This window comes from Anas acuta, chromosome 12 (genome assembly GCF_963932015.1).
Source record: "Anas acuta chromosome 12, bAnaAcu1.1, whole genome shotgun sequence".
Taxonomy (NCBI): domain Eukaryota; kingdom Metazoa; phylum Chordata; class Aves; order Anseriformes; family Anatidae; genus Anas; species Anas acuta.
In genome coordinates, this window is record NC_088990.1 from 13,124,528 (window position 1) to 13,241,079 (window position 116,552).

Genomic DNA, 116,552 nt, shown 5'->3' on the forward strand with positions numbered 1-116,552 from the left:
AGATTACTGAGAGTGCAGAAGTGGTCTCACAACTAAGCCACGAGAGCCTCCTTTTGTGCCCATAACCCAAAAGCTGCAAAGCAGCAGCTTTCATCACCCTCAGAGCTCAGGGAGCTCTAAAAAAGAAACAGCCACCAAGGAGCTTGTGACTGAAACCAGGACATGCTTGTACCCACCTGTGAGGCAGCGCAGCTCGGCTCACACCCGCAGCACGATACACCTTGCTTGGGATGGGGTAACAACCCTCCTCCCGTTTCCTAAGGCATGAGGGAACAGCACCAAGCCCTAACCCACAGCACAGGTGACTGAGGTGTGACAAATTCCCTCTGCCCCAGCTTTGGGGTCTGTATGCTGTACTGTTAGCCAGGTGCTGACCCTAGCCCCATGAAGATGTCGAACACTAATGATCCCAAAGCAGTCCCAGGAGTAAACACTTTTGGCCAAGCCTCCCGTTGGGCAGGAACTGGTGCTGACTCCACGATTTTTGCTGGCATCATCACTGCAGGAGACAACTCACATCTTCACAGTGAGCTCACAGGACCAGAACCAGGGAAGTGGCATCTCATCCTGCATTTGCACAGCCGAGCCTCTTAATGGGAGAACAGCATCATCCTTCCTAAAACAGAAGAGAAGGGGCACTAGAGAAGCACAAACAAGCTCACCCTCCACCTGGTGCAGCAGGCCAACATGCCAAGGGCTGCTGAACAGAGGGGTGGTGTGAAGAGCTGGGATGTGAGCTGTCAGTGCCTGCAGGGAGATACCCGGGCATGCTGCAAGCAAGGAGGGACTGAATCCCAGGCCACTGCATGACAGGACCAGAGCTTCCAGGAGAATACCAAACAGCAAGTCCCCTGAAGCCTACAGCAGCACTGCAGCCATGACCACCATGCTATGTAGCCACTAGGGTGTGACAAAGCCACATCGAGGGCATAGGGATAACCACCCCAGTGCCATTTTGGTGCTAAGAAGCAACAAACGGCTTGGGAATCAGGAGAGAGGTGCTTCACAAGGGGTTGTTGGCCATTGCCAGCATGATAGGAAGCTCGTGTTCCCCTGCACAGCGCCCTGTTCCCCAAGGACCCAATTCCAAGCCCTCCAAAGAAATCAATGGGATAACAAGGAGATGAGTTGCAGCCAATATGGGTTTGTCACGACCAAATCACACCAAGCCAATTTATCTTCTTCCTATAACAGGGTAACAGGCTTTTGGCACAGAGAGCATGACCTGTCAAACATCTCAGCTGTAGGAAGGCTTTTCACACTGCTTTGCCTGCCACTCCCATAAGCTAGGGAAATATGGTCTGAAGAGAAACTATGACAGGACAGGTCAGATAGCCATGTGCAGCGGGCTGATACCAGCAGCCTCCTCTAACACAAAGAAAGGGCCTGCTGATGAACAGGATTTCGTAGGAGTCTGTCATAACCCAGCTCTGTTCAGGGTTTCACTACTGACCTGGATGATGAAGCAAAAAAAAAAACTTATTAAATTTGCAGGTGACATGGAGGTGGGAAGGACTTAAGGTACTTTCAGGAGACAGGATTAGACCGATGAGATCTTGATAGCTTGGAGGAATGGTCTGAATTTCATCCTATTTTCAGGCAGACACAAAGCCCAGTTTGTTCTCTCAAGCTGGAATAACCAGCTGCCCAAGAACAAGAAAAGATTTCAGGGACTCTTGCTTCACTAACCTTGCACATCAAGAGCTATTGATGCCACAAGTGGTCTGAATACCTCTTGTTCTTGACCTGATGAGAGCAGTGTCTAGGGTCCAAACAAAATATCAGCACATTGCGTTAGGCAGGGATGTACCCAGGGCATTTCTCCCCAAGCAGCCCGCAAACTGAATCAATACCAAGTTCAAAGGGCGCTGAACAGCATCAGGAGGACATGAATTCCCACCCCCGGGCTGCTGTTTATCTACTGCATCGCTGTCACCTCATTGCAGCTGAGCTCTCTTCTGAGAGCTGCTTTCAGCAGGGAAGGTGTTCCTACGCCAGCAGCACATCACGTAACGATGACAGCCAAGCACATACTAGGTCTGAGTGCTGCGCACACCATACCCATTCGTGACGCCGTCCCAGCTGCCCAAAGCCCTGTCCATAACCAGCTGATTCCCCTCTCCCCCACTACTTCTCTTGCTATTTTAACCTGTAGGCACTGCATGACCAGGACTTCTGGTCTCCAATCAACCTTGCCACTGGAAGCAAAACGAAGCACAAATGTCTTGCAAAAATAATGACCCAGAACTTCCAGGCATGGCACTTTCCAGAAAGCCACGGCCAAGCCCCTGCAATGAGCTGAATTTTTAGCCTGCAGGGAAGAGATACTTGCAGCCACCCTCCGCATAACCTCCGAGCATTCCCCTCTGCTCTCAGGTGCTCTGACCAGGCATTTGGGTCATCTAAGAGGGAGCTGGGAACAAGACCTTGCAGCCCCAGGAACCCTGATGTTCCAGGTGAGTTCATTCACTGCCAGAATAAGAAAGCAGAGCTTCCAAGTAAGTGGCATTTGTTTTCCTCGGAAGAGCTGCTTTCAGCAGCCAATTGCAGGGAAGACTGAGAAGTGGCAATGGATTGATTTGGCTCCTGCAGAGGTGACTAATGGGAACATGATCCAACAGCAAAAGCAGAGGACTGGATGGCAGTCCCCCACAGCTGCCTTCATAGGAGGGCACTTCCCTCACACGTAACGAGGAAAGCCTTCACCACTCTCCCTGTGTGAGCATCTCCTGGGGTATGACGCATTTACCACACTCTCCAAGAACCCTGAATGGGAAGCAGATGCTTGAAAGGGAAGGAGGAGAGGCAGGCTGGGAAGGAGTCAGCATTGCACTTCAGGTTGAGAAGCATCTAGTCATCTGGCAAAACTCCCGTCACTGCTGAGGATGTGAGCAATGGGTATTGACAAGGCAGATTGCACAGAGCATCACCCAGACCACGGGCTTTTAGCACCCCGTGGAGTATGATTGAGTACAGTCTTGTCCCTCCAGAATAAAGTCAGAAATAAAGCATCGCAGCTGAAATTAGTGTGACTCAGGGTCACCCCAGATCAGCTCTCCTCATTGCAAAGGCTAAGACAGTCCACGCATCAGGAACTTGACCAATTTTAAAGACGGGTCACAGGAGAAGACAAAGCAAATAGATGAACTGGCTTCTATTTATTAGCCACCACAAAAGACTGGAGCAAGATCAAGCCATAAAACCAAGGCATTAGCACCTCTGTGATCAGCATAGATCCATGAGGATCTGCCATCTCTTACCAGTACTTACTGTGGTTTCCCTCCTGAAGGATGGGCTGATGCATGTCCCTCTGCACACACCCTGCAGGCTAAGGAGACTCACAGCATCGGACAGCCTCGTATCATTCAAGTGAGGCTCTGCAGCCTGCCACTGCATTTCCTCCATCAGGAGAGTTTGATCATTACTACTGCACACATAGCAGTACCAGAAAGACCGTGAAGTTTGAAACAGGATTGCCACCACTTCTGTCAGCCACACGGACGCCCATGCCAAAAGGGTGCCCTAGATGTTAGTCAAGATCAGCTCACAGGTAACAGACCACAGTGGAGGCTGATCACAAGTTATAAGCTAAGTAAATTCATCACAAAAATTGCATTTTGAGTGCTGGAAGCCAGCAGTTTGTGATGCTATTGGCACGGTCAGTTCAGTCCTTAGCTTATGCATCCCTTGTTGCCCATGTTACCATGTCAGAGAACCTGTGATCAACACTTTCTGTTAAGGCCAGGATCTCAGATCACCCCAGCCTGCAAGCAGCAGCGCCTCAGTTATTCACACCTTTCGTCAGCTCCCAGCTTGACTGCAGCAATATGACAGGCCTTACCTTGAAGCCTGCAGCATGCTCCAGCTGAGACACTCTCTGCATTCCTGAGCGCTCAGTAATCCTGTTAGCACCACCACAGCAGGCTCCTGATGGAGAGAGCCAGCAGAAAGCAGGCTCCAGGCCTTGGCCCTCATTTCCCCATAGCCTCAGTGGCAGAGCCAAGGCTGCCCTCCAGGATGGAGCGCTGGCCACGGCACACTCGATCATCACAGAGCACCACCGTGCCTCACATGAGGGCTCTCATCCACACTCAGCAGCCAGCCTCCTCAGTCCCCTTGTCGCACACAAGTTCTCAAACATTTCCTGGTGCAAACAGCTGGGCATCTTATGGCAACCTAATCCGACAGAAATACACCATGTCGTGGATGTGAAGGAATTATCTTGGAACATAGCGCTCCGCTGCAGGCACTTAGTGCCCAGGAAGACACTGAATTATCCAAACCCTAGCAGATGCAGACGCAGTCACTGTAATGCATGACTCAAAGATGCTCAGCTATACACCCTGAGAGCATGGGAAGCTGTCTGCAGCCTACACAAACAGTGGAGAGCTTACATGCTCTTGGTCAGCCTGTTCATCCATCTCAAATTAGCATGGAAGTTGTTCAACTTATTTGGAACAGGACAAATATTAGAGATGTGAGCAGGAGAGGTGGGCTCTCCTGTTCAAGCAGTGACTGTCATGGCATAAAGTGACAGAATAGAGGATCGTGTTTGTGCCTCTGCTGAGATCACACAATTCCCCTATGGCTTACCTTCCTCATCTGTAAAGACAAGGATAACTCTGCTCACCTATCAATTGGTAGTTGCATCCGCCAAGAAGATAAAGGTCTGGTCCCACGAGGTTCTGATTCACTCTGCTGAAGGTGCTGTACTCTTTAAAAAAATAAAAAGACAAGTTAATAGGAATTCTGGTAAAGATCAATCCACCTTGTTCGGATGTGCTGGAAGAGATGACATGCAAAGAAAGGCAGCCTCAATGTCTCATCTTGCAGATTCCCAAACATCACTGTAGGCCTTTTCCTTACCTGCCTCTACCAATTTGCACCACCAGCTGGATTGCTTTATCATGTTCTCTCCAAGGCTCCTCCACATGCTCCAAGCTCATCCCAGACTACCTAAACACCAGTTGTTGCAGGCAGAGCACCATTAGCACTGCAGTGCTGTTACTGCTGCTGCCTGGGCTAGAATTAATGCAGCTCAGACAGCACACTGAAAATATTGACTTTCCAGCTAATCAAACCAAATTCCATGAAAGCTACAACTTCAAACCTCAAAAAAAAAAATATTCAATGATTCATAAATATTTGAAAGTGCCAGACTGATTGCATCTGGATTGTGAGAGCAGAGGGGCTGAGGTCAGGATGAGAAAGAGACGGACCAGACAGCTGCTTAGACCTTGATGTCATGCATCACCAGGACTGCACAGCCCTCAGCCAGAGGATGACAACTATATCCCAGAGCTATGGTGTAGCCCTACTAGTTTTGAAGCACCCAGCCTGCAGGCAGGACGCACCATGCCAGCTGCTAGGACCGCAGAGATTAGAAGCCAAAGAACAGATGTGGTTGCTCAGTTTCTGACTCTGGAACACAAATCGGCCAGAGGGATTTGTGAGATGCCTGCTTTCCCTCTCAAGTCCCCAGCCTCATCAGTAGGGTTAGCGTGATAAAACGGGGGAAGAAATCCTGAAGAAAAATGGTGACTTGGAATTGAAGTTTTCCATGAAACACCTCCCTCCTGCCACAAGCAGCTGCCATCCCCACCTCCTCCACAGATATCCCATGGCCCAGCCAGGTGGGTCACTCAGCCCCCAGAAAACTTCAGCCGGCCTCCTGGGAAAGCAGCAGTGTTAGCCTGACCTCGCCACCAGCCAAGTCCTCTCATCTTTTTGCTATCTAGCCAGCCAAAGGCAATTTCATTTTTCCAAACAACGTTTCCAACAACAACAAAATCCAGGAAAACATGCAACATGCAGCAAGTCAAGATCTATTTTTATATTTCACACCAGAGAGAAATTCCAACTTTTTTACACATAGAAGAAAATTCAACGGCTGTCTAATTCCAATTTAGACGAGAGGACTCTTATCTTGTTTTCTTCTGAACTTTAGTTGAGATGCAGTCTTTGCTGCAGAAAGCAGTTTGCAAACCCATTTCAGGCTGCCCTTGTCCTCCAAGTCTCTGTAGCCACATTTGTATGCAAGAGAACACAGAGAGAACCTAACACAGAGTCCTCACTTGTGAAACCGTATATTCATCTTGAAGTCAAGAGGAGAAACAAATCTTACCCTGAAACACAACACTCTCATTAGCAGCTCATGTGAGGCCAGAGTCCCAGATGAGCTGCACTCCTGCAAGGGCAGTGCAGATGAGCATCAGATAAGGATTGAGGTAGGCAAGCATAGAAAAAAAGGTCTAGAGGCAGAAGTTAAGAATTAACTTGGGCAAAAAGGGAGCTACCAACCCTGGCAGGCAAACCAGCAGTGTGCCAGAACAGCATGTGGCACCCCACGATCTCCAGGGGAAGAGAACAAGAGATTTATGGAGAGAAGGGTGTTCCTAAATCAGTTCACTGTAATGGCAACCCCAACCTCCAAAATTATTTCCAACTCTTCCAAAACCACATGTGAATGCATTAAACATTATCTGCGTGGGACTGAAGCTAAAAGCCACGTTTTCAAGGTCCTTCCTAGGACATAACACTGGAGATGGGGCCCCCGGAAAGGAGCAGTTCCACATGCACGGCATTGTGCTGAGCCTCATCTCCTACAACCGTGCCTCACGCTGCCAGGGCAGGAAGCACAAATGCTGACTGAAGTGCTCCCACGGTTTCAGCATCCAGCTCCTCTCCTCTCCAATCCCTCCCCGTAATCCTGTAGGCTAACACGGCGCAGCTCCACGCATCTCCCTCGGTGGGAGATGGACAGGGCTGACGGGGTAGCTGGGGGAGCGCACACACAACCCCCAAAGCCTGGCTCCTACTAGAAGGAAATCTAAGCAGCCTTTTCCTCCTCACCACTGAAAAACTGGGGCCTTCATACGACAGTGATTCTAGATACAGGACTGGAAAACATCCCTTGCCCATAAGCTTCCTGGAGCGAGCCCTGCCACCTTCCACACCGCAGTAAGTATTCCTGTCACACTATTCATGCTACAGCACTGCTGGCTCCTCCCCAAGCATCTCAGAATAAAGTCTCGCCCCCTATGTATTTAAATACAAGATTTTCCCACTTTAACAGAATGATCACTTCAAGCAATTTAGTGCGGTAATTGAGACTCACAATGCCCTGCATTTTAGTCAGCGTAGGGCCCGTACACCCACTTAGCCCTCAGTGCTGATGTCAGGAGCGCGAGGCAGGGCTGCATTTCGGGTCTGGGTGTTCACAGTGCCAGCACACGGGGTTCCTACACCACAGCCGAGCACCTCCACGCTACAGTCAGCGAAGCAGCAAGCACACAGAGGCTGCTCCACCCTCCCCACCTGTGTCAGGTGTTTCTCCAGCCCTGCTGCCTGCACACACACTATTTCTTGTCATCTTCCACATCCCCGCTCCCAAGGGTGCAATTGTTTCTCCCCAGCAAAGAGAAGCCAAGCTGAAACTTGGACTTCAGTTTAAGTAAAAGCCACTAAAAAGTGGTACTTGGAGCCTGCTCATGTAAATCAATGGCACGCTAGAGTAGATGTACCAAATAACCCCCAAAGTGCATGTGTCAGTGTATTTCTTTCTTCAGAGATCATTAACAGCTCATGACCAAGGTCAGGAGTCAAGACTTGAGACTTCACCGCCGATACAAGGGAAAGCCTCTGCAGTCAGACAGGGCACAACGTGCCCAGCTAATAGACTCACAGGCACTCCATTCCTAGACCTCATCCATCCCCTATTTTATAAATAATAAGTTGCCATCCCAGAGCTGCTCTCTAGGAAGCGCTTCCCAAGCCTTCCCCATCCTCACAGAGCATAAACGCAGATGAGAGGACCAAAACGCAGCAGATTAAAATCAGCGCAACTGAAATCAGCTTCAAAGCCAGAGGAGAATCAAAGCGTGAGGCCCAAATCTTCGGGAAGAACAAAGGTTTTCGTGTGGGCAGAGCGTGGCCGGCCCCCCCAGCTGCCACCAGGCAGGGCACGCAGTCACCATAGAGACAACACAGGCACCGCTCGGTCCCGCGCCGCAGCCTCCAGCTCCTCCGAGGCTCCGGAGCAGATGGCACGCTGCGAGCGAGGGGAAGGAGGGACTGGTGAAATGCTGCATGTAAATAAGGCTGCTAAACACTCCTGTTGTGACTCGGCAGCAGCCTGGGAAGGCTATTAAGGGGCTGCTGCAGGCAAACGGTTAGCCAGCAGTAATGAGCAGGCTACGAGTGACTGATTCCATGTCAAGGTTGGGCGGTATCGATCAGAGATGTACGGCTGCAGCCCTGCCACTTCACAAGAGATGCGAGCTGATGGATTGCCTGTAAGGCCCACGTCAGCAGAGAAAGGCATGGGAGCACAGCGTCCCCAGAGACCAGGACAGCACTGTGACTTTGGGAAGGAGCCATCCCGAGGCTCAAACATCTGCCTGCTTCCAGAAGCAGATGAAGGCGTTCCTTTTGGTGCTGTCCTCAAGAGCATCTTTTTGTCACTGATTTCTGCCTGGGTCCACAAGCAGAGAACCGGGACAATGCTTCTCCAAAGGATGTACATGACATGACATTATATCACACTACAGCAGGCATAACCCCACTGGGGATTCCTCCCCACCGAGGAGGGAGGGAAGGTGAGCAGACACATGAATATCACCAGGTTTTGACATGGTAAAGGCCACAGCACTGCAGCTTAGCCTGTCGCATCGCAACATGGAACAACAAGCAGGCGTTTTTCCAGGGGCTTCATCTTCTGCTTACCAGAGCTGGAGGGTGTCTGGGGCTTTTTCTTCATCTGAAGAAATTCCCTCCCTTAAAATCATCTCTTGCCTTTTGGTACAGTTACAGCAGCATGGCAGTGCCCAAGAGGAAAGGGGCAGGACCAACATTGCTTTGATCCCAGCAGGACCTTAACAGTTGAGGGCTGCAAATGGCAGCCTAACAGTGGGGAGATACCACACCTCCGAGGAGAGGAATATCCCCCCTCCTGGTGCTACCCAGGGCACCACGTCCCAGCTCAGCGTGCAGGCCTGGGGACGAAGTGAAGGATCTGCCAGGATCAGGCAGGAGAGCAGCCAGCAGCAGCTCTGGATTTCTCTGGGTCTCCCATACCACTGCGCTCTTCCATCCCTCCTTGACTCACACCCTCACGCAGCCTGAAAAGACTAGCAATAGTCACAGCTCAAACTCTATTTAAAGGATGCCTTGAGGACTAGAAGTTAATTTTAAAACTAACTGACCTAAGCTCTCTGCTGTACTACCTCAGGAAGAGACTGGAAGGGTGGGGGCACTGCTAATGCGTGTCTAGAGAGCATGTGTTTTACCTCCCAGCTCTTATTTCTCATTATTAATGTCAAGGTTTTTTAACAAAATTTGTCTTGGTCAATTAACTCAGACAGGGCTGCTTGTAACATTCCAAATAAAGCCAGCCACATCCTGCGCTCAGAAAGATGAGCGAGCACGGCTCAGGAAACAAGGGAAGGACAAGGGCAAGGCATGACTCACCTCCACCCCGCAGCCCCGACAGCGCCCCGGCCAGGAGCCTGCCGAGGACACCAAGGCGCTGGCAGGCTCCCACTTTCCCCCATAAGAGCTCTTCACTCTCCAACAAACGAAGGCTAATAACTGCTTGTGACAGAGAAGATGAAAAGCCTGTTTTGGAGAATATTTGCTCGATAGATTTATCACAATAAAAGCATGCTACAAATCACAAAGCTGGTGATAGTACTACTGCAGATTAAAAATAGAAAGAGGGGTCCCCTTCTTATGGAAGATGTCACTTGCACGTCAAAATATCTCCTACTCTAATTTTTATCCAATTCAGCCAGAGTGTGCTGCAATTTAAGGTAGTCAGATGTACCATGGCCATCAGGGGCCATCCAGCACCCCTGCTTTCAGATAAGAAATGCATCATGGATTTGGGGAAAATACACATTTTTACTAGTTATCCATGTTCTGCAGTGGGTCACACTGTGTGGTTTCTTTTCCTTGACCGGATGGCCACTGCTGCTGAATTGGAAGATGGTGACCACTGGCACCCAAGAACCATGCAGGCACACCGTACAAACCCTTTACCACCAAACAAGTCCAATTCCCTCTCAAAAGGGCTTTGAGCTGGCCCCAGCTAATAAATAAATAAATAAATCTTTTCCTGTATCAAAGCATCCAAGTGACAGTCTAAAGTATTTCAAATCCAAGAGAAAGGATTAGTTCCAGGGAAATTTGGTCAAAAAAAGTCATTTAAAACTGCTTTGTACATCTGAAATGAAGTTTTGAATATTAAAATTTTACCTCAGCTGAAAAAACTTTACCAAATACAGCTCAAATTTGGGGTGCTCACAGAAGCTGCACTTCCACATAGATAGAAGTGGTTGTACAAGTAGGCAGGCAGGATTTCTGAAAGCCGTCATCTGAACTCACCCCTTTTTCTGAGCAACACATTCACAAGTATGTTTTTTGCCACAGGAATTACAGCACATGTCATTTCCAACAAGGACATGCACAGGGCTCACATCTCGCGTCTGAAACACGGACGGAGCAGGCACAAACCAACCAGCGGGTGCCTGCAGCAAGCGCTGCCTCCAGCCTCCCCGCAGGCCTCCCTCAGCAAATTACCTGCTAATTGTGAGCCTGCCCAGGCTGCGTGGGCACGGCAGGCCTCGCTGCAGACTGTCACCTGGACTGCCAGATGCAGACGGACCAGGAGAGGGAGGACTCCAGCAAGTACCAGCTCAGAGCTGGCTCGCAGTGGGTGCCAGTGGAGAGGAAGCCCCAGGGTTGTGGGGCTTGGTGTGGAGCACGCTGCTTTTGGCAAGGCAAAATCTGCTACAAGTCCCCCTACAACCACCTCTTTTCATCACAGCCCCTCACACCGGTTCACCACGCTCCAGCACGCTCTTTGGAGCTGCTTTTCAGCCAGTAAATTCAGTGACAAAACATCGCCTCACAGGCCTCACGCCTGCCCAGGCCTTCTTCAGGTAGAGCGCTGCCGACACCCATCCCTGCTCAGAGCACTTCAGCACGAGCTCTCTGCTGACGGGTTGCTGACCCCAGCAGTATTTCAGCTGATGAAATGAGGCCTCGTTCGGCTTGGTGCTGCTCATTTCCGTGCACAGACTTATGTAGGAGCACCGTGGCTGACTCCTGGTGCTTCCCCTGCTACAGCGCGCCTCGCCAGCACCAGCCCTCTGCAGCCAGGGCCACCTGTGGGATGCTTTCCCCCTGCCAAGAACAAACGCATTCATTCACAAATGAATCAGCAAAACACATCAGTAAGAGGGCTTCATCCCCTTATCTGCACCAGAAGCACATGAAAAACCGTCGCTAACAACAAATAAATGCCAGTCTCTGACCTCAGAGCAGAGATTACTCCCTTCATTTACAATACAAACTAGAAAGAAAAAAGCTAGAATTATTTGTACTGATTCTCAGAGCCTTAACTGTTTGTTTGCCATTTGTTCAAAGATGAGGGAATCACATGGCGATGGCAGCTCAGGGGCTGGGCTGTTCACCACCACTATGCACCCCTGGAAGGTCAGTTAAGAAACACCTGGAGAAGGCCGGGCTGTGTCCATCCAGCAGCCCAAAGCAGTGAAGCTTCTTCATAACATTTCAGCAGCACATCCTGTTTTGGGCTGCCCCAGGCAGGCAGCTCATGCCAACAAACCAGCCACCACACTGCCCACAGCACTCGGGGCGCAGCACCTCATCCTGCAGGGCCCAGGGGCAGTGGGCGAGCACCCACCCCAGCAGCACAGAGCATCTCCAGCTCCTGGGCGGGCACGGGTGGCTGCACGTTGATATCAAGTGCTGCAGATCGGAAGCAGGATCAATACCGCACTCTGCTGCGAAACCAGCTCCACACTGAGGTCACCGAATTGACGCTGACTAGAAGCAGAAGTAAACCTGACCCCATCGATTTTCATTTTCCAAGCAAAGGCAGGGAGTCAGGAGGAGACCAGCAGTGCCAAGACCAGAAGACTAATTTGGTGGGAGGGTTAGTAATTATTTTACATTTAATATCCATGTTCTTGATCCCACAGAGATTTAGGGCTTTTCTGGGCCCACATGCTTGAGCAAAGTTGCGCCTGCATTTAAATGACTGTGGGATCTAAGCCCAAGTTGTTACTATGTACTAGGTAAGCAAATTTGCTTAATAGGATTTTTAATTTGCCATTAGCCCTTTAAAATGTATTTGTTCTCTGCTAAATAGTAATAAATTAGCCTAACGGCAGCCATTTGTATATCTTTAGCATCTTGGAGGCATCTCAATACGTTTTCCCAACCACAGCAGTCCAATAAGGCTAAATCAACTGACACAGAGAGATCTAGCAGGACCCGGTTAGAAGATGGGGTCTTTACTGTAGCAAGCTAGAATTGTTCACTAACACATTGAAAAATGTATTTTTAATTCCAAGTGGGAGGGGACAGGCATAGGAGCTCCGCAGGAAGAGTTTAAACTGCTGATAGGAAGAAATCTTGCAGCAGATTTTTCTACCCTGCCCACCTACCCCCTCTCCCCCAGCATCACACCCCAGGAAACTGAGAAACACGGAGCCAGTCTAATCCTTGTGGTTTCAACAGCCAAGGACCAGTCCTGGAGAAGCCTCTATTTCACTCCGTTCTCAATAGGGACTGTAAACAGCTTAGCCTGAGGCTTGCCTGCTGCCCAGAGCTCCTGCCCAACTCTTGTTCTCTGCCCCAAACCCAGAAGGGTGTTAGCCCCTGAAAAGGGGCTGAAGAGGCGACAGAGTGACCAGGCAGGCATTGCAGAACCACGGCTCCGAACTATCTGGGGGATTGTAACTCCTCTCTACCACATCCCAGAGCACATATCACAACCCCGTGCACTCCCCACACAGAGCAGCACTGCTCCTCCCACTGCAATTACAGGCAGGGGATGAAGAACAGCAGTGCCCAGAGAGGCAGAGGGACTTGGCAGGGGTGACACAGGGATCCAAGCTCCCTCTCCCTCAAATAGCCACATCCCACTCCCATTGCTCTCCCCACTCCCTCCACCAAACCGAGCTATTCAGTCAAGTGTGGCTGGGTGGTAATGAAGCACTTGGTGGAAATAGATTTTTTGTTCCGCCTGACCGTGGAATGCTGGAGACAGGGGTCATTAGCTATGCATCACGAGCAGGCAGCCGTTGCCTCATTAGCAAGCCACTCGTCTACTCCATCCACCTATATTATTGGTTCAAAAGAGTGTGTCCGGCCATTATTGCCCTCACTAGAAGCTCAGCCTAATTGGCTTAGGAGAAATACAGGTTAAGAGCATGAAGAGCTCTGCAGCTAACACGGTTTTGCCAAGTCATGATTTTATGAGTTCAGGGAATTGCCTACCCTCAGGTCCTGGAGTCTTCGGCACCGCACTTAACCTGCCTTTCCAAATCAACCGAAGAAGATGGGTTGCTTCTGATCCTCATGGTTATAGGGTGAAAGAGCTGATCCTCAAAAGGCTGCCAGTCAGACAGAACAAGATTATACTTTATTTTTTCCCCTTTTAACTCCTGAGTTGCATAATTTGGAGGCCATTATCCACAAAATATTTCATAAGGCAAGCACCACAAGCAAAACAGGCACACTACACTCAAACACATCCAACAAAAACTACCTCCAGTTGGCGATGTTTCCCTTCCAATTGACCCTTGACTTAAGCAGCTGTTTGAAGGCCTTCTTAAGCTTCTGTAGAGGCTTTTCTCTCTGAAGCTGAATCAGCACACCAGAACTGCTCCCCCAAACTTCCCTGCACACACTACCTCCTCCCCATGCAGCCTCAGTGAGATTTATCACCTCTCTCAGCAGTTTCAGGTGCTGTGACCCCTCACATCAGCTTTCCTCACTACCCCCATCCTTGCCAGTACCACCTGCTTGTAATTACCCCGGGGCTGAGCAAGGTTAATTAGAGGTGAGCTCCCCCACACCCTGTTTTGATACCACCTGGAACTTGTCCCCAGAGATAGGGATAATGGCAGCTGCCCTCATATTCAATTGTTTTTGTTTAGGGCAGGACTTGAAGACTATTTCTAGGGCTGGAGACTTTGAAAAATCCAAAGCAAAATTCCAGAAGCTGCACCTGATGTGCCCGTGCACGCAGCATATCTTTAAATGTGGGACCATATCCAGCTGGAGGTGGTAGGCTTAAAAGTCCGAAAGAGTCATAAAAAGACAGAAGAAGAAGCAGCTTTGGGAGTAAGTCAGCTTGCATCATCCTGATAAAGCTCCCAGCAAATTGCTTGAAGAAATTTAATTATTTACATTGATGTATGACACAGAGGAGTGGCGTTTAAGGCCTTTTTGATAGCATTGTTCCTGCAGGCTTCCCTTTGCCTCTTGCGGTAGCAGATGTCTCACTCCCTGGATAGAGGCCAATATATAATACAGACCTTGCCTATCTTACCGGAGCAGATCAGAAGTTTTTCATCAAAGCCTTGCTTTCCACCAAGAAAAATCAATTTTCATTTAAATCAACACATTTCAAAAAATACTAATGTCACGTAGACTGTTCAATCATCATTCAACCTTTAAAAATGAAACAAAGCGTTTTGATATCCAAAAATGCCTTGTTCAAAATGGCTTTTCCCAACAAAATTATTGTTTTTGTATTTTAAAAATACTGGCAAGCTGCAACGGCTGAAATAGAAATGGGATGTTTAATTTTGGAAGAACATATGCTTCATCAGAATTTTTAACGTTCGCTGCAGAGTCAAAGGAAAAACTGATGCCGCAGACTTTCTTGTCAAAAGGGAAGCTCTCTTCTTTCCCAGTCTTAATATTTATCGCTTCTGCTCAGCGCTAACAACATGCAGAAATACTTTTCACTCCCCATGCAAATGCGCTGTGCAGATTTCAGTTCAGTCGCCGCTGTGCTCCACCCCAGAGGCAGCTGCCGTTGGGCCCTCTGCAAATCCCCTATTTCATGTGGGAAGGGCTTTGGCTTCGAGCTGACAGCGGCGCGGTGACAGCAGCCTCCTGCCACGACTGGCCAGAGCAGCGAGCGATAGATCACCGGTCCTGTCGCACCCGCTGTCAGTACGCGGCCGTTAGTGGGCAAAGTGATGGATCCACTGGGACCGAATTAATTGAATCCCAATCCTACAGGCCTTCTCGGGAGGCAGAAGTTGGACAGAGCATTCCGTGCCTTTGGCACAGGAGCGGAGCTTTTTTTAAAGTACCTCTTTCCCAGAATATGCTTAAAAGTGATTAGCAATTGGCACATAGAAAACTGACAGAAAGCTTCATTGCTTGTTAAAATTCCGCTCTGCGGTTAGCACAGCCCTGCTCTGCATGCAGAGCCAGGGAAAGGGGCAGCGTGGGCCACCTCCCCTCCCAGAAACAGCCCTGGAAGGAGCTGGCAAATCATGGTCCTTCGCGCCACGTGGTCCTTTGGCCTCTCCCCTGACATGGCCTGGAAGAGAACCGATGGGTGATTAGCACCCGTCTGCACAAGCAGCACCGAGGCGTCCATCAGCCTCACACAGGCCACTGAACAGCCACGGGCTGGAGAAGGGGATTTCTCTGCCAGAGCAGATAAAGAAATCCATGCTTGATTCGATGTAAGCTATTCCAGCTTTCTCACCAGAGGACGAGGCGAAGCTGTATCTCAGCCACCACCTGAGATAAAGGGCTTTTTGCAAGGAGAAAAAGCCACATGGAAAAGGGAGCTCTTAAAATAAAGCATGCAAAAGAAATCCTCCCCTGCTCCCTCCTGACGGGGCGCTGGTGTGACCCCGTGGGCCATGCAGAGGCCAAGTTGTTTCAGGATAGAGGGTGCAACGCCCCAGGCTCCGTTGCTCCTATCCCAGATGGGTACGTTTGTAATGCACCTTTTCGTCCCACAGAATGGGGCAGCTCCTGCAGTGAGGCAGGCATGCACGATGTTGGCAAGGCTGTGGGGCCGCCCCAGGCAGCAGGAGGGTTTGCTCACAATTTTAAGCTGCTCCTAAAGCCAGCAAGGTATGCAGCCAGGCAGACAGCAGGCACAACCACGGCGTCTCACGAGGGCGTTGCGTGCACAATGGGTCATCACACCCCAGCAGCAGGCAGGAAGGGACTGACAGCATTTGTCCCACGCAGTGTTTGCTCCTTTGAGATAAGGAACAGCCTCGTTCCAGTCCCTTACCCAATTTGCCCAAGTGCCCATCCCACCGAGATCTGGGTGCATCTGTCTCTTCTGAAAGGGGACAGCCTCCCTTGGAGCAGCAGACCGGGTGCAGCGAGGCAGGAGCTTTGTGTTCAGCAGCTGAAGGCACACAGCAGCCCGCAGGCAGACCGCTTCAGAGCACCCCTGCGACGGCGTGGGGACTCGCACGGCTTGGCAGCAGCGGGGGTCCCCCAGACACACGTACCTTAGGCATGCTCCCAGGGGACTCGCGGCTTCTGAGTCATTTCACAGCCTTCAGACATGGGTTTTGTGCACTGGGTAATAAAGAGATGGGGAAAGAAGCCTTGAAAATGTGGGGTTTTTCATCTTCGGGTGAGGTGGCATGGGAAGGGGTGGGGATCGTGAGACTCGGTGGTGGAGCAATTTATGAGGCCCACAAGCTTCCCTGAAAGGAGGCAAGGCAGTCCTAGAGAGATCAATCGCAATTTTATCTACCCTTTTCAAGTTTTCATTTCTTTTTATCCCGTACTGCCAGATAAAATCTCGGCCTCAAACATGGGTAAGGAGATAGAGCTTTATTATATTATTCCAAAAACATTAGATGCTGTAGGCTTCGCCCTTTTATGAGTTCACTTTGCTGGCACTCCCCTCTCTGCCCCCCCAAATCTCTATCCTTTAATATTTTTTTTCTCTCCCAATCAGAACAACAGGCACAAAACTAATTATGTGATATTTCAGATCCATGTTGTGTTAATGGCACCAGATCGTGTGTGACATTTCCGACTTGTTAGACTATTATTCTCGCTTATTGTTATCTCTGCTGCTCTGAATACAGGCTCAGGGCTTTATATCCCCCCATGCACCAGGCTCCCACCCCCTTCTTCCCTCTCTTGTTCTCATCTATCAGCCTGGGAGGATCTGTGGAATATTAAACTGGGCCATGCTGGATTGCTCTGCTCGTTGTGGGCACAGGTGGAAGGGAAGGTAGAAATGGGGGCGCAGAGGAAGGCAGGCAAAAGCCAACAAGGATTTGTGGGGAAGAGCCACCCCAGCAAGACATCCCTCAGGTGTCCTTCCAGAGATGTCCGGCATTCTCACCTGGCTCGTAGTCCCCAGGGACGGACAGGGCACCATGAAGGACCCTTCTGGTGCAGTTCCATCTTCCAAACGCCTTGCTGGAAAGGACAAAATCATTGCTTCTGCTTAGCCCTATGGGACTGCCCTTAGCTGCTCCCCCGTTAGGACTAGTTCATGGCCCCCGAGAGCCAGAGCAACATGCGATCATTTTAGATGGTTTGATTTTCTCCTTCACCTGCCTGAAGAGCTCTGATATCCCTGCACTGCTGAAGGTATTGGCCCAAGTGTTGCCATCATTTTCTTTCACTTCCTGAACGATTGTGCTCCTGGGTCTCTTTAGTCATACAAATATAGCAGCTGATCTGTCTCCACGCAGCACTCAGCGAGACGGAGGGTGCCAAGTGCCTCCCGTTGATGCAGGCAGTGGCTGTGCAACCACTCCAGCACAGAGACTACAGGGAGGAGGCTAAGAGGGTCCTCCTGTCTCTGCTCCTGCATGCTGAGGCTTCCCAGCCATCCATAAATCATGCTTCCCTCTCCATCCACATTCCCCTGCTCTCCCCCAGTCTCTCCCTCGTTCCTGCTCCCTGCCGCCACAGCCCTGAGCTGTCAGCGAGCAGCGCTCCGGAGGATGCCCGCCTGCCTGGCTCCAGGCAGTGGGTCTCTGAAACTCCTCTTACTCTGCTAAAGCACCACAGAGAGGTCTGTCCTGGCAGCTAGCAGAGGAACAAGGTGCTGGCTTCAGGCACTGCGGTATCATCCTCCAAGACGTTTCACTGCTGACATAATCCCTGGCCTATGGTAGCCAGCACTCTGCTGGACATGGTTCAGGGGATGGCATCAGCTGGGGGCTGTCAATAGTGAACTGCACGGGAGAGGCCAAATTTCAGTTGTATCGGCACAAGCCACACCACATCACTGCCCCTCGGGACCAGAGAATGGATGCTGGCTTGTTATATTTACTAGAGCAGATACAGCCTTGGTAAAAATGAGCTTTAGAGAGGAGTCCTTGCCAGGAATATAATCTCCAGTTTTGTCCCCGCAGGGCTCAGACCAGCACGAGTGCTCAGCCAGGCACTGAACCCTCCATGCCAAGGTGCTGGGAGGAAGATGCAATATCCAAACCCAAACGCTCAGGGTAAATTGCCTTCTGTAACCGAGCCTTGGTTTATGCATCCTCTAACTGTGATGCCATCAGGAGGGATGGAAGTCTCACCAGCTGAATTTTGGGAGCCCTTATGATGGAAATCTGGGAGGCTGCAGATGCAGGCAGGGCTCTGAGAGCTCCCAGACAGGCCTGGGTTGTCTGTGCGAGTCTGTGGGTTGTCGGTTATTTAACAGACACACAAACAGGCCCGAAATAAACTTCAGCTGGGAATAGGCTGCTTCGAGGAGCATCTGCAGGATCTGCTGCAGGGAACAGCTTGACAGGAGCTGCTCCTGGGAACGGTGCTGTGCTGCGGCGTGCTCGCGGGGCCCTGGGAAAGCCAGGACAGCATGTGGGGTTTCTCTGGAACGATTCCTGCTTGGGGACACTCTGGTCGCCCTTCTGGTCTGTAACCCACTGAAGTGCTGCCTCTGAGACCCCACTGCTGTGGGCCCTCCTTTCTTGAAGAGATGGGCTCAAAGGCGACTTTCTTCCCAAGGAAAAAGGGCACGGTGGCTTCACTGCATCCCCAGCCCTTTTGCAGGGGGTCTGACTGCTTTAGCCCCCTGCACTGCCAGCCCCCCCGTTGGAAGCACCCCCTGCATGTGCCTGTTCCCTGCCCACCCCCAGCCCACGCTGCCTTCCCCGGCCCCATGTCACCGCTCTTCCCTGGATCAGCAGCAGCAGCTGCAGCACAATATGCTCCACAACTCGTTAGGGGGGAAGGGAGGAGGATATAAATAAATAAAATAAAATATGTCTGGCTTAATCCTTTTATCACTATACTTCTTTCAGTCGTTTACCGAGATAATCATCGCCCAGGCGCTGCAGGAAGCAAGCACAGAAATCCAGAGGCAGCACCCTGCGCTCTCATCTGCTGTCACTTGGGTGGGAGGCCAGAAAACAAAGTCTGGGACAGGGCCAGGCCGGCGAGGTGAGCAAGGCTGGGACCAGTAGGACTCAGAGGAGGGAAGAGAATCGAGGAGGGGGGGGAGATCCAGAAGCAAACAAGGCTATGGAAGTAAGAGAAACGCAGAGAGAGGACGCAAGATAAAACGGCACAGCAGTAACAAGGAAGGGGGGGAGATGATATGGCAAAAAGCAAGAAGAATACACACATCAGGAAGTTTAAGGTTTGCAGCAAAATGGTGCTTTCCTAGCAGACAAGATCAGTGAGAACCAGCGGTGACACTGCTGGCCTGGAAGTCCTGCCCGCGTCTCCTGGCTGCTCTGCCCCGGGGGTGCAGGAAAATCTGGAGCAATTCAGACTCCCCACCGTGTCCCCAGCAGACACAGCGCTCCCCTGGGGGTGACCAGGCGTCCTCGTGGCCGCCAGGGTCTCTGCTATGTTTGGCAAGGAAGTGGGGTGAGAGAAGGGAGCCCGGCAGGCTCCTCCTGGGGACAAGTGGGCTTTGAGCTGCTGCTGGCCGCGTGCCACCCAGCACGACGGCAGACAGAGCTCAGCGTGCGCGCTCCTCTCATCACATGTTGGCTCAAATGCTGCCACGTAAAATGGCAGCTGTCTCTTCAAGCAAACAGATGTCTCCATAGCTTTAAAGGGCAGCGGACCAAGGTCATCTTTTCCCAAGACTCAGCCGCCTCCTTCTTTCCCTTTCGGGCTTGCTAACGCTGTACATCAGTCCTCTGGCCCTCTGACACGTCTCTTCCAGGCATCGGTTCATGGACGTGCAGAACCAAACCCAATCCCACTAATTCCAGGCTCTCCCATCCTGCACAGCCCCTTGCCAGATCCCAAGGGCAGCCACTGCAGAGCCCCCACGCTCGGGGCTCCCACCTGCCCGGCACACTGAGCCCCTGCCCCGCTCCGCAGCACGCAGCACAGGTCCTTGCCTTCCTCCAGGAAATACCGAGTGCCTCCGGGAGCGATTTTTAATTTCCTGCAACGCAGAGATCTACAGCGAGATGCCAGGAAAGCAACCTTCCTGCTATTTGACTCAGTTTTATTTGACAAGGCTCAGGGAGCTGTGCCCATGGGGAAGCTGCCTCAGGAAGAGACCCTCCACAGGGAAAATCTTCCCAGCAGGGCCAGGCTGAGATTTCGCAGACAGTCCTTGCTGATCTCAGTGGGGTTTTGGTCTGTTCCCTTCCTTCAAACCCCTTCACAGAGCCCAGCCAACTGCAGGCCTTTGGTAAAGCCTGGATGGTGCATCCTGTGCATGTTTACATGCATCGAGAGTGCTGTCCAAGTAAAAAATGCCCGTGCTCCACTCTGCCCGTCCCCGCAGAGGGAACCAGTGCCTTGGGAGCGAGACAGGGGAAAACAGAGCTATTTAATTCTAATTTTTTAATTATTATTATTATTATTTTAAAATTCTAATTATTTAATTCAAGAGTCCCATACAGGACTCTTGTCAGTGCCAAGAACATGCCATGGAGCCAAACAACAGTTGAAAAAGGAGCAAAAAGCAAATCCCCCGAGAGCAGCTTTCCTGCTCCTGACGGGAACATTGAGTTGGTTGCCAAACGCCATCAGTTCCTCAGCCCTCGGGTCCCCTGGGCGGCACCCCTGGTTTTGTTCCCTACGTCGGCGAGGAGGCTGTAGTGATGGGTTTGAGGAGCAAGCTGCAGGGGAAGGCTGCTGCAGCTGGAGCTCTCCCTGCCCAGCACGCCGCCTGCCCTGCCTTCAGGTGCGATACCGGGAGGGACACAGCCATGCAGTGTTTCCCCCGTGTGCCTCCAGGGAACCCTCATAAAACCTGACCTCCGTGCTATAAACCTGGGGCTGATGCTGAGCAAGTCATTTCCTCTGGGTGATTTAGCAGGGGCTGTTGAAGGGGCCGCAGTTTGTCTGGATTAGAAGCAGGATTCACCAGGCAGCAGCGTGGCCCACCCACCCAGCTCCTCTCATTGCCATCGCCACGGCCATTCCCTTCTCGCTGCCCCATCAGTCCGGGCCCTTTTCTCCCCAAACAGCCTCGAGCTTTTAGGAAGGGGAGAAGTCAAGCAGGGAGAGAGGTGTTGGGCTGCTTCTGCTCTTTTCTCTCCCTGTCATAAAGCTCTCAGGGCCAGCTCTGCAGTCAGGGGAATATTATCTCTCCATGCTGCTGTTAATCTCTTTATGGCATCATTTCACAGAATCACAGAATTTTCTAGGTTGGAAGAGACCTCAAGATCATCGAGTCCAACCTCTGACCTAAAACTAACAGTCCCCACTAAACCATATCCCTAAGCTCTACATCTAAACGTCTTTTGAAGACTTCCAGGGATGGTGACTCCACCACCTCCCTGGGCAGCCCGTTCCAATGCCTCACAACCCTTTCAGTAAAGAAGCTCTTCCTAACATCTAACCTAAAACTCCCCTGGCGTAACTTTAGCCCATTCCCCCTCGTCCTGTCACCAGGCACATGGGAGAACAGGCCAACCCCCACCTCGCTACAGCCTCCTTTAATGTACTTATACAGAGCAATAAGGTCACCCCTGAGCCTCCTCTTCTCTAGGCTGAACAAGCCCAGCTCCTTCAGCCGCTCCTCGTAGGACTTGCTCTCCAGGCCCCTCACCAGCTTCGTCGCCCTTCTTTGGACCCGCTCAAGCACCTCGATGTCCTTCTTGTAGCGAGGGGCCCAAAACTGAACACAGTACTCGAGGTGCGGCCTCACCAGAGCCGAGTACAGGGGGACGATCACCTCCCTAGCCCTGCTGGTCACAGTGTTTCTGATACAAGCCAGGATGCCGTTGGCCTTCTTGGCCACCAGAGCACACTGCTGGCTCATATTCAGCCGACTGTCCACCATCACTCCCAGGTCCTTCTCTGCCTGGCAGCTCTCCAACCATTCCTCTCCCAGCCTGTAGTTCTGCTTGGGGTTATTGCGCCCCAGGTGCAGGACCCGGCACTTGGCCTTGTTGAACTTCATACAGTTGACCTCAGCCCATCGGTGCAGCCTATCCAGATCCTCCTGCAGAGCCTTCCTACCCTCGAGCAGATCGACACACGCACCTAGCTTGGTGTCATCTGCAAACTTACTGAGGGTGCACTCAATGCCGTCATCCAGATCATTGATGAAGATGTTAAAGAGGACCGGCCCCAGCACCGAGCCCTGGGGGACGCCACTAGTGACTGGCCTCCAACTGGACTTGGCTCCATTCACCACAACTCTTTGGGCCCGGCTATCCAGCCAGTTTCTAACCCAACGAAGCGTGCGCCAGTCCAAGCCAAGAGCAGCCAGTTTCTTGAGGAGAATGCTGTGGGAGACGGTATCAAAAGCCTTGCTGAAGTCAAGGTAGACCACGTCCACAGCCTTTCCCTCGTCCACCCAGCGCGTCACTTTGTCGTAGAAGGAGATCAGGTTCGTCAAGCAGGACCTGCCTTCCATAAACCCATGCTGGCTGGGCCTGATCGCCTGCTTGCCCTTCAAGTGCCGCATGATGACTCCCAAGAGGATCTGCTCCATGAGCTTCCCTGGTACTGAGGTCAAACTGACCGGCCTGTAGTTCCCCGGGTCTGCCCTCCGGCCCTTCTTGTAGATGGGCGTCACATTTGCTAGCCGCCAGTCAGCTGGGACCTCCCCCGATTGCCAGGACTGCTGATAAATGATGGATAGGGGCTTGGCCAGCTCATCTGCCAGTTCTCTCAGTACCCTTGGGTGGATCCCATCCGGCCCCATCGATTTGTGGACATCCAAGTGCCGTAGCAGGTCACCAACCAGTTCTTCGTGGATGGTGAGGGCCAATGCTTAATACATTTCTGCAACAGGGAAGCACAGAGCTGACCCCTTCTAACGTCCATTGATTTTTGAACTACCCTTTACAGCAACTCCTCAGCTCCCTTTGGTCTAAATCACCAAACATCAGTGCCCAGGGCAAAACATGGGAACAAATAAAGCAACAGGGAAAAGCGTGTTCAGCAACCGTGACTTCACTTTTCAGACCCTTCTCCTTCCTTCCCTGCCCCTCTCAGCCTCCCTCCCCTCTGTGGGCATCCTACAGATCCTCCCCGAAGCAGTGACCCTCTTCCACCACGACACAGAGCACCTCGTCCCTGCAGTGCCTCCCATTGCATGTTTGCACCCTCCTAGGGCAACGCAGCAAGAGGCAAAGGCTGCTGCTCTTAATTTAGTGGTGAAATGATTTCTCGCTCCAGATTAATATGCTTCAATTTATTTCTGTTTTCTTGAGCTCGCCCCTTGTCCAGCAGTGGCTGTCTCCTTGCCTCACACTCGCTACTTGTCCAAATGAAATACTGAGCTGTATTGTCTGCTATTATGGTAAAATACACAATATATCACGCTGATGCATTCTGTGAGTGTGACATAAAAATGACGAATGTGCTCTGGCCAAACATTTAAATGTATTCATCCCGCATTAGTGAAAAATGAATATTAATATGCTGGAAAATGGCTCGGTGATGAGGGCTTTGTGTCATATTAGAGAGGACACTTCATTCCTTCCTCGTTTTTCAGACAGCGTCAGCCCCCGGTCCTGACACGAGCCCAGGACATCTAGTGCAGGTCTGCTCCAACAGGGCTCCGGCCAGGACCACGGCGGGGGGAAAACAATGTGGAGCTGAGACCCACTGCAGCAGGAGGAATAAAGTCACACCCCGGTGACAAGCTGCGCTGGGGCATGAATTTGACAGGGAATTCCCACCAGTTCTCCCTGCTGCAAAGGCCCTGCCTTTCCCTGCGCTGCAAATACCTCGTGGTCTGGTTTCTGTATGTTAGTGTCCCTACCGTCGCTTTCTTCAATCTCTGACTAAGTCAAAGGCCACCAGGAGGGCTTAATGGCTTGTGGGATCCGTTCATCACATTTGGGCTTGGCTGGATTCACCGGCTGAGTGCGAGTTTGTCTCAGCTTTTCATAATTACTGCCCTACTCTGTGAGGTGCAATAGACAAGAAATGAGCGCACTGGTGACTATAATATACTTTACAATTAGGCCCCTTCATTACTCCATTGTGTGATTTCCATAACCACAACCGTGTCTCTGCAAATTTATAGTGCACGTACAACAGAATATACCAAATGAAGAGGAAAAGCAACAGTTTTAATGCGTCGCTCATAAAAAGCCCTTTCCTCGACTCTGATCTGTGAGACTCAAACAGTGACAGAAGCTCCATCTAAGCTCTGCACCATCATTGCTCCCACGGCGGTACCAGGAGACTCCTCTGGCTCCTGTTGGACATTCACACACACAGAGACAGCCCCCAAACACAGATTCCCTGATCCCAATGCCCCTGGAGCAAGGCTGATGCAGGGACAGTGGCTGTGCTGAGCTCCTCAGGCTTCCATTTGCCTCCAGGAGGCAAAGAAAACCGCCACGTCTGACCGCCGCTCTGCCAAGCCAGGCCTACCACATCCATTTCTCTCCCTCTGGCCAACGCTTCAAGGGAAGAGGAAATAAATACATGTTGTATTAGCACAGACACCAAAATTCTGGATTGCAGGAACAGGACCAGCCCCGACAGCTCCAGAAACGCCCACCTCTGGCAGTGCGAGCCCCGCGTTCCCCTGCGCCCCCACAGCCACCGCACGCGAAAGCCTCTCACAGCCACGGGCTGCGGAACAAAAAAAAGCCTCAAGAGCAGCCCCAGAGGAACTGTTTGTACCCGTACCGCTCACCGCTGCCTTTCATCTCCAGCAAGTGGGCCTTTCTACAGCACCATCAATACAGGATGGAGGAGGGATCGTTAGATGTGGCACTTCCATCAATATCTCTAAAAGGAACAGGCGACATGACGAAAGGTGAACCCGAGACCTCTTCAGACTGGAGACAAAGAAATTACAAGGATCTTTTATTTTAGATGGGTTAGCATTTTGGTTTATATCTATATCTATACCTAATTTATATATCTAGAGATAAAACATCCATTTTTCCTTTGTAAATGGGAAGGGGAGACTGAAAGCTACAACCTTTGCCTAGAAGACTAAATGGCCTTTGGAATAGGCTGATAAGTGATAAAAACAACCCGCAAAAGCATGTATCCTTGCATCATTTAAGATGACCTTTTAGAAGGGAGACAGAGGAAAAGGGGGAGAAGATGAACAGGAAAAAAAAAAAAAGCTGGGGGAAACGATATTTTAAACCCAAACTTCCACTGTTGGCATTTGAAACAGCTGCCGCTAGAACAAGAAAATAAAAATAAAAAGAGATTCGACATTTTATTTCCCCCTATCAAACAATATATCCCAGCTAATGGCAGGAGAATAAAGAATTACCCAATGCAGCCTGCGAGAGAAGCAGGAGAGGAAGAGGAGAGAACAGGGGAGAGGGAGGGGAGAAAGGTTATTATAAATGTGTCAGGCTTGTTTATGGCCCTTTATCAGCCAGCACAGCGGAAAGAGAGAGGCACCGTTAGCGCATTTAAAAAGTGTTTGGCAGCTTTGTTTGGGAATGTAAATAATCTTTATATTCGGGAGCATTGATGTTGCAAGGAGCGCCAGGCACGTGCCACCTGCACCGAGGGGTTTCTGAAGGATCTTCTCGAGCCCCTGCTGGGCGCTGCCCCCCAGATCTGTGAGGTGGGTGCTTGGTCTGAAGGCCTGAGGGGGCATCCGATGGGAAAGGCCTCACTGGGAATACAAAGGGACCTAGGGAGGACTCGAAACCCAAGGAAAACCTTCAGTCAAGGTCAGATGCTGGGCTGGTCCACCTTCTCCCTGAAGCCAGGGGGTTAAATCCCACTTCCAGCGATGCTGCTACAAACCGGAGCCCCGGCTGCAGCCCCCCAGGCAGCGGGGTCAGGCAGCGGGTCTGGCCGCCCCTGTTTCTGCTGCTCCCCGCCTCTACTTCGGTTAACGCACCTGATCAGTAAATCACTCCCCTTTATTTACGTGGAATATATATTGCCAGGAATGCCCAGGCCACTCCGCCGTGCTCCGAGGAGGGCTGACGTCTCATTTTTCACAGGCAGGACAGGGAGGGAGAGCCCAAAGAGCAGAGGCAAAGCAGGAGATGGCAGGGAACGCGGAGACGCAGGAGGGCATCACGGTGCAGGAGATTCACGCTCCTCAGATTAATTCTGAGCCTGTGCTTAATGCATCTCCCTCTGGGGATGAAGGATTTGCCTCGCGTTTCAATGAGACGTTCAAAGACTGGGGAGATCATGTGCTCCCTGCCCAGACCCCTTCCAGGGCTGGATGAACGACCTGAAAACATCGCTCCTGCTTCACTTCCACGCAGAGATCAGGCTTTTTACCCAGCAGCAGCTCTCCCCCGTGCATCAGACACAACAGGCGTGCCCAGAAGGCATCCACAAGGGAAACACGGAGCGGTCAGGCTAGGCCTTCCCTTTCCCTGCTCTCTTCTTTCTCTCCCTGCATCTTTCCTGTGTCTTCACAGGCTGTGCACACCCTGATTTTGCAAGGGTGTAAGGCTGACAAGGAACACACAGCTTTTCTGTCCTTGTCCTTTCTGACCAGCTCTCCCCGTGCTGGTCCCACACAGAGGCTGCCCCACGGGCACTAACTGGTGCAGTTCCCCTCCCACAGGTCTCCAGAACTGCCAGCTGATCAGCAACACCTTCAGTTGCTACCGACCAGAGGACGCTGAACAAAAGTCCAAAGGCCTTTTTTACCTTATCGTGGCTCCTTGAGATTCTTCACACCTGCTTTAGGAAAAGCTACGGCTATAATGAAACGTGCATTTTTAAAATAAGAACCCAGCACACGAGCGAAAGGTGGAATCTTTAAACCCTGCACACCAGCACTTTCCAGGAGGCACCAGAGGACTGTCAAAGCTGCAACACCCGCCTGCTAAGGAGCCAGCAAATTCACCTTCCCCGGTGCAGCCAGAAGCCTACAAATCGTCATATAAAGGAATTTAAATGTAGATGTGTTATATTTACCGCAAAGCACGACCTGCACACAGACGGGAAGGAATGCTAGAGCAGGAGGAGTAAATGACTATCGCAGGCAGAAAACCCTCTGCAATTCATGCATCACACAAATGGGTGTGTATATTAAAGCAATGAGGACAAAGGGTATTGATTTAGCACAAGTATCAAGAGTCCCAGGTGCTAAAACCTGAAGAAATACAAACTGTGCTGGGCAGAATAACAACAAAACGAAATGATAAAAGGATATGAGTGTTTGAAAAGACGCGTAGGACGGGCTATAAATTCTAATAATCCATATTTCTCGAAAGCAGCAGCTATTGACTCAAAAACAAAAGAGCAGGCATTGTAATGTAACAAATGTCAGACGGGATAGCAGCAGGAATTCAATTTGCTCTGGCCATATATCAACTTGAAACTTAATGTAATGGCACGTAGTTAAAGCTGCACCCTCACTTAATGGCTATTACCAGTCCTGGGTGGGTTTTCCAGCAAGCATAAAGCAGTGAGTAATTGGCCCCGCTCTGCCTGCATCACTGCTAATGAAAAAAAACTGTGCTACAGCCTGGCAGCAGTGGGAGAAGGGGAAGGCAGGGAACCCAGGCAGCAGTGGTGCTGCCAAGAGCTTGCCCTGCCAGGATCCCTTGAAAGAGCTTCATCTTTGGGCCTTTGCTGACCATCAAGCATCTCTTTTGGATAAGTCTGGACCCTTAAAGCAGCAGCCTGATGTCCTGTTAGCCTCTGAAATGAAGTGGATTCAGACCTGCTGGAAGAAGAGGAGGAGAAACCCCGGACGGTTACACCTCACCCAGCTCCTAAGCATGCACTATTTATTACTACTTGGGCAGTGGCTCTGCAGTCAGCCAATTAAGGCTACTGTAATTACTTCTCTTCAGTGACTGCAAACGGCCGAGTTAAACGACAGATTTCCCATTCGCCAGTTACTGCGGCTGCTGGAGTGAAGAAGCAGAAGTGTCGGCATCACTGAGAATATGCTCTGACCATATGTTAGAAGCTAGAGACACTTACTGAATGGCAGAGGAGGTGGCGGGGGAGGAGGCATGGACGTGGGGCAGGAACCTTTGTAGCAATGAAGCATCCAAAGCAATCGAGGGAGGGCAAAGACGTAAAGCAGTCCTGAGCGCTTTATTGCAGATAGGCAGGGACATTCCCAGCAGGCACATCAGAGCTTCTACCAGGAGCAAAGCTAGCAAAATGTTAACTTCCTGAGGATATGCCACTCCAAATTTCAGGACCCAGCTCTGGAACGAGCAGAAGAAATAAGACCAGCCCCCAGGAGGAACTCTCTCAGGTCTGTCAGTGAGCCCAACGCGTGGCAGGAAAGGACTGGGGAAGGTCAGTCGGTGCCGTGCTGACCCGCCTGCAGCACAAACACAACCAGTTACACTCCACGGCATGAAATATGGGACTGTGGCCTTTGACTTTACTTTGTGGGAACGATGCTCTTTCAGTGCTTCTCAGGAGGCTTTTTAAATGCTTTCTATAGCCTTTTATCAAAGCAATAAAGTACCAGAGAGCTTGGTCTCAGCTTTGTCTCCTCAGTTACCACGAACCAGACCTGGAGCCTGCAGAGATGTCTCATGGTGGCACGGGATGCAGCAAGGACAGGCGTGAGCACAGTCGCTTTGGGTGGCACCTCTGGGTTTCATTGTGCCCCACTGCCCCAACCCAGGGGCTGGGTTTCCTTGCGGAGAAGCTGCTGAGCTGAGCAAATTCTGCCCCTGGCTCCCTGAGCCTCCAGCCGCACTCCTCAGGCACGGGAGGTGCTCCTTCTGCTGAGGGGTTTCCAGCACCCGTCCACAGGCAGGGACACAGCCTGGCCACAACACCACAGAGAGCAAGGCCAAGAGCCCAGCCCCTTTATTCAGCATTGCACTTGGTGTCAAGCTGAAGCAGGAGGGATGAAGGGGACTTCAGGGTGGGTCAGAAAGCCAACGAAGGAGCACAGGACGCTGAATGTGCCCGGGGGCATCGGGCCTTATGAGTGAGGAAGCGGAAAGGGGAGAGAGTCTACAGAAACCCACTTTCCAGATTAAATCTTGTCTTTAAACCCTGAGTTCCAGCAACAATATCTGTTGCAGTGCCTACAGGCCTTGCTTTCCTCCCCAATCTCAGCCATCAGGCTCCCGTGACTGACAACACCAGGAATGAATCTCTTTTGAAGCTGACAAAACTCACTCTGAACTGATTTTCTCTTGAGCTGTGTTTATCCGAGGCTGACACCGAAGAAAGCTGCTCTGAAGCAATCAGAGCTGATAGCAGCGGCGTGTTTACCCCCCGGATCTGCACTGAGGCAGCAACAGCCACCAAGCGTGGCCAAGGCCAGCCTTGGTAAAAGCGCTGCCTGCCAGCAGGCTGACTGCCTCGTTTTCTGGTCCCCAGGCCCTTTCCCCTCCGCAGGCCAAAGCTGTGTTGACACGGTCGTGTCTGATTTCCAGGGGCACCTGGAGCAGAGGGGGGGACCCCCCTTTGACTCACCACAGAGCAGCTGAAAATATTCTGGGCGTCTGTTTACAGCCCCATAAAGATTTTATGCGCCGCATTTAGCCTCGTGTCTCTGCATTCATCGTGTTAAATGCTGAACGTTTTACTTTAATGCCACGGTGGCTACGAGCAGGAATACTTAACTCCAATAAATAAGAAGTAATCACATTTTCCCAGTGAATGGATTGAAAATGGCCACTGGGAGCGTTTGCCTTCTGGAGTCCAAAGCCAGGGGCTGTCACTGAGGGTTTCCAGCAAACCACAGACCCTGTGGAGCATCTCCAGGAAAAAAAAAAAATGTATAAATAATAAAGCATATGCATCTTTTAATTGAGGAACTGGTCTGTAGCTTGGGCGCAGTATGCTTGTGCCCAAAAGCCAGCATTAAACATTCGAATTCAGGCAATGGAGAGAAAGAGGGCCAGAAGCAGATGGACTAAAACTCTATGCATTTGTGAGTAAAATCTACTGGAAAAGCACATTAGTGCTCCTTGGAAACTGGAGCATTTCACTGAGAACACACGCACAGAAGAGGAGCTTCTCAAGTAGGTCCAGATTATCCCAACAGACCCCAGGTACAGCTCCTGCAGGTCCCTTCCTAGCTTTATCTAGGCTCTGAACACAGCGTTTGTCTGCCTGGAAGCTCCAGGCACCACAATCAACTGAATTCCCCTGGGTGCAATAAATCCTTCCTTGAGGTGGGCACTTGACCACCTGACAAAGCCATGCTTATGGTATCTGTATTATTAAACCTCCCACCAAGCACATTTCCCATGCCTCTCTTCCACTCCCTGCCTGAGCTTCTCTCTGCTTCAATTTCCTCATCTAACACTAACCCTCACCATGTCCTCTAGCCCTCACCATATCCTTTACACCGTTCTACTCATTCTACCCACCAGAAGTCTAGCTCGATTCATTTGCATCCCAATTTTAAACGTTACTACCAATCTGCCAGTCACCTGTCAGCTGTAACGTCAGGAAACAGCAGCTCAACCCTGTCTGCAACACATCATTCCCAAATAAGCTCTCTTAATTCTCAGCGGTTGGGGCCTGCCGACATCCTGTTGCACCACCATTGTCTGAATCCAGTCCTTGGCGAGAAATGAAATCCATACCAGGTCTGATCTCCAGGGTTCTCTTTCGAAGGCACGTGTGGTGCTGACTCTAGTAAATCCGATGCACCTTACAGCAGAACTTCTCGCCCAACAGCTGAGAAGGATAGGGCAGGCGGAGACGATGCCTTGCAGAAAGTAACACTGGTCGCTACTAAAAACACTCTCTTGCAGTTCCCTGGCTGTTAAGACTCCAAAACCACAAGGTTTAATGCTTCAAACTATCAGCTTCACTTTCACATTCCTGAAAACTTCATTGTGAGACGCCGGAGGTGGAAACTGAGATGGTGGTGGGTTTGCAGCTGTGCTCTATGGCTCACCCATGGCATTTATTCCCAGCCACAGAGAGACAGCAGGAATTAGACTGTGGAGACAGAGGGTAAGAAGCTCATTTGCTTTCTCCATCTCATTCTTCCTTTCTCTCTAAGGTGTCTACAGCAAAACGTCAGCTCTGAAGACAGCAACCAGATCCCTGTGTCGTCCCAAGACTTGTTGGTCCACCAGCGCATGTGCCAAGATTTTCAATTTCCTCCAGCAACCAGAGATCTTCCAGCAGACCCCGATCAGCTCCCCTCACCTCCACACCATGATCCATGAGGTCTCTAACAGCTCGCACAACATCCCCCAGAACACTTTGCACGTCTCCCTTTGAAGCTGTGACCTGATTACCATAAGCAACGCACTGCAGATGTACCTCTGCAAGCCCAGAAGCACCAGGGGAAATGAATATATTAGTATTTATCATATTAATGCAGATCAAGCTGGGTATTTGTTCTGACATTTCAATAATAGCTTTTTCTATTTTTTTGTAGGCAGCGGCTTGTATTTTCTTCTCCCTTAAATAATTCATTGTTACATTAAACTTATTTCAAATTGGGGTCTTTTTTTCATCAAACCAAAACCTTATTTGGATGGCCAAAGGGGGGGAAAAAAAAAAGTATAAATGAAAAGTCTCTTTTCTCTCCTCCCTTCTTTCACTCCTTTTCTTTTTTCCTCTCTAGTTAAAATCTCTTAATCAAAGTGACAATCTGTCTTTCCCAGGAAGGAAGCTGGTGCCTTTGAACAGCGCTGCTCCAATAGCTCTCCGCTTTGATGTGGGATTTAACTTATGCCTTCAGCGATCTCAAGCGTTGGTGCATGCATGCGCAGCGTGCCTGCATGTATCCATGGGTGTGTTTCTGTGTTCGTTGCTGCACGTACACACCCCAATCCTCCCCCAACACCACCAAAAAAAAAAAAAAAAAGGGAAAGAAAATGCCACGACTACACAAAGCAGCGATGTGAACCTTGTGGAGCTGCTGTCGAGCACAGTTAAGAGGGGACCTTGGTCTTTGCTTTTTCCCACAGAATCATTCAGGGACATCTTCAAACCCTCCCATCAGCTGCTAACTTCAGTGAATACAGAGCAGTCTGTTACAGGAGACTGACACCCTTTAGAAGGGCAGAAGCACATTGGAAACAGTTTCTGCAGTTCATGGTCCTGCTGGACGACGGGCACAGTGTACGTTCGCTTCCCTGGGTGCTCAGACACAGCGTGCTTAGCAGCCTTATTCCTCCCCTCCTCTTCCTTCCCTCTGTTTGACTCTAGGCTGTCCCTGTCCTCAGCACAGTCTCTCTCTTTCTGCTTTGATGATCGTTTCCCTCGTCCTTTCTTTTAGCCCTCCTGCCCTCAGCATTGGCTCTGGGGACCAGCGAGGTCTTTACTTTATCTCCTCTGCTCTGAGGACAGAGCACAGCTCTGTCTGGTACCACGCTGTAAGCAGCTTTGATCTCAGGGAACAGAAACCCAGGCTTGGGCCTGGGGACCACCCTGAGAGGCTGAGCTGACCTTGCTTCCCATGGGGAACTATTCTTCCAGACAACTCCTCTTTCTTCTCACCAGTAAGGCTGCCTCTCACTGCTGTCCTGGTGCCCCAGTGGCACGTTTTGCTGCAGGATGACAGAGCAGAGCTATTGACATCTTCCCATTTCACAGCCGGGAAGCTTCCACCCTACCACATAAAGCAGCACGATCATGTGCTGCTATGGTTTTACCATAGTCCTTCAACAAATTCCCCAAAACTGCCGCTCTCCTTCTAATGAGTGCCCTCTGGGATTTCATCCAACCCTTCAGAGATCGCCTTCCCAATCAGTACTGGGACCTTTCTCAGCCTTCAGAAAAGTTTGTGGTCTAAGCACATCAGATCTTTTGGCTTTATGTACATGGTAGGTTTTACAGGTGCTTCTACTTAGTGAAAGTCTGCCCCAGGGGTTTTCTTGAGCAGTGGACCAAATGTGTAAGTGCTTTACAAAACACTGAGCAACGTGAACCTCAGAGCTACAAATCTCCAACGCAGCTTCCAGTCAGAGAACAACTACTCAGCAAGCACTGAATCCAGTTGTGCCTCAGGTTCCTTGTACTAAAAAACAATCTTCAGAATAAACTGGTGTCCTCTCATGCTGTCCACTATCAAGAGGCTGGTTTATTACTTTTTTGAAACATGTTTCATTAATTTTGGGTTTTCCCTACTTTTCTTCTTTAAACATACACAAACACACACCAACAAACTCATAGAAGCTCAGGGGTTTTGTTTTGTTTCTTTATTGTGTGTGTGTGTGCCCTCCTCCTCACCTCTTTCAAGGGTTACTGGAATGTGTTGAAAATCTGACACATTTCTACAAGCTCTGGGGATAACAGGCTGGGAAACAAAGCCAATTTTCTCCCTGTGTACTCTGGAAACCTTTGCTGAGCTGCTGCAGGACAATCAGGGTTTGTCCACGTCCTTCTCAGCTACACCACTGAGGAAAGAAAACTCATGCCCTGCCCATGGTGACCAAAATGAGAGACGTCACAAGAAACCCATTCCACTTTTCCATTTTATTTTTCTCTAGGATCTTTTGCCCACTCCTGTAGATCCCTCTTCACTAGCTATGTTTCCATACATCCTGGATCAGTCAAAGCCAAGAGGTATAAGCCTCCTGTGGAGGAGTAGCAGAGCACAGTAGTTCTCAAGGAAGGCTAGAGGCCAGTGATGGGCTGCCTACATCCAGGGACATGGGAAAAAGATTCCAGGTAAATTTGAGATGGAGACCAAGGAGAAATGAGTCTGGAGTACCTGGACCACCTGCCAAAGCCATGCTTAGAGTATCCAGTATCTGTGGTGTTACCTGCTTGACACACACCTTGGAGCCTGCAATTGTGGCCCCTGAGATGAAAGCCAGGGTTGTAACCTGTTTACAGACTCCCTATGTCATTTCTAGCAAGCAAGCAAAGTAAAAGGATGGGCTAAGCATGGCTAGGCATAGGACACCTGCACATATCTGTGTCAGCCCAAGCCTCCTCCTTTCCCCAGGTCCTGCTTCCTAAACCCGAGTCTCTCTGCCTGCATTCACTGCGCTGCACTCGCCCTCGCTTTGCATTCTGCATCTCCCTCCCGAGATTTCCCACCAGCTTAACAGAGTGTGCACTGGAGAAGGTGCCCCTCGGCCCCTATCCTCATGCATACCCAATCAGGCCTCCTGATTATGCAAATTCAATACAGAACGTCACCCCTCTGCACCTCTACCCCACCCTGTTTCAGCACAAAAAGAGGGGAAAAAATAGCAAACCCTCCATTCACAACCAGAAACATTAATTATATGTAAGGATGGGCAGTCAACTCCCCAAAGCGTTTGCATAATTACTAATGCTAATGGATTCCGAGTGCCTCTCTCCTCCTCGTGGAGAAAATTTAATTGGAAAATGCATAAAAGCAGGAGGAGGGTGCTCTGAGTGGTCTGAAGTGGCGCACACACAGCAGAAGGGACCCGATCACTCCCCCTCGGCTCACATGGCCAACCTGCCCTTTCCTCCCTCACCTGATCCAGCATCACCCATTTCTGTAGAGCAGGCATGGGAGAGATCAAGGGGTAGGCTTGAAGAGCATCCAGGTCAGCTGCCTGGATCCCAAGGGGATTATAAAAATCAGATTTAGTGAAATTAGGAAATGCTCAACTAGATGCCTCAAAGACAGTGAGCAATACATGCCCCCTTCTCATCAGTCAGGCTTCTTGGACTCCCTAGCCCTGCAGATTTCCAACAGTTGCCTTTCTCTGCTCCCCTGCCTGCTGGTAGCTGCTGAGCTTCCCCAAGGCAGGACTTGCTTCTCTCTCCCCACCACCCCCAGTTACATTGCCACCAGGCTCCATTCCTTTGCCCACCAAAACTGGCCTTGCAGCAAATGGGGCTGGCTGCAGCACATCAGCAAGGATGCTCCAACCTCACAAAGTCTCCGTTGTCCTTGGGGGGAATGTCTTTCCTTTGCTTCTGTCAACCTACTATTAGCTAAAGGAGGTGTCAGATCTCTGGCATGGCCATCTCCTGGGGTCTACCCAGGCCCCACTGCCCCCAGCCAGCATACCTCCACAGCCAGCGTTTCCTAAGATGGTTAACAAGAGGCTGGCCATGTGTTTGATCTCCAGTTCTTTCACCTGCTCTCTCTCTCTACTTGCTGCCTCTCTGGAGTTTGGCATCTGGTCTGGGTCTGTCCTACAGACCGCACACACGAGGTCAGTTACGCTCCTTCACCTCCACCACCCTGACCCTCCTCAGGGGCTGGGTTCCTGAATTGAGATAAGTTTCATGCTGCACTGAGAGCAGCTGGTGAGGCACCAGATGGCTGAGAATCTGTAAAAATAAAAAAAAAAAATAAAAAAACTGGGGCTGTGACAGCAGCACTTTTATTGTTCACTCATTCCCACTGCTGCCAGACTCTGAATGCATATCAAACAGGGTACGTGCCCTTGCGAACACTACCGCTACACAATTGTGCAAAACAGTGACAAAGCTCCTCTAACACCCCCAGCCAAGCCTGCTTCGTGGTCTGAGGAGGACACCCTGCAACACTAATGAACCACTAATGAACCTCGGCATTGTAGCAGAGGGAGAACCGGCTCCATCAGTTGCCCCCTTGCAACACTTCGGCAGTGGCGCAGCATCCGGAGGGACTGGACACCGGTCATTTTTTTTTTATTGCACTATAAAGCATCATACACACCTTCAGCAGTGCATAAATAATAAATAACAGCAATAATATGGTCCCTTGAGCAAAGCTGCATTTCATCAGCAAGAAAGTCATCCTCTCGCTCCCTCTCAGCATCGCAGCGGGTGCCCAGGGGCATCCCCTGCTCTGGGAGGAGGTTGCGTCTCTGCTTTTCATTGCACGTAGCCCAGCATTCAGGGCAGGCTGCGGCTGTTCATCATCCTTCTGTTGTGAGATGAGTTTGGTAAACTCGCAGTCCTTGTGAGGGTGAGGGACCCGAGGCAGGCAGCACAGCACTTGGGCTGCCTTCTGACGTGCAGAAGCAGCAGCTGCTCTGGGCCTGGGCCTCCATTTTAAGCACCACCAACACAGAAATGTGACTGACACCTGCACGCACCAGAAAAAGTGCCTCAGGCAAGGCCAGGATGGAAAAGGTTTCCACTACCCTTGTCCTCTTTTGTCTGCTCGCTGGGGACCTCATTCCAGGCCTGCAGAATCCAGGGGAAGCCGCAGGTTTCCAGCACTTCCACAGCACAAATGAGCAAAAGCCCCCAGGAGCCTGCCTTGTGACACAGAGTTGAAGGATTGGTATGTACCTGAGCAGTATTTCTTACTCAGGTGTGCCCGAGTGACTGATTCTCTCAGAAAATCATTTGAACTTTACGTGACTGAATGGCACCCAATTCTGAATTTTACCAGCAGTCTTACCAGTTCACTCTAGATTCAAAAAAAAACAGGATTTAAACTATTTCCCTCAGGAGATTTCCAAAGGCTAACTTCTTTACCTAGTTGGTTTTTTTTTGTTTTGTTTTGTTTTGTTTTTTTTGTTTTTTTGGTTTTTTTTTAATCGTGACACATTTGGACATACAGATATGTTGCCTGGATTACAAACAAACTTGGAAATCAGCTCTGATGCACATTTAATCCATTTTTCCCAATACCGTAGAAGCACACAGACACCACTGGGCACGTTTTCACTCCTTCCAGCTAACCCCGAAGCAAAGGGTGGCCCTCGATCCTTGCTGTTAGAAGACATCCTTTTTTATTCACTTTTAACTACAGGAAGTAAAAGATTGATTCAAATAAAATACCAGAAAAAAAATTGTTTATGTCAAGCATTCAACCTGAACAAGCCTAGACTTTTCAAATTTTCTCTTCTTCTCATTGGAAATGCATAGACAATTTTTTGTTAAATGTTGTACCAAGCTTGCAACAGGTTGCAGGCCAGAAATGAGGGGGTGAGGGTAGCTCTGCTTGATTTTACCCCAGAGCTGGGTGGTATTTTTGCAACCCAGTTCATATCAAGAAAGGCAATGAAGAACAGCTCGGCAGGAGTTCGCTACGGTGATATGAAAAGCAAACACCTGCAGTATGAGGGTATTATTTCACTTCATTACACCTATGCAATGCTACCAGATGCAAAATAGGAGCTTGAAATGCGGTGGCAGACCTTGCCAGTAGAGCCCTTGATTTTCTGAGTGTAGGATACCCCAGCGGCCAAGGGGCTGCAAGAGGAGAGCTGCCAGCAGCACAGCAGAGAAAAAGAGCCCCCTTACAATTTAAGATGAGAAAAGGACAAGAGTTCAGGGGACAAAAGAGATGGAGGAAGACTTTCTTAAAAGCAAGCAAGGCCTTTCACTCTGATTCTGCAGTGAGGCAGCAGCTTGAGAATGGAGAAAATCAATGAGTAAGAGTTGAAGGGCTGGAGCTGCCTGAGAAAGGTACTTCACATACTCACTCCTTCAGAGGCAGTCCAGGGTGACTCAGCCTGTCTTGGAAAGGCTGCTTCATTTCCCCAGACTGTCTTGTTATTTGAGATCGAGTGTTGGGTAAGTGGTCTCAAGCAGCAGTAGTTCACATTTATATAGCATCTTCAGGACCAGTGTGCCCTAACTGTTTTTAGAAATTGTATATAGGCAGGGCCTCAACCACCACTAGGATCCAAAGGCAAGTGGGCAGCCTACAGCTACTTTTAAAAGAAAAGTTCACCTAGGATATTGTATTTTCTGAGCCTGTCAATTTCTAATAATGATTCTCCCCCCTACATTTATCATGGCCTAATTTCTGTCCCTGTAAATCCCAGCATCTGCGGGTTGTGGGCCCACTAACTAGAATGAGATCTGTAATCAAAAATGAGTCTAAGATTTTACTTATTTTTGTTTTCCTAGTCAGGTAACAACCTTGAAGGCAGCGGCAGGTTTTTTAGCAATAGCTCAAGATATCTCCTGGAGATTTAGTGTTTTCCAAAACGAGTGTAAGTGATTTCGCGTGAATCATTGAAGGTAGCTATAATTGCCAGAAGACTCACAACAGGTTTTGCAGAAAACGTTTCTCAGTTGCATCTGACAGTCCACCATGAGCAAGACAGCATGAGAACAAAACATCATAAGGTTACTGCAGAACAGCTTTGAAGAACAACATACCTGAAAAGGGTTATTGGCTGGAAATTCAGACAGGAGCAAAGTAGCTTCTGTGAAACCACAAAGGCACACAACAGCGCTACTCAGAGTTGTTTGCATGGATCTCTTGAATGCAGCAACAAATTAAATAACCTTGTTTCTACGAGATTAACCCATAGCTAAAACACTGCATCTTCATAAGGCAAAAATCTTAGCTTATTGACAAAAACATATTACCTTCTTCTTCAGTACAGGAAATAAAGACATTCTGGAGAAGGACAATTTTATTTGCTGTCTCGGATGCTACAAACTTTGGAAATATCAAAATATTTCCAATAATCATTTGTAACTACAAAGCTGAAAAAGGAAACAACCCATTGTTGTCTTGATTACTTTGAAAGCAGCACTGAAAATTTTATTTGGAACACTGTCAAAAGTTAAAGATTTACTGTAATGAAATTATTTAAATATTGGCAAAGCATCCCCACTTGCAATTGGTAATGTCTATATGCATTTGTATGTGGAGTTTTGTTTCCCATGGCTAATGGAATACAAGAATATCTCATAGAGCAAGTATATTTCTGGATATACCGTCCTTTGATCAAGACGGCTGCATTCCAAAGTTGGAAATCTTTTTGCCTTATCTCTCAGCATTCCCGCGGGGCATTTCCACAGACTACATTTGAAAAGGCTTCTTTTTTTGAAATACTCCTAGACTACTCGAAGAGACTTCAGCGAAGGGGAGGAGGATTGGATTGTTCGGTAGCAATTTTTAAGCTCTTTCAGGCAAACCAACACTGGGAGGCACTTTCAGAACTCCAAGCCACTTATGGTCCTTCCACAGTAAGCTTTTTTTTTTGGGGGGGGATGAAGTTTTAAAATTAAAACAATAGCAAAGCACATTATTTGAAAAGTTACAAAAGAGTTGAAGACGAAATCATTTGGCCATAAATGCAACTTTAATCTAAGAACACAGCATTCAGGGAAAAAAAAAAAAAAAAAGGAATTGCATCCAGCAAAATGTATTAGCTCTCAAATATCTGGCTTCACATTGCAATTAACTAAACTGCCTTAATCCAATTCAGCCACTGAGAAAACAACTCACCACAAAACTGTTGACTTCTCAGGAAGCCATGATCATTACTCAAAGGCTAAAATTTGTCAACAAGCTTCGTTGAACTGTACCCTGACAACAGCATATAATGAGAGACTTGATAATGTGTGTGTTGAATGCAGGCTTCAACAGCCTTATAGTCAAACCTGGCCAAACTTATTTAAATTTTAGGTCTTCATCCTCCTAACTCATGGAATACCTCACGTCCCTTCCTTCCTTTTACAGGCAAAAAAGGACTAATATTTTCCTTGAGAAACAAGCTGAGACACACTGCAGAAATATTGACTCTGTTAAGGCTGAGTTTCAAATTAAAGTCAATTTCAATTATACATGTAAAGAGTTTTATGAAATAATTTTAAAAAACAAAGACACATTGAAATGCATTGAAACTGCTAATAAGTATTATATTTTAGATAAAAATTGACTCTTAAGAAAATTGAATTTTGTACTTGAGGGCAATGGAAATGTAGACTAGAAATGCTAAGGAAAACAATAGTTTAAAATGTCCTCTAAAACAATCAGCTAAGAAAGGTGGTTGCTCTAATTCTGTAAAAAAAATAAAATAAAATTACTTCCACCTGTACCTAGTTTCCAGGAAATTACAATCAAAACTATTGTAAGGCATTCCTACAGCCAAACACAAAGACAGAAGACCTCTGCGTGGCACTGATCAACCAGCACAGGAGAAGCCATTTCCTCACCCTTGGGTATAGCAGGGGGCAGCCCAGGGAACTTCCTCACCTTACGAAAGGGAATTAGAGGAAGGATTACCATTTTTCTCCAGTCCTTCACCAATGATTCTAGCAGAAGGAAGCTCCGCAGGGCAGTTGCTTTTCTTGGTGGATGCTACCTCACAACCTTTTTTATTTTAAGTGTGTATTTTGTAACAACATTTTGAAGTGCTGGCTTTCGTGCAGTTCAAGGTTCTTAGTGGCTTCTGAAGATTGAGACCCATCCAAGTAGGCACAGCAGCCACAGGACTGCACTCATCAGCCCCAAAACCAGAAAGGTTTTTGCTGTGTTTAGCTCAACCACCCTCTCTTACATTTCTCAAGCACTGATGTTCTCGTAGCATAGTCAGAAACAGTGAAAGCTTCAGTAAGAAGGCGAATAACTCCTGCCACCTTGTTGAGGGCTCTGTCCTTGAACTACGCTAAGATGTGCATTCCAGGTGAGCACGCATCTCGTGTGTGTGCAGCTGCTGCTTGCTACCCATACATTTGCTACAGCACCCAAAGCTCCTCAGGGATGTGCCTGGAGCAGTAGGGCACATGCAAATCCACTGCACGACCCAGAATTGCTCCCTGACATACACACACAGAGCATCTTCACAAACCAGTGCCTCAGCCAGGAGCCTGGGTTAGATGCTTGAATAAAACATGGAAGATCTGTATTCCAGTCATGATTTCACCGCAGACTCCCTGGGTGACCTTCGGCAGGTCATTTAAGCTCTCTGTAAAAATAAGACTGATAACACTTCCTCTATCTGCCTTGCCTATTTAGACCTTAAGCTCCTCAGGCAGAGATTGCCTCGTACACGCACCGAGTCCCTAACAGTTGGGGCCTCTAATAACTACTGTGATACAGGTAATTATCAACAGGGACAATGCAAACAGCATTGACAGGGACAGAGTTCCACTACCCAGCCCCAAAAACACCGCAGAAGGGAAGCAGCACAAAGCAGGAAGTTGTGGCTGAGCCAAACAGAGACATTATCAAATGCAAAAATATTTCTGAGCCCTGCGATCAAACTGGAAGGCAGGTTTAGGGCTGTAACGAAAGAAATCACATTATGACCTGCTTGCACAGCCCCATGCAGAATTCACAGAGGCTTTTCCTTTCTTTCTACGCTTGGGTACTGTGATAGCAACTTATTTTTTCTCCTTTTCATAAATTAAACTTTAAGTGACCAGCAGTGTGCAAAGTCAAAATCTTGCAGGGGTCGGGGAGGGGGACTGCTTTATCAGTGATGAAGCAGAGCACTAGGCAATGTGATTTGTCTGTTTGCCTGTTTTCATTATCTTTTTTATGTTAGCATTAAAGACTTATGAAGACCATATTAAAAAATGCTGCAGAATGACTATTTGAACAAGACCAAAATGCACCTCTGAGAACAGCAGGTAATAGCAAGGCTATGCTTTTGCCTGTGAGCTGAGAAAGATGTAACGCCAGTGATGAGGTCTGCTGAAAAATTCCTTCCTGTCTCTGCTTCTGTTTCTTCTTGCATCTTTTGGCCTTTGCTCAACAACAGCACAGAGAGAGCTAGGGGCTACGGTCACAGGAGCCCAAACAGCAGCACTCACCAGCTCTAAATGACCATGCAGTACGGCTGCTCCAACTCATTTCAGGCTGCTTCTCCAGGGAGGGCTGCCTGTGGGCTCACAAGCTGCTTACAGGGTACAATCCCCGTCCATCCTCGGGGGAGCTTGATAGAGATTAGGTGTGCTCTGCTTACAAGGGAGGTGCAGGGGAAGCACTGCTGTATTTTTGTAGCCTGTCTTGTTGCATCCAAAATAGAGCCCAGAACCTTTGGGCTAGGTTTTGTTTTAGTGTGTGTTTTTTTTTTTTTTTTTTTTTTTTTTTTATTTGATTATTTTGGTTCCTGCTTGTTGGTTTCTTTTGTCTCTTCTATTAGAGATTCAGTTTTTGTCTCCTGTTTTCTCCTGGAAAATTTTGTAGATGGGTGGAGAACTAACAGGCTTAGGATATCAGAGGAGCCAACAGATTGACAGAGTCTTACAAATCACAAACAGACCTTTTTATGTAAGATGAGGCAGTTGCTTAAAGGGTACCACAAAGATGCATTTTACTAACCTAACAAATGTTCTGGCCAGCTTTTGCATAGCAGGAGGTGCAGACTGCTTGGGAAATTTGCTTCACAGCCCACCCAAAAACGCTGAGGCAAGTGCACAACCCACACACACACTTAGGTGCACACACAGAGAATGATTTTAAACAAAAAGCAAGCAGCTTTCCTGTGAATTCCTCTTCTGTTACAGGTTGCTAACAGGCACTGCCCAATCCCACCACTGCATTGCTGTGTAAGAGCAGCTGATAATCACCCTCTTGGGTATTAAAGCCAGAAGGGATAGGTGAGATCGCTTATGCTGCGTTCTCATTTTTACACACACGCACGTATGTATCAGTTGCTTACACCACAACTCCTTTCTGCTGTCAGTGCACTGCTGTGGGACGCAATTATCCACTTGTGCCCTTCAGCCCCTGCATCTCCTGATGGAGATAGGGGAAAAGCATTTAAGAACAGAAAAGCTCTGATTCTCTGAAGGCTCAAGCAAGCCTATCGCCTCCATTTCCTGGGCAGCTATTCCCACATGTGTAGCATGCAGATGAGGGAAGACATTTGATTTTAAAACCAAAAACCGGATCAATTCCAAAGGAAAGTAAAAATGCCTTCACCCGAGAAGTGGCCCATTAGCCAACCGTGACAAGACATCTCCATCCTGTGTTTCTTCACTGCCTGCTTCATGAAGACGCATCTACAGACCCTCTCCTGTCCAGGACCAAGGGTGGACGCCTGCATGCTGGACCCTTTCTGAGCTCCACAGAGGAGACAGTACCAGTTGCTGTGGAGACAGAGCCTTCCTGGGGTCTATGATTAAGGGATGCTGTACCCTAAAAGCACTCAGGCACAAGTACCCGTACAGAAAACTCGTTAAGTCAATAGTGAAATCAAAACTCGATATATCGTGGAAATCAGTGGGACCTGAAGTACAGGCCAAAAGATGAGAACTGTCCCCCCAGTGCTCTCCTGAGTCAGGGCTGGAATAAGCAGAGAGCAGAGGAAAGGGAATTATTTCAGCTTTGTTCCCTTCTGGATGCTCCATATGCTGCAGCCAGCTGTTGTGGTTTGTGCATACTCTCTACAGTGGGCACGTGTGACAGACTCTTACCTCCCTGCAGTGTGACTCAATCATACCAGGTCTCAAATGGTTTGCTCAAGCCTCTGATGCAGTTTGCATTTTCCCCATCCCCATCCCTGTATTTTCTCTTACCCAAGCCTCATGGCTTTAATGAGTCACATCCTGAGGACAGGAGGGTTAGGTGACTGTTCTCAGTCCATTCAGAGCTTCCTCCCTTACCCACTGTTCATCTACCAGCTTACAGCAATCTCAGCAACCAGAGGGAACATATTTCACTAAAAAGACAAACCAATTAGTTTTGGGGGTCAACGCCACAGACAAGAATCTCTTAAAAAGATGTTTTCCTTTTAGAAAACTACAGTGAAGCCAAGAGAAAACTGGTGATGGAGTACAGCAAAGCCCACCAGGCGCTGCTCAAACATCCTACAAACATACAAGCCTTTCAGAGAGCACTGCACAGCACAGGGCCAAATCCTCCACTCTTAGTTCAGGAGGATCTCTGGCATACAAGAGAACACAGCCTGCAAGCCCCAGAATCAGACCCCTCATTTATGCTGCATGTCCTGCTAAGCAGAGGGGCACACTGCTAGGAAAAGTCTTTGGGTTTTAGCGTTGCCATTCTTCTCAAAAGTTGCTGCAGCGTTTCCCCATAGTAGATCTGAAATGCGATGACAAGAGAATTTGGCTGTTTGCCCACTGCTGTCACTACCCATCACATCTCCCAAAGACCCACAGCCTTCTCTGAGCTTTTCTTTTCCTATTACTTTCATCCATCCAAACAGCAGAAATCCTTTCCCATCATTTTTTTTTCCAGCAGATTTCTCCTCCACTGGCTCAAAGTGGTTCCTCCCACTGTTCCCCCACATGTTGGCTCTCAGCTTTAATCAAACTCACTTCCATATCTCCCATCTGATTAACAAAGCGCTGCCTGGCCCTCGGCCACCCTCAGAGCTGGCACAAGCAGGTGCAGCTCTGACAAAGTGACATCAAGCTGTGTGCACCCCGGATTGGGCTCATCCCTCTGATGGAGGCCTCTTGCTCCCAACTCTTTCTGAAAGCTGTCTCATGGCTTACACATGTGAGGAGAAACCAAGTCAGTTCTCGCTGAACATACTCCTAGAATCACTACACGTATAAGCTGCCTCATCCTATATTTCTCCTACCTCTTTGAACATAAACGCAGTCTTTTCAGCTTGGATGTTAGTGCTGTAGGGAGCGATGAGCCTGCTGAGCGCTCCTCTGGTATCAGCAGAACCTTTATTTACATTTCTTTCCAGCAAAATAGAGCAAACTATCCTCAGTACCTGGTGAAGGGAGCCTGTCAAACACACAGTTGCATGCAACTGTGACCCCGCATGAAGGAGAAAAAGAAATCAGTTCTCTTTCCTAGCCTTACCGTTTCCCAGGCAATTTGCAGAGATGCCCATGTGCAGATCCATCCTCAACGAACTCCCAGCGTCCTGGAGCACAGGCAGATGCAAAACAGAGCCTTGTAAAAAGAAATGTTTGTGACAAGAGTCGTGAAGACATTTCAAAGCTACAGGCAACATTGTGCTGACTCACACTTCCACCAAAACCCACTTTTCAGAGGCATCAGTAATATCTGCCCAGGGACCTCCAGCTCCTTGATTTACTAGGCTTATCGTACGAATGAAGCCAACAGGCAGCCGTGTGTTTTAGACACCAACAAGACGTGAGTGGTGGAACTCCTCGCTGCAGGGTGCTGGATGTTATCAATTCTCATAAGCTGAAGAATGCAAGGAAGGAAACTCCATCTAGAGCTGAGAAATACAATGAAATTCTGTCTGGTTAAAAAAGTAAAAAATCTCTGGAGGCAGTGAGAACACATGAAGGAGGTGCCACAACATGCTCACCCTGCTTCTAACGTTCTTCCTCAGGGATCCACCATTTGCCACTGCAGGAGAAAGAAATCCTGACCCGATGGGCACTGGATCTCACATAGCATGGTTGCTCTTCTACAGCCAAGGCAAACAAAGCATAAATTCACCCGCATCTCTACACTACCTGCACAACCCTCCCAGGTCTTTCCGCTGTGCCTGCCAGCCATCACACTGCACAAAGAGCCACGGGCTCACAAATTGTTCAATTTGCCTCCTCGTACATTTCAAAAAGGGTTCCCATCTAGGCTTGGAGTTCTACATTTACCTCCATTACCTTAAACACCCAAGAGAACAGGAGAATAGTCATCCCATGCTCATTTTATAACCAGAAAGAGAAGGCATGGCCAGAAGGTGGGTGACCTTAGGCAGGCTGAGTTCTTGCTCTCCCCCAGTGTGCTGACTGCGTGCCGCCCAGCTGCGACCCCATCACTGCTGCACACAACTGTGCTCAAGGTTTATTTGCATTCCTTAGCTTGGATGGGATCAACCCAAACTTCAGCGACGTACACAGGCAGAGAACAAAATCACACCTCCAGAGTCTAAATCTTGCATGCAAAATGTATGGAGGGATTACGGGACAGCACCTCTGGGAGCACTACGGGAATGACTGTTCCATCACTTCCCTGTGCCCTCTGTCACTGTGGATGCATCACTTCAGCACAATAATTCCTGTATTCAACCAAAAGAAAGGAATAGAGTCCCACTGCAATGCCAGAAAGATGTGCAGAAGGAGGCCTCCCAAGCCCTGCACCAGCAGCTGTCAGGCTCTGCCCTTTTTGAGGGAGTCTGGGAAAATACAGGGTATGACAGAGCACATGGTCCACCTATGGGCAACACATACTGACCTGGGTACGGAAGACAATGCACACACGCTCCTTCCCTGCGCCCGGAGCCACACACCATCCCCTTCAGGTGCGACTCAGCCTCACGCAGGGAGAGTGAAGGGAGGCGCTGAAGGCTGGAGCTTCTCCTTTTGTCCTTGACAGCTCTGGAACACCAAACATACCACAGCATCTGGCCAAGCAGCCTGGCTTGGGCTGTCGCTCCCTTGCCAGGGAGACTGACTGACAGATTTGATCAGGCACACGGAGGATGGGCTAGGACATCCTGAAGCCCCATCTCCAGCCGCCTGCTGCTTGCAGCGTTAATCTCCAGTGACAGAGAGCCCCCACCATGCACAAACCAGCTGTGCGACACTGCAAGTAGGACAACACGTCACCAAGGGAAACAGAAGGGGCTTGTAAGTTGCCTTGGTGTTTTGCTAAGGCAATACGCCCCAAAACCCTGCCACCAACAGGGAAGGCAGCTGGGATGGGGGATACAAAGTGGGAAGTAGAATAGAGAAGCCCCAGGATTGGGAAGGGAGAGCTGAAGTCTCCCTCAAGGTGGCCTGTGTGGAGCACACCACAAAGCTTTCTATCAGGAAGAGATCTCTAAAGCACCCTCCTGACACTGGGAGATCTCTGAGCTCTAAGATGAATGCCAAGGAGTAGCGACACTATTAAGCCTTGATCTCCAAGGGTCATCTCCTGCATCGTACACGCAGCGATCCACCAGCCCTGCTGCTTCCTTGCTGCCTGCAGGAGCTGCCTCTGCTTCTCCCTCATCTTCCATATTCCTGCGTGCCCTCTGCCTGATCTCCACTTCACATACTCCGTCTCCAGCCTCTGTCTTCCCTGGCGGCGCATATACCCTCTGCTCCTGCTACAAAGCTATGAATCATGATAGAATAATAAGCTCGTTTATGAGCTGCACACAAGCCCAAAGGACCAAAGAGCAGAATAAATCGCTACAAAGCTCTCTAAGCCGATTTATTCATTCAACAGGTTTCTGCTTTGACTCCAGCCTCCTCTAACTGATGTCCAAACAATGCGGTAGTACAGCAGGACAAACAGCAACCTGCTTTCAAGAGGTTCATTACTTTTGTCTTTTCAAGATCAAGAGATGAACTGACTTGTAAAGGATTCGAGTCCCGGCGCACCAGCTGAACGCCTCGCTGCTCTGCCTGATCCCCAGGCTCGCAGGAAGGCCAGCGGCAGCGCGCAGTATGTAAATGCACTGCTAGCACAGGGACTGCCAGCACAGGGACTGCCAGCACAGACCTACGGCACAGCTCCGCTGTCTCACCTCCGGGGCCCTCTTGTCCTCAGGGTGGTGGACAAGGGTTTCGCAATGGGCCTCTCTTGATGCAGGAAGACTTGCAGAGCTGAACACAGCAGGTTGCTGGCTGGTACAGTCCATGCCCACAGAGGGCTTTGCCCTTCTTTCACCCAGCAGACCACACCACCACGCAGGTACCTGTTCCTTCCTGCACAAATGCATCCACGCGGTAGCTCAGGACCACTCCTCTTATCTCACCAGCAGGACCCTGAGGCAAGGCAGGTTGCAAACACTTACCAACGTTTGCTTTTCGAGGCAGGAGCAGAGCTGGGAGGGAAATCTGCACATTCCTTTCTCTGTCCCTTGCCATCCTACCTCCTTTTGGCCTTTTCCCCGACCCTTCTGGCCAAAAGCTCATCCACTTGTTCTTTGCCAGGCCTGTTACCAAGGTTTACCCACTCCCAGGCTCTCTCACTCCAGCCTCACCAAGGTGTTAGTAAGAAAGATTTATTTCTGTAGCTTTTCCAAGTTCATCACAGTGCAGGCACAGAGAATTAGGAAATTAGGAAAACACAAAATCTTGCATGATTTCCCATTAGAGCAGGTGTGTCCCCCCCAGAAATCCAGGTAAGTAACCAAGCCTAGGAGAGCCCCCACCCCCCAAACACCCCAAAAGAAAGTGTGAAATAGCCTAATGCATGCGACATAGCAACTGGAGAGCCTGCATCTGCCGCTATACCTGCCCCGTGTTATCTGACTAGCTTGGGTCACAAGGGTCTCTCATCTACAAGAAAAAGGCAGTAATTGCTCTTAAACATTCATCTGTTATTCACATTACAGCACACCCACAGGGGTCCTATCTGAGGCCCACAGGGAGAGGCAGAATATTTAGGAGAACTAAAAAAAAAGTACAATAATTCAGTATCTCAGCCCAGTGGAACATACATTCTGGGACACAGGATAGGGACAGGGTCCCACGGCAGAGTACACTGCCTCTCCCAAAGCCCCAGGGGACTGGCAGGTGTTAGACAAATGCAGAGCAATCTCTTAGAGATGCTTTGGGTAGGAACTATAAAGAACTATAAAGGAGAAGGAAGCAGGGCACAGCTGAAAATAAAAGGCACAAGAAAAAAGCATCTGTTAGCAGGCATCCTATTTAGTGACTCTGTAAATTGAAGGTAATATCAAGGAGGCATTAAGGGATCTCTCACAGGCCCTTGCTCTTATTGTTTCACAGGGGTATCATAGCAAAAAGGAAGTCTTAAGAATGGGTAGGTGGAGTCCCTTGATTCATTAGTCCCTGTAATATCCTAAAAGCATCACAGCAAGACAGAAAACACCAAGTCAAACTGCAAGCAGTCTCTCTCTGACCCAGGGTGGGGTTTACCCTTTGGGAGGCTGTTGGCTACTTCCACTGATGCCCTCTCTGCCAAAGCCACAACGTTTTCCAAAATCTCTGCAGAACAGTTGGCTTTCCAACTGTGGAGCCTTCATGCTGAGAGTATCCCTAATTTATCTCCGTGGGGATGAAAGGAGCCGGGAGGAAGGCATTCAGTTCTTGCTCAAATTAATCCCTCTTTGCTTTCAGAACAGCCCAGGAATCTCTCAGCTGGCATTTTCGTTCATGACTAAATGCTGGTGGAGGGTGTAATACATGGCTTAAAGGAACAGCTCACTGTGAGCACGCACACTGCCAGGCTCACACCGCCTTTGCTTTGCAACAGGACTCAGAGACAGTGGGCTTTGAAGGGCTTTTACAAACACCTTTCCTCTACATAATTAAAAGCTGGTTATTTTTGCAACACAAGATGGAATCATGTTTAACAGCCCGATGACAGCAAGGAGCTACAGCAGGGGAGGCACACTCTGCAACTACAGGATAAACGGCCTCCAAAAACTACGGGGGAGCAGCAGAAATTGCAAAGAAAGGAGACACTGCAAGTAAATGGAGGAGCTATTCTCGTCCCGTAGGGGTGTGAATTTCTGCAAAGTGCTTGCTTCAAGATCAGGGTTGAGGTCCATTTAGCAGAACAGTGGGGGAGAATGCAGGAACCAAATTAGTAAGGACAAGGAATTCTTCTCCGTGTCCTCGGTGCGGGCTTGACTCAGCACCCATTGCAGGCATTGGAAATCTTTCAAGTGACTGTAGTGACCCCTAAAGATTGCCAGCCAGGCCCAGATTAAGAGCCTTTAGCAGGAGCCACCCAGGATGAGACAAAGTCTGAGCTCTCCCAAGGTATCCCACGTGAACTGAAACCTCATCAGCTCCATGGGGAACAGACCACAGTCTTCTGCTAGAGGGTAGGTGAAGCTGCCAGAGAAGACAAATAAAAGTTTGAGACACGCCATGAGAGCACCCTTGAAAAGCTGAGGACCAAGAGCAGCTCGCTCTGCATTTAGTCCAGGGGAGCAGAGGCAGGTATTTGGCCCCACAGAGTGGGGACACTCAGCACAGACCAGCACCACCAGACTGCTGAGACAACAGCGCTGCACTGACATCCCGAGGGGCTGGTGGGAGCACCAACAGCTCCTCCTGCCAACTGGCAGGGGCTGCAGACAAAGCCCTGGGAGAACCCCGAGCATTTCACACCGAGGACATGAACTTGGAGCATATCTGCATGATGGATCACAGGCCATGAGCTCACGTCTGCTCCGTGCTGCAGTCCAGCCAGGCGCGTGTGTGCTCACCACCCTGCTATTTGGATTTGACAGTGCCTGCGCAGCTCAGAAACCATGCAGAGCCACCCCAGCAGCACCACTACCTACACGTGAAGCGGCCAATTTAAATTCATCCCTTGCTTGTCTTCAGGAATTGCAGCCTCAGAGCGATTGCACCACACTTACAGAAAGTCTCCTTTCTCATAGAATAAAATAGCTGCTCTGGCAGTGATTTCAAAGGCATGCAGGCAGTTTGGTGCTTTCAGGAATCCTTTGAATTTAAGAATCGAGAACCTACATCATCCTGAGTGCTTTGGGACACTTTTCCTAAGGGTTCACAAAATGCTTTTGAACAAGGGACTCAGCCTCTTGAAGGCATTTTGCTACCCTCGCGGTGCTGCCATGGCTTGTATGGGCAGGTGGCCTCAAACTGGCCCCAAACAGCAGTAACAGACACTGATCCAACGTCTCACCCCACTCAGTATAGGCTTTTTTCCTCTTTTTCACAGGCAAAATAACCACTTCAATTTAGTTTCACATCAATACGTTGCCCAGGATAATAGGATAGATGAAAAGAAGAAGGGCTGACGAGCAGGAAAACATAATAAAAAGGTGCTTGACTGTGCGAGTCGGTGCTGGCCTCTGTGTCAGCGGCACAATTAGTCCTCCTCTTGCAGGCCGCATGGCTTGGTGTTGCATTTGACAGACAAATCAATCCTCCCCTTCTTCTAAGCACTGTCTAATGAATAAATCAGCAAGGTCAGTGGTGCTGCTGCTTCGCCCTTTCCCTGGCAGCCAGCTGGAGCTGGACCCGCCGCCTGGCTCCATCTGCCTTGCTTCCTACAGGATCCAAGCATCCTGGGGAGCAAGACTGAGCGGTTAAAACACACGACTGGGCAGCAGAAGTCTGGTTTTACTCCTGACTCTAATGTGTCATCTCAGGCAAGTCGTATCAGCCCTTCAGAACAAACTGTGCATTCCCTCAACACATCCTGTCTGCTTAGCCAGCTGTGGAAGAAGGTGGTGGGGAGAAGGAATAGACAACACACCACCAGCCAACACCAAGGAATATTGCCAGTGGGAAGTTCCACCAAAGGACCTGAGGTCACTGCTGGCTTTGATTTGGTCTACTTCACCACTGCTATCTGCAACAAAAGTGGAAAAAACCTGCCAGATCCAACCAGGAGTCCTCCAAGAAGTCCAAACAAAGCAGTTATCAATGTCATTGCTGTCTGACTGCAGAAAAGCACGATTAGGCCCTCACCACCTCAGCTGAACTGGAAGCTGCAGCAAGGAGACACCTGGGGCTGCAGCATCACTGCCACCATGGCACCGCAGGAGGCAGCAGAAACAAGACCCTGTCCCATGACTGCTGGATGTCCGGGCAGATGGAGGATGCCCAGCTCTGGGGTGGATGAGGCAGAAGGGATTATCACATGCAGGAGCAGACTGGGAGCTCCCACCATCGGCCACCCCACACCAGGGAGGGGGAAGGAGCGCTTGCTGCAGCCAGCCCTGTCCCTGTCGGTCACCTCCAGCTTTGCTGGAGAGCCCCGGATTATTGTGCTGCTGTGCTATAAACAAATTGTTATAATGATCCGGTCTTGTGCATGCAAAAGGGCCCTGAGCTAATTAATGCAATAATAACAACAGCAGCAGCAGCAGCAATTTACTCAGCACCAAGTACGTATTAAGTGTTTTCAAAACACCCAGGAAGACAGACTGAGTGCTTTGGGCCAGCAGTCTTAAGTGGAGAGGAGAGGGAGATGGGAAAACAAGCACATGGGGATCGGGTGAGAACTGTGGCACATCAGAGACCTGCCAGAAGTGGCTTCTTGCAGACCTGCTGTAACACTGCCACCCTGCCATGCAGAAAGTTGGGCTCTCCTTCCTTTTTCTCCTCTCTCTAGTCCCCAGGTGATGTAAATGCCGTCCCCCGCTTATCGCCAGGAGTCTTTAGCTTTGGAGTGATTCTGACTGGACTAACCCACAAATGCTTTACTCGAGGTAATCCATGGAAGATTTGCTCCAAAGGCCTCACGTCCCCTCCACCACTGCCCCGACCAGGGACTTGCCCAGCTCTGGTTTAAGAGCTTCACTCCTGCTTGTCTCCACAGTGCTGAGCTCCCCTGAAATCCCAGGGCAGTGAATAATGCATGACCTAAACACTATTTGTAAGCCCACAGAAAGCGCTTCCCTCAGCCCGAGCCAAAGCCTGGCACAAGGAGCAAACAATTTCTGCAGCGACCACAGAAAAAAATGGGAAAAGAGGCAAAGCAAGACAGAGACGTGTGCTGAATGGGAAAGTGATGACACACTGCTCACCAGGCCTAACCCAACAACCAACTCAGCTGAGGAGAGTCTATCCCCTCCTGACCCCAAGGACAGAGCTCCCTGATATGATGGCAAGAACCTTGCGAGCCCTGGGCAGCGATCACACACAGGAGAACCACGACTGAGCTGAAAAGTGGCCCTGTACCAACCCACACCGTGCCTGCCTCTACCCGACAATCAGCTCAGGAGGACCACCACCATGCCTTCCTTGCAGTACAGCACACCCAAACCACTGCTGCCCGAGCCTAGAGGCTATAAGGACAGCGACAGCCACAAGACCAAAGAAAGGCCCCACCATCAACGCTGGGGAAGAGAGAATCCCCATACAATAATGAAAGATGACTAAGTGCTGGGCCATAGGTACAGATATTAATTACAAATACAGCTTTCTGCCATGCAGGCTGTGACAGGCATCCTAGTAATTGTATGAACAACAAGTTCAGCTGCCTCTTTCTATCAGATTGATGGAAGAAGAAGCAGGCAGTCCTCTGGGCTAGTATGAATCACCAAAACGCAGCCACCTCCAGGGTGGGATGCAACTGTGCAGTGACAGCACCTAATCTGTTCAGGCAGGAATGAGGATGGCTATATTCAGCCTAAACAGAAAAGAGAAGTAAAACAAGGCAGGGAGAGCCAAAATTCCTCCCTGCCCTAAGTTCCCTAAAATCAGAGGGGAAGAACCAGATTCAGATCTCATTATCAGCCAGGCAACTGGCCCTGATGCACAGTGATCCTCGTGAGTGACCCCAAGGGCTAAAGAGACCTCAGAACTCACATCCACCCTCATTGCTGACTATTTGCACTTTCCTCACTGGCATAAGCGTGGCAGGGGTTGGGAATATCGTAAGGACAGAGCAAGGCACGGGGAAGATGAAGAGCCTGTTAGACTTGGCTCAAGGCACAGCTCCTCACACCGCAACCTGTAGCACATCCTCAGTCACATCTCCCTCCCACAGCACAGAAAATAGAGTTGCTGATGGAGGAGAGATGTCTGGCTTGGCCTCCCTTCACTGCCTTCTTCCTTACACGCAAGGTGGAGGAGTTAAGCACACGCAGACTTCAGTAGGCTGAGATGCACAAAGGCTGCTGCCTTTTACTGTTGGTCTGTTTGAGCATACACCACCCCCCCTCCCGTCTCTCCCTCACTGTCTTTTGTAGACGTCTGTGTATACAGGTACTCAGTAGATGGTTAGGTTGCAAATCTAGTTCTAAGACAGAAAAAAAAAAAATCAGCTTTCTAAAAAAAACATCTGTTGTCAGCAAGTATGGGGACCCGGGGTTTTGCAGACAGCAAGGTTATTAAATGCTGCTGTCAGAACAGTTTTTTTTGACCGCATCAGCTTTTGTAGATATAAGTGAAGTGGAGTTTTGCACTGCTTGGGATTGCCACCAACACTGTGTTGCTTGGGAATAAAGGCAATGGCCACAGCCCTCCAGGACACTCTTGCCTGCTGAAGGGCAAACCACATGGCATGTGCTCACCAAGCCAGCAGGACATCGAGGCAGCAAAAGAGGATTGTTGTAAGACAGCAGCACGAGGCACTGGCCTAAGCCAGGTGAGAGAATCAGGTCCTGGGTATGGAGGTGCCAAAAATTTCTGTCTCTGTAGAAAGGCAGCTGAGCTGAGCTGGGCCCAAAAGTGGGGAGGGCAAGAGAGAAAAAGGACTAAACAAAACAAGCACCATGGACTGCCCTTTGTGGTTCACGCTGGTGACCGCTAGATAGTTCCCTGGCCAGGCAGGGCATATTCAGCAAAATTCCTATCTTTCTGCTTTTATGAGGTTAAAACTTCCAACACCGCTTGAGGGAATATCCAGTTCCTCTTTAAATTAATGTGAATCAAGCATTGAAACCCCTATGGTAACTTGGCAAATCTCTGCTTTAATATGGAGACTCGATGTAATTAATATCAGATTGCAGAGCTCTGGGATGTACTGCAAGGAGGTCACTGGAATGTCTCTGACATTTTCCTGAAGGCCTTTAGGCTGAATAATAAGAAAATTGCATGGAACAAGCATAACAGCTCCACTGCTTCAGCAGGACCCTGCCTCCCTCCGTAACAGCTACAGGAGGAGGGTTCAGCCCATAATCCTTATGTCCCTGGAGCCCAGGGACTAATCCTGAACAGGATTAGCAGACCCACTGCCAGAAGACTGACAGTCATCCTGCAGGAATCTGCACCTTACTAAGAACCCTCTCAAGGTGGGTAAATCAAAAAGTTGAAGACTCGGGAGGAAGGGAGCCTCAGTGCATCCTCCTGCAGCATCAACCCCATAATTAGCACAGGCTTTTAGCTCTCTTTCCAGTGTTTTCTGGATAGGCAGTGTGACCTACACACCCATGGGGCCATGTAAAGCAAGATTTGGCTATTGCAAAGCTGCACCTTCAAAAGCTGAGCTGTTCTGTAAGCTTCAGCTTACTGTTTTTTCCTTGTTAGCATCCAAGCACGCCCAGCTCCCTCATGCTCTCCCAAGCAAACACCCACACAAAAGGTCCAGCACAAACACAGACATAAGTGACAGCCCTTCTGAGTTCTCCAAGGACAATGCTGCAACATCAAGCCCGGAATTCACAACTGCCTTATGTTTCTCCAGATGCCCAAAAGCAAAGGGGCCAGCTCCTCCTTCGGGGACAGTAGCGATATGAAGGAAAAGCCAAGGGTGACCCCCAATAGATTAAGGGCTGTGGGGATTAACTGTGGCAGGACACATTGGGTTCCCTCCAGAGCAGCCCCGCAGGCTGCCTGTGGCACACGCTGGCACCCAGGGGTGTTTCTGTGACCCCAGGTGCTCCTTCTGCTGGAGAAAGCAGCTCTTGGCATGGAGCTGAGGGTGGCACAGAGCACGTACCAGCAGCACTACCAGGGCACAGGCACTCCGAGGATGCAGTGCTCGAGAGCATCATCCTCAGCAACACCACGGCCATTTTGCTGAGCCCATCCTCACTGCCTTCCCCTAATCCCACGTCCAACACTACCAGAACACAGCGACCAAAGCCCTTCCTACAGCAGCCTCCCAGGAAGACCAAGGTTCCCTCACCCCAAATCGCACACCAAGAAGGGCAGTAAGTCTTCAGCCACCCAGAGCAAGCCCAGTGGGACAGGGAAGCCGGGACAGGAGGCACATGCCTTTGCTATGTGAATGCTGAGCAAGGTGCCTTCACGTGTCTTGTGGAACCGTGGGTTGCAGTCGCCTTAGCCAACAGTTGCCTTAATTGGACAAAAAATGGGCTGGTGAGAGGTGGGCAGCAAAACAATGAGGAGCATATAAGGAGAGACCAGGAAATAGATATTTCTAGCTTCTACATAAGTCTGACAGGGAATATTCGTCTTAAGTAAATGTTGCCACCAAGCCAGTTGGAAATGTGCCCAGCCAATTTTCCTGTCACCTTGCCAGTAGCTGGGGAGACAGTTGAATATGCCAAGAGTACTTTCTAATGTCCAAGAACAGGATTTGCTGCCCATGCCCAGACACTTTGTACATACCCAACTACACTGACCTATCTTGGGTTCACTCATCTCACGCTGCTCTAACAGCCCAAGATAGGCCCCAGCCTAAGTAGAGTGAAGAAGGCTGTGCAATTAAAGCATGCACACAGCCTGGACTCCTTCTGACCCAGGGTTTAGCGTGAGATGTCCCCATCATCTACACAGACAGCTCTACACCCAAGTCCGGACATATTTTTATCACGGGTGTGAGTAAAGCTTAGATGCTATCCACTGCTTCCTCTCAGCAGTCCAAATTGCTCCCATCCTGGTAGCCTTCCAAAGCCTTTTCATAGTTTGCCCTGAGAGAAACACAAATTGTCCTACAATTGGCCACAAAAAGCTCTCACATCTCAGCACAAAGAGCCATGCAAAAATCCTTGAGCACAATCAGGCAGGAGAAACCAGTGAGGATTCAGCAATGCAGGTGGAACTTGGAGGGCACAAGCTGTTACCACTGACAGCTTGGCCCAGCCTAGCTGCCTCCCAGGCCAACTGCAACAGAAAAGCACCATCCTGTGTGTCTCCTGAGAGGAATTTTTAACCTCTGCCAGGTTAATCTTGCTAATCGTGTGTTAAACATTGTGAAAAACATTGCTTTAGGCCAAGTGAATGGGGCCACCAGCTTACCTAGGAAGAAACTAATTTTAGCTGGTTAGAAAAAGTCCGCTGTGTGGGGAGCAGGGAGATGTTTACAAGACACTCCACTCGGGCTTCCTTCTAGTATAGTGGAAGTGAACAATATAAGCCAGCCTTCAGAAGAGCAAACTAAGGCAGCCTTAACATCTCTAAAAATCCAAGCCAGTTTTCCTTGTGTGCTCTTCACCTTACGCAGTCCTGAACACGATCCTGTCTTGCCAGTGTGACAAGGCACTGTCACTGTGCTCTGCTCCCCAAGCATGCTCAGCCCGCTGATAACAAGTGTTAAGAAGAAAACAGCAGCTTGCTGGCTGGCGTCTGCATTGTTGGATTCTAGCCTGGAAGTAAAGGAATATAGAAAAGCACTTGTAAAAATATAAAGACAATGTGCTCACATCACGCTTCCATTGACTTTGAACAGTGTTATGCCTGGAGTGAAATGGCTCTGTCGGGCTTAAGCTTGTCCTCAGAAATGTGTTCTGGGTTCTCAGCAATGCCATGGGAACTACATGGGTATCTCCAAGGGAAGAATTTGGCCAACTATATTTAACTATTTAAAATTGCAGGGTTATTTGCAGAATACGGGCCAGAATCCCATAAAAGCAAAACAATCAGAAAGAAAAGATATTCCAGAATGACTGCGAAATAGCAAACTGCACCCTCTTCTCTCATCAAAGCACACCAATTTACAAAGTGATCAGCACGGGTACTGATTCAGAGAAGGAAGAGGCAATATTTACCTAAGCACCTGTGCTTATGGTGTGTTAGACCTACCCAACAGCCTGCAACCCTAGCAATCAGATACTGTGGGAAAGAATTCACTATCATTCCAGCCTTAAAAGAGTCATGAAGCAGTACATAGCATCAGCAAAAACGTGCATTTTGGCAGCATGGGAATAAGTCATTTTGTATTAGAGCCAGAGCTTTCTGTTTTGGGTCACATTGACTCAAATGAGCTGTTAAAAAAAAATAAAAAAATCCCTCATTCTCATGTGTTCTCCTCTCTTGTCGCTGCACTCTTTAAAAGTCCTGTATCTGGGACCACAGAAGGAATTTCTCTCCCAGCTTTCTCATAAGGAGTAAGTAGTAAGCACAGATCTCAAAGAAATCATAAGAACCCCACACTCCTCTTCCCATCCTCTTGGGATTCTCCTTCCAGTCCCCACCTATTGAAATTAGCATGGGTGTTGTGAACAGCAGAGGAGGAAGAGCAGTCACGTGTGTTCATCCTGGAAAGTCCCCCAGCTCTTCACGTCTGACATCTCTTCGGTCCAATCCATTCTCCTAAGCAAATCCCCCTCTTCCCACATCCCAACCCTAAAACCAGTTGTTCAGCAGCTGACTCCAGGCAAGAAAGAGTAGCAGATGGAAGCAATGCCGCTAAGACTCTCAGCAGAGGGGTCTGCAGTATCAGGAATCACTTTAAAAGATCTGAACCATCTCCCAGATCAGATATTGATGTGTCCAGAACACAGTTGTCTAGGCTGCATTTAATAATATTTTCAAGGAAAACATTGTTCCTATCATACGTACTTGTCAGCTCCTGCACACTGCATCCACTACAAACACAAGGAGGTATATTCAGCTTGAACTATTATTAACCCAGCTCGCTTCTACGAGAGATCCTAGTTGTTGAGAAATTCTTCTGTGGTGAATGGCATCTCCTCACCACTGAGCAAGTCAGTCTAAACCCCAAAGAGTTTTCATCCCAAGACAAGTCCTTAAAAAATGGATAGTGACGAATAAAGACTAGGACATTTTATGTGTCACTGGGAGACATTTGTAGGCTGATACCAAAAACACACCCAGCCAACCCACTACCAGCACATTCAGAAGTGTACCTATGGTGGTAGGAAACAAAGCCCAGAAGATACCAAAAACAGCTTTAAAAATGTCTCCTGTTTTTTCCTTCTGTCAGCTTTTGGTGCAGAAAGGATTTCAACCTGATGGGCGAGAAGCACCTCTTCCTGCTCTTTTCATGCACGACCTTAGAGTCACCTTCCAAATTCAGTCCTACCTCCATTTGGTCCCCATTTTAGGAACCGTATATTTTAGGCCACCTATAGACATCTTACAAGACAGTGACCTAATTTGCCACTCTCCTGTCACAGAGCTGGCTCCATGCCACACAGCCACTCACCAGCTTCAGGGCACAACCAGCTTGCTTGCAGCTTGCACTCCTTGGTACATCTGGGCAGAGACCAGTACGCAGAGCATGCAGCACTTTGAGGCCCCCAGATAAGGTCCTAGGCTTCATCCCCCACCTCTTAGCACACACACAAGCTCTTTCAGGGGAAGAATAGGCTTTCCCTGCTTGCCAACCCTTAGCTGAAATGACAATGCCGCAGCAGCATGTGGGCCAGAGATAGCAGCGGGGAGCTGGTACCATAACAATATCAACACCTAGCAATTTGGGTACCATTTGGTACAGGTACGTCTGGAATCACAGCACTGCTCTGGCAGCAGTGTAGCGCCCGTTGTTTCCAGGCACAATTTGTAGCAGTAATGCAATTCACATTTATGATAAACTTACTGCACACGGAGCTGCCAGCGCCCTCAGCAGGTACAGCCAGGAGACCCTCATTCCCAGTCCATCACAAAACATTTTTGAAAGACTGCCTCCCAAGCTAATGTTTTCCCAGAGCCATAGAGTGTTTTGAATTGTTTCAGAAAAATCACTTCAGCTGCTTGTGAGTTATAGATGAAAAACACTTTTTTTTTTTTTTTGGGGGGGGGGGGGGGGGGAGAGGGGAGGGAAACAAAACAAGAAACCTTCTAGCCAGAAAGCACGGCTGGTGCTTGAAACTTGGCACAAGGACTCTCAACGAGGAGTCTGTGCTTTCCTAAACTGGAAGACATTTGGCTTTGATTTAACAAAGTTATGAGTGTATGGAAACCACATACTTAGCATGCACTGGAGCAGAAGCCTTCGTGCAGACTTAACTCTGCATTAGCATATTCTTTTCCATTTAATTAAGTGTTGCAAATTGTTTTTCTGTTAATTATTTCAGTTATGGACATTATTATTTTCCATTTTGGAAAGCAGAGTCTATTTCAGGGGGGTTAATAATCCTGCTAACTCTCCTTTCCTAAACTGTCCATTGCTGCTGATAAGATTCCACCTGCTTTTGTTAAGACTGTAGGCTTCTAGCTCATTTATAATTGGATACATCCTGTACCAAATATCTCCAGAAGAGCTGATATGATATCCCAGATGGTAGCATTCTCTTTCCTCTGTGTGCATAATCTCACAAAAAAGCCCACCGATAGCTAGTGTTTAAAGGAAAATTGTGTATGCAGATGGTAGGTGAGCTGATCTGCTTTTGTATTAGGGATGGGTGAATCCACTCAGATGAGAAAGAAGCAAGGAAGAATGTATGGGAGCCGGGGTTGGGCACCTGGGAGTCCTGGGCTTTATTCCCAGCACTTCCACTGATCTGTTACAGAATTGTTCAACAGCTCCACCTCAGCCTTCCTCATCTGAAAAGGGTTTACTACTGACTGTACCAACCTGGCAGGTGTCTAGAGGGGATTAGATAGTATTTGGAAAATCTCTGAGATTCTCAGAAGGAGGGTACATCACAAACGTGAAGTGGTCACGCTGCTGCTATGTTAACTGTTGACAGCCTGCTCTGCTCCTGCTTGAAACAGCTGCCCCTGTGTCTGAACCGACTCTAGGCTACTTATCTTTGCAAAGAACTAGGATGAATAACAGTCCCAACCAAAAAGCTATCCAGAGGGGAATCTGCATGAATTTTCCAAGAAGTATATTGCCTGCCTCGTTGCCATGAATACACACAAGCAAACTTACTTATGCAATAAAGGACTGCTTGGCAAAGCCTCATAAACTGAAGGCATTATCAGGATAAAACAAGCATCAAGGTCTTTGACTGTAACTTTTTCAAATATTTTACATCTGCAAAACTGCACTGGGAATCTCAGAAATAGCATCTGCCTCTGTCCCACAATACTCTTCTGTACCTTCCTGCAAAAATTTATTTTTGACCTTTTAGCTGGTTTCAATTCTGCAACCAGAGACCATTCTAAACTTCTTCAGGAAAACAAAAACCAATGAGGACAATATTTCTCAGCAAGAGGCTCAGCAATTGGTCATGAAACTTTCCCCTACCTTTCCTCCTTCTGTAAAGCCATACGCATAAAGAAAAGAAACAATGGACAGAACAGTAAATTTCTCAAAAGGCCTCGATTGTCATTGCACTGAGAAAGACACTGGCCTACGAGACCTAATCTATTTTGACTTTAAAGCATCGCCTCATGAGCCAGCTCTCTGGGAGGCGCTATTATTTCCACTCTGAACAGGAGAGCCCAAGCATTTGAGGAGCATCTCCCAAAACACATCTGGTCCCATGAACTTGGAAAAAGAGGAGACAGCACCTGGACACAGTCTGTGGTGCAGCATTGCCATCTACTCTGAGCCCCTTAGAATGGTACTGCCCCTCTTCAGCTTCCTTTGCTCTCTTCAGTCAACAGTGTTTATCTTTGTGTTAAACTCACGCACACCCCAAAGTAAATTATAAGGCCAGGGCACTAGGCAGGGTCAAAGGCTAGTGCATGAATTTACCAGACTGCCTCCTCTCTCCCAGGAGCCTTTCCTGAGTCCTAATAAAGATCTCTGAAACAAGATGCTAATGCTGGATTATCCAGGTAATCTCCTTGAGTTACTTCCCTGGTTTGCCTGGTTATAAATAATGAATTAGGCCTTTACTTATTATTTCTTCTGCCCTTTGGGTTCACTGCGAGTCTTGGGAAGGAATACAAATTTAAGAATATTAGATCCACTTATTAATATCAATTTCTGCCAATCCTGCATGAGAGATGTTCCCCGCTCAGTGCATGCTATTGATAAAATGAAGCGGCTGGGATGTTAATGGCATGGATCTAATAGCTATGAACTGGCCCAGCCTTACTCACCATTCCCATAAATTGAATTTTAAAAAGGCAGATGGGTGCTTCGTAAGTGGAAACAGAATCATGTGCCAGCTTTCATTTCTTTTCCACTCCTGAGCATGGTGAAATTCAAGTCTCCCCACCGGCTTTGTTCACATAAGCCTATCCTTACAATTTAGTGCCAAACTGAAGAATCCCCATTATTCCCATACTGGATTTCTCAAGCAGTCTGGCCAGTGCATCTTAACCATTTCACTGCTGCATGCAGGCAGCTGAACACAGCAGCAGCAGCCACATAGGCTGCTGAGAGAACCAGTAAGCAAACCCAAACCAAACCTGCACGTAGCCCCCCCTTTCTCCCTCTTGCCTTGTTCCATCTGCTCTCTGGCATTAAAGCAATTAATTCCAGTAATAAATACGCATTTGCTTGCAGTACTGACCTGGCTGGGATTCCCAAGTAGAACCATACTCAAGGGACTGGAACTGAGTTCAGCCACCACCTGAATGCTGGTAGACCCCTTATCCCACACAGCACTCCTTCGCCACCAGGCTCCTCAGCCTGCCCACAGGGCTTCTGCCCTCGTTCCTGCCAGCACTGCTTTGCCAACAGCAGTAATAGCCAAGCGTAACAATGTGTAGATAGGTGCCAGCATCATTACCAGGAATCCAGATGAAATTACTGCTTCTTGGCTTCTGTGCACCTACTATGGTCAGAGATGGGCACGTGAGCAGGCCTGGTAGACTTCACGTGGTTCAATCAACTACCTTAAAAAATCCCTGAACAACTCTGATGTCTGCTTGCACAAGCAGTTGCCACCAGTGCCGCCCCCAAAATAAAAATTTTCTAAGCGTAAGCACAGCTCTTTAAAGCCCTTTAAATTCTTAAAATGCATCTGTTCAATATTGACCCGTATTTGAAACAAAATAGAGGATGTGTGAATCACTGGCACTGAGGATTGTTGGCACAGCTAAAGGGACCAGGACTGACCCTGATTGATATCACCCATGTAATGGGCAATCATTACTGGAGGTCTTCCCCTGGTCCACATTTCAAGCCCCTCAGCATATGCATTCACATTTAATTACAGAGCCTCTGGATGTCACGCTTGGTTTAGCTGCAGCGGATATTAGTCGCTTCCACTCTTAAAAGTGTTCATGCTATCTCACGAGGAAAGGGCCAATCTGCCAGTGTTCTTGAATTAGGACTTGACACTCCCTTTTTCTCCCTTGAAGCACAGACCATTTGTTCTCCTCCTTCTGTCTCAGGTGGCATAATTGAGTCCCTTGGGGAATGCTGATAATTGAATGGGAAGTGAGACCATCTGAGGCAGCAAAACAAGCAGATAGTGATGACTGAGGGATGTCTGATGCAGCTTTAAGCTCTCCTGCCAAGTAAACACCCATTCCTTAGAGACTAGGGATTTCAGTGACAGTCTAAGGGTCCCAACGTGAGGGTCACAACAGTGGATAGTGTCTCCTCTGTGACTTTGCATTGACCACAGCAAAACTGTCAGGCTGCCATATCTTAAAGTATAATATTTTAGGACTGCCCGTCACCTTACCTGAATGTTTCCTTGGGATGTTGATGTTGAGGGGGTTTTATCCACTTGGCTTTGATATGAGATGGTTGTATGGGAATCATAAAAGTCCTGCATCGAGATCAGGGGGTAGCAGAGTATGACCAGCACGAAGGGGAGAAAGCACTGTGCTATTCACACCTCATACCTAAAAAGAAAGGAGAACCTTCAGATCAGCTTCATAATTCACTGACAGTCAAAGCAAACGTTTTAAAGCTGGTCTGCCAGAGCTGGGGAGTAAAGGCAACACACACACAATTGGTGCTGCTTCTGCTACATTTTGTATGAAATGGGGTAATCTCAGAGGCCTATGAACAACGTATTAGAACAGCATATCCTAGAGCTTAGAAATGCATGAGGAAGCAGCTGGCTGCCCATCCACCTGGGGGAACAGGAGCAGGCTGAGCCTTGCCATGCTTTTGAGGCAACTCAAAAAATAGGCAGAGTGAGAAAGAGAAGGAATTTCCTTATTGTATGCTAGAGATACTGCACAAAGGGCTCGCCTGCAAGTCCACACACCACAGCACTCAATGCCATCCTCTGTGGATTGCTTGCTGGCATCCCACCATGCCACCACCAGATCAGGCACCCAGAAGGCCTCGGCCTTGCAATGCCAGCCCTGCCTCATTCCCTCAAGCTCAGAGAAAATCACCTGAAAGATCCCATCCCCCTTCCTGCTGGGATGACCCTGAGACTATCCCCACCTGGAGACAGCTCTCATAGGCAGAGAAAACCCCCAGCTTCAGCACTTTCGCAAGCACGGAGATATTTAACTGCATCTTGACTGGCCAAACTCCTGCTGCAGTCACTACGCGCAGCTGATGCCAGCCCCACGGCTTCAACGGGCTGCAGCTGCCAGCGTGGTCTGCAGAGCAGGGCATTGAGTGCAGTCCCACTGCCAGCTCACGCCTCCTCTGCCAGCTGAAGCTGGAAAGATAAAGGGGAGGATTTTTAGCTTTCTCTGCCCTTCAGTTGCACTGTTCATGTCCTGCCCCCAAAGACGTACAGTGCAAACTTTCAAGCATAGCTCGAGTTTATTAATGGCAGCATATTGCTGATTAAGTGATCCAGAGACCCTCGCAATGCAAAATCTCCGATCATCTTCACAGTGCTATTTCTTGCCCTCCACTCATAAGCAGAGGTGGGATTTTAAACAAGTCAAAAGCAATTTTAGATGCAGAGGCTAGTACTGAGCCAGGAGAGATCAGAACAACCAAAGAAAAGCTGAAAGTGGTTCTGTGACATCCCATTGTTTTCTGCCCAACAGACCTGGCTTTTAAACACCTCTGCTGCATTGCTTTATGCAGCAACTGCTCCATGAAATTATTCACCAAGGCAAAAAAAGAAAAAAAAAAAAAAAAGATCCATGAAGTTACTCAGATTACAAGTCTGAGCAATTAAAACCTTGATATTTATGGCCCTGTAAGACAGAGGCACATTAATAAATAATACTTTGCTCTGCTACAGCACTTTTCCTTTAATGATCTCTGAGCAATTTACAAGTTTTTGCTAGCTGAGCTTCACCAAACCCCTGCAAGGTAAGGAGGAGATAAATCGAGCACCTTTCCTCCCAAAGCGAAGGCACCTCTAGCAGGGAAACAATGCAACTGCTTGACAGTGCCGAAAACACCAGCTCAAGCTGAGGTTTCACCACTCTGGGCACTGCCTGACACGCACTAATGATGTTCCTTGAGCCAAGGACACGAGACGTGCACAGCATACGAGAACACCGGGGCAGGGCAGGTAGGGAGCCACATAAATGCCATGCGTGTTCTCCTCATCGCAGTGCTCTAATCACCACCCAGCACGCCCTGGCTGTTGGAGGCTGGCACGTTACTGCGTGAAGGATATTGCCTGAAGAACACCTGAACTGTCAGGGACTGGGCTTCCCTCAGGAAGGAGCTACGGCAGCATCTTTGGCATCCAGGGCTCAGCCACAACAGAGGCGCAGGGTAGCAGATGGCAGCAGGGCTGGTCAGCAGCCAGCTGGCTGGGTTACACAGAGCTGCTCGGGAAGCAAATCAAGGCCTTCAGATCATGGGAACGTCGCCCAGGTGAGCGCTGCAGAGCTGAGCAGATTCACAACTAGCCAGCAAAGCCTGTAGCTGAAGGGGGTGCAGGCTTGGTCCCTCCATCACTCCGCCATCCTTCCTCCCTGCTCCTTTATCCTCGCAGAGCATGCAAGATTATCTTACAGCAGCCATTCCTCCTCCTGGGAGCTGACAACACTGACAGGTCAGGGCATGAAGTCCCTAAAGGCTGCAGAGCCTTCAGGCCACAATCCAGTGCCTGATCCTTGTGGGCCTGACACTACCACTTACCTCCTTTAGCTTTTGGGAGCTGGAGAAACCTTCTCAGACTGCTTTGCTCTTAAAGCTCAAGAGATTCACCTTTGCTTATTCCTTCCCAATCTTTTCAAAGCCAGGCCCTGTGTGTACTGACTAGCAATAGAAAGACTTGGTGGAAACAAGACTGTGCCCCAGGCACTTCAAAGCCTGGTGCTTGCCCCACGTGAGGAAGGTTGCAAAATCAGAGAGATCCTTGATGTTCTTGTGCACTGGCTGGCCTCTCCGAGTGCAAACCTGCAGCGCAAGCACAGCAGAGGGGTAATGCACAGCCCCCGGGTGGTCGTGCTGCTCACTCTTTGGCCTACATCCAAAACCAGCTGATTTACCACACTGTCGAGAAGAGAAATTAGATGCCTTGCTTAGAGCTTTATATTTATCACAGAATCACAGAATCACAGAATCTCTAGGTTGGAAGAGACCTCAAGATCATCGAGTCCAACCTCTCACCTAACACTAACAGTCCCCACTAAACCATATCCCTAAGCTCTACATCTAAACGTCTTTTGAAGACTTCCAGGGATGGTGACTCCACCACCTCCCTGGGCAGCCCATTCCAGTGCCTAACAACCCTTTCAGTAAAGAAATTCTTCCTAACATCTAACCTAAAACTCCCCTGGCGTAACTTTAGCCCGTTCCCCCTCGTCCTGTCACCAGGCACGTGGGAGAACAGACCAACCCCCACCTCTCTACAGCCTCCTTTAAGGTATCTGTAGAGAGCAATAAGGTCGCCCCTGAGCCTCCTCTTCTCCAGGCTGAACAAGCCCAGCTCCTTCAGCCGCTCCTCGTAGGACTTGTTCTCCAGGCCCCTCACCAGATTCGTCGCCCTTCTTTGGACCCGCTCAAGCACCTCGATGTCCTACTTGTAGCGAGGGGCCCAAAACTGAACACAGTACTCGAGGTGCGGCCTCACCAGAGCCGAGTACAGGGGGACGATCACCTCCCTAGCCCTGCTGGTCACAGTGTTTCTGATACAAGCCAGGATGCCGTTGGCCTTCTTGGCCACCTGAGCACACTGCTGGCTCATATTCAGCTGACTGTCCACCATCACTCCCAGGTCCTTCTCTGCCTGGCAGCTCTCCAACCATTCCTCTCCCAGCCTGTAGCTCTGCTTGGGGTTATTGCACCCCAGGTGCAGGACCCGGCACTTGGCCTTGTTAAACTTCATGCAGTTGACCTCAGCCCATTGGTGCAGCCTATCCAGATCCTCCTGCAGAGCTTTCCTACCCTCGAGCAGATCGACACACGCACCTAGCTTGGTGTCATCTGCAAACTTACTGAGGGTGCACTCAATGCCCTCGTCCAGATCATTGATGAATATGTTAAAGAGGACCGGCCCCAGCACCGAGCCCTGGGGGACGCCACTAGTGACTGGCCTCCAACTGGACTTGACTCCATTTACCACAACTCTTTGGGCCCGGCTATCCAGCCAGTTTCTAACCCAACGAAGCGTGTGCCAGTCCAAGCCAAGAGCAGCCAGTTTCTTGAGGAGAATGCTGTGGGAGACGGTGTCAAAAGCCTTGCTGAAGTCAAGGTAGACCACATCCACAGCCTTTCCCTCACCCACCAAGCTCGTCACTTTGTCATAGAAGGAGATCAGGTTCGTCAAGCAGGATCTGCCTTCCATAAACCCATGCTGACTGGGCCTGATAGCCTGCTTGCCCTTCAAGTGCCGCATGATGACTCCCGAGAGGATCTGCTCCATGAGCTTCCCTGGCACTGAGGTCAAACTGACCGGCCTATAGTTCCCCGGGTCTGCCCTCCGGCCCTTCTTGTAGATGGGCGTCACGTTTGCTAGCCGCCAGTCAGCTGGGACCTCCCCCGATAGCCAGGACTGCTGATAAATGATGGATAGGGGCTTGGCCAGCTCCTCTGCCAGTTCTCTCAGTACCCTTGGGTGGATCCCATCTGGCCCCATCAACTTGTGCACATCCAAGCGCCATAGCAGGTCACCAACCAGTTCTTCGTGGATGGTGAGGGCCACATCCTGCTCCCCATCCCCTTCCACCAGCTCAGGGTACTGCGTATCCAGAGAACAACCGGTATTGCCGCTAAAGACTGAGGCAAAGAAGGCATTGAGCACCTCCGCCTTTTCCTCATCTCTTGTAACTAAGTTTCCCCCCGCATCCAGTAAAGGATGGAGATTCTCCCTAGTCCTCCTTTTTGTGTTGATGTATTTATAAAAGCGTTTTTTGTTATCTTTAACGGCAGTCGCCAGATTGAGCTCCAGATGAGCTTTAGCCTTCCTAATTTTGTCCCTACACAGCCTCGCTACATCCTTATAGTCCTCCTTAGTGGCCTGCCCACTTTTCCAAAGATTATAAACCCTCTTTTTTCTCCTAAGCTCAAGCCACAGTTCTCTGTTGAGCCAGGCTGGTCTTCTTCCCCGCTGGCTCATCTTTGGGCGCGTGGGAACAGACTGCTCCTGCGCCATTAGGATTTGCCTCTTGAAGAGCGCCCAGCCTTTCTGGACCCCTCTGCCCTTCAGAACTGCCTCCCAAGGGATTCCACCAACTAGTGTCCTGAGCAGCCCAAAGTCAGCTCTCCGAAAGTCCAATACAGCGGTTTTACTGGTTCCCTTCCTGGCCTCGCCAAGAATAGTGAACTCCACCATTTCGTGGTCACTCTGCCCAAGACTGTTCCCGACAATCACATCCTCCACCAGTCCTTCTCTGTTTGTGAAGAGAAGGTCTAGCGGGGCACCACCCCTGGTAGGTTCACTAGTCAGCTGCGTCAGGAAGCTATCTTCCACGCTCTCCAGAAACCTCCTAGACTGCTTTCTCTGGGCTGTGTTGTGCTTCCAGGATATGTCAGGGAAGTTGAAGTCCCCCACGAGTACAAGCGCTGAAGATTTCGCAGCTTCTGTCAGCTGCCTGTAGAACTCCTCATCCGTCTCCTCATCCTGGTTCGGCGGTCTATAGCAGACCCCGACCAGGACACTAGCCTTGTTGTCCCTGCCGATCCTAACCCAAAGGGACTCGATCTTGTCATTCCTAGCCTCGAGTTCTACAACATCGAAAGACTCTCTAATATAGAGAGCCACACCGCCACCCCTTCTGTGCTGCCTGTCCCTTCTGAAGAGCCTATAGCCAGGCATCGCAGCACTCCAGTCATGAGACTGGTCCCACCACGTTTCCGTGATGGCAACCAAGTCGTAGCCTGCCCGCTGCACGATGGCTTCCAGCTCCTCCTGTTTGTTACCCATGCTGCGTGCATTGGTGTAGATGCACTTCAGCTGGGCCTTTACCTTATCCTCCGGCCTTGCCATTGCTCCCCCTGGCACAGCCCCAACAATCCTTGCTTCAGCCCCATCCCCCTTCTTACCTAGTTTAAAGCCCTATCAATGAGCCCCGCCAGCTCCTGGCCAAGGATCCTTTTTCCCCTAAAGGATAGGGACCCGTCTACAGCCATCAGACCAGGTGCTGAGTAAACTGCCCCATGGTCGAAAAACCCAAGATTTCTGCATTGGCACCAGCCCCGGAGCCACGTGTTTAACAGGTGGGCTTTCCTTGTCCTCTCTGTACCCCTCCCTGTCAACGTAGGGATGGACGAAAACACTACCTGCACTCCCGCTCCGTCCACTAACCGTCCCAGCCCCCTAAAGTCTCTTTTGATTGCCTTCAGGCTTCTGTCTTCAATGTCGTCACTGCCTGCCTGGACTATCAGAAGAGGATAATAATCAGAGGGGCGTACCAGGTTGGGAAGCTAAATGCTGGGTTCCACACTTGGAATCATAGAATATCCTGAGTTGGAAGGGGGCAGACCTGAAGGGATAAAAGACACGGTCTCCTGATGGCTCTTGAGCAGAAGGCCTTTATTGCCATTTTTCTCTGCTACATATACTTTCCCCGTAACCATATACGCTGTCCACGCGCCTGAATCAGTCATACAATTCATTAGAGACCCTCAGCCACGCGCCTCAAGCCAGCCAGCAATTGACCACTGCGCAAAGCTCATCTTTAATGCTGTAGCCAAGTTAATTTATCTCCACCTTGTTCAAGTTTTTGTTACTAATGCCTAGTAAAAAAGGGGGCTTTAGGGCTTTGGGGCGACTACTTAAAGGATCAGGGGCACAGGTTGTGTTTGCCTCTGTCCTTCCGATAGTGGGGATCAATGCTGACAAGCAGACTCCACATTAACACGTAGCTTCGGGACTGGTGCAACTGGTAGAACTTTGGGCTTGCTGATCATGGGAGGGTCTATGTGACACTGGCCTGCTACCACCAGATGAGATGCGCCTCCCTGTAGTGGGTTTACCTGGCAAGGTTTTGGTAGCACGGGGCCATAGGAGTGGCTTTTGTGAGAAGGATCTGGAAGCTGCCCACGTTTGCTAAGGGCCCCTCTGCTGACCAGAGCTGAGCCAATAAGTCACAGAATCACAGAATCACAGAATTTCTAGGTTGGAAGAGACCTCAAGATCATCGAGTCCAACCTCTGACCTAACGCTAACAGTCCCCACTAAACCATATCCCTAAGCTCTACATCTAAACGTCTTTTAAAGACTTCCAGGGATGGTGACTCCACCACTTCCCAGGGCAGCCTGTTCCAATGTCTAACAACCCTTTCGGTAAAGAAGTTCTTCCTAAGATCCAACCTAAAACTCCCCTGGCGCAACTTAAGCCCATTCCCCCTCGTCCTGTCACCAGGCACGTGGGAGAACAGGCCAACCCCCACCTCACTATAGCCTCCTTTAAGGTATCTGTAAAGAGCAATAAGGTTGCCCCTGAGCCTCCTTTTCTCCAGGCTGAACAAGCCCAGCTCCCTCAGCCGCTCCTCATAAAACTTGTTCTCCAGGCCCCTCACCAGCTTTGTTGCCCTTCTCTGGACTCTCTCTAGCACCTCCATATCCTTCTTGTAGCGACGGGTCCAAATTGAACAGAGTACTTGAGGTGCAGCCTCACCAGAGCCGAGTACAGGGGGACAATCACCTCCCTAGCCCTGCTGGTCACACGATTTGCGCCTCTGTGAAAGCATATTTAAGACAGGGAAAAAAAAACGCTGCGCCACACAGCAGCTGGGAGAGTGAGAGGAGTGAGGAATGGCCTTGCAGGCGCCAAGGTCTGTGAAGAAGGAGGGGGAGAGGTGCTCCAGGCGCTGGAGCAGAAGTCCCCTGCGGCCTGTGGTGAGGACCCTGGTGAAGCAGGTTGTCTCCCTGCAGCCTCATGGAGCACCACGGTGGAGCAGGGTTCCACGCTGCAGCCCGTGGAGGAGACCACGGTGGAGCAGGTGGCCCTGCACCGATGGAGGCTGCGGCCTGTGGAAGACCGCTGCCGGAGCAGATTCCGGGCCACACCTGTAGCCCGTGGAGAGGAGCCCACGCAGGAGCAGGTGACCTGGCAGGAGCTGCTGCCCGTAGGGGAGCCAGGTTGGAGCAGTTTGCTCCTGAGGGATGGACCCCGTGGTACGGACCCATATCTGGAGCAGTTCTGGAAGAGCTGCTGCCTGTGGGAAGCCCACGCCGGATCAGTTCGTCAAGGACTGCATCCCGTGGGAGGGATCCCACAGCACAGGGGACGAGAGTGACCGAGAAGGAGCGGCAGAGAAGAAGCACTGTAGACTGACCATAACCCCCGTTCCTTCGTTCCCCTGCACTGCTCGGGGGGAGGAGGTGGAAGAGGGTAGACGGGGGAGAAGGTGCTTTTGGCTTCTCTCCTTTGTTTCTCACTTCTCTAGCTTGTTAGTAATAAGCAATAAATCTTACCATCTCCCTATGCTGAGTCTGTTTTGTCCGTCACGATAATTACTGTGCGATCTCCTCGTCCTTATCTCAACCCCTGAGCCCTTTTCATCGTATTTTCTCCCCGTTCCTCTTTGAGGAGGGGGAGTGAGAGAGCGGTCGTGGTGAAGCTCGGCTGCCCACCCAAGTAAAACCACCACACTCTCTCGGAGAGGGGTAAGGATTTTTGCTCAGGACTTGGCAGGGCTGATAGATAGGGCTTTAAACTAGAGTCGAAGGAGGAAGGGGATAAAACCAGGCATGCCGCTGATGAGCTGAGGGATGGTGCGCTAGAATCAGAGGGACGGTGTGCTAGTGAGGTCCTGCGGTCAGCTCCACAAGGCGCTGCGTGTAGGGAGGCGTGTTTGAAGTACTTCTACACAAACGCAGGCACTATGAGGAATCAAATGGATGAGCTAGAAGTCTTGGCCCTAGAAACATCTTTTACCCTGATCTCTTGGGAGGCAGCAGACTTCTCCATGGGTTGGTTCAGGTCGGCATATGCGGCCCTCTGTTCTGCTCAGAAGGGAGTCACTTACGACAGTAACCCTTCTGTTTTTCTTGATGGAGGTGGTCGTGATACTGGGGAAGGCTGACTTGCCCTAGAAAACCCCTCCAACCTGGATGGACCTTCATGCACATCATCGTTTGTGTGTCCATTACTTCCAGAGTCTGTTGTTTCAGGGCACCTGAAAGGAAGGTGAGGTAGGCAAGGAGGGGTTCGCCTGCTGCCCCGAGCAGATCTAAACTTCCATCCCTTCGTCACTGAGATGCACTCCTTCTGCCTGATGGCCAGAGGGTAGGGGATCCTCCATTTCCTCTGCTGTGTCTGCCTGACGCATCTGTCCCAGGGCTGGCAGAGTACAGTTCAACCTTCTCCGACTCCCTGGTGCTCCTCAGCCTGCCCACCTCCTCCCGAAGCTCTGCCAGGAGGCTGAGCAGTTCTTCTACCTGGGCGCACCTACCACAGGTGGACTCACAGGATGGGATGTCAGGAAGAATTTCTTCATGGAAAGGGTGGAACCGGCTGCCCAGGGCACTGCTGGAGTCCCCAGGCCTGGAGCTATTAAAGAAATGCGTGGACTTGGTGCTAAGGGCAGTGGTTTTGTGGTGGGCCTGGTGGTGTTAGCTGACGCTTGGACTTGAGCTGAAGGCCCTTTTCCAAGCGCAAGGGTTCTGTGACTCTTTCATTGGTTGAGTAGGCGCCATGCAGTCACCAGGCCCAGGGGAAAGACGTCCTTGGTGGCCTCCAAGTTAGCTCAGCGTCATGGCACCGAGTCACTGTGAAGGAGCTGCTGGAATAACAAGACAACAACCTAGTTCTATTAAAATATATATTGCTCTTTTGAGGACTGCTGCGGGGCTAGCAGCATCACAGCAGTGGAGATCTCCGTCCTGACATTGCCTTATGCCTTGACGTCAGGATCAGGGTGGTTTGAACTGCCAGGGAACAGACCATGGGTTCCGGGTCTTTCTCTGAAGGCTGGAGGACTGCAAAAGAAAGAGCAGAGACGAAAAGCCACTCCTTGCAGAGATCCCCAGGCATCCCCTGCAGACCATGCCAGCCCCACTCGACTCTTCCCCAGGCCAGGAGGAGCAGGAGGGACAAAGGAATCCGTTGAAAGCTGCTGCTCAGCAATGTCCCAAATGCAGCCACCAGTCCTTCCCCACCTGCGCACCACAGGTCAGGTGGGGCACCTTCACAAGCTGGTTCCCTCACCACCTGCCTCCATCCCTTGGGAGGATTCACACACTCCAGGAATCTCCTGGACTCTTTCCTCTCGCTATTGTGCTTCCCCATGAGAGCAAGGGCTAGCAATCGTGACCCTGCTCCTAGCTGCTTGTAGGCTGTCTCATCTCCCTCTTCGTCCTGGTTGCGTGCTCTACAACAGGCTCCCACCTTCTGTCAGCCTTACTGCCCTTTCCCCTGACTCTTCCTCAGGGACACTCAACCCTTTCAGCGGCACTGCCCAGCTCCAGGCTGGGAGGCCATTCCCTGACACCACGGGCTACCCCGTCTCCTCTCCCTCGTTCCTATGGCTGCATTGCTCCTCTGCCCTGAAGCATTTCCCTGGAGCAGGGCAAGGCACGGGGGCCTCTGCCGCTGTCCCCCCAGCCCTAGCACACCCCCCACTGCCCTCACTCACCGCTGAGGATTTCATTCAGCTTCTCCTCGCTCTGGTCCTCGCAGTAGCGCGCAGCAAGACCTAGACACAGAGATCCCATCAGAGCCCCGCTCCCCAGCACGCTCCCAGCAGCGCAGCCCCTGGCCTGGCCAGCCAAGCTGTGCCCCCTCCTGCACCCTGGAGCAAGGGCCCAGTCGGGGGGCTCTGGGGGCAACAGGGCAGTGCCTGGGGCTGCCAAAGGCTGCCCCAAGAGGGACCCAGGGGCTGGGCTCACCAATGAATCTGACGGCCTCAAGTCGCAAGTTGGTCTGAGTGGCCTTCAGGTAGGGCTGGCTCTGCTGCAGGTATTCTTCTACTCTGCCTCTGTCCTGCTGCAGCTGGAGAGAGAGAGAACGCAGGGTCACGGGGCTTGCACACCCTCTCCAGGGTCTCCTCCAGCATCCTGGGGGCAGGGAGGGCAGAGGGGCCTGCAGAAGAGCCCCCTGGGGCTCTGTGCTGGCAGGAAGGGAGCGAGGATGCGGCTGCAGGCAGCGGGCTCTGGCCGGGCGCGTTTGCCCAGCTGGGGCAAACCAAGTTGGGTCCTTACCAAGCACTCCCCGATCCTCCACGTCTGTTCTGTCTGGGCCAAGCGCTTGAGCTCCTTGTGTTGCAGAAACTTTGCAGCCACGGCGAGAGCTTCCCCAGAGGCCTGCGGAGCAGCAGAGGTTGGGAGGTAGCAGCACAGCCTTGGGAAGGAGACCCTCTGTCCCCTCCTCTTGGCAGGGCTGCGAGCCTTTCCCAGCGCGTTATGGGAGGCTGTGGTGGGGGGCAGCGTGCACTGGGTTCAGTGGCCAAGGCAAGGCCACGGGACAGCCACCATCGGAGGCAGCTCATGCTGCCGGCCAGAGATCCCCCAGAGCAACCCTGTGGCATCAGCACACCCTTGCCCACATAACTGCACAGCTCTGAGATCTGTACCTTTGCTACGCTCTCACTCTGGTCTCCCATATGAAAGTAGAGTGGGAGAAGGCTCCTGTGCACTGGCCTCTTCATTTTATTCTTCCTTTGCCGCAGCACAGCCTCCATCACGGCTTGGAAGAGGCAGATGGAATGCTCCCGCACCTGGCTGGACGCCTGGCAGGGAGGAGGACAGGAGGAATTTCAGCATTAGCGTGGCTGATGTGAAGGGAGCTCACAGCACTGTGAGATGCTTCAGCGCTGGATCCTTCCCAGAGGAGCTGCTCAGGGGCAGCTGCAAGGCCTGGTGCCCGTGAAGGGCAACGCAATCGGTTGCCATTGCAGGCTGCCCGCCAGCCACCCCACTTTTGCCACCAGCCGCACCAGCCATGCCCAAGCAGAGCTCCCCAGCGCCTGGGCTGACGAGGAGACTGGGAAGGCCCTGCCTGAGTGCTGCCCACAGGGCCGGGCTGAAGGGCAGCCCTCGTTACAGGGGGCCCAGATGAGGGTTCGGGCTCCCGCAGCACACTTACATGGTCAAAGAGTGGCAGGAGCTTCTCAGCCAGCTGCAGATCCAGGCCACTGGCCTTCCTCCTCTCCACATGAGCCATCACGTTTTTCAGCACAAGCAGGGCCTTCATCACCACGTCTGTGTTGGTGTCCTGCAGGGCCTCCAGGATGTCTGGCAGCAGGACCTGAATTTTCCTTGCCTGTAGGAAAGACACCATTTCCCTTCCGTGAGGCAGTGAGAGACCACCCTGGGCAAAGGGCTCTGGTTCCTGAGCACCAGCCTCCTGCCTTGCTTCCTGGCAGCGGGGAGGGACGGGAGGGCAGAAGAGCGCAGCCCCAGGCTGCCAACATGGCTTTGCTTGACAATGGCCCACTCACCTTCTCAGGGCTCTCTGACACGATGCAGAGCCCTTTCAGAACCACCAAGCGCATCTCTGGACTTGGGTGCCTCAGGTAGCTCTGGAGGTGCACTGGGTTACCAAAGTCCTCCTCAGAAATGTGATTCTGGGCCAGCATCTGCAAGAAAGAGCAGTGAGAGCCTGGCAGGGCCTGCAGGGCTCCCTGCAGCCTCTTCTTCTCCCACCTTTGGGCAGGGATGGGGTAGCGCCAGCTGGCACCAAAGAGGCACCAGGCGCGGAGAGCTACGGGGGCTTGCCGGCCCCAGGGACCATGTGTCCGTACGTCCTGCGGGAGCTGGCAGTTTGGGGGTAGATGGGCACAGGGCTGTGCCTGTGTGCCTGAAGGGGCACACGTAGCCCTGCTGGGAGCAAGGTTTCATCTGGGAACTCACAGCCAAGCGACGGATGCAGGTGTCTTCAGTGACTGTGGTGCACCAGTCGCACAGCGGCAAGTCTCGCATCATGATGTTTAAAACCTTCTCCAAGGTCCTCGGCATGGCCAGGATCACCTCCCACATGGCCAGGTCAGTGCTGCAAGCCCAGAATACTCTGTCAGTGAGGCTGCCTCAGCCGCAGGGCCACAAACTGGGCCAGCCCCAGAGGACCCAGGCTGTCCTGCAGCCCCTGTGACTTGGGGAGCACTGAGGGCCCAGCCTGGGCAGGCAGGAGGGGGCTGAGCTGATGTTCCCTGGGGGCAGGGGGACTCTGGGCTGCCTTGGACAGCTGGGCTGCTGCAGCCCTGGCTGGCCCAGTAGGGCTGGAACACATTGGTGGGAAGGAGGGCTGTGCTCCTTGGGGATGTCCTGCTCTTTGCCATTGGTGTGGCAAGCAGAGAGTCTCCAGGTGCATCTCCCGATGCGGAACAAGCCCTCAAGGATGTTAAGGCCAGGACCTGTCATGTGGCGGAGAGAACTGCAGCAGGTTCTTGACTTCTCTCCTGGACATCATGTTGGTCAGCTGGAGAAGCAGGGAGTCCAGGCACTGCCGCGCCAATGCCGTGTGGATTCTGCCCAGGTTTCTCCTGATGCACTCCACGATCGTTGGCACCTTGGGGGACAAAGTGGGAATGGTGTTGCCAGCAGACAGCAGCCATTGCCACAGCTGCCACTCAAACTTTGGCCCCTTCCATTGCTCTCTGCTGGCTTCAGGTGGCTTCTGGAGCCCAAGAGACCCCGATGTGCGAGGGAGGCAGGGAGGGAGGCAGGGAAGGAGAGAGGAACAACGCCTGGAAGAGCTCAAGGGCAGGGCCATGGCCACAGGCCACTTACATCTGTCAGCCAGTAGTCAGGGACCTCCAAGGCTGCGTCCAGCACGCTGCAGGCCCCCTGCTTGTTATGGATGCTGGAGTCTTGTAAAGCTTCAAGGGCTGTGAGGATGATGTCCAGCCTCTCAGCAGGGAAGAGGTATATTCCAAACCCCTGTGGGAAGAAGGAGGAGCGAAGACATGCCTCACTGAGTGTCCCAAGGGTGCTGCTTAGCTGAGCAGCAAGGGCAGCTCTGGAGAGAGGGCCCTCGGGGGAAGGGGTGAGGATGGGGCATATGAGGCCAGAGTGCTGGCCCTGCAGGTAACCAGGGCTTGCTGGTGGCCAGGAGGGCTGGAGCTGCTGCCGGGACACAGGGGAGCAGCCTTCGCATAGCCCCAGCCTGGGGACAAGAGGAACCCTCTCACCAGGGCGAGTGAGGCCGTGCCAGCCCCACCGGTTCTGGACCCCTTTGCTCACACGAGATGCCTGCTGATGCTGCGGACAAGATCCCCAGCAAGGCCAGAGCTCATTACCTTGGCAATTTCACACGGAGTTGATGTTATAGAAAATGGAAATCTTGTATCATTCCATATCAGGCGGCCCAGCACATATATTTCCATTCTGTGTTTCAGTGAGCATGCTAAACAGTGGGAAACAGCGAAGAGTCAGTAGAGAAGAGCATCTTTGCCAACAAGCTTGCCAAATGGTGAAAAGCACTTTCACTAGGAATGGCTGAGGAGGGAGGCTCAGACCCACGGCAAGGAGAGTGATGGGCAGGGATGTAAAGCACAAGGTGAGGAGTGCTGGGAGCAAGAGGGACCTCAGGGATGATGCAGAAGGAGGAGAAGCAATGGCGTTGGGTGCCGTGGGGGTAGCAGCGTGTCACAGACCCCCTTCTGCTCGGGGTCAGGATGTGCAGGAAGCCCCCTGACACCTGCCTTTAAGACGGCAGGGAGCAAACAGTCAGGGAGCATTCTGGAGGGCGTCACCATCCCTGGTGATGCACGGCTGGCTCTGCTGTTCACTCCTCGGGGAAGATGCAGTTTGGGAAGTGCTCATCGATTGATGGCTTAGACTGGGGGAGACCACAAAACAGCGTGGTAGGTGATCTGGGGAGGGTTGGGAAGGACAGCAGCAGAGAACTGCTCCTGGACATCAGGTGTGCGTCTAGCTTCTGCAGAAAACGATAGCCAGAATGCTGCAGGAAGCTGCTGTGAGGAGCAGAGGAGGCCAGGGAACCTGGCAGAATTCCGTGGGCAGCCTCCACCAAGCACAAAAACAATCCTTCACAATACTCAGGGAGAACAGGCAGACAAACCAGCAGATGTCTGTGTGCAGATGGACATTGCCCACCACACCTTCTTACCTCTTCCTTCTCTGACGACTGTGTACATGAGATGAAGACTTTCCAAAGCTGAGTGTCTCATGGAATCATCGCCACTGCTGAAAAGCAAGAGGTGGCCCAGCAGCTTGCCCAGGATGGGGATGCACAGGTTGAAATCTGCGGGCTCATCGTTGCCATAGTTTTCAAAGTTCCCTAAGATCTGTTTGAGGAAGGGAGGAGAGACAAAGGGCTTAGTGGAGGCAGAGCCAGCCCCTGAGAGAGCACGGCCTGGGGAGGGAAGAGCAGGGGCAAAGGAGGGACGAAGACCCTCGCTTCATGGTGCTGAGGCCCTCACGTGCGTTGAGGCTTGCCTCGCAGGCACCCTTGCATGGCAGGATGCTCTGGGATGCAGGAAAGGGTGGAAAATCCCTTGTGCCTTACCTTGATCACCAAATACCAGCGGATGAAAGTAATCAGCCTCCCAATCACCTTCACAGCTCTCTCACGCACAGCTGGGTTTTCAGAGCCAGCAAAGTCCAGCATCACCTGCGAGGAGAGAAGTTGCTGGGTTGACAGTGGTCTGCAAATGTGACCTGAGAGGATTCTTTGGAAATTCTTTGCAAATCCCAAACCTTCAACATATTCTGCATCTCTGTGTTGAAACTGGCGATGGGGTAGCTGAATACGAAGTCCTCCAGCATGGTGTCCATGGCTTTCATAGTCTGCAGGGAGGACAGAAGAGCATCAAATTATTTCTGTGGCCCTCCTCACCCCCAGGAGCTGGCTCTGAGCCCCTCGGGAATTCAGGGGTGGCTTTGGGGCTAAAAAGCCGCTGCGTGCAGACCTCCTGCGGCATGGGATCATGCCCGGGAAGGGGAAAGGGTGAGGCTGGGAAAGCAAATCTGGGCCCCGGCCCTGCACTGGTCTCTGGTTGTGTCAGCACGGGGAAGCAAGGCAGCAGCTCAGCAGGACTGGGGGTGCCGGTACCTCACCCAGCACATACCTTGGTGTAGAGCACTCCTTCTGTCTCTGGCATGTCCGACTCCGGAGGCAGAAAGAAGACGCTCTTGCAGCACACGTTCAGGAGTCTCTCCTTTTTGCCATGCAGTGCTGTCGGCATGGTGTTGCTGAAGGAGAGAGAGAGAGGAGCCTGTTGGACGCAGTGCCTTGAGGCTTATGAAGGAGGACACGGACCTCCTTTGGCCAGGCATCCCTGGGAGGGACGGGCAGCCTCCCTGCCAGCTTCAGGGCCACCGGGACATTGCCACCAGGGGCTGGGCACGCACCTGAGGACGGTGACAGTCTCCATGGCCTTCTGCCGGAATTCTGTGCGCAAGCTGTCCACGGGCTCCTTTTCCAGCAGCGCCTGCAGAGCATAAGCAGGATGAGACCTTGGAGCCGCCGGCACCCAGCAGCAGCAGAGCCAGCGCTGCCCCAGCCCTCGCCTCCCAGGGGGCTGGTGCCGGGGGGCCTTGCCCCTTCCCCAACCTGCTGCGCATCCTCTCACCATGATGTTCTCCACCAGCTTATGTTTGCTGCAGAAGCCATGAAAGTTCATCGGCACACCCTTCTCTGTGACACTGCACAGATCACAGATTTTGCTGAGGAACAGCATCTTCTGCTCCTCGTCGTCCTGGCAGCCACAAAGACACCAACAGAGCATTAGGGGGACACCCACGGCCAGCAGGACCAAAGCCTTGAGGGGTCTGGGGCTGTGTGGGACCCCTGGAGGGCAGCGCCAGGAGCACAGCTGTGATGCAAGCGGCTGCCATTACCTTTTCTGTGCCTCTGACATACGCCCTGATGAATTTCACGGCTTTGTCTCTTCTGCGCAGTTTCCATGCCTTACCTGGAAAGGAGGAAAGCAAAGAGTGCTGCAGAGAGGGGCTGAATGCAGGGGTGAGGAGAGGAAGGGCCCCAGCCCCAGAAGGACATGGGGAGGCCGTGGGGATGCCCAGAGGCTGCAGCAGCTCCACTGGGAAGAGAGGCTGAGGGAGCTGGGCTTGTGGAGCCTGGAGAAGGCTGCGGGGGGACCTTGCTGCGGCCTCCCCGTGCCCAAAGGGGCCTCCAGGAAAGCTGGGGGGGGATCTTCATCATGGACTGCAGCGACAGGACAAGGGGTGACAGCTTTAACCTCAAAGAGGGCAGGTTTCTTTTGGACAGGCAGGGATTTCTCTCCTTCACGCCCAGGGCAGTGAGGCCGTGGAGCAGGCTGCGGTGCCCCCTCCCTGGCACTGCCCACGGCCAGGCTGGGTGGGCTTTGGGCAGCCTGGGCTGGGGGGAAGCATCGTGATCACTGAGGTCCCCCCCAGCCCAAAGCGTCCTGGGATTCTGTGGTGCTGCAGAGGAAGCTCGGCCCCGTCAGCCCAAGCGCCGCTTTACCCAGGGAAGGAGTCCTGGAGTCAGGCAGGGGTCTCTGTGTCCCCAACCCTCCCCACCGCATCCCTAAGACTCACTGCGATCCAGCAGCTGCGACTTGTCCTTGCTCTCCTCTACCTGGCTGCTGCCCGCTGCCTGAGCAATGGCCTCTGCCGGCCTGCTGTCCTCTGCCGGCAAAAAGGCCTCGACTGGGGTTCTTTCCTCTGCCAGCAAGCTGTCCTGTGCTGGCCGGTTGCTGCCCCTAAAAGACCAGATCTCCTGCCAGGCCAGCCTGGGCTGCCTGGGGGGCATGCCTCCCTCCTCATCCCCTTCAGAAGCAGCCTCTGGAGTGGGAGAGTTCTTAAATAGAAAACGGCGGCTCCTCTTCGCGGGCGGTTGCGGCATTGTGGGACGTGGGCTGTGCTCGGGGACTCCTCGAAGGCCCTGTGCTCCTGCCCTGTCCGTCACTGCCGTGCACCGACGCTGAGGGTCCGAGCCACGGCTGCGCTCTTATAAGCCACTGTGACACGCGCCTGGGCTGGGTGGGCACCCACTGTGATGTCATTTGGTGACACCCCAGGGTGCTGCCTGACGCGAGTGCAGCCGTGGCTCGGACCCTCAGGCCCTGCTTCCCAGGATGTGGCTGAACACCGCTCGTTGATGGGAAGTAGAGAATATATTTTTTTTTCCCTCTTTCTGTGCTTCCGCGCGGACTGATTGTTTCTTTTGTTTCTTTTTTTTTTTTTTCCTCCCCATTCCCTTTCCCTTTAATTAAACCTTTCTCATCTCAAACCTCGAGTTCTCTGTGTTGTATTTTCTCCCCCTTCCTCTTTGAGGAGAGGGGGAGTGAGAGAGCGGTTGTGGTGGAGCTCGGCTGCCCACCTGAGTAAAACCACCACACTTTGTCCCAGCAGCTGCGGTGCCTTGCGAGGGGCTGGGGCTGTGGTGGCCGTGCCCAGAGCCCTGCAGCAGCCTGTGGAGGGCATTGCCCTGGGGCCAGCCCAGCCTGGGCTGCTGGGCTGGGCTGGGCTGGAGAGAGGGCAGGGTGGTGGGGAGAGGTGGGCAGGGGCCGGGCTGGGCTGGGCAGTGCCCGGCAGAGCACTTTGTTGACTTTGATGACTTTCACCTATTTCTTTGAGGACTGTAGACACCCGTCTCTGTTCACCACCTTGCTCTCATCCCAGCATTTCCATCATTTCACCAGTGTCTCATCAACCCTACCCAGCTGTTCCTTCTCACACAAAGCCATGGTCTGATCACAGACACTCTTTGGGTGACCTCTGGCAACGCAGCACAACACTCTGAGGGACAGTTCTTCCTCCTCGTGGCCAGCACCAACATTCCAAAGTGCACTTTGTGGCGTTTTTTTCTCTCCTACTCTTTTCTACTACAAAAGAAGGCTTCATCAGGGTGGAACCCCTTCCTAAAGTAGGCATCCCAATCCATCAGGCTCCTTGCGGCCTGTCAGCCAACCAGACAGAAGTCACCGCACCAGCATCTTCCAAGCCATGGGCCTGCTGCTGTCCAGTCATGGACTCAAGCAGAAGGGACAGGACAACCCATATGTGGGCCTTCTTTCTGCATGGGTCCTCCTGGGTGTGTAGGCAGAGGGGATCCCACAGTCAGCATGCCAGCCAGGTGCCTTTTGCTGGCCTACCAGGGCCACTGGCAGATGTCAGCCGAAAAGTACCGATCCCAGCTCTAAGTCAAGGGTGACCTGGCACCTACAGACAGAAGTGACCTCTCAGTCCCTTTCTGTGACATGTTCCTGCTGCTGCCCTATCTTCTGCAGGGACAGAAGTGACCTTACAGTCACTGCCACAGTCACATTGCTCCTGCTGGTGCAGGAGTTCCTGAGGCAGAGCTGAGCTCATCAGAGCATTCTCCCCTGTCTCCTCCTTGTGGCCCACAATCTGATGAGATCCATGGCCCCTCACATTCAGCTTTGAGTGCCATGACTGCAGAGCAACCTCATGGTTCCTGCACTGTCCCAAGGGATGACGGGCCTAAAGTTAAGGCTTAGTAGAGGGGCTGAAGGTGAGGAGGTTAATGCACAGGAACAGGGGTTTTGGGTGTTAGGTGTTCATGTATATGATTAGGGACTAGGGCCCACCTTACTGGGTTAAAGATTAAGCAAAGTTTGAATGGGAATGTTTTGGTATTCTTATGTGGGTATCAGGTCTGTGTTTAGGGTATGGACAAGCTTTGTGGTTTAGGGTTTTGTTTAGGTCTCTCAAGCAGTTTCCTAGGGTTAAAAAGAGCATTTTAATGCTAGTGTTAAGGTTAGGGATCAGAGTGATTAAGAGAGTAAAAACAAGGGGAAGGGGCTATGTGATGAATTTTGGCTTCAAGGGATGCGTTGAGGTCAGGCATTAGAGTAGTGGATTCCTGACAGTGTGTACAGTAGCATTTAGGTTTAAGGATTAATGTTGCTGGTTAAAATAGGGCAAGGTCTTTACATGACTCTTTTAAGTCAGTGCTACAGCAGAATCAACATTGCCTGAACCTTCTAGCCTCCCAGAAATCATTGATTTCTGCTGGCTTCTTCTCTCTCCCAAATCTCACATTTCTCCTGGCCAGGCTTCTTCTGACCTCCCCATATCAGTCATCTTCTTAGGGGTAGTTTTCTGATGGCTTTCATGATCTCAGAGTATCTGTCTTACCTCTGTTGGCTACTCCTTTCTTAAGACAGATGCAGCACCGAAGCCAGGATGGAAAAGAACATAAAGGCTGCAGGAACACCCTGCACAATGTGCCCTGCAGCTCCGTACCACCCTAAAAATTTGTTTGCTGCCTCCAACTTTTGGATATAGAATGGCTCCTATGCAGCCAGGGTAACTTTTTCCAGGCCCTCATGCATGGTTCAGTTTACCCCAGGCATCTTGGAGGCAGTGGCCCCCTCTGTGTTGAAAACTGAAAGCAGTCCTGAAGGATGACTTCAGGCAAAAGCTGACACCTCTGACATGACAACCCCTATCCAAGACCTCTTCCTTTATGGGGCCTACCAGGTACTCGGAAAGAGCGGATCTCACAAACTACAGGCACAGCAAGTGCCTTCTGCTTGCCTTTCAGGTACTTTTGCAGATATGAGCCTAATGGCATAGATCCCAGCCAGGAGTCAAGGGATGAGCTGCCAGCTATTTCTCCAAGAAGCCACCTCAAAGGCCATTTAACAGCCATTCACTTCCTGCTGGACTTAGAATTTCTGAGGCACCACCGCCTCATAATATCATACCTACAAAACACCCCCTTTTTGGCCTAGGACCTGCCCAGGTAGAAGTGATCTGATTGTGATCCTTCAAGCCCATGGCACTGCTGCTGGGCTCCCAGACCCTCTGATGCATGTGAACCAGTTCCGTGCCAGTTCTGGGAGGTGCTAGGGCAGGTGGGACCTTGCAGGCAATGTTCCAGCCCCATGACTGTTGTTGGTCTCTCAGCTCCTTGCACACAGCAAAGATCACTCTGACATCCAGATGTTGTGTGCCTGAAGCTGGCCTAGAAGACACTCTGGGAAGCGCCCTCCCAGCCCCTGCCCCAGCCCGAGCTGGCGGTGCTGCTCTGCAGAGCAAGGGGGCTGTGGTGCCCAGGGCACGGGGACACTCTGCAGGGCCATGCTGGGCAGGCTGGGAGGCAGACCCAGCTCATGGGGTCACTGTCATTGCCCAAGGCTGCAAGGAATCAGTCACCAGCCTCCTTTGCTGGGGCTACTGCGTGTCCTGGGGCTGCAGAGCTCTCCTCTGCCTGTTGGCAGCAGATTGAGCACTTGAGCTCTGGTAAATTCACCTTGGACAGGCTCATGCTCTGCGGGCTCCACCTGTTTTATGGGCTCATGCTGCTCCGGCCAATACCCTGGACTCTGCTGGCAGATGCTAATTCCCTCTGCAAGAAACATTAACCTGCCAGCAGTCCCAGCACAGCCCCACAACAGCACTGGCACCAAGCTCCAGGAGCAGCCGGGCCTGGCCCCACCAGCAGGAGAGGGCGGCAGAGGCAAGAGAGCAGCTTGGCATGCCCCAAGCGCTGGTGCTCCCTGGCTGTGCTGCTGGAATGGGACTCTTTTCCTCTGCAAATGGGCACTGCCCCAGCAGAGCCAGACCAGGTCTCAGAGGAAGGACATCAGACAAAGAAGGCAGTGTAGGCTGTTTTATTTCGTTAAAAGTTCACAAAGACCATAATTCCACATGGACAGAGACTCAGTACATACACTAAACACACATACAGAATTGGGAGTGGGACAAAAATGACATTTTATTGGGCAACCTAACCTGAAAAAAACAAAACAAAACACAAAACTAAGTAATACCAGTACTAAAAATACACACTCACACACAAAAAAAAAAAAAAAAAAAAAAAAAAAAAAAAAAAGGGAATATAGGTTGTTCTGTGTAAGTGATATTCTGAGTAATCTGCAGAAACAGACTGTGAAATTATTGCTTCCGAAGCAAATCAAGTCATCAGTTTCCACAAGGCATTCTTGAGGTCCTTGTTCCTCATGCTGTAGATGAAGGGGTTCACTGCTGGAGCCACCACCGAGAATAGAACGGCCACCAACAGGTCCAGGGATGGAGAGGAGATGGAGGGGGGCTTCAGGTAGGCAAACATGCCAGTGCTGACAGTCAGAGAGACCACAACCAGATGAGGGAGGCACGTGGAAAAGGCTTTGTGCTGGTCCTTCTCAGAGGGAATCCTCAGCACAGCCCTGAAAATCTGTATATAGGACAACATAATGAAAACAAAACAAGCAAAGATTAAAGAAAGAGTAAATAAGAATACAGCAACTTCCCTGAGGTAGGCATCTGAGCAGGAGAGCTTGAGGATCTGGGGGATCTCACAGAAGAACTGGGCCACTGCATTTCCAAGGCAGAGGGACAGGGAAAATGTATTGGCAGTGTGCAGGACAGCACTGAGAAAGCCACTGCCCCAGGCAGCTGCTGCCATCTGGACACAAGCTCTGCTGCCCAGGAGGCTCCCGCAGTGCAGGGGCTTGCAGATGGCAACGTAGCGGTCGTAGGCCATGACGGTGAGAAGGGAATACTCTGCTCCAACCAAGAAGACAAAAAAGAAGACCTGTGCAGCACACCCGTGATAAGAGATGGCCCTGGTGTCCCAGAGGGCATTGGCCATGCCTTTGGGCAGAGTGGTGGAGATGCAGCCCAGGTCGAGAAGGGCGAGGTTGAGGAGGAAGAAGTACATGGGGGTGTGGAGGCGGTGGTCGCAGGCTACGGCGGTGAGGATGAGGCCGTTGCCCAGGAGGGCAGCCAGGGAGATGCCCAGGAAGATCCCAAAGTGCAGGAGCCGCAGCTCCCGCGTGTCTGCGAATGCCAGCAGGAGGAACTCGCTCACAGAGCTGCTGTTGGGCATTTGCTGACTTTGGACACAGGTATCTTTGAAGAGGAGAAAAAAAAAATAGAACAGACTTCAATGAGGAAAACCTATTTCATCTCCTGGAAAGCCCACAGATAAGCCTCTCTCTTTGCATGAGAACCTTTCTGCAGCTCTCTTGCTTGAGCTCTGAGTGGTGCTGGCTGTGTGTGACACTGGGAGCAGGGGCTGCTGTGGGCTCCAGAGGAGTCCTTCCTGCTGTGCAGCAGGAGGGAAGCAGGACCATGGGGGAAACTCAAGTGCAGTCCACTTGTCAGATCAATGAGCCATGCAGTCTTTTTGCAAACAACTCATCCGACCACACTGTAGAGCAAGAGAGATTTTATTTGCTGTATTTTCTTATAATTACCCCTGTAATGCTTAGGACACCGATCATACTCGTGTTATGCTGAGAAAAAAACGGAGACAGCTGAGAGCAGAGAAGCCCCAGTCCAAGTGAGGCTGGACAGAATCCTTACCTTGGCCCTGGGGGCCTGAGCAGGATCTCAGCTCTTCCCCCCTAGCCAGGGCTGCCGAGGCCTCACTCCAGCTGCCCACAGACAGACATCCAGCAGCATGGACATGGCCTTAGCAAGGAGGTGTCTTCTCCTTGGGACGCCTGGATGCCACAAGGATGCCACGAGAGAGCTGCATCCTGCTGGAGAGCAGCCTGAAGCCCAGGAAAACACCCCACAGACAGGTGAATATCCACACGCTGGGGTATTCCAGTATCCCAGGCACACAACATGCTGTACCTAGAGGATTCTTGGCCACTCTTTTCCTGCTGATCTTGGCCAAACTCTTCTTTCCCCCGCCTGTGCTCACAGACCGCATCCCATGCGGCTGTGCTCAGCGCTGCCCTGCAGCACCCTGCCACCAACAGGGCCCTGCCAAGGGGCACCTCCATGCAGCAGGAGCTATGGGGCAGCTGACAGAGAGCCCTGCATCACCAGCAGGGTGTTCGAGGCTTCTAGGGTGTCAGGGGCACTTGGCTTAGGCCACTCCAAGGGGCTTCTGCCAGACTTCCTCACCTCGCAGTGCAATCCAGCAGGACTCTCACAGCCTACTGCATTGCCCACCGCCCTCCCAGAAACAAGACCCAGCAGGAGACCCTTCTAGGAGCTGCAGCTGCATGGCCCTGCAGCCAGAGACTTACCTTGTCAAGGGCTGTGCAGATTTCTCCTGCAGGCAGCTCTCAGCACCCTCCCACTCCCAACTGCCTCCAACCCCTCTCTCCTCTCCTCTCCCCATGGGGGTCAGAGCCCCCAGCCCTTCTGCGCTGTGCAGAGGAGCTGCTCCTGGGCAGAGCTGTCTCTCTGCACCAGGGCCCTCTTGCCAGGAGCTCTCCCTGTCCCAGGAGCCCAGCCCAGATCAGCAGCAGAGGCATTGGAATCAGCCCTCTGGGGGCTTTGGCGATGAGCCCATGAACCTCAGGCACTGAGAGTGAGTTGAAGAAATCTCTCAAGAAACCCAAGGCAAATGCAAGTTTCCTGCAGTGTCCCCCTGAGGGGGGACTCTGCTGGCACTGACACAGCCTCCCTTGGAGCTCATTAGAGCAGAACACTGGAGGCAGTGAGGACAGGTAGACAAATGTGAAGGTGACACTGATGTATTGAAAAACAGGCTTTGACCCCAGGCTCCTGGGAAGGGAGATCCTTTCCCTTCACACAGGAGCTCAGGGCTCTTCCTGGGCAGTAGGAGATGGGGATGTCCATGGCCCAGTGCAGGAGAAGGGTACGACTCCTGCCTGGTTCATGGCTGGTGAGGAGGCAATGAGACCCTGGTGCTTTAACAAGAAGCTGCCTCCTCATAGGCCTCGCTGTCAGAGACAACAGCCCTAGCCATTGACACACAGACCTCAGGCCTGTTGGGACTTTCAGCCTTTCCAGTGTGCTTGCTCCTCTCCACACCAGGCTGTCCAAGAGATTCACAGACCTGCACCTCTTTCCCTGCTGGCTGTGTGGTGTCTCATCAGATCGGAGCCGAGCACGGTAACTTACATTTTCTTGGTGGCCATGCTCCTCATAAGGCAGCTCTGTAGGAAGTTGGCCTGGTTCCTGGTGAGCTCCTGGTGAGCTCGTATGGCATCCCTCGTGGTGCCCAGGCCCTCCTCCTCCTGGGCACTGCTCACTCAGCAGGGTCCCAGTCTGCCCTGATGTGTGGGGTTCCTCTTCCTCTGGTGCAGGATGAGGCTTTTCTTCTTGTAAATGTCAAGAGGTTTCTGTAGGCAAAATCCTGCAGTTTCTCAAGGTTCCCCTGGACAGATGCTCCATTCTGTCAGCCTTTCATGTCTGCAGGCAGACGTTTCAACCTTCGTGTGATTGTGCTATCTGTGACAAGTTAGCAGTATCAGGAGTTGCAGAAGAGTTTGGATAATAAAGGAGTAACCAGTTGAACGGAATTGCAGTACAGAGTCACAGAAGGCTAGCGGATGGAAAGCTGTCTGTTTCCACAAGTTATGATATCTCCCCTCCCTGGCACATTATTCTAATGACAAAAACAAAACAACAAAAAAAACCTACATAGTCACTGCTAGAAATGTGTAAACCAGTTAAACACACTTTATAAAACCTTACAACAATATTACATTTTTACTGAAACAATCACAGGAGCAATTTCACCTGTACTTACTATCCAGTCATCTGAGCACAAACAGCCCTGAGATTTATGTACGAGTGGAAACATAATTTCTATTATCTCCGACATTAAACTTGGCAATGGAAAATCCCGTGCCTGGAGTGCAAAATCAATTTCAATAACCAGAATAGCAAGAAGTCAAAGGCAGAACTTGGAAAGGACACAAGTTTCTCAAATAGCCAGCCAGCCTCTTCTATTAGGGGGATGCCACTGGGATAGGATGGGATGGGCAATTGGATATGCTGCCTGGCTTTTTTCTCTCAGCGTGAAATATTGCTGTAGCTACGTGAGGCTGGTTCAGGATCACAGTAACGTGTCTCAAACTTGGTCTTCCCTGTCAACCCACATGCTCGGGATATAATAATCAGAAGAGAAACCACCAAACCACAAGACTTTTCGTTGCACCCAGATTTGGATCTTCTTCCAAGATCCATTTCAGCCCGATTTACTGCAATTACAAACCTTTGCCTTAAACATGACATGGGAGGCTTTAAATCTCTTTCCACTGTTGAGGCTTGAGGTTGACGGAGGGGAGCATTATCATGCCTGTAAGGACTCTGGATATTCCCATTTGCAAGCAAAATACCAGCTCCCCACCCAACTACAAACTGTCACATTGTGCTGTGGTGGCAAAACTCAGAACTGGGTTTGACAAGCCATGATGCCACAGGCACCTGAATGGAGGATTTGATCCCAGCTCAGACGCTACGACACGAGCTCTCTGGAAGTAAAGATGGGCTGACACTAGGACACCTTTGCTCTGCGAAGGCAAACCCTTCACCTTCCATCACAAACGGGTTCCTTCCCTCCTGCAGTGAATTCAGGAGTCAAGCAGAAAACCAGCTATCTCAAAGTTTATCAAAAAAAGGCGGATAAGGGACAGCGTATACCAACACTCCTAAAAGAAATAGCAAAAAACTAAGTGCTACTTTCAGTGCAAGAATATGCACAAGTGACAATGAGCTGAGACTCTGCCATGAACTACAATCAGCAAGAAATGAGGCAAAGGCCTGGGCCACCCTCCCAGCTCCCCTCACTCATGTCCCTGTGATAACCAGCAGCCAGTGTTGTGGAAAAGGAGAGAGACTCCTGAGTGATCCTTCCTAATAGATTCGTCTTTTATCATGTTTTCATGACCTTTGTAAAAGGCAATTTAAATTCTAATTGTCCTGCGAGCACCACAGGAATCAATTAGTGACAAGAGATGTTAATTGTGCAGCCAGGGAGGAGGCATTGCTAGGCTGCTCGGCTCCAACACGGGGTTAAGAGCCCAGAGGGATGCTGGGATGGTTTGGGCTTTAATCAGTCCTCCCTTTTTAATAGTTTCCATGTTGTGCTGCAGTTGTCAAGGTCCATTAGTCGCAGGCAGCGCTGAATGAAGCGGTGGCATCCTCCCCCCGCTCCTGCGCTCCGCAAGCACACGCACAAAGGATCAACACGCACTGCCATGGAGAAAGCAAATCCTAAAACCTCCTCTTTTTGTTCTCACTTCCTTCCCTACAGACCCTGCATAGAAATCAGGCCTTGGGCAGTGGCTATTACACACTAAATGCTTAATGTTGGTGGACTGTAGGGGAAGCAGACACATTTCTCTCATCTCAAGATCCAGCCAGAGCCTCCCATGAAAAGCAAATGCTCCTCTCTCTGCACCAGGACGCACAGCACTTCTCTCCTGAAGGCCCTGGCACTGTTCAGCCTGTCCCTTGAAATGCCAGACGAAGGTCACGCTGAATGCCCAGTATCTGTACTGCACAGGCATGAATTGGGAAAATGTGTCTGAGCCAGAAGCAGAATACGTGGCCTGACAGACTGCCCAACCCATCCTGGCACGGGGACATCTCAGGCAAAGAGAGCTTGGCACAAGCACATGGGCATGCCTTGGGATTCGTCGTTTGTTACCTATTTCTCACCAGATGCGAGTGGTCCCACCCTGCACCTGCACCATCTGGCTCATGGGCAGCTGTGCCAGAGGAGTTAGGCAATGATTCAGAAGTCCTCAGCACCTCCACAACACATCGCATAACTTCATGCTAGGAAAGCTTATGCTGTGCGAGGTCATGCATCTGGGAGAGTTAAATCCCCCAGAAATAACAGCCCCACCACTATTAAACACCATCACAGACCATTACCATCACCCACTTAGTCAACCACCAACCTCAGATGATGCCTTGGGGAAGTGCTGTGCCAGCCCCTGGGGAATCTGTGCTTTTCTATTATATGGAATTCACACTTCAAGATCTCACTTTCCAACTCCACATCGCCAGGGCCTTCACAAAGACAAGAGAAAGGCATGCCCCCTTCGTTGTAAACAAGTATCTGATCAGAGAAAAACTGCAGCACAAAAGCACATTGGGGTTAGATTTTTCTTTCAAACCTTTATTTGTACTCACTCGCATGCTCAGTCACCCATTAGCTCCTGAAACTGAACAGGATCCCACCTACGAGCTCTATTTTATCGCGGATCTGACACACAGAATTGCAGGCTCGCTCCAGCCATGTTCCTTCTAAGGCTCTAAACCTCTGCCTTCAGCCCCCCCTGTCAAAACTCTTGATACTTCTAGGCTCAAACCCCACAGCCACAGCCGAGCCCTGCATTTCTGCACCAGTCCCTGACCATAGACACAAAATCTCCTCCCCTCCACCCTGTCCCCTTCCGTGGCACCGACCTTCCTTTAGCCATCCAAACTGTCCAAACTGGGGACACGTCCCAAGGCTGGGGCAGCTCTATCCTGCCAATACCACCCTCTTTCCAGATGATGTCTAGTATTTTTCTGACAGTCTTGAGCTTTTGTGAGCCATGACTCCTTTACTCATTCTTTGCTGATCATCTAAATAACTCACTGCCTCGAGGACCCCATGCTCAGCCTATTTGCTTTCCTCTCTGCAAATCCAAGAGGAATTAAATCAGCCTGTGCTAGTCATGGGGCATTGCTGCAGCACATCCCAGCACGTTCCCGTTCACAATGGGGCAGTCAGTGTTCAAGGTAGAACAGGCCACCCCTCTACATAGCCATTTGCACCCCAAAAACAGCGTTCCTGCCCAGGACATTAACCTCTTCTGCAAAGTGTGCCCACTCCTAGTGCTTCACTAGGATGTTTAATTACTTCTGACTCTGCTCAAAGCACAGTAAATGCTTTTCTTGGGAATGCTTTCCCCATGGACTCTGACTGCTTTATTTTGTCTGTGCCACACTCTCTAGCAGCCTCTGGAATAGGAGACGGGGACTGTTTTTGTAAGGAATGCTGAGCACTACAGGACACCACTGCCATACATCCTAGCCAGATTGTCACTTTGCCAACTGAGCTTTAGGCACCCAACCTAGAAGAAAGGAGAAGAGAGGACCTCTGTCTGTGAATGTCTCAGGACATCTGCTCCCTGGTAGCAGCATCAGAACCAGAGGTCCCTCCCTGAAACTCACTCATGAACATGAAGCTAAGCATAGCTTTGGCCACTGCAATTTAGAAGAGGTTTGAGACTCAAGCCAGAGGGCCAGCACGAAGCCTGGCATTAGCATCTCACTGAAATTTCTGAAACATCTTTCCTCTGCGTGGAACCCAGAGCTTCATAGCAACACAACAGACTTCTGTGGCACAAATGGGAACACAAACTGGCAGGTGAGAAGCACAATCCCCAGGTGAGGTTCCTCCCATCCCTTGCCAGCTAGTCCTTTCCAGCTGCCACATTCATTTGCCTGAGCAGTGGAACAAAGCCAACTTCGCTCCCATCAACTTTATGAAATATAATTAGTATTTTCTCTACTCATTCTCTGTCCAGAAGATCCACAATCCCTTTTTTGCATTTCCATAAAAAATAATGCATTTTGTTCTGCTTCACAAGGCCCATTGCTCACCTGCCCACATCTCTTTCAGACTCCACTAGTCTTCATTTCTTCCACCAGCACAATCATTTCATGCCTTCTTCTCTTTCTTTTGTTATTTAGGAGACTGTGGACACATTTTATTGCTGAGATTTACAAAACAACTCAGTCAACCTTCATATAACAGACTGATGCGGCTCTAGAAATGGGAAGGAATGATGGTGTTGTTTGGTCACCATACCACAAACGACTCTGTAGTCCCAGCTGATCAGTCTCAAACCCAACGGGGAGGTTCATCTCTTGAGCCCCACATCGCAGAGCCCTTCGGGATTCAAGGTGCTGTACATACTCCTGGCAGAGCCAGAACTGAGCTTGTTCTGGTGCACTGCACTAGCTCTGTGCTGTTTGAAGTCCTCATATAAAATTAGCATACAGTAAGCCTGATCTTTTCAAACCAAACAGGAAACAAATGTTCTCCAGAGGATCATGACAGAACCAAGGAAAATAGGCTCATATGTCAAGAGATTCCCAGAGGCATCAGTTCCCCATGCCTAGAGATCAGCTGAGAAGAGGAACTCCCTCTGGAGGTTGCTAATGCCTTCCTCTGCTTTTCAGAAATGATGACAAAGCCAAGCTTGCTCTCTTCCTTTTCCCCTTTATTCATTCACACCAGCATCTGAATTGCATGCTAACGCAGCCAGCACTATCTGTGAACGTTCGGGGGAAGGCAGGAGGGCTCCAATCAAACCTGCCGTCTCGGCAAAGGGTGCATTCACAGCTAATCACTCAGTGCAAAGGGAGAACCTGGAGCATAAGCTGCTGCCAGACGGGAGCTGAAGTAAAGAGCTGCTGTACAGAGGTGCCAGAGGAAGCCTTTTTCATGGCTCAGCAACTTCTAACACTTACTTCCATAAATCTAAGTTAGCCTGCATATATTTTACCATCAAATCTGCTAATAATATGTATTAAGTGTACCTTATAGAGAGAGTTACCATATATATGTGCTGTTAACAGAAAAAATAAAGAGCATCATACGTACCTACATCTTACATATCTAATTAGCAGACATTACTCCAGACACACCTGATTTTATCTATGCCTTTAGTATTCACTGAGCATACCTTAGGGGTCCTGATATTCCTAATCCTAAATGTAATCTTTAACCTCCATTTTAACTCCCCAAAATTGTTGCCCTGAATGCCTCCTGTGGCGCTGTTATTTATTCACAGTTAAAGACAGCATTATTTCATCAGCCCGTCTACCTCTTGCTCTCCTGATTCTCTCTATTCAGAAGCTGCTTTGCTTCTTTCCTTTTTCGCTCACCTGGAATAGTCTGTAATGGCTCCCCCATGGATCCTCACTACCCACCTGTCTCAGTCCAAGCGTGATGGTTGGAATCAGGTCCCTTGCTGAGAGCACTGACTGGTGTTTCTCATCAGCTGAACTATGCTTGAGGCAGGTGCTAAAGCTTCACCAGCTTTTGCCTTTTTTCTCCTCTGCTCCTAACTAGAGGGATCCTGTAAGGAAAAAAGAGACGCCCAAGTTCACACACACAGTGTGGGTACCTTCAGAAACATACCAGAACCAACATCTCAGCAACAAAACTTCTATTTGACTAGACACATTAGAAAGAGACAGTGAAAAAACAAGTAGCAGTTATGAGAATTGGGCTAAAGAGAGGGAGGCCAGCAAGACGGGAATTTCATTTGCCAAGTAGGAACTTAAACTGATTAGCTTCAAAGAGCCTGGAGTGAATGTTGACATCAATTTGACTTAAAGCTGCTATTATTTTTCAAAGCCATTTTCACCAGCTGCCAGAAAACACAACCACATTCAGAAGCTACAAGAAAACCTATCAGCTTTCAAGCAGCTGAGCTGCAGCCAGTTTCCCATGATAGCATCTGGCACTGACTGCATCAGAACCGTGTCATCAGAGCATGGAGCACCAGCATTTCCCTTTCCAGTGTCAGGCCTTGCCCTGGTACCCATCATGTTCGTCGGCATCTCAAGCTTAGCCAGCGCCAGCCTGGCACTCAGCACGTACCTTACAGTCACTTACAAGCCACCAAGGCCAGCAGCAGGCGTGCTTCCTGTGTTGGATCTTTGTAGGCTACACTAGCACCAGCCATGCCTGTACCAAGGCCATATAGCCCTGAGGTTGCCGTGACTGAGTCTCCTGCTGAAAAAGAAACAACAGGAAAATTTGGATATCTCAGCAGAAATGTGGACCATTTCTGCTCTGGACTGAGAATTGAGCCTGCCACGAGGCAGCCAGTGGAACAGACCCAAGTATATGAGAAAACCACGTGAACACACCAGTCCTACTGGACCAAGCCCTGGCTGCTATTGTACTTCCCCAGCTCTCACTGACAGCAGGGAGAAGGTTACATTAATTTGACCATGACAGATGGTTTAGGATTTGAGGGCTGGTACTGCATTTCTGAAAGACTATTTCTGACAGTCACTGTCCAGCCTGCTCAAGCCCATCAACTTGCGTAAGACAAAAAGAGTTGAGACAAGTCCCACGATGCACAGATAGTTGGCCAAATTGTCATGTTTTCTCTTCATAAAGAGCAATGTCAGAGTTTTAGGAAACCTGGGAAAAGGGAAAAGAAGGAAATGCAATAGCCACCATTTCAGCTCTCCATGAGCCACCTGAGAGCTCCCCAGGACAAATGTGGTCTCTACAGCTTAATATGAACAGTGCATATGCTCTGGATTGAGGAAAAAAAAAAAAAAGGCAAAATATAAGAGCCAGACCAGTGTGCTACACAAAGTCTTCCCAACAGAGGCAGCGCAGTGGCCATCTCTGCTACTCAGGCTGTAGAGAAGCAAACACAAAATGGCAGCAATTTCTAGCAGAGCTGTGGAAGAGATGTGAATGTCTTTCAGCGAGAGGGAGACAGCTCCACCACAGCATCCAGATGGCCATGCATGAGAGGGAGTCTTAGCACTGGAGAAAGACCTGGGCTTGGCAATGTCTAAAGCAATGCTTTAAGAATATGCTGGGACACCCAATCTTTTTCTGGAAACCAAATTGCAAGGAAATGGAAGCACAGGGCACTGACTGAAGAGAGCTGACATGAGCTTTAAGAGGCTGATCTTAAAGCTTCTTTCATTTATATCTCCACAAATGTAAGAGCAGAGGAGCTCTCTGGGTTGCTGTCCCTTCAGTAAGTGGTACACCCTTTATATTGCTCCTAAAATTGACACGCTTTTTGCCAGTTTGACAAGGAGGCCCACATTTTGTTAGGAACTTGTTTGTGAAGCTCTGCTTTGGGAGTGGAAAAGTGATGGGGCACACAACCCCTAGCCAAACCAGCCAGTCTGGGAGACATTCAGGTCTGTCCCCTGGTGGTAAATACAGCAGACATCTCTATTGGCAATCCTCTAGCCTTCTGACATGCTCTGCCATGGTCAAGAAACATGTTCCTACAACTAAACACATAATTAAAATGTAGTTTGTATGTGTGCACAGACAGAGAAAAATGTTCTCAGACTGACAAGATGGAAGAACAAGATGTGGCTTGAAGCAAAGAGAAGGAAACACCTCGCTGAGGAAACAGAAAATTGTTTTAACAGCAACAGCCACTGGGTGGTAGAGTCTGCTACCAAGAGATGTGGTCAAGAAGGCACTGTTGCAAGGAGCCAGCAGAAGCTTAGGTAGAGTAGTTAGTAATGGGGCTGGCACAGGGAAATCCTGTAAGTCCTGGAGGTCAGATATATCCTAATGATCCCTCCCAGCCCCACCCTCAAGACATCTACACAAAGATAGTAGAAAGCATGGGTGGTTGGAAGGAGTGAGTGAGCAGGGTTACAATTAATGCCCTGATTAAACAGATGCAAGATGGGTAGCACCTGGGATCAATATTTCTATTCATTTACAAGCATAACAAGGTTAGAAGGGTGAGCAGAGTAAATACACTCATTTACAGTTTTTTAAAAACAAAAAGTTATTTTAATCTTCTGGGTAATTAGCTATGCAGTCAACATTAATCACAACCGCAGCAATTATTTGAAGTATTTGATTAATCAATCCAGAGGAAAAACAGAGCTAGGCCAAACCACCTTTGCTGCACAGCCCTCTCAGGCTATCAATCAATAGAGGTGCTGGCTTTCAGAAACACACCACATTTCCTGCTGGCTCTAACATGCCACGCTCCCTGGATGGATGGATATAACAATACGATAGCTGCGGTCCAAATGGGGTAGATGAAGACTAGGACGTTTCCAAATTGAACTACAGAGCATTTACTAATGCGAGGCTTGCTGAGCCGTGATTCTCATCACTCGTGGCCCTTCAGCCACTAAAGGACATTACAAACATATTGCTTGCACAGACCTGATAGTACACCTGAAATTACCACTATGGGACAGTGCAGGTCAGACAACATGGGCAGAAGAGCTAAAACTCTCAACTCTATCCTTCTCACCCGTAATCAGAATAATTATTTCTATTAAGGAAGAATCATGAGCCTAGGAAATTGTCTTAATATTAATATTTGAAATTCACATTAGAAAAAATCAGGGGTATTGATTATTTCTTGGCTATTTTCCCTTCTAGTAATCATGTCACTGTGGAATTCCAGTTTATAACTCCTGCTACTGGTAGCAGCGATCTTCAGTTTTGTTCCATTAAGTTCACAGACTCTCGGAAAACTACCCTAATCAAATTTCAGTGCCTTTTTGAGAATGCTCACACCTCCCGGCACACAGCTGGTAATGTGCTGTATTAAAGTACATTCTCATCTGGTTTTGCTCTGGATTAGGCTGCTGCTTTCAAAAATGCAAATGTTAACACCCAGAACAAACTTGGCTTGATGATGTTAAGCTTATGTGTAAACTGAAATGCAGCAGACTTTCATTACAAGAACTCAACCATTTATAAGGCACTTTTAATGTGGCACATTTTAAAAAACAAATATTGGAACATTCAACCTGTATTTTGTTGTTTTTCTTCCCATCTAGCACTTTCACTGCAGCATATAAATGAAACTAACATTTCTTTAACACAAAAATAGGAAACAATCAAAAATCTTTGGACTGCCACAACTCTTGCAGAAAATCAGTGTGCCTCATGGTCATGGTAATGCAAAGTTCTGAGGCATGCCCATCAGTTAGCACTCTTCTAAATACAAATCAGGTGAAAGGCAGGCATTCCAGTGTGCACAAAAGACACAAAACTACCACACAAGGGAGAAGCACACTCCCAAATTTTTGTAGAAACTGTCCCAGCCATGCAAAGCCAGGAAATTCATACTCAAATGTAGAGGACCCCCTATAAAAAGAGAGGTGGTGTCTAGGATAAGCCAGCACAAGCATGCGTCTGGTAATACCACTCCAAGTTTTGAGTCTGCTCTTCAAGCAGCATATTTCCTACAGCTGGCATGCAAAATACTGTAATAGTGAAGAACGTCCCATTTTGATTTAAATGGATGCATTTATTTCCAAATGGGAGACCATAAGTTAAACAAACACATTTCTCTTTGCACATGAAAGCATTGTTTTGTCACAGATGTACAGTATAATACATTTATTTGCTCAATTGTTTTGTATTTGTAAGGCACTGCCAGTTATTTGGATGGGTTTGTAAGGATGAAGCAAATTGCTCTGTGGGGCTCTATTCAGGGAACATAATATTCCCACAAAAACACCATAATTCTGCACGCAGCAACACAGACTACCACGACACTGCAGCAGCTGGCAGGGTGGATGCAGTTAGCATTATCAAAACCAGCATGGCAACTGTACTCCAGAACCCCCTTACATGCATAAATTAACAATGAATGTACATTGATTAACCCCCACCCTGACTCCAAGGAGCCCTGCTTTCCCTGCAATAAATCTTTGAACCTTACCACAGTTATTTTGTCAGCTGACAAGGCCTGGGGAACATTTGAGCTTTTCCTTGAACCACTGCGTTGGCCCAACCCAGGCCTCATAGCCCTGCTTGCTTAAGTGCAATAATACTAAGCCAATATTATGGTTAAATCACAGCCTCTGGTCACCATCACTCTCCTAAAATCTATTCTGTTGTATCAAACTCTGAGGTATCTTCACCACCCTTTGCTGCCCCAATGTCCTCAGGCTTCTCAGTCCATTCAGCAGCTTCCTCCAACCACTCCCCACACGTCCAGCCTCACGAAACTTGGCCAGAGGCCTTCCTATCCATCTCCGAGTCCTTCTGCTTACACAGAACGGTGAAGAAAACAGCAAAGATGTGTTCTGAGTGCAGGCTGGCTAACTCAAGTTAGTTAACTCAGGGTAAAGTAGGAATGAAGACAAATCAGCTTACATGTTAGGTGCTTGAGAGTACAAGCCTGTCCTGGAGGCACAAGTACAGCACAATATGGTAATTCCAATTTCAAGTCAGGTTCAGTATCACAAAAGACAAGCTGAGTGCTATGCCTTTAGCACATGTAGGTGGACAGGCAGGTTCACACCGAGCACAGAAAGCAATAATGAAGACGCAGAGGCAGGCTGAATATCTAGATCAGATAGGATGATAGGAAAGCCTCCTGTTTTACTACCGCCTCTCTGAAATATCCCTGCAGTTTTCCATGACAGCTGATTTGACCTTTAACTGAAGGCACATCCTCACTTAGTGGCTAGCTGCTATGGGTCACCTAAGCCAGGTATCTAAGCTGTCTAAGCCAGGCTTCACTCTTCATAGTAATGACTCTTCTCTGCGTATGAATGTGCTTTTGGGTGCTGCTTCTGCTGTCAGATGAAGCTCAGTTTGAGCAAACTCCATGCAGCCTGGTTTAGATGAGCAGGTGCAATGAAATTGAGCAAGAGAAAAATTCTGCATCAGCAGGATTATCAAGAGAGAAATAGTAGAGAGGGGAAGAGAGAGGAGGGGGGCCTTAAAGAAACAATCACCACTTGTTTCACATACGTTATCTGCTACAGATGCAGACTGTCTGCCAACCAGTACGTAAACCAGAGCTGTCAGTGCTGAGGCTGGGCTTGAGCATATGGCAGATTCCCAGGGGAGGCTCCTGGGACGAGAGCAGAGAAGACTGCTCAGTGGAGGACAATTTACTCAGATGGACTCTCCTGACACTTGACCAAGAGTTGAAAGCTCTGTGAAGAGGTCTCATAGTGATGCTCAAGACACCAACCTCAAGGCCTGATCTCTTGGAACCTTTTCTCCAGCTACAGGGGGGTTGTTCAGGCTCAGGAGGCTCTAAGCCCATCCGTTCACCTGTTTGCATGCAGCCTCATTTGCAGCTTCTCTTGATGAAGCAATAACTCATGACCTCAGAAAATTTACTACTTAGAGCATTGACAGATAATAATAAATGCTAATAACACCAATGCTGAAGGGAATTTGGGCTGAGAAGAAATCTCAGCTTTCTGGATTCTTTTTTTTTTTTTTTTTCAGGACCATTTTAATTTTGGCCTGTCACTTCAAGGAATGGAAGTGGATTCCAGTGGGATCCAGGGAATGGCTATTCACTGGGTGATGATAACACAGCACCCTAATCATGGCCATAATCGTTTTGTAATATACATTGTGGCTGAACATCACTGGAAGAGAGTAAAATAAGGAAAATAAGAAATCCTGCTGGCAGAGTCCTCAGGGAGCCCTTAAAGTCTGCCTTTGCTGAAGCTTGGCGGTGGGGGCAGGCAAAGGCAGTGTCGCTGTAACAGGATATAGCTCTTTCAAAACGCTTGTCAGCCCAGCTCTCTAAGCTCTTTGCAAAGGTAAGTCAGACCATTATCCTTGTTTTCCACATCCCCATGTGGTTTACCCCAAATGAACCACCCCCCAGAGATGTGCAGCCCATCCTGCCTGATTGCCAGCCTGACAAGAGGTCACCTGAAGGGCAGCAGTCTCTGACCACCGAGATGACAGTGAGCAAACCCCATAAAAAGCCTCGGAGTTGGGATGATTTTCCTGATGCTGGTTATTTCCTAAGTCGTTCCAGAGAGACTGAGAGCCATCAGAGGCCCACACGCCAGTAGGCCTCTCGGGACAGGAAGGCAGTGTGTGGGTAGGCTGACCCCCCTGCCACTTGCAGCAAAGAGGCTAATCACATCGAAATAACTCCTCTAGGAACAGCAATATTTGTCAGATTATCTGTGCATTTGCTAGCAGGGTGCATGAGGGTGTTGCAGATCCAGCCAGCTAATTCACCAAATTCAGTTTCACTCTGACACCAGGCTGGTAGAAGCAGGGAAGAAGAGGCAAGGTAGTCGGTGTGCCTGGATGGAAGCACAAAACCAGGTGAAGTCAATTCCCTAAAATATCTGAAGCATTCTTAGAACACAGTTGTTGTGATGCTGCTTGAAATACAGCAATATCATATGGTGATCAATAGGGATTGAAAATGTGTCAGTTTCACAAAACACCTCCTTGTTTCAAAATAGACCATTAAGAACCCAGAAAAAAACAGAAGTGAAATTATTCACAGCAGTTAAAACAATTGAAATTGAACGTCTTTTTGTTTCTGAAGTTCAAGTTATTACATGAATTCATGTCTGAAATGAGCAAATGCAAAAAAAAAAAAAAAGCAATCCATCACACAACACTGTGTTTTACGCCGGGTGACCACTAAGGGTCTCTGTTGCTTAATGTGGGACACAGCTGAGATTTTTCTCCCTCTGTCATGATGTTTTGTCATCCCAATCCATCCCTTCCCCCACCCACGCTACCTAACTGCCCCACACCCACCCCCAAACACCAAACCACTGCCACCTGACATCACCTCCTGCAGTCAGAGCATCTGTAGAGGCTCAATAACACGTGCATGCATGGGCAAACACACCTCTTCCCGGAGGCAAACACGTCCTTTCTTCTCAGAGCCTGCAAGCATCGATGCAATACCCAGGCTCATGTGTGGATTCCAGCATCACACGTCTGGGTGTGTGGACTGCAAACGAGAATGCCAGTGGTTAAAAAGCATGAACTTCAAGCAACCAGTAGGTAATTATGGAGGGACGTGTCTGTGTGGCTCAGCTCCAACATCAACAGAGGGAAGAGCTCTGCCTATTGAGTCATCAGCAACATTTCCTTCCAGCCCTTGGGTTTTCCCTGACAGGACTCCCCTGCGGGTTCTGCCCAGACCCACAATGGCTGAGCTCAAAAGCTGCTGAGCTCACAACCCAAGGGAATGGGGTTTCAGCCCTGCACAGCTCATAAAAATTTCCAGGCCACGACTGTGTTCCAAGGACACAGAGCTTCATCAGCTCCTTTGTCACAGTAATTGAACTGAACCCTACCAATACACCTCTCCCAGCCACGCCAGGGAAGCTGCAGAGATACCATGCCATAACCAAGCTTCCCAGGGATGCCAAGAGACGCCAAAGTCACACAAGAGCTTTATAGCACCCCGTCCCTTTGGTTTGCCGTGTCTCCAGAACTGGCCATTGCCTGAGTGCACCCACAAAGGAATTGTCAACTCCTCTGTGGAATGAGAATATGGCTAATTAGAGATTGTTAAATAATAGGAAGGCATTTCTTCTTAATCAGAGACCAGACACCATCTAAAACCCACAGATGTATGCCACGCATTATCATAAACACACACACAGGGGTCATTTCTTATACTCTGCCTCTTCAGTAGGCAGGGCTGTCTTCCATGCTTATTGCATTTATGCTACTTGCTATGAAAAGAGTCAGACAACTTTTAATTCAGTTTCCTGTTTGTCCTACTCCTTCTTCTGCTTCTGTTTCTCCTTTTTTTCTCCCTCTAATTTTTTCCCAGTCCCATGCTCTATGTTTCTGCTACTGTCCCCATGCCTTCCAGCAGAGATACACTGTAAGTAAAGTGAACACATGCTGGTCTCTCTCTTCCACATAATTGTCTGTAACTCTTTCTCAACAGATTTGTTAGTCCCATAGAATACTCGTGCAATGGTTTCTGATGACAAGCAGGGCTTGGCCCTCACTATGCTGTATTGGATGCAAGATCACAGGAACAAGTTAAAACAATGAGCTTTGTGGAGAACACGGGGTATTTGCCAGTGCTCTGCAATAAAGCACCTGTTCTAAAGACTGTGGGCTTGTCTGTTACTGCAGCAGCGTCTTTCCGTCCCTTAACAGAGACAGAGCACCAGTGAGATTCTCCAGATCTGCCAGAGATCTGAAGATATTTCCAAAGGCCAAGAAGGAAGAAGCTGAAAAGGTCAGCTTCTGAACGGCACGCGTCGGAAAAAAACAAATATGAGTGATCAGCACTTCTAGACAGTGAAACAAATGAGTGCTTCCATTCCTGGGGGAAATGGGGAATGAGCAAACTCTACTGCTCTGTTCCACAGTGTACAGGAAATTTGAATGATTGATGGCAAGAGTAAGGAAATGCACATTCAGCTTCTGCTTCCAATGTAAATGACTTGTACCTCACCCCTCTGCTTCCTGCTCCTTCACACAGGCCCCGCACCCAGCCTGTTATCTGCAGTGTGGCAGCGTGCATCAGGGAGGAAGAAAGGCAGAACAATCCTTGCTAGACTGCTCCTCATCCCAGATTTAAACGAGCAAAGACAGCATTAAAATCAAAAAGGGGGGGGGGTGTCAAATAGCTCCATCCTAGAGCTCTTTTTGCCCACAGACCCAGCATGGAGGACACAAGGATGGACCAATGAATCCTGCAGCGCTGCGCCCAGACCCCACTGAAGGACAGCCACAAAGGGTGCCAGGGGCAGAAGGCAGCCCCTGCTTGTACAGAATTTCTCCTTGCCTTACAAAGGTCAAAGTGGTAAGCAAGGAAGCTTTTTAAAATGCTGCACAGTCTGAGGGATCTGTCTGGTTCACAGGGACACTCAGACGAAGCAACTGCCAAGGCAAGAGAACAAACCCAGAGAAGGCTGTGAACATCCGCCTGCAGGAGACATGCCCCTCTTCTTTCCCAGGCAGCTCAGTGAGAGGTGCTTATTTTTACAAAGCAGGCTCTGAGATCTTAAAGAAGCAATGTTGTCGCTGTGCCCTAAACCAATGAGTATGTGACCTACCCATTCCCACTATGTCCCTTGACCTTTTCCCATAACATTCTCCAAAAGCATCACATGAAAAATAGCCCTGCTCAGCTCTCCAGAGGCTTTGGAGACAGCATCAAAGCTCTGTGCTTATAAACAATTCCGGCTAGGCCCAAATGCCATTCCAGCATCAGGGATCCCAGGGTTTCCATGCCTGTCACAAGATGCTGGAGGGAGAGGAGGCAGGGGAGAGGCAGCCCATGTTGCTAAGGGGGGTGGGAAGCGAGGGGCAGGCGGCTGGGTGAGAGCTGAGCTCCACAAAAACCCACTGGGCTGAGCTAAGGTTTATCCACATGGCTCAGAGGCTACACGGAATTTGGTTTTGCCTTCTCCTTTATTACAAAGGGCTTTCGAGCTCTCTGAGCATGGAAGTCATTTACTGCAGTGATCCTCCAGCCTAATCCTCCTGTTTCTTTCCTTCCTTCTCTCACTCTGCACATCCACTGGCTAACGCTCCTGCAGCTGTCTTGGAGCTCAATTTAGAATCAGGTAGAGACAGAGAACTCAGCTCAGGGGACAGTACTCAAGCTCCAGGCCTTGTTATTTGTTGATTCTTATGGATTTGAAGTCAAAATAGCAGCTGGGCAACAAATACTACAAGAATCCCCGCCAGCTCTCTCTGGGGTCTCACACAGTCCCTGGCATGCTCCTGCCTTTTGCAAAAAAGGCCAAGAAATGTTAACTGTTCTTGCTTTCATGTTTTCCCATATCTCCAGACGCAGTTCCCTTGGCAATGGCTGCAGACCCTCTTCAGACACCTTCTAAGAAGCCAATGCTGCAGAATGTGTCCAACAAGCAGGACTTTTCCTCAACCATCACTTGATTACTGCGACTTGAACCCGTTCTTATTTTTTCTCAGGTCTGCCCCTTTTAGATCCTGGCTGTGTTCTCCTACTCCTACCCCTGGCTACAGGCAAGGCCTCCAGTCAGCTAATCCACATCAAAGGCTGTTAGAGGACTAATTACAGTCTGAGAAGCATCTCAAGCCACACATCACCTCCCCTCCAGCTCTACCGCTTTAATCTGGGCTTGGGTACCCTGCAGTATAGCCCAGCAGCCAAGGAAAATCATTTTTGTCTTTACGTGGAATGGTGCCAGCTGCAGCCAGACAGGTTTGTGTTTGGCTCTTACGTGATAATAGGGACGTTGCACTCTTGCAGGGCAATAATTTCAGCCCCAACAAGGAAACTGGGTAATTACAGAGAAAAGCAGCAGGTGCTTCAATCATGCCTCCTCTGTGTCAGCTCTTTAAAATGTCATTGAAAAGAAATGGTGGGATAATGAAGGCCTTAACTCCTTTTCAAGGCACCTGACTACCGGGCAGGACAGCCAAAGAGGAAGGACCAAGGCTGGAAGCACTACGTCATCCTTCCTGATTCCTGGGGACTGACCCGAGAGGCTGTGAGGTCTGGGACAGGACGACGTGACCACAGGATGGCATAAAACAGGAATATAGTCATCTGAATTCTTTTGTTGTAGGTGCCTCCAATTTAAGAACAAACCTCAACTTTACCTTGGTTGATCTTGTTCATTTTATATTTTATTTGTGGCTCTTTTTCACCATTTTCCCTTTTCTATTGCATCAGAAAAGCATTAACTCACAACCTTGCTCCATTCCGCTGACATAACTGCCTAAATATCCTTCCTGATGTTTTGACATATATCTCTTGGACAGACGCTTAGAAATTTAAACCACAGAAGCTGGAGGATATTTTAAAAAATTAGAAAATATGTGGACAACTCTTCTGTTATTTTAACAATATGAAGACTCAACACTTCTGTAACTCTGCCAGCAAATGCAGGAAAATATGTGCTTACGCTGCACAACCATAACACAGAGCACGCTGATTTTTAGAGATAAAATACACTTTTGTTGCGGGCTCTGAGCATAAATGCTATAACCCCCACCTTCACAAACATTTACAACACAGGTTATTTTCAGTGCAAAGCACCTGCTATTTCTGCAGACAACAAAAGCGTGTGTGCTTTCGGAATACACATACACTGAGCATGCAAATAAAACATCCGTCCATTCTGTGCAACAAAGATCTTGGTCTATCCAGTCGAGAACTGCGCCAGTTTACAATTCAGAATAAATTTGACATTAGCAAATGTACAATTGCTGTGAAAGGAAATAATACATCCGATGCACTCCAAAAACACCCTCAATTGTTCAGTCCAGAAGACAGGAAAATAGAACAGTCAAATGACGTGACACTTATGGGTTGTACGCACACAACGTGTATGCTGGAGAAAGCAGTGCCGTAAATACAGTGCTTACAAAACAATTATCCATACATTAACTGCATACTTAATGCACAGGGGCAAACCCTTAAGCATATGTTCACCTGCAGAAATACACATAAAAGCCCACTGCACATGAGCTCAAAGTGCACACTTCAGAAAACCAAACCACGCTGCACAAATCCACAGCTCGTGCACAAGAGGTTTTTATGCGCTCTGCAGAAAATTCATGCGTCTTACGTGTAGGTTTCATTTAATAACCCTAATGCACTGGTTTGCATTTTCCCTGCAGGGCACACCACAGTACATAGAACAGAGGGTTTGAGGTCCCAGTGGGCCCCACATAGGTTCAACACCTACAGTTCGTAAACCACTAATTGCATTTAATTCTCTCCCAAAGTGAGCACAAACATTGCTGGGTTTAATTCCCCAGAGCCAGCTACAGACCTCCAACTACCCAGGCTGCTGTGTCAGGACTGTCACAGGACTGTCACACCACTGCACCAGCCAAGAGACCCTTTGAAGGTTCGTCATTTCTCCCCTCAGTGGGGGAACCTGGGCTCAGAGTTTACAGCAGGGGGAAGTTACTGAGATGCCCCTGTGAAGGCTGCAATCACCACTGCCCTCCAGCCTTACTGCTGTGACTGCAGTGAAGGACACTGGTCACAAGTTCACTGCAGCTCCGCTCACAGTGTAAGCAATGAAGCAATTGAAGGGAATAAAGGGGGACAAGATCTTGGATAACTGAACACTCAGCTGATGCGACAGGAACAAATGCATCTAATCAGATGTGGGCAATGCCACCAGCCAGGTGGGCACAACTCTATTATCAGTCAAAAGGATGAGGCAGAACACCCCCGGGCCCCAAAAGGTGAAGAGACAGCCTTCCACTTCAGAAAGATTTGCAAACAATTTTGCTAGGAAGCACCTTATTCATGTGTCATCTCTGTTCCACAGGTTCCATCCAACACAGGCTGCACATGAAATCCCAGTGATGCACTAGGGGCCAGATTTCTGGCCTGGACTCAGCTTCAGCTGCTTCAAGTCCCTGACTTATTTCAGCTAGAGACACTCAGAGAAATCCTGTGGCAGGTGATTCATTTACCTGTCGCATGCCATTTAAAGAGCCTGGCCTAAACTCATCATAAAGGCTTAGAAACATGCAAGCACATCCAAAGCATGTTTCCTCCTGCCTCCAGAGATATCTACTGCTTTGCCAAGACGACTAGACTTGCTTACATACACAAAATGCCACCCACCTCTCTCCCTTGGTCCTTTGTCAGGGAAACGACATGGCTTAGCTCTGCTCTCCCAGAGATCACAGTCTCTTTAAGACCAGCTCTGTAAGCTGTATAAATGCCATAAACTTGCTGTGTACCTCATATGGAGAAAGATCTCTTCCTGCTGTCGTAACCTGGCATAACAGTGGGGCAACAGGAGAGATGACACTCAGGTTCTGCTTCATCCTCTTGCAAGCATCTCTGACCAAGCCAAGGTTGTGAAAATCCAGAAAAATGGGGAGTAATGCCCAGGTGCCCCAGCTAAGAAAAAAAAAAAAAGAAAGAAAAAAAAGAAACAAATCAGGGGAGACTAATGTATACAAATAACAGATTCTTTGCTTTCCTCCTTGTAATTTCCCCACCCCAGACAGCTGTAATGTGGAAAGTATTGAAATTTAAATCACACCTCAGCCTAACTTCAGCTGACAGACTGCCGATGCAATAATCTCAGCCTGGCTATCTTCTCTCGGGGAGAACGACAAACCAGCTAAAGGAAAGTGATAAATTTTCAATTTTATTTTAAAATATACCAGATGGGAGATTTTATTGGAGTCATAAATATGTCAAAAGCAATGTTAGTGTATGATTGGAGATTGCCCCCACCTAGGGAGTAGCTCTCCCTGTTTAGAAATACCATCAGATTCTTAATAAGAGGCTCCAGTTAGACTGCAGCAAAATAGTCTGTATATTAAACCAATTGATTTTCTATTTGCCAAAGCTCTCTTTCTCTTCTCCTTCCTCCCTCCCCAGGTCCAAAATGCAGGAGAAATTAGGGTACTGAAGTCAGATCTAAATGTCACCAGTTTGGGTTCTTTCTTTTTCTTGTTGGAAGATGGTTCAAAAGCATTTGATTTCCTACCAGTATTTGAAAACAGAATTTTACTTCAGTCAACAAAGCTTCAGTGAGGGTTTGATTTCCTAGAATCCCAACCAGAAGATGACAACCAAGTTCAGCCTCAGATTTAAACTAAATCAAATTCAAGCCCTTAACCCAAGTCATGGGTCATCCTCAAACTCTGGAAATAGCACTTGGCCTCACTCCCAAAATTTCATGCTTGCTAAAAGCAGATCCAAATCCCACCAGCCATTTCCAGAAATAATATTTGCCTTTTGTAGCCTTTGCACCTCTCCTCCTCCTAACGCTGGTGCCACCACAGATCACAGTAGTCTGAAAGGAAGAAGCCTAATATTTATGAATTTGTATCATTTCAAAGGTTTTACAGACTTGCTCTACCAGCTATGTCTTTGAATATGTATATAGCCTCCCAGTTTACTCCGGAAATCCTCATTCTAATACCAATAAATTTGTATCAAATCATTGATTCCCCTCAGCACAGAATTTGACTCATTGAACCTTTAACACAGAAAAATACCAATAACTTTATAGTTTTTCATATAAACGCTTTGCATATTTAGTCACATAGCTACAAAACTGTACAAAAGAATTACAGAATTAATAAGAGGTCTAATACATAACATATTACGAGGTGGTATTTTGCAGTTGCAATCTAACATAGTCTTAGCACAGCAGAGGGAAATGCAACTCAGAGGCAGAAGGAAAAGGTAACTTTGCATGTGTTAGTGGGCCATGGTCTTTTTAGACATTACTTGTCCCTCAGCCAGAGGAATACTAGATGCTGTTCCAGCAGTCTCTCTAACAGATGAATCATTTTCTATAACAGGCTTTTATTTATTTTTTATTTTTTTACTTGAACATAAAATACCATCAGAAACATTTATCAGAAAACATCCTCTTCCTACCCATACCCTCCAGTCCTGGACATGTCATTCATTGGGCATGAAGCAGCAGATGCATCAAGACAAATCGAAGCTTTTAACAGCTTTTTAATCTGAAGGTGCAGATTGAAATGGAAGAATCATACCCATCAGTCTTGGGCTTAAAATATTTTGACTTTATGTGCTACACAGTGAGGCTGGCATTCCTCTGGCTTCTGCAGTGTTTTCAATGGGGACTCATGCGATTCATCATTGACTGGCTCAAGGTCAAGGGAATCTGGTGAAGTACAAAAAGCTGGGAAAGAATTCACCTTGCAGTAAAATGCATTTGATAAAAAAGAAACCGATGCTGCAGATATGAAAGGATGGCCTGGCTCTAATCTTCCACCCTCAGGAGGACTCGCTGAAAAAGCAGAGGCAGCCAATTCCAAGCACACTTCAAAGCACTGCTTCCTAGGTGCTGTCCAACAAGCCTCAGAACTGGCAACGCTCAAAGAATAAGGACACAGGTGGACTCAGGATCACTGCTGTCTTCATGGGTTAAAGGATCTGCTAGGCCATTTCCACTATGGAACCCACAGAACTATTTTGAGCACCCCATTTTTGTTGTTGCTGCTGTTCTTTTTTTGTGGAAACAGTGAATTTAAGTGGGAAATGTCTTGCCTTTACCAGAAACTCTTTTACTATATGTATTTTTACTCCATGCAACACTTAAAACCACATATCAAGAAGGGCTACAATACTGACAATGCCTGACACTTGTCTTACATTCGGTATCTGAGAACTTTGCAGACTGTCCAGGAGCTGGCTGGAAAAAGACCATGGGAGAAGACCAACCTCCTGCTCTTTCCCTGGACTGTGCACCTCAAGCTATAAGGCCTCATTTGAACGGGGAGACTACAAAAATCCAGGTGCGAGTATCACTGCTGAACTAAAACAGGCAGGTGACAAGAGAGAACCTCTGGAAGGGATCAGACAGAACTTATGGTAGATTTGCTGGGAGGAAAGTAAATCAAGTGGCTGAGAGATAGGCAGCAGGAGACTCACCAGAAACTGGCACCAACGAGGCTGGTGCTACTTCGAGATCTGATGCTGCCTTCTGCTGGCACAAAAACATCTCCTTAGCTGAAGGGATGGCTTCTCTAATAAAATAAATAAAATAAAAGTAGAACAACAACAAAAACTAAGATTATGGCTGGCTCAGACCTGGTAGATCAATTACAACTGCCATCCAACAAAGCCCTGGATAGCCAAGAGATGCCCCAGTAAGGCAGAATCACTCTTGCATTAGACTAAGAAAATCATAGAATCAATAAGGCTGGAGAAGACCTCCCAGATCATCTGGTCCAAGTTGTCAGAGTAAGGCAACAGAGCCCCATAATTAAAAAACAAAACAAAAAAAAACAACACAGCAGCAGTCAGGTGCTCTATGCTGGTAGCACCATGGTGGTTTCCTCTCTGGGTATACGGTGTCAGCTAATCCCTTACTAGCAGAGCTTTTCAACCTCAGTGATGTTACGTGAAATAATTCATATAATGGGCTGTTATACATCAGTACAATAAAGCTGTAATCTTTCCAGGACAGAGATTGCAGTTTAGTAAATGTCTGTGCAATACCTGGCACAATGGAGCTCCAGTTCTAATAGCAGCCTTTAAACATTACTGCACTACAACAGTAACAATGGGTGGTGATAACTCAGATAATGAAAATAATGTATGCATCAGGAATATCTGTGGCATAATTACACAGCTTATTCAAAGCACCTAATCAAATTGTTCAGCAACTCAACATCAACACAGACGTAAGGACAGATACCCCCAGACTAAGCAGAAAATTATGATTAGCATAGGTATAATTGCCTTGGAAGCTTCCAACGTTTTCAGTCAGGCCAAAGACCAGGTAGTAACATGTTCAGGCACGAACATATTTTTCCTTACGAAAGATAAGCCCCAAACAGGTGATTAAGAACAGACTGAAAACACAGGAACTGTGAGTACTGCATCCTTTGATCCCAGGAGAAATTGACCTCAGGCAGCTTGGTAAGATTCAGACTTACTCGGGAGATGTCTTTAGGGCATTCTCCAGTTAATAGGCTACACTACTTAATTATTTGAACAAATCTTACTATTTAAAAAATCACTTAACAAAGAAGTGAACTCATTTACCTATTGACTACTTAAACCACCTGGCAAACATGTAACACCCAGGCAATTAAGAGTGCTACTGCTCCAGGGTCCTCGCTATCTTAGTCTCAATCCCTCCAGCACTGTGTAAACCTGCTGTCCCTCTGGAATGCTGTCCCATTGCAGCATTGCTGCACATGCTAACTGCAAAGGATGCAGAAAGATGTGCTCCTGTTTGGAAGGTGTAAGGCATCAGCCCCAGAGAAGACCATGCTATGATATCAGGAACACATAATGCCGCCATCCACACCACAACAGCAGCATCCCATTCAGGACCTCCCTTGCAGCACAGCACTGAATACCCGTGGTGCTGTCAGACATTGTGCACGCTCATTTACACCCTTGCTATGTATATGTATCTTCAGGAAAGTCCAAGCATCAACTGATGTGCAGAACGGGAGGCCTGGACACAGACATCCATCTCCTTTCAGGAATCAGCAGCACCAGCAAAACCCACAGGGACAGAGAAAGAGCAAAAAGTGGTCTGCAGCCAGCTCTGTTCCTCTAATTCTGCTGGGACCCCTCCCTTTTTATTTCTTAGGTCCTCACTTCCTTTCCTAGGACCAGCCCAGGACCTGGACACATGAACAGACACAGGCTCCCCTCTGATGTAGCAACTACCTTATAAATTATACAGCAAATTACAAATACTTTATCACAGTGATAACACCATCATCTGCAGTGTTTATGGGTTAATAAATTGTGTCCCTGAATGAACGTGCTGACTCATTAACTAAGCTGCAAGTGAGAGCCATTCATCTCTTCTGCAATACCATGAAATCCAGTGTCCCTCCTCTGCCAGAGAATTCATTTTCATTTTCCTGCTTCAGAGAGGGGAGCTGAAGAGGAGGAGGAGAAGGAAGGAATTATTTCCTCTTGCTTGCTTCCTGCATTAGTGAAGCCCTGGAGGTTATTTAAATGGTAACTTCAAAGGAGGTATATGATCGCTCTGTTTACTGCTGTAGGAGTCTCATTTTACACTCAGATTTAAAAAGCTTCCCTGACAGACAGGCAAACAGCATCACTTACAGGTTTGGGGCTTCACAGATACAGGCAGCCTAGGTGCAAGGGAGCAGAGAGAAACAGGGAAAGGGTATTGCTGGTTTTTGTTTGTTTTAAACAACCAGGGGATGTTGGAAAGGAAGGATTTTCAGCGGTATAACTCATCGTGCTCTGTAGGGAGTGAGAAGGTACAATTCCCTTGAACAGAGAGCCCAAATGCTCCAAACAGGGACTAACAGGCTCTTTAGTATTTAGTACAGTAAGAGTAAGGAATTATGGAGGGCTGTTCTGGGGCAGTTATAGAGGGGAAAACAAACAAACAAAAAAAAACAACAACAAAAAACCAGAGATTCCTGTATACTCCTGTATTACTGAGACTCCTGTATACTTTCCTAGCACATTTTTCTATCAAGTCTTGAGGGTACTAGGTGTTAGCTGCAATTCATCCATTCCATCTCCCTCTCCTGCTGAGGATGGCTGTGGGTCAGGCAATGAGTAAAATTGGTCAGGCTTCTTAAACAGATTTACTCACACAGAAGAAATTTTCTTTCCAAAATGCTCTTGGCACCTGGAACGGAAGCTGCATTTGCAATGTCTCTTTGTTCTCCTAAGCAGTGATTTCCCAGTCTGACATCACGAGGCAGATTTGGATGGAAGATGTTTAGAGACAAGGTAATTCCCCCACCCCCAATTAAACGCAGGGTGTAAAATGAACAGTCTGGTCCATGTCACGTCATGGCAGTTCAGCTCCTTTATTTCAGCCTAGACCCCCTCCCACCGTCTTCATGGTTGCACCCAACTTTGGTCACTACCATACATGTGACATTTTGGTAGTTAGATTTAATAAAACAATGTTTGTAGTGGGTTGAGGTTCTTTCCATAGAATCAAAGGTTGGAAAAGACCTCCAAGATCATCTAGTCCAACTGTACACCTACCACCAATATTGCCCACTAAGCCATGTCCCTAAGTACCACATCTACCTTTTCATTAAACACCTCCAGCGACAGTGACTTCACCACTTCCCTGGGCAACCTGTTCCAATGTCTAACCACTCTGAGAAGAAATTTCTCATAATATTCAACCTCTTTTGTTTGTTTTTCCCTCCGCAAAAGAGAGTTGTACCAGGAAAAGCTCCTCTCCTCCCCCTCTGCTTGAGAAACTAGACACACGGATAAAATTGGAAGATCAAAGAAACATCCTCCCTAGAGAACCTGAGGGTAGGATTTGTAAATGCAAGTGCTTCTGCAATTGGGCATATGGACTTGCCCTGAAAACTTAAGCTGGTCAAACCCGAGAATTGTGAATTTTCAAGTAAATCTATGCACTTTTCCCCATGGGCACGACTAAAATGCAATCTTCTGACAGAAAGCCATTTTGACAAATTTTCAGACACATTCTCCCTAATACTGCCTACGGCAGGAAGCAGCAAAATTACACGGTGGGAATATCACCTTGTGGGAGAAATAAGCTCCGGGTAGTGCCAGTGCTTACATATGGTTGAATATAACTGCTCCAAGCATATTTCAACTTCTGTCTCTATCAGGCTGGCAAATTATTGCATATATATTCATCTGATACAAAGCAAGTGAGCTCTTTGAAGGATTTTTTTCTCTCTTCTGGAAAAAAAAAAAAAAAAAAAGTTGCTTTAATTAGAATCTACTGGCTAAAAGTCTTTTTTTGGAGCCACTGCATCAATTGAGTTCCACTATTCACCGTATTAATCCATATTAGGAAATAACTCCATACATAACTGGAAACAAAAATGAGAAAAGAATAACAAAATCTTCTGTCTAGAAGCAATCAAGCATCCAAGGGTTTTAGGGAGAGGGAGGCTGTGAAGAATGCATACCCTTATTTATGTCCTCTAGTCTTTTAAGAATCATTTCAGTGTATGCACAGGACCAACTGCAATAGCTATTGTTCTCAGAAGAGGTCATGAAGCATGGTGACAACCATGGTTGAAATAGAGAAGGTAGGTATCTTTGCTAGTTTTAGTGATAGCTCTCCATCCTAAGAGATGGTCCTCCCTGCAGTTCCAGACCATCCACTCCTGATGTCTGACAAGCATGCATCAGATGCATTTGCTTTCTCCCAAATTTATCAAGAACTTGCTATACAGAAAAGAGCTACCCTAATAATCTCAGGCTCTCAAGGTCAAATTGCATTATCAGTTCCACCTGCATGTCCACCACTGGCACATTGAACAGTGAACACAAGAGCAAAATTCTGCTTGAGTCCTAGGTTATTAGAGCTTGCCTGTGACAACAGCTGGATCTTCAAAGTGTTCTGAAAGAAATTAACTAAAGAGTATGGAAACGTAAAACAACAAGGTACCACTTTCACAAAAATATTTTCCAGAGTTTATTCAGACAGACGGGAGGGCTGTCCTCTGTGTAAGGCTCTGTTCTGGAAGCTTAGAGATGAAAAACAAAATGTAAATTCAATAAGTGAATATTCATAAGATAAAAACTTCACAAGGCTATTTTATATTTAGAAGCCTTTGCTTGAGAACATGCCTCCCAAAACCAGACATTTAAACTAATGAAGCATCCAGACTGACACTAGCTCCGAACTGTCTCATCACAGAAGCTCAGCAAGCAATGTCTCTTGGGAAACCTGGAGCTGATGGCAATCTTTCCTTCACGGGCAGCAACTGAACCATCTCTCTATCTACCGGTGACCTAAATCTGATCTGCTTTATCCTCTTCTCTCCTCTTCTTCCAGCTTCATACTGAGTTAATAAAACAAGTTCTCACCTGTGAACTCCCCCTTGTGCAGAAGGCAAAAGGTGGGAAAAGGTCATTTAGACTGTCTGGTTTTCTTTTGTACACAGCTCTGTCATCCCAGGATGATGACCAGCTACTAATTGCAACACAAGTTTCCTAGCAGAACCACTCTTTCCCAAGCTGAAACAGCACTGAGTAACCATGTTCCCTTAGTTAAACCCTGTTTAGAACAAATGATGTGCTGCTACATCTACAAAAAAGAAGTGGAAATGCACTTTACACCGAGCCAAGTGAGGAGCAGCAAGACTGAAATTCAGAATAAATTATGTAGCCCAATGGACAGAAAATATAGATTGTGGAAACGGGTGGATTTACGATCCTGAAAACTTCTCTGTATGGTATTTACTATGCAGCCTCTGGAAAGGATGAGACAAGACAGTGCTCAATAATATGCTAAAAATCACTTTCTAAACTGATAAATCATACAAGTGACTGTGTGACCATAAGTGTTTATATTTCATAACTTCTTTTCAACAGTGCATCCACACCAAAGTCAAGTATTTAGGCAATAAATATATGTCCAGACACTACTTTTCTGCCTCAAAATGATTAAAACTTTCACATGGATTGTAATTCCTAGCTAAGTGAAAAAGCCCCGTCAAAATATTATTCCTGGCTTTTGCAATTCAGTTATCTTTAATTTTTATTCACTATACCTCCTGATATGTTTTGACTGCTATAACATACAAACAGAAAAGCACCATTTTCAGAAGACTTCACAAGACCTCTGCCACCACTTCCTCACATGGATGCCATTACTAATGAAAATAAGACAATTAAAGTATTGAACAATATTAGGGAGAACAGTTCAAACAGGAAAAAAAAAAAAAGGTATCAAAAACCTATCTTCACAAACAATAAAAAGATTAAAAAGTAAATACTATTATTAAACCCTAATGTTCTAACAAATATCCAAAACAACCATTAGATCATAGAATCATAGAATATCCTGAGTTGGAAGGGACCCTTAAGGATCATCAAGTCCAACTCTTGACGATGTAGATGCTTAAACAGAATAATGCCTATAGATGCTTATTTGGAACACAGCAATTTTTCCTAGACAATGCTGGGGCATTGGATAAGAGGCAGCCACTTTTAATGGGCAGCTGTATGTAAATGAAATGAGCAAACATTATCCATTTGGATGGATGAAGAAATTAAAAAGCAAAAAGCAAGTGACCTAATCAACTAAGGAATTTCATCTGCTCTGCATTAGTTTTATATCAAAGTCATCAAATAAATATCAAAAAAAAAATGAACCGGTGCCATCTGTCTATATACTAGGATAAAAGCACTCACAAAGGAAGCAAACAGGTTAGGGTTACAGTTGTTGGGATTTGGAAAGAGAGAAAGCGCAGACTCCTGTTGTGTATAGGATTGCATAAAGGCTCTCAAAGGGAGTGCAGGTGTACCCAAAGGCTTCCACTGGGAGCACTTCGTGGTGGGAAAAACTGGCACCATATTTGTTTTTTAGGGTTCTCATTAGGGTTAGGGTTACGTTTAAGGGTTGTTTGGAAGAAGAGAAAGCAGAGTTGTTTTGTGTGTGGGGTTGCATAAAGGCTCCCCAAAAGAGTTCAGGTGTACTGAAAGTTGGGAGCATTTTTTGGTGGGAGAAAGTGGCGACATACATGTTTTTTAGGGTCGTATTTAGGGTTAGGGTTAGAATTACATTTAGAGTTGTTTGGAAAGAGAGAAAGTGCAGTTGCATGTGGGGTTATGTAAAGGCTCCCCAGGGGAGTTCAGGTGTACCCAAAGGCTTCCATTAGAAGCACTTTTTGATGGGAGAAAGTGGTGCCATACGTGCTTTTTAGGGTCCTCTTTAGGGTTAGGCTTACTGTTTAGAGTGACATTTAGGGTTGGTTGGAAGGAGAGAAAGCACAGGGCCCCGTTGTATGTGAGGCTGCGTAAAGGCTCCCAAAGGGAATGCAGGCATACCCAAAGGTCTCTGTTGTGAGCACCTTTTGATGCGACAGTGTGGTGACTTACATGTTTTCTTGGAGTCATAATTAGATTTACAGTTGTTGGTGTTTGGAGAGAGAAAAAGCAGTGTCTCAGCAAGCAGAAACGCCTAAGACCCTCTTTCACTCATCTATATTTCACTTTGTCCGTCTCCAGCTGCACCCCTCGCATGACTACAGCACTGGAGATTGGGACTCCATTCTTGCTTCACACTGAAAGTGTCTCATTCACACTCCCCTCAAGAGTGTCCCCAAACCCACCCCGAGGCAATACAGTAAAGTTTGCCTTTCCTTGGTCCGTGCAGAGAATTCCTGGTCGGGGTTATCAGCAGTTATCCCCATGCCTGTGGTGTGTCTGTAGTGGCCTCCCTCCTCCCCAGTGCTTCGCAGAGTCTGTCTGCCTTGTCTGTCTGCCTGTCTGTCCTTCATCAGCCATACCAAGACAACATACCACCTCCAACGGGACCCCTGCCATCTGTGGGGTGCACCTTCCTGTCCATGGTGGCAAGAACTCTCTGATAGTCAACAAGATCCCAAACAAGTCCTTAGATTGTGAGAAAAAGTCTCGGCAATTTTCTTCAGACTGGATCTTCTGTGAAGCTATTTTATTCACGGTTCCAACAGCAGGCATCCTGCAAGCAGGAGCACACAGTGAACATTTACCATAACCTCATATTCCCTATTACCTGACACCCGGTTTCTCTTGTTTCCTCATTGGCTGAGTGCTACAAGTTCATGATCCACTTGACTCCCTTCTATATCATATAAATTTTATTTGACCAACTATTAATTTCTCCTTTTTCTTATTTCCTTCTACTATGTAATTTCTGCTTTTACTGATTTCACACTGCTTGTCCTGTTTTTCTCATCTATCCTCCCTATTTTGGGACAATGTGACTTTTTCCTTATCTTCC

The 116,552-nt window shown here is 49.2% G+C and overlaps 3 protein-coding genes and 2 long non-coding RNA genes across 14 annotated transcripts; all 5 read right to left on the reverse strand.

Moving 5' to 3' along the window:
- Window positions 1–33,374: 33,374 nt before the first annotated feature.
- On the reverse strand, window positions 33,375–63,430 carry LOC137862875 (uncharacterized). Of its 2 annotated transcripts, XR_011100567.1 has the most exons (4): window positions 63,346–63,430; window positions 62,679–62,841; window positions 44,489–44,581; window positions 39,048–43,750 (listed from the first exon to the last, which is right to left on the reverse strand). It is a non-coding gene; the product is annotated as an uncharacterized lncRNA (long non-coding RNA). The 2 variants fall into 2 exon arrangements; XR_011100568.1 differs by lacking the exons at window positions 39,048–43,750; window positions 44,489–44,581 and adding an exon at window positions 33,375–35,343.
- An 8,644-nt stretch (window positions 63,431–72,074) lies between these two features.
- Window positions 72,075–73,867, reverse strand: LOC137863226 (maestro heat-like repeat-containing protein family member 7). The gene is made up of 5 exons (XM_068696208.1): window positions 73,838–73,867; window positions 73,467–73,568; window positions 73,155–73,257; window positions 72,902–72,961; window positions 72,075–72,245 (listed from the first exon to the last, which is right to left on the reverse strand). The coding sequence occupies exons 1-5, from the start codon at window positions 73,865–73,867 to the stop codon at window positions 72,127–72,129; spliced, it is 414 nt and encodes a 137-aa protein (XP_068552309.1). The 3' UTR covers window positions 72,075–72,126.
- An 838-nt stretch (window positions 73,868–74,705) lies between these two features.
- Window positions 74,706–75,373, reverse strand: LOC137862999 (uncharacterized). Its single transcript, XR_011100616.1, has 2 exons — window positions 75,117–75,373; window positions 74,706–74,842 (listed from the first exon to the last, which is right to left on the reverse strand). It is a non-coding gene; the product is annotated as an uncharacterized lncRNA (long non-coding RNA).
- A 2,244-nt stretch (window positions 75,374–77,617) lies between these two features.
- On the reverse strand, window positions 77,618–78,921 carry LOC137862998 (maestro heat-like repeat-containing protein family member 7). The gene is made up of 5 exons (XM_068695760.1): window positions 78,800–78,921; window positions 78,579–78,658; window positions 78,296–78,419; window positions 77,925–78,014; window positions 77,618–77,838 (listed from the first exon to the last, which is right to left on the reverse strand). Exons 1-5 carry the CDS (start codon window positions 78,905–78,907, stop codon window positions 77,644–77,646), a joined length of 597 nt encoding a protein of 198 aa, XP_068551861.1. The 5' UTR covers window positions 78,908–78,921; the 3' UTR covers window positions 77,618–77,643.
- Window positions 78,922–83,778: 4,857 nt separating this feature from the next.
- LOC137863366 (olfactory receptor 14C36-like) lies at window positions 83,779–114,604 on the reverse strand. Of its 9 annotated transcripts, none has more exons than XM_068696466.1 (8): window positions 106,069–114,604; window positions 100,241–100,345; window positions 93,511–94,062; window positions 92,835–92,983; window positions 87,012–87,498; window positions 85,491–85,681; window positions 85,136–85,335; window positions 83,779–85,034 (listed from the first exon to the last, which is right to left on the reverse strand). In XM_068696466.1, the coding sequence occupies exon 8, from the start codon at window positions 85,009–85,011 to the stop codon at window positions 84,097–84,099; it is 915 nt and encodes a 304-aa protein (XP_068552567.1). In that variant the 5' UTR covers window positions 85,012–85,034; window positions 85,136–85,335; window positions 85,491–85,681; window positions 87,012–87,498; window positions 92,835–92,983; window positions 93,511–94,062; window positions 100,241–100,345; window positions 106,069–114,604; the 3' UTR covers window positions 83,779–84,096. The 9 variants fall into 9 exon arrangements, with proteins under 9 accessions (XP_068552567.1, XP_068552563.1, XP_068552561.1 ...); XM_068696462.1 differs by adding an exon at window positions 91,500–91,593 and having other exon boundaries at window positions 83,779–85,335; XM_068696460.1 differs by having other exon boundaries at window positions 83,779–85,335.
- Between the last annotated feature and the right edge of the window lie 1,948 nt (window positions 114,605–116,552).

Coding starts and splice junctions, on each gene's coding strand:
- LOC137863226 (XM_068696208.1), bottom strand. CDS start 73,867: ATGGGAGACCAGAGTGAGAGCGTAGCAAAG. Junction 73,569..73,837: donor AGAGTGAGAGCGTAGCAAAG/GTACAGATCTCA, acceptor GCTGCTCCGCAG/GCCTCTGGGGAAGCTCTCGC. Junction 72,246..72,901: donor GCTGAATGAAATCCTCAGCG/GTGAGTGAGGGC, acceptor TTTCTTTTGCAG/TCCTCCAGCCTTCAGAGAAA.
- LOC137862998 (XM_068695760.1), bottom strand. CDS start 78,907: ATGCTGTTCCTCAGCAAAATCTGTGATCTGTGCAGTGTCACAGAGAAG. Junction 78,659..78,799: donor AGCTGGTGGAGAACATCATG/GTGAGAGGATGC, acceptor TATGCTCTGCAG/GCGCTGCTGGAAAAGGAGCC. Junction 77,839..77,924: donor AGATGCAGAATATGTTGAAG/GTTTGGGATTTG, acceptor CTCTCCTCGCAG/GTGATGCTGGACTTTGCTGG.
- LOC137863366 (XM_068696468.1), bottom strand. CDS start 85,011: ATGCCCAACAGCAGCTCTGTGAGCGAGTTCCTCCTGCTGGCATTCGCA.